The sequence below is a fragment of the Xenopus laevis genome, chromosome 5L (genome assembly GCF_017654675.1).
Source record: "Xenopus laevis strain J_2021 chromosome 5L, Xenopus_laevis_v10.1, whole genome shotgun sequence".
NCBI lineage: Eukaryota > Metazoa > Chordata > Amphibia > Anura > Pipidae > Xenopus > Xenopus laevis.
Window position 1 is genome coordinate 150,165,943 of NC_054379.1, and position 144,179 is coordinate 150,310,121.

At 40.3% G+C, this 144,179-nt stretch overlaps 2 protein-coding genes across 9 annotated transcripts; one reads left to right on the forward strand and one right to left on the reverse strand.

Annotated features, from left to right (window-relative positions):
• The first annotated feature begins 1,873 nt into the window (after positions 1-1,873).
• Positions 1,874-98,732, forward strand: lpin1.L (lipin 1 L homeolog). 6 transcript variants are annotated; one of them, XM_041563550.1, is made up of 21 exons: positions 1,874-2,154; positions 48,885-49,085; positions 50,035-50,130; positions 52,977-53,302; positions 54,795-54,902; positions 56,462-56,591; positions 57,586-57,895; positions 60,158-60,251; positions 61,223-61,413; positions 66,069-66,162; positions 73,133-73,202; positions 77,385-77,462; positions 77,642-77,734; positions 78,498-78,577; positions 82,213-82,354; positions 85,625-85,773; positions 87,515-87,601; positions 88,103-88,255; positions 90,695-90,809; positions 92,812-92,915; positions 94,181-98,732. In XM_041563550.1, the coding sequence occupies exons 1-21, from the start codon at positions 1,969-1,971 to the stop codon at positions 94,338-94,340; spliced, it is 2,967 nt and encodes a 988-aa protein (XP_041419484.1). In that variant the 5' UTR covers positions 1,874-1,968; the 3' UTR covers positions 94,341-98,732. The 6 variants fall into 6 exon arrangements, with proteins under 6 accessions (XP_041419484.1, XP_041419485.1, XP_041419486.1 ...); XM_041563552.1 differs by lacking the exon at positions 1,874-2,154 and adding an exon at positions 33,825-33,975; XM_041563555.1 differs by lacking the exon at positions 1,874-2,154 and adding an exon at positions 40,669-41,070.
• A 28,801-nt stretch (positions 98,733-127,533) lies between these two features.
• On the reverse strand, positions 127,534-131,660 carry LOC121393841. Of its 3 annotated transcripts, XM_041563557.1 has the most exons (3): positions 130,404-131,660; positions 128,019-128,057; positions 127,534-127,933 (listed from the first exon to the last, which is right to left on the reverse strand). In XM_041563557.1, the coding sequence occupies exons 1-2, from the start codon at positions 131,177-131,179 to the stop codon at positions 128,054-128,056; spliced, it is 780 nt and encodes a 259-aa protein (XP_041419491.1). In that variant the 5' UTR covers positions 131,180-131,660; the 3' UTR covers positions 127,534-127,933; positions 128,019-128,053. The 3 variants fall into 3 exon arrangements, 2 of the variants coding, with proteins under 2 accessions (XP_041419491.1, XP_041419490.1); XR_005961408.1 differs by lacking the exon at positions 130,404-131,660 and having other exon boundaries at positions 128,019-130,269; XM_041563556.1 differs by having other exon boundaries at positions 127,534-128,057.
• Between the last annotated feature and the right edge of the window lie 12,519 nt (positions 131,661-144,179).

Consider the following 144,179-nt stretch of genomic DNA (forward strand, 5'->3'; position numbering starts at 1 on the left):
TCTATCTAAAAAAGCTGCTTGCTCCGGTATATATTCCAAGCAACTTGCAGCTACTTGCAGGTTGCACCAGTGTGCCATTCGAGCCAGATAGCACCCCAACTTGCACCTAATTTGTCATCATCAAAATAGATGCTAAACTGAACTTAGAGGTATCCCACTACGATGATGGAATTCCAGGGGGAAACATTGCACTTTGTGCAAAAAAAACATGAACATTTTGAGTCCAATGCAGGTGCCTAGAGGTATTTACAATATACTATCAATCTCTGTGCAAGGAAGGGCTCATTTACAAAACCCCTTTCCATTACCCCTACTGATTATAAAAGGAGTATTTAACCTTTCAGTTAACGTTAATAAATTATAAAATGTCCTTTTCTTACCACCTTTTCAGCTGGTCTTCATTTTTTACTTTGTATATTTTGCATTATTTTGTATTTATTTAATTATTCATCTGCCTCTTTCCATACTGTATTTCACATGGGGGTCACTGGCCCCAGCAGCCGAAAATACAACTGCTCTGCGAGGATACTATTTTATTGTTAATGTTATTTTTTTATTACTTTCTTTCTATTCAGGCCCTCTCCTGTTCATCTTCCAGTCTCTCTCCTTGAAACCACTGCTGGTTACTAGGGTAAACTGTCTCCTAGCAACTAGATAGCTGCTGGAATTCCAAAGTGGAGACCTGCTGAAGAACAAACAAAATAATGAAAAATATATATATATATATATAAATAAATGAAGTCCAATTGGAAATTAGAATAGCCCTGTGTAAACCATAGTAAAAGTTCATTTAACGCTGAACTACCCTGAAAATGTTTCTTACTTTTACTTGATCTCTGATGCCATGATCATGGGTGGGATTTAAATAGTGGGCGGGAGAAGAACCCTGTCATGGCAGCCTGCTATTGCATTTATTTAAAACAAAACACAAAAAGGGAGGTTCGAGAATGCACAAATAGGATTTAAGAAACATCACAAAGAACCATAGTGGCAGGTTCCCCATTCTTGTGTTAAAGGGATACTGTCATGGGAAAAAATTTTTTTTCAGAATGAATCAGTTAATAGTGCTGCTCCAGCAGAATTTTGTGCTGAAATCCATTTCTCAAAAAAGCAAACAGATTTTTTTCTATTCAATTTTGAAATCTGACATGGGGCTAGACATATTGTCAATTTCCCAGCTGCCCCAAGTCATGTGACTTGTGCTCTGATAAACTTCAATCACTCTTTACTGCTGTACTGCAAGTTGGAGTGATATCACCCCCTCCCTTTTCCCCCAGCAGCCAAAAAAAAGAACAATGGGAAGGTAACCAGATAACAGCTCCCTAACACAAGATAACAGCTGCCTGGTAGATCTAAGAACAACACTCAATAGTAAAAACCCATGTCTCACTGAGACACATTCAGTTACATTTAGAAGGAAAAACAGCAGCCTGCCAGAAAGCATTTCTCTCCTAAAGTGCAGGCACAAGTCACATGACATGGGGCAGCTGGGAAATTGACAATATGTCTAGCACCATGTCAGATTTCAAAATTGAATATAAAAAATATGTTTGCTCTTTTGAGAAATGGATTTCAGTGCTGGAGTAGCATTATTAACTGATGCGTTTTGAAAAAAACATGTTTTCCGATGACAGGATCCCTTTAAGTTATTTAAACTGCCTCTTTGTCTGTGATGTTATAATTATGCTGTGGCCCCAGTAATTAATTTTCTTTGAGAAAACAAGGCCTGGAGGGGCCTGGACAGCGAGAATGAGTATATGAGAAGGATGGCAGTGAGCAGTGCATGGGGAGGCTGCTGGAATACTTGAGAAGTCACTTGTGAGGGAAGAGTTTACTTGTTTGTCTCATGTTTCCTCACCGGCTTCCATTCCAAGAACTTGTGCAGGTAAAATTAGCAAGCAAACATGATCAGCGTAAATAGGTTTTCCATGGATCTTCATTGTCCAAAATCGCTCTCTTCGGGGCAGAATGGCAGCTGACAGTGACTATCAAGAGGCTTGTAGGAATCTTTCAGCAATGGATGTAACTTCTAGTGCAGCAAATCTTTCCGGAAACTTTTTACAGGGACCGGGCCAGCTAGGAGAGGAGCCTTTGGAAGATCGCAGGCTGACAGTTGCAGGAATCTCCCTGGGTCTGGAATCCAATTGGTCGTGGGTAAATGCTTTTCATTTTTCTCTTAATCAACTCAAGTTATTGGCTTGTTAGCCTAGGAACCATTAATGAGATAAAGAATAATAATACGTATATGCATGTTTGTGTTTCCTACAGTTTTCCATTTTAACCAATCATTAATAAAGGTTTCTGCAAACCTGGGCTAAACCATAAACTTAATGTAACTGTCACCTGCACAGTGTTCCAAGCTGCCAGCAAGTGGCACTCACAGCTATACATCTCCTTACACTACAGTGTTATTCCTGACCTCGTTTCACATTATAGAATTCCCTATAAAATTAATCTAAAGTACTTGTTAATACCCCTCCTCCAGTCTGACACTGCTTTTTGCATAAAGAAAGTATATGATATTTATTTCCCATAAATTAAACCATAGTTCTAATGTTGTTTGTAAGTGTAATTGCTAACAGCAGTATCTCTGTGTTTATTTTCTATGCACTGCTGGTTCTGATTCCTGAAACAATGTAGCAGAAGCCAACTGTGAAGGAGGAGAACTGATTCTGATTCACTGCTTTAGTCGCCTGACGACTAATCGCCTCGTCTTTGCGGCGACCAATCTCCCCGAACGCCTTTCCTCTGTCTTTGTTTTCCCGAAGTTGCCTCACAAGGAAACTTCGGGCGACTTCAGAATACAAAGCGCCACGGGTGCTTTAGCGCAGGCGATTTTTCATTTTAGCCAGCGCAAGACAGAGGGAAGGCGTTCTGGGAGATTGGTCGCCGCAAAGACGAGGCGATTATTCGCCAGGAGACTAAATCTCCCGAATCGCCCAGTGTGCCCCTACCCTAAAGCAGTGAATCAGAATCAGTTCTCCTCTTTCACAGTTGGGGGAGAACTGATTCCCCGAATCAGTGTGCCGTCAGAACCAAAGAACATAATAAAGTTTATCATAGGGAGAGATTAATCTATTAGGTCAAATTTCCCTCTGGCAAACTGTGCAGAGCTCTTTCATACAGTAAATATACTCCATGGAGACAGAGAAATGCAGAGATAGGGAGATCAATTTCTTCTTCTTTACTACCTTGTTTAACATGACACACATCAAAACGCTGCATTATAAAATCCTCTTATATTTACAACATCATTTAAAACAGCAGCAAGCTCCGTCTTTTCTTCAAAGTGAATCTGCATTATAAAACATTGTTGTATGTTTGTTGTTGTTGCTTTCAGCATGCAGACACCCACCACTCATGCCCAGGCTTCTGCAAATCAGCCTTGCCTTACTGCACTTAAGATTCTGTATACACTATAATTTGCTAAGGATAAATACTGGACAGTACTTTATTCTGAGTGTTCAGAAATGCAGGTTCAGAATACAGATGAGAAGTGGAAATATTAAGACTTTGCAGGTTTGCAGTGTGCAACACACTTGTTTTTTTGACTGTATTTATTCAAAATGAATGATATTTATAAATACTTACATAATCCCTTCATGAAAATGTACACTAAGGGGCAGATTCACTAAGCTCGAGTGAAGGATTCGAATGAAAAATACTTCGAATTTCGAAGTATTTTTTTGGTACTTCGACCATCGAATTGGTTAAATTCGTTCGAATTCGAACGAAATCGAACGAATCGAACGAAAAATCGTTCGACTATTCGACCATTCGATAGTCGAAGTACTTCCCCTTTAAAAAAAACTTCGACCCCCTACTTCGGCAGGTAAAACCTACCGAAGTCAATGTTAGCCTATGGGGAAGGTCCCCATAGGCTTGCTAACCTTTTTTTGATCGAAGGATTTTCGTTCGATCGTTGGATTCAAATCCTTCGAATCGTTCGATTCGAAGGATTTAATCGTTCGATCGAACGAAAAATCCTTCGATCGTTCGATCGAAGGATCAGCGCTAAATCCTTCGACTTCGATATTCGAAGTCGAAGGATTTCAATTCGAGGGTCGAATTTCGAAGTATTTTTTACTTCGAAATTCGACCCTTAGTGAATCTGCCCCTTAGAGGGTTATCAGAATGCAAAAATCATGAAAAAGTCGTGATTTTTTTTTAATAAAATCTGACTTTTAAAAAAATCACTAATTTTTCAGAATTCATTAAATCCAGAGGATGGAAAAGTCAGAATCGGAAAATCCGGCATCTCAAACCTGTCGAGGTTGCATATAAGTCAAAGGGGAAAAGTCCCAATGATTTTTTGATGTGCGCTGGGTTTCGGGCAATACCCCTTTTCAGAGTTTTCAGGTGAAAAATCAGAAAAAATTGTGAAAATCTGATTAAAAATCCGAAAAAATCGTGAACATCGTTTTTTTTTCCCGTAAAGCGAATTTCCGGGAAAATGTAATAATAGTTAAGCGCAAAAAACAAGAGAGGATTTGATCGGAGTTTGCAGCAGAAAATATTGAGATAAATTTGGACTTTGATAAATAACCCCCTATATGTTATATGTATCGCATGTAGGCATTTTAAAGGAGAAGTAAAGATTAACTAAAGAAGTAGGTAGAAATTTTGTATATTATGTTTTGTGCTTCTGTACCAGCCCAAGGCAAACACAGCACTTTAGCAGTAAAGATCTGTGTCTCCAAAGATGCCCCAGTAGCTCCCCATCTTCTTTTCTGCTGATTCACTGCACATGCTCTGTGCTGCTGTCACTTACTGAGCTTAGGGACCCACTCACAATATACAGTACACATAGAATAGAAATGTCACAATATAAGGCTGATTAGTAATTAATATAGATAATTACTACATGGCAGCACAGAAACCAGTGCAATTAGCATCAGAATGTAATAATCAGCCTTGTAGCATAGGCTTATATTACCAGGGCCAGATTTACATAGCAGGCTCCCCTAGGCCCGCTGCTGTTCGTAGCTCCTGTCCCCTGCCTTTTATTAATTTTCATTGGGACGGGAGCAACGGGAATTGGCTGCGCATCCCCAGTGTTTCTGAACTAATGTTTGTGTGGTTGGGCAGCAAGCCACTCCCTAAAATCCTGCTGCCCTAGGCCTGGGCTTGTATATTTCAGTGCAACCTCATTTTCTGCTGGATAATTAGTGACGAGCCCTAAGCTTAGCTTCTCAACAGCTGCTCAGAGCCCACTGAGCATGTGAGTGTCAAAGACACTTTCCAAGATGGTGACCCCCTGTGACAAGTTTGAAGTCCTGGATCATTGCTGCTATTGGCAAGCTGAAACTTTAGGCTGGTGCAATAAGTGCAGTATAAAAAAAAATTGCATTTTTGACCATTTTAATGCCTTAGTTCCCTTTTAAGGGGGAAAACCAACACTCAGGCCCCAATTTGTGGCGAGGCCACATAGGCCAGGGCCTAGGGCGGCACATTTTTGGGGGCGGCATGCCGCCCAGCTGCTCTGTGGGGAGCCTGAGCTCCCCAGTGCTCCGGCGCTCGCACGCTGGCGCTTTTGCACCAGCGTGTGGTAGTGCGGGTGGGCGCTAGGACCGTGCAGAGCCTAGGGCCTAGGGGCACCCACCCAGTGAATCCGGCGCTGCCAACACTTTAGTAGTTTGTGCTTAACAGAACCCCTCTTTGCCCAGTATGATACTTATATAATGGGCTATTTACTTAGACCTGGGGAGGAAGTGCATTGGAGTACACAATACCATCTGCACCTTACTGAATGACGGAGTTACAGGTAGGGGTTGCCCTTCATGAATACAGCCCTGCCAAATCTAGGAAGCTCAGAGACTTCCAACAGTGGGCAAATTGCAAATCATCAATTCCACTAGTTTTTTACACATTGCACACTGCCTTCCTGGATAAATGACCCCCTATAACATTTTGGAAGGTGCATGCACCTCTTGATAATAAGGGAGTTAGATCTAAATTGAAGCTCAAGGTGAACCTTCAGTTTACCGCAACCTGCAAACCCGCACAACTGCCAACCCACATCTATACCTGCATCTGAAAGTCCTACCCACAAGCCGTACTTTTTTTGCAGGTAACCCACAAATGACCCGTAGGTACTCCACCCATTTTTAAGAGGCAGAATAAGAAGTAAATAAAAAACTATTAAAAATTAAGGGCCAATTAAAAAAGTTGCTAATCGACTAATAATATGCTAAAAGTCAACGTAAAGGTGAACAGCCCCCTAATATGTAACAAACATTAGGCAGAAAAACTAAAGAGCAACTTGTACACCAAAATTTTTCTAATCAAACTCAATATGCAGAGGGTGAAGCTAAGCTTTGGCAGAGTTTACAAATTGTATCAGTTGTAGCAGGGAGCTTCATACCACCAGTCTCTCCAGTACCAGCTGTCCATGTCAATGATCCCAGAGAACAGTGTGCTGCAGCCTGTTCCGTTCCATCTAACCACTTTGTATGAGCTTGTCCCCCATCACTGTACAAAGACTGCTAGAACTGGGGCCATACACAGATTGCTCTTTGTAACACCTCTCTGTCCAGAAACTGTCAGTGCCCAACTGGGCCTCCTATACCTCCAGCAGTCAAAGGATCCGTTCCTTTTATAGTTACACCCCCTGATTACTGACCATCACCCGATCTTAAAACTATTTTCTAATCTTCAACACATCTCAATGGCAACACTCATGAGTCATGAACCTCTGGAAACTTTTTGGGTTCAAAACCCACACGCACATTTGTGGTTTTGATATTTGTTCACAAGCTGGTAGCTCATTATATAGACAGAGATTAATGATTGTTTTGGCAATCGTTTCTATAGTGTATCCATAACAAAAAATCAGCCTTGACACAAAATTGTATCTTAACTGCTGGACACGCTTGGTTCTGCCACCCACTATTTGCCTCCCCTCACGTTGGGAGCCTCTACTTTACCAACTCAAGTAAGAGATGTGAAGAGGCACAGATCAGGGGAGATCTAAAACAATTACATTAATACTCCTTTGAGCTAAAAGAACCCTAATACATATTATACTTTGAATACTTTATTACTTTGTACCAAATAAGGGCTGTGATTGGTGATTTGGTAGCCCCTATGTGGATTGTCAGTCTACATTGAGACTCTGTTTGGCAGTGCACCTGGTTTTTATACAACCAAAACTTGCCTCCAAGCCTGAAATTCAATAATAAGTTCCTGCTTTGAGGCCACTGGGAGCAACATCCAAGGGGTTGGAGAGCAACATGTTGCTCACGAGCTACTGGTTGGGGATCACTGTTTTAGATCATTTCTCAAACATGATGACTGAATGAAGACGATCAGTGCCAGGGGCTACATTACAATGAGCTTTGGTGATGTGTGGCAAGAAGCAATGCGATAAACATTGATGGTGGAAACTTTATGTTACACTTGCTTATTTTAATCTTGACCCTGACATATGCAAAGGGGAAAAAAATGTATGGTCAAGATTAAATTAAGTCCCCAGCAAGAGGCTGAAACTAGGAACTACTATTTTTTGCAATTAATATTTCGCCTAAATATCCGGAAGGGGTTTTTTACAGTGAGAGCGGTGAAGATGTGGAATTGTCTCCCTGAATCAGTGGTACAGGCTGATACATTAGATAGCTTTAAGAAGGGGTTGGATGGTGTTTAGCAAGTGAAGGAATACAGGTTTATGGAAGATAACTCATAGTACAAGTTGATCCAGGGACTAGTCCGAATTTTTTCCCCCTCTGAGGCAAATTGGAGAGGCTTCAAATTGTTTTGTTTTTTTGCCTTCTCTGGATCAACTGGCAGTTAGGCAGGTTAAAAAAAGTTAAAAGGTTGAACCTGATGGACGTGTGTCTTTTTTCAACCTTACTTACTATGTACTATGTATGTACTATGCACTATTTACTAGAAGGACACCTCAAAGTTTGTGCATTAAGGCCCCACCTAAATCTAATCAGGTTATGTGTGCCTTGATTTCAGTGGTTGGTGATGGCTGTAGCTCAGTAATATCTGGGGGGCTGCAGGTTGCACGTACACTGTAAATATAACACAATATCATATGTCTTTTGTACTTTTATCTATAATCTTCTCACGGAGGTGTTGGGAACCAAGAGCTATTGCCCTACAACCAGCCATGCTGGTGATTAACATATTTGGGTTGATGTCGCTAGATCTCAGAACCTCTAGAACTGTGTGCAGTCACTGAGCCAAAATCTCCTCAACTGTAAGCATATGGTATCAATTTACTTGCCACAGGTTGGTCTATTGAATGAACTAGCTATTTTCATGCTTTTCATTTCAGTCGATAACTCCATTTGAAAGCTGTCCATGTATATTATTTTTTTTCAACCCATGATTTCGTTCACCTTTATCATTATTGGCACGTATTGCTTCTGACACACAAGTCCAAGAATAAATGATTTGATATGAGAGTGTGGAATATCCTAATAAAGCCTTCCACCTGCTCCCATTAGATAAACAGTCTTTATGCTTGTGATCCATCCAGTCATATTTTGGTCAGAGATCCAACATTAGGTGTATTTATAGAACCGACGCCAATGACTTTTACAGCGTGTGCCCGTGGATGGGTCATGATGCTGAGCCTGACGTATCTGAGATCTGCATTCGAGAAGCTTTGATGGACTGAATCACAACTTCTTTTATAGGAATTACACAATATTACACATTGTTTTCAGGCTAAAGTACATATTGGTACAGTATGAAATATTAACCGGCAGCCAATGGATATATTCTTACTGGAGGTGACGCTCAATAGCTGGAGGGCAAGAGATGGATTCTTTGTGAAATAAAAGAAGAAATAATAGAATGTTATAGGGAAGTTATGGTGGTACTCCAATCATTGTTGAGTTACAAGTCCTAGTATCCCACTGCCAGCAGAAGAGCAAAATGGGTTTTATTACTGGTATAGGGAGATTTCTATGAGATGGATTCTAGAATATGCAAATTCTACTTGTTTTGTCTGTAACACAAGTCAGAACTTGTGGCACTGTCTGTCGAAAAGAGATGAGGTGACAAGTGGTATAGTTTGCAATAACTTCTGGGTGGATCTTTGGTTACTCTCCATGTCAGAGGTCATTTTACATTTTGATGAGATCCCTTCTGTGTCTGGTGAAGTTATTTTAAGGTATCTTAAAGAACACAACGTTATGGCATTACAAGTCGTAATCAGCATTCACTTACAAAGATTACAATTAAGTGTGAATAGACCCTTTTAGGTCCTCTTAGATTTTGCCAAGGCTTTTCATACTGTCTCTGATAAACTTTAGCTTTCTTAAGTACAGGTCTGTTGGTCTCGGTGGTGCTAATTCTACATGGAAGAGAACTGGCTGAAGGATCACATACAGAGGTTATATAGGTATAGGATCCGTTATCCAGAAACCCATTATCCAGAAAGCTCTGAATTGCAGAAAGGCCATCTCCCACAGACTCCATTTTATACAAATGATCCAAATTTTTAAAAAGTATTTCTTTTTTATCTGTATTAATAAAACAGTAGCTTGTACTTGATCCAAACTAAGATATAATTAATCCTTATTGGAAGCCTATTGGGTTTATTTAATGTTTACATGATTTTCTAGTAGACTTAGGACATGAAGAGCAAAATTATGGAAAGAACAATTATCCGGAAAACCCCATGTCCCGAGCATTCTGTATAATAGGTCCCATGCCTGTACTATATTTTCTAATTGAACTGGTGGCATGTAAGGGGTCCTCTGTAATATTATGAGTTTATTGAAGACTTGGAGGAGGAAAGTGCATCATGAATGTCCTCTACAGAGGGCTTTAGTGGCCTTGTTAGTTAGTGTTTGTGTATCTACCTATGGTGGCGGCATTTTATGACTTGACTAAGTCTCATGCACCAACAACATAGTTGCATTGCAAGGATATAGTTACCTCTCCTTGCACTTTAATGTCTTTCCTGATAATTGTTTTTGTACACCATGTGCTAGTTCTGTAGATTTTCTCTCTTTTACTTACACCCTCCTATAGTTAAGACCTCTCTTGGGTGAATTCTGATAATGGATGTGCCCATTGGTTTACTGGAATACATTGTAAACCCACCTACCCTACTATGTACATCTTGTTTCATATCAATAACAGTTCTGGTATCAGAGAGAATGTGCTTGGTTACAAATATATCAAGGGTTGGCTATGGTATTAATTGATTATCAGAGAGCTGGCTGAATAGTGACAATATCAAGATCAATAAAAACACTGGTAATGGTTAAAGTGCCCATTACGTTTGCACTGTCATCATCATCTTAAATTTTTTTGACTTGGGCTGCAATCAAATAAGGTAATTTTCTGCCTAAGAGGACAATGGCATGAAACATAGTGTAGCTGATGCTATTCCATCATGATTGGACAGAGGATGGTGTGACGTATACTTTGACAGCCAATAGGGTTTCCTAAGTTGGAGAGAGAAGAATCTTTAACTCAGCAGGTAAAAATAGCTCTAAGAATACATAAAGTTATGGTGATACCTGTCATAAGTGTGGAACCCCCCAGGGCCAACATTTTACATATAATCTGGGCCTGCCCAGTAATAGCTGCCTTCTGGTCTCAAGTAATGGCCTTCTTAGAAACTAGCTTAGATTTCCCACTACTTTCCTCCACAGCTTCTATAGGGAGTAGTAGATCACTGCCCATGCAAGGTTGAGGTTTCGTGCTTTAATTTTTTATGCCAAAAAAGTTTATTTAAAAAAAAAATGTAAAACTTAGCAAGTCATCCAATATATGACCATTAAATGCAGTCTTTGGATTGGCTCCTGGTTAGCCCTGGTGCAAACATTTTATTAAATCATCCTATCATACTCCAGCTCAACAGGGAGTACGAATAATAAATAGGAAACTAGGGAAAAAAAGTTTGTACCACTTACCCACTGCTGATGCAACCACATATTGTGTTGAATAAAAGCCACTTTCTAAAGAAAACTGTAGCGACTCCGTTGGGTGATTCAGCCAGCGCTGAACTGAGGTATACAGAGAGTATTGCAAGTTCCGGCTTGGAGTTGCTGGACTATCGCGGGAGTTGCGGCCGACACGCTACACAGCAAGAAGGGTGAGCTCCGCTCATTTTCACTACCCTCAATACTGTGGGAAACTAGGGAAAAAAACTGTAGTCCTGAATTTGCCAAGTGCCCTGGTCACTATATTAAAAAAAACCACATTCTTTAAAGGACAAGGAACGTCTAATAATAAATTCATCTTCTTTGAGATGCATACACCCTGTCTTGTCATCCTTTGTTTAAAAGAGAAGGAAAGTCAGGGCTGGTGCTCCTATCAGCAGAAAACTGCACCGGCCAGAGTTATTCCAGCAAGCACCACGGAGTGATCCTCTTCCGGCTTCTTCTTTCTTCTCGCGGCTGCGCATGCTCACAACAGTGAAAAGCCGAACTTTAACTAAAAAGCCAACTATTTCATTCTACTGCACATGCTTCTGCTCCAGGAAATTTGAAGAAAGAAGAAGCAAGAAGAGGATCGCTCCGTGGTGCTCGCTGGAATAACCCCAGGCCAGTGCAGTTTTCTGCTGATAGGAGCACCAGCCAGGGGTTTCAGGTAAGTCAATACAATCACTTTGGGGTGCCTAACATTTGGCACCCCGCAGTGCAAGACGACTTTTTCTCTCTTTCAAAGATTGCTCTGTCTTAAGCCATTTGTCAGATCTGCAGTATTGTTGAAGAAAAAACCTCAGAGATCTAGAAAAGGAAGTCCTATCGTGCAACAGTCCTACACTAAGATAAAGGCACTTGCTCAAACATGAAGTAAGGCATTAAGTAAGGCTTGTGAGTTCATTTTTACATCTGAAGAAGAGATAATGTTAGCTTCTATAGAGCAGTACAGGAGAATAAGAAAAATACTTTCCTTGTCCTTTAAAGGGGTGGTTCACCTTCAGGTTAACTTTTAGTATGTTATAGAATGGCCAATTCTGAGCAACTTTTCAATTGGTCTTCATTTTTTCTTTTTTTTTTTTTTTTATAGGTTTCTAATTTTTGCCTTTTTTTCTTACTCTTTCCAGCTTTCAAACTGTGGTCACTGAACCCACCTAAAAACAAATGCTATGTAAGGCTACAAATGTATTGTTATTGCTACTTTTCATCACTTATCATCTTTTCTATTTGGACCTTGCCCTATTCATATTCCAGTCTTTTATTCAAATAAGTGCATGGTCGCTAGGGTCATTTGAAATTGCAAACTGGAGAGCTGTTGACTAAAAAGCTAAATAACAATAAATAACAAAAACACAAATAATAAAAAATAAAAACCAATTGCAAACTGTCTCCGATATCAGTTTCTACATCATACCAAAATTTGATTTAAAGGTGAACAACCCCTATAAACAGAACAGAACTGACTTTTACCAGTGTCGATTGTATTTTACCAGTTCGTTTCTTTGTTCTGTGAGGGGCAGCAGATTTTGGAAGTGCTATTTTTGCCAGTGTATATCAATCTTAGGTGAATCAGATTTTTTCTTGCTGCTGGACAGCTTGTCCCTGGATCCAATGCCCCGTGCAAAAGCAACACTCTTCTCCCACGTCCATCTGTTTCAAACACGGGGGTAGATTGTTGCATTCGATTAATATTGATTCTTGAGTCTGATGTTTATGAATGGAAGAATAGAAAATCGTCCCTTAATTAAAGTCTGTGGGCAGTGTCTGGGCAGTGAGACATGGAAACAGCGTGCGTCCTAAACTAGTCACATTTTCTGTTGCCAGGGACAAGCTGACAAAAATCAATGTGACTAAGCCAGCGAGAGTTCAGCATTACTGGTATTATGGTCTAAAAATAATAGGAGTCCTTAACAACTAGTATGCATCCATAGTCAAGCACAACCGAGGAACCCTATAACCCATGCAGCTAAGGATTGCAAGATAGAGAAAATCAGGCTGAATAGGCCATTCATAAAGCTTTAGTAACCCCTTTAGTTCAGTGCTTTGCATCACTAGTAGGTGAGGAAGAAGGAAAGGAATTTATGAGACAGTAAAGCTCCCCATAGACGCGACGATTCTTTTTGCCGAACGACCGATTTTAGGGAAGCCCGACCAATTATCGTGTGGTTAGTGGTATTCGAACGATCGTACATCTTACGATTTTTCGGCCGACATCTGTCGGGAAATTGATCGGCCAGGTCAAAAAATCTTTGTCGGTCCCAGTGCAATCTCTCTATGTTTGCAGGGCCAAGCAGGCAGCTCCCCTTTGTTTTCCTGGTAAATTGGTCTTTTTAGTTGATGGTAAATTCGTACGATCGTATGATCGTTCTGAGAAGATCGTGGTCTCACGATCAGGATCTGATCTTTTAAAAATCTCAACATCTATGGCCAGCTTAACACACCTATAAAAAAAACGACAACCAAGATAAAACAGAAATAATTATACAAAGTGTGTTAACCGCTGTTCTCACTTATTAGTCCTATTAATAAAAAAAGAAAAAAAAGTTGAGTTGAGATTTCACAAGTAACTGCCTATATGATCTACCAACAATGTTAATCCTACTACCTCTTGGTGGTAGTTCACCTTTAAGATAACTTTTAGCAGGCTATCGAATTGCTAATTCTATGTAACTTTTCAATTGGTCTTCATTTTTCCTTTTTATTTTTTTAAATAGTTTTTGAATTATTCACCTTCTGCTTCTAACTCTTTCCAGCTTTCAAATGGGGATCACTGACCCCATCTAAAAAACAAATACTCTGTAAGGCTACACATTTATTGTTATTGCTAGTTTTTATTACTCATCTTTTTATTCAGGTCCTCTCCTGTTCATGTTCCAGTCTCTTATTCAAATCAGTGTATGGTTGCTAGGGTAATTTGGACTCAAGCAACCAGATTGCTGAAATTGCAAACTGGTGAATAAAAAGCTAGATTTTCTACAGCTTTTTGAACACTTGTTTTACAGGAAAGCCAATGCAATAGTAGGGTCCCCTGGCATTACCTGTTAAGGAAGGTATACTACTCATCTACAAAGCAGAATGTGGAGGAAATTTTAAGGCAAACTTTAAAATGCAATTTATAAAATGTCAAGTGCTGCAATATCAAATGCATTTTATAGCATAAATACAAACACTGCAAACATAAATGCCCTGTTCTAATATTACAGTAATAAAAGCGTATACAAATATTTCCCCTTTATTTGCCTCACCTCTATAATTAGTTCTGATGATAAAACCCACTGCTGTTAGGACTAATAAGTCTTCTTAAATTATTTGCATAATTCCTTTGCATTCAGATTAGATGTGATCAAAAAATACTAAAATATTATTGCCTGAACTGCCGTTCTATTTTGAAGCAAGACTGACCTCATGTGGTCATATATATATATATATATCTATATAGATATATATCTATATAGAAATATATACAGTATATATATATATATATATATAGACCAATTTTTGTACAAAAAACGCACTACCAGGTCTTTTCAAGGTGCAAAAAAGAAAAAATATTTATTTTCGACGTTTCGGCTTCTGTACTGAAGCCTTTATCAAGAGGTGACACCTCTTGATAAAGGCTTCAGTACAGAAGCCGAAACGTCGAAAATAAATATTTTTTCTTTTTTGCACCTTGAAAAGACCTGGTAGTGCGTTTTTTGTACAAAAATTGGTCTACATAATCTTTGAAGACTGCACCCAGGCGGTTGCCACCACTTGGATGAGTGCTCCAGTTTTGTATATATATATATATATATATATATATATATATATATATATATATAAAGAGCAAAAAAAGCCAGCACAGCTCGTTTAAAAAGTCTTGTTGCCTGGGTGCTAACAGCAAAATAGTAATGTATATCTGGAAACAGGCGAGCACACACAGGTCTTAATTGAAAAACAAAAGGTGTTTATTAAACAAAAAACTGACGTTTCGGCTAGCACTCTAGCCTTTCTCAAAGTACATGAGAAAGGCTAGAGTGCTAGCCGAAACGTCAGTTTTTTGTTTAATAAACACCTTTTGTTTTTCAATTAAGACCTGTGTGTGCTCGCCTGTTTCCAGATATATATATATATATATATATATATAACAGTAGTAAAGGTGATACCCGCACTCCGTCACAATATTCAGTTTTCCGGGTGCTTGGAGACACTGTGACACTACAATAAATTATTGTGTTTTTTGAAAACGGAGTGGTGCTGGTCCTCTTCATAATTTTATATATATATATATATATATATATATATATATATATATATATATATATATATATATATATATATATATATATATATATATATATATATATATAAAGGCACACTCACAGGTCTTACAAAATTGAAAAAATATTTAATGTGGGCACAAACTAAATAGTTTGTGCCCACATTAAAACATTTTTCAATTTTGTAAGACCTGTGAGTGCGTCTTTTTTGAGGACTACATTAATAACAGGCACTTATTTGACAATTTTTTTCGTGAGGTCCTCTGCACTCAACCCATAGGACATTGAAACATTTTGTGCATTTTGAATGTCCTCAATATACTGAGTTGAGTGCAGAGGACCTGCTGTTGCACTCAATATACTGAGTTGAGTGCAGAGGACCTGCTGTTGCTGTTGCACTTTTTTTACAAAAAAAGTAAACAACCTTTATTTAGAGTTGGAACATTGATCTGAATAAAGGTTTTTTTTTTTTTAACTTTTTTTGTAAAGTCCCTTAAGTGCAACAGCCTCTTTTTGCAACTTATGCATATGCCTTCTATTTGCACCAGGGTGGTGTCCCCTCTGAGGTGTGTGCAGCAGCTCCACAGCTTTTATACAGTATATTTAAACAGGTATGACCTCCATTATCTGCAAACTCATTATCCAGAAAGCTCCAAATTACAGAAAGGCCGTCTACCATAGACTCCAAATAAATAAATAATCCAAGTTTTTGAAAACAATTTCCTTTTCCTCTGTAATAAAAACAATTTCATTTTCCTCTGTAATATTAAATGAGTACCTTGTACTTGATCCCAACTAAAATAAGATCCATTATCTGGAAAACCCAAGGTCCCGAGCATTCTGGATAACAGGTCCCATAACTGTTTATGGACTTCCCATTGGCCAGACATTGTATTTGAGCTAAATGTCTTTTAAAGGAAAGCATTTAGAAAGTGTATGTCTATGAGATATGGCTCACATTTAAATGTTCCTCTTTAAGCCTAAGTACATGCAGTCACATTGAAAGATTGTCTTTTTTGGGAGAGAAGCTGCCACTGATTCTGTAATGTCCTTTCTCAATGATGAAGTCCTTAAACCCCAGCACGTCTGTAGAACACAATGTTCCTTGCACCAAGAACATTCTGACTTTTACTGGATATGGATATGTAACAAGTGAACAGAATACAAAGCAGTAGAAACTTTAGTCGGCCCGTGGAATACGAGTATAAGCCTTTGTGACCCATGGGAGATATTGTATATCAGGCGTCCAGTTAAAGAAAGAAGAAACTCATACATCACAGCTTCTTTTATAATTAAAAGTCATATTATATATAATATTTATCATATGTATGCTACTGGACTGGTACATACATACTACAGTGCATTATCATTTAGATCTGTTAATCAGCCAATAGCACGCTGCTGCCAATGTTTTCTACAAGTTGGATGATTATTTGCTTTTCTTGCATTGATGAACCTGTACCCAGAAATGTAAAATCAGCGGGGATGGCATTCTCTAACTTGAGCTTGCTTTATGTAAATTTTACAATCTGCAACACATAAAGGGTTAAAATATGTTTATTTTTTCTACAAAAAAAATCCTTTTAAAGCCCTTACAACTGCCTTTATATACTGTATGTCCCATCGATTTCTGCATTTCTTATTTATAATTCCATCAGCTGGGACCCTATTCCACTAGTTCTAACTATTACTTCTATACCTCTCTTGTTTACTGTAGCTTTAAGAGAACCTCTAAGAGAATGTAATTGCTCTGAATTACTTAGGTTTCAGCCTCCCACCGTGCTGCCAGCATCTCGAGCCCTGGCAGTGAACCAGGCCCTAGGTATCATATGCCTAACATTCTGTGTGGACCGTGGAGTAAGGTTTTATATTTCCGCAACTATGTACTGAGCTATTCCGCTCACCCAGCGAGGAGGTAAAGTGACTCCACTTGTGCTGTAACAGAGATCAGAGTTACAGGACATTTTTGAGCATCATGTGGGTTCCATTGGCATGTTGAACCTGTTCCCACGTTTCCTATTATCGGTGGCTTGTCTGTACATGAGGTGCAATGAGATCTTTTTCTTTAGAAACACAGAGCTTGATTGGTCATTTATATCAACCCGGGGTCAGTGTTTGTAATACTGTTTTAGTTCAAGCCACCCTTAGAGGTCCAACTGGGTCCAACCTTGACTCATAGCAAGGTTACAGTTATCAGAACATATTGGTAGACCAGTCATCCATCCATAGGGTGAAGACAATCTAGTAAAGCAGCTACATTTTCACCTCAAATCTTCCTATAATTGACCTTCAATCTGGGCTTTCAGGTAAATCTTGAACAGCTAGTAGGCTTAGTTAACTTTCATTCTGGCCCCCCCTACCACTGATTAGAGCCCTCACCTTACAGTTTGTTAGAGACCAATCTTACAGTTTGCAAACCACTGACTTAGGACAGTCTATTATGGTGCCCCCTTCATGGTTCCCCCTTCATGGTGCCAGTGTATTGGCCTATGATCCCAATCCATATCTCATATATATACATAAAATAAACAGAAGTGATTGACAACCCTGCCCCAAAACACTAAGTATTAAGTTATAATAGTTTGAAGTAAATTGTAGTTAATTAATTGAAGAGTAAGGACAAGCTCTTCCCCTCCAAAAACTCTGCCTATTTGGCCTTTCCACAAATCCAGGCCTGGAAAACTTGCAGAGTTAGATAACGGCTAGTTAAAGAGCAGCTGAATTATCACAAGTATCTTTTTTCTGTTTCGTAACATATTCTGTAACTAAATAAACCCAAATCATGCTATAATGATATATATATAATATATAGTGTAACTGAGTAGGCCATTATTGTGCCAGCATGTTTCAGTCATGAGTAAAAACCTTGCTTCAGACGGCACTTTACCTGGGGCAGCAAATAGCCTCCTCTGTATCTTTTTATTATTGGGAATGTAAACACATAAGGGGTAAGTGTAGAAGTTAGTATAGAAGGGGGTGGCATCTGCAGTACTAGCTCAGGTGGTGGCGGCAGAACCAGGCTCGGCTTTGTTATTTTGTACTGTGCGTGTCCATTGGGGGAGATCTGGTATAGTTCTTTGATTCTTGTCAAGAATACATCAGTATAAACATATCTATTCTACTTGGTGAGATGGTAGCCTACCAATCTCTCCCTCTCCTTCCCCATCCCCTTGACTTCCTGGTCTTTTCCCACTGGCTTCCTCGAACTAACAACTGCAGGCAACACCATTTGGACACCCTACAAAGACCATTAGGCAAATATATAAAACTTGTGTCCCACCAATCAAATGCTCCTGGCATCATTCACTATATATATGAACAAGAATTTAGCTATTCTTCCATCACTACATATTTTCCCTTAAAGGAAAACTAAACTTAAAATCACTGGGGGGTTGGTATTCCAAAATGTTTGGCATCCATCTATGATTAAAATTGCTTGCTTACTGTGGGTCAGAACTCCTGCTCGCTCAAAAACCAACTCAGGGTATTGCTGCAGAAGTTCAATGTTGCCATTTTCTTCTGCTGCTTCTGCTCTTTGTTCTGACCAGGGCAGGCGCATGCTAGGTAAACTGAAATCTGGCTATTTTGCTCTACTGTGCAGGTACATGCACCTGGAGAATAGAAAACAGAAGAGGAAGATTATGGAGGATCAGATTCTAAAGAAGTACCCTAGGCAGGTGCAATTTTCAGTTAACAGGAGCCCTGGCCCAGGGTATAAGATAAACAATTATAATCACTGGTGGTGCCTAACATTTAGCACCCCCAATGAATTTAAGTTTAATTCTCCTTTAACTATCCATGAGGAAATCCCCTGTTATATAAGAGTTAATGCTGAATATCCTCATCTTTGGCCATGACAGCCAAGGTTTACATGGCCTAGTTGTTGGATTCAGGAGAAGTTTCTTTACACATATATATATATATATATATATATATATATATATATATATATATATATGAAATACACAGGTGTAATATCCAGTGTTGGACTGGCCCAGCGGGACACCGGGAAAATACCTGGTGGGCCCCGACCCTAGTGGGCCAGACCCCCTCTCCCAAACAGTTTTTCCAAAAAAAAAATTTTTTTTGCACATGCACGCCTAGTGATCTTTGCGCATTGCGCCGATGTACCCACCTGGGCAAGTATGCCGAGCGGCGCTTCGCCTCAAAGTAGGTAGCGGCGAGCCAGAGGGGGGCCCTGGACAGCAGTCCCGGTGGGCCCGGGCCCCCCAGTCCGACCCTGGTAATATCTGAGAAACATATCCTAATATTTGTCACTCTCTGGGGGGTTGTGGGAGCACTGAAAAGGCTAAAGCTGCCCATAGATGCAAAGATCCGATCGTTTTAATCCTTTTTTTTTTTTTTAAAGGGCATTGGTTTGGGCAATCACTTTCTCTTAAAAGCCGCAAGTTTGGGACCCCATGGCCCGTATAGGGTTAACAGGGTCTTGACGGGGCCTAGGAGTGCAACTGTCCCGCCCCCTTTTTTCTATACAGGGCTCCATTTGGTTGGCATGACCCGGCAAGTGATCAGGGCAGGAGCAGCGGTAATACTCACCATTTAGCGCCGGGACGTGGAGGAAGCAGGACGCAGCATCCCTCCCTCCCTCCCTGTTAAATGGTGGATTTAGTCGCAGTTGCGGAGGGTACCTTTGCAAGGACCCCCCAGGGGAAGTTAAAAGGGGGTATTCATAGTGAGTGGAAGCAGCCTGGTAGGCCTGTGTACTCATGGTAAGGTAGGCAGCCCGGTTTAGGGCTTGGGAGAAATGGAACAGGAACCTATCTTGGCAGTTGGGGTACAGCCACCCCACCCCCATTACCCTCTCCCTTGGATGGGGGAATAATATGATAAAGGTTAAAGTTTTGTTATACAAACGGTTGTTAAAAGGTTAAAATGTTATACATGTTAATTATTCTTATTACTGTGTTAAAATAAACAACTGCGGCCATCTCTTTCCAAAACAGTGGTGTGTATGTATTATTTGGGGTAGGAGGTATGTGGTGGGGCAGAAGGGAGAGGTGCAGAATCAACGCTGCACCCGTCAAGGGGCGGGGGAAGAGCTAGCCCTCAGACTGAAACCAAGGTTCAGGATACATTTACTTCAATGAATGCTACTATGCAGAGAGGCACAAGATGCTTTATACTATGACCAGAGGTAAACAAGTTAGGGACCACTGTGTGGGGTTTACCATTACGTGGTATAGTGGCTTATCAACTTTATGATCATAACTTTGTAACTAAAAACCCCTGTCTTTGTGAACACATGCACTTGCAGATATACTGAATTACTTAGACAGGGGCCCAGGGAATGTGCACTGATTAATTTGGCCAAGTCAGTAGCACTTCCATTATACTTTAATACATTTTTACTTTGCCTTAGGAGTGCTCCCACAACCCCCCTTTTGTACTCTCTGTCCCTTGCCATGTCCAACTAACACCCAAAACTATTCCCTGTCCTACCATCTTACCTTTCAACTCCTCTCAGTTAAATTCCTCCCTGAAAAGCCATCTCCCCAAACAACATCTCAACAATTGAAAAATTGCATGAGGGTTATAATAAATTGTCTTGTGCACCCATGCCCACAAATACCACACCCATTTAACATGGTTTTTACATGGTTGGAAAGGCAACATCACGGTAAAAGGTAGCATTTATGGCAAACTGTGGCCCCACCATTTCACAATATTTTGTGGCCCAAGCATTTCATAACAGACTCAGTATGTACAGTCTGACCCAGAGCATTTCATGACACCACATCCAGACTGAGATTTGTCGTTACATTTTCATACTGAGGTGGCAGAGACAATAAGAACCAGCCTGGCACTGGAACCAGTTTGGACAGGTACATATATTACAGCTTTGGGAAACATAACGTAATCACATAGCAATGCAGTTCTAGGGATTGCTTTTCTGAGAGTATTCCCTATGATAAGTGCTGTATTTACACTCCCGTGCCTGGAACAGATTTGCCCCCTGCAGGAAAGATCTCAAATGTTTTTGTGACCTAAAAGGCAAATATGTGCCTTGTGACGAAAATATGGTTTAAATCCTCTATATTCTTTTATCTCTGAATTTAATGCTCAGGCAGCTTTATTTATGTGCAATAATATAAAGCTAAACAGCTTTATTATTCTTATGAGAAAATGTGAAATCCCATTCACTCAATAAAATGAATCAGGGCCCTCTAGTGGCCAAACTCTGTTTGTAGGACGTACTCCTATTTCTTTACAAAGCAGCAACATAGGAACAAAACATTTTAACAGGCAAATGTATATAAAATATTATTACATTGGTTTACTACTACAGGTATAGGATCCCATATCTGGAAACCTGTTATCCAGAAAGCTCTGAATTATGGAAAGGTCATATCCCATATACTCCATTCTAAGAAGATAATTTTAATTTGTTTTACTGATTTCCTTTTTCTCTGTAATAATAAAACATTACCTTGTACTTGATCCAGATTTAGCTGTATAATTCCATATTGGCAGCAGCACAATCCTATTGGGTTTATTTATCGTTTTAATGATTTTTAGCAGGTCTATTTATTAAACCATGAAAAGTTCAGGTTGAGTTTTTAAAGGGGAAAACTCATATTTTTAGAGGGAAAAAAATAACTCGAATTTTAGAGATTTTTTTTCATTTAGATTTATTACACCCCAAAGCTGCTAAAAATCAGAATCTCAAACCTGTTGAGATCATGTAGAAGTCAATGACAGATGTCCCTGAAGATGTTTCTCAACATATTGATCCGTGCTGGTAATCTGATAAATTCCAGTTGACACCGTGACAATTCTATAAAGTAGAATTTTCGGGACATCAATTTGAAAAAGTCGTATGATTCGAACTAACGACTTAATTTTGTCGCAACATTTTTATCGCTTTTTTATCACTTTTTCAAGAAGAATTATTGATGAATTAAATCCGTGTATGGGAGTTAGGTCGACTTTGTTTTAATAAAAAAATCTAAACTCGAGTTTTAGTAAAAAAAACCCTATATGTATTGATATCCAAATTATGGATACATTCCTTGTCTGAAAACCCCAGGTTCTAAGCATTCTGGATAATAGATCCTATACCTGTACTACATATTCTGTATTGCTGCCCAATGCAAGCAAATCTTGCATTGCTGAACTTGCGTTGCTCCATACTGAGTCTAGGCCAGATATTCCACCATAAGAGTGAGGGCCAATGATGTAACTAGATATTTTTCAGCCAGAAGGCTGTGCCACTGAAGTCAAAATATCATATAAGAGGAAGATGAAATATATACCAATCCTGCTTCAGATTCTTAAACCAGGGCACAAAAATAATCCATGTAAATACAAAATCCCCAAAGCTTCCTTGAAATCTCCTCATTCTTAATTTTCTTCTTAGTGGATTTAAATGCCATGATACTAAACCTCTGTAAAAAAAAAAAAAAAAAAAAAAAAAGTTATATGTGAATCTCTTCAATCAAAATGTCTGGTCTTCTGCACTAAATAAAAAGTAAATAGGTATTGTTTGCCTTCTTACAAGAACTTAGAGATAAGCATTGGAAATCAGTTGGTCTCCTATTATTACATGAGACTGTAGGGTAATGGTGCATATAAAAGCTCACATGACAGCCTTCTACTATGACCGGTTGTTTATGAAATGTCCCCTGTAAGGAACAAGAGATGCCTCAGCTAAGCCTGCAATAGGGACTTTCCAGTAAATATTTGGTACAGGCTACTCGTCACTATTATTATGGGGACATTCTCACCGTCTTCCAAAGTTCAAAGGGTGTCAGTTGTGATCATGTAATTGTTGTTCTTGATGTAAAGATGTAATGTACAGGTATGGGATCTGTTATATGCAATCCCTTTATCCAGAAAGCTCCGAATTATGGAAAGGCCTTCTCCCAGACTCCATTTTATCCAAATAATCCAAATATTTTTTAAATCAATTCCTTTTTCTCTGTAATAATAAAATAGTAATTTGCGCATCATCCAAACTAAGATATAACTAATGAATTAAAATAGGTCTGTTAATGAAAGGTGAAAGATTATTACTAATAGCAGTCTTTGCAGATAAAATAAGACCAATTGAAATTAAATATACATTTCTAAGACACAGTGGGTCACTGAGAAAAAATACTAAGGGGCAAATTTACTAAGCGCCGAGAATTTGCCAGCGACCGCTTTGCAGACAGCGGAACACTTCGGCAGGCAAAAATTCGCTCTGACAGTGCTAATTCACTAACAAATGAAGTTGCGTCCAGGGCGCCGAACGCTGGCAAAGTTGTGCTAGCGTTAACTTGGCAAGCAGAGCGAAGTTGCGCTAGCTTTGGCTAATTTCTGTATGGCATGAAGATAAAGTTGAATGAATGTATATGTTGCTGCAAATACATTACAATACACAAGCCCAGGGAACCTTATTAAAATAAAATAAAGTTGTTATATTGCCCTACACATGAGCCCAGTGTATAGTCTATGTGCCATATGTTAGGAAATGTAGGGGGGAAGCTGGTTACCCCAAAAAAATTTTACTCTCTTTTGCAGCCTATCACCCTGAAAAAAGGAAAAGATGCCAAAGTTTTTTGGGACTTTTTTTTCAACTAAATTTTGAGGAACTCCTATCTACTCTATTGCACTTCGCCTGGTCTGAGGTGGCGAAGGCAAGTCTGGAGCAAGAGGTAACGTTCAGTAAAATTCGCATCTTACTGAATTTGCACAGTTACGTTCCTTCGCTTGTCGATCGAGTGCGAATGAGCACCAGCGTCAGTCTCCTTCGCTAGCGAAGTTAAGCCTGTGGCCATTGGTAAATCGGCGAAGTACTGAAACGACGTCACTTTGGCGAATTTTCACCAGCGTTAGTCACTTCACCCTTTAGTAAATTAAGTATACTAAGGCTTCCTCCCAGAGGCAAAAATAATACGATTCAATAGAATCTAAAATCAGTTTACACCCACGAGTGAGTGTAATGGCAGTGCACTCTTGAATTGAGGTTATCAGTAAATCATATCCTTTTATTCAACAGTAATAACAAGTAGTGGCGGGCCAGCCTACTCAATTAAAACATTTACATTAATTATAAAAATATATAACTAAGATAAGCAAAACCAGCTTATTGGGTGTATTTAATGGTTACATTATTTTTTATAGTAGACTTAAGGTATGAAGATCCAAATTACAGAAAGATCCCTTATCTGGAAAACCACAGGTCCTGAGCATTCTGAATAACAGGTCCTATACCTGTATACTACACTACACAATCTCTGGATTCCCTTATAAATAGGAGGAAACACTATGGAGCTATAGTAAATGGTACATGTTGTGTGCAAACTGTGTGTTCTGTGGGTGTGTGTGTGTGTGTGTGTGTGGTTACACTCTTTTCTTTACCAAATGTCTAAATAATGTTGTGTCACAATACACCAGAGCTCAGTTACTTTCTATATAATTCTGCAGTGAGTTTGTATGTGATCCCTTATGCAGAAACCCATCACCCAGAATGCTTCAAATGATCTCCCACAGAGTCGATTTTTAGGAAATAATTATCATTCTAAAATGTGATAATAAAACGGTACCCTGTATGGTAGGTATGATGTTAACTTAGCTGCATGTTGGAAGCAAAACAATCCTATTGGGTTAATTTAATGTTTCCATGATTTTTAGCAGAATTTAGTATATAAGGTGGCCCTGGCCATCAATGGCTTTTTATAACTTGTGTGGGGGGGGGGAGTTTACCGTTTTTAGCACTGATGTCTGTGTGGTCTTTAAACTGTGGTGTGGGGCTAGGACTTGGGGGCCCAGAAAATGTTGTTGTACGGGGCCCCGTGATTTCAAATTGAAGCCCTGTCTGGCACTTTATTATTTGTTTTACCAACTTATCTCCTGATCTGATCCATTATTTGGCTCATTTGACTCCATGTACCTGTACATGAGTGCATCCATACTGTCATACTGTAGCTAACATATGTATTATCTAAAGGAACATATGTATTATCCATACTGCTTCTATCATGCACATCCAACCCATATGCCTTCTACAGCAGATCAATGTGCCCCACAAAAGCTCATGGTTAGGTAAGAACAATAACAAATGGCATGTGCTCTAAATATGGGACACGGATGCAGAAGCAAAAAAATATATATTTAAATTCAATACTGTTGGTACTGCAAGAAAAGAGTTAGATAAACTTCTCTGTTCCATTTAGTCAAGACTGTGGGGCTAATTTACTAGCACGGGTGATAAACTTTTCCATTACATTTACTAAAGCAACCAGTCAGGGCCCCATAGCAAATTATTTTTCAGGCCCCCAAAATGTTTAGTGACTTGTTTTACCAATATTTATTGAAACTGTATATGAATTAGGGTCTCATGGGGCCTGTATACTTCTGGGGCCCCCTGCAGCCGCAGGGTCTGCTTCCTTTATTGTTACGTCCATGCTCACTGGATTTTATAAAGGCACCCCCAGTTACTGCTCCAGATTCCCCTAAGGGGGCCAGAAAGACAGAATTAAAGGGGTTGTTCACCTTTGAAACACTTTTTTCAGTTCAGTTGTTTTCAGATACAGGTAGTTCACCAGAAATAAAGACTTTTTTCAATTACTTTCCATTATTTATTTTTTCTGGTATTTGACTCTGGCGCAGACTCTAAACTGTTTAAATTTTGCAACATTAAGTCGATACATTTCTCAGCAGCATCTCTGGAGTATTAGCAACTATTGTATCAATTCTAACAGCTGCCTGTAATGAAACCCAGAGATTCTGCTCAGCCGGGACAAAGATAAGAAATGTATCAACTAAATGTTTCAATTTCGAACAGTTTACAGGGTCGGCGACCCCCCCTCCCAGAGCTGCTGTAGAAGTGGAAAAATAACTCTTTACACTTCAATATTAGAAAAACGGTGACACATAGTCATTGAAAAAAGTCGTAATTTCTGGTGATCTACCAGAAAACAACTACTTGTTTGTAGGTGAACAACCCCTTTAAAGTCAGTGTACACCCAAAAACAAATTTTTGCGTAATGAAACAAAATGTAATCCTAAGAAACTTTTTGATATACATTAACATTTTTCAAAACAGCATCTGCTCCAGAAAACAAAGGGTTAATTGAAAGAGCCCCAGTGCTGATGCCAAACCTATAGATGAGCCAGCCATGAACACTAGGGACTGGCATTCTGCATACAATGAGCCAAGCTGAAATAAGTTTTCTTTCTTACATTTGTAAGGAAATCCCAGTTATTTGCTGGCAGAAGGCAGAATTCCCACAGCTGCTGCAGTGCTTGGTACAAGTCATTTGTTACATGGGGCCAGGGGTCATCCAATCACGGGAGGGTTAGATTCGTGCATTGGAGAGGAAGGCTTTTGATTGGACAGTGAGGACCAACTCCTCTTTTCAAGAACAATATCCTAAGGACAAACAGAGGGTTTTCTAGGAAACTCTCTGTTGTTTTTGTTACTAAAGTGTATTTTTGTACAGTTTTGTGCAGGGCTTGCACAGAATTGATGACATACTCAGAATTGTAAATGATAAAGCATAAATGGTGTCACTATACAAAGTACAATACTATCTGTAAAAAGTGAAGTGTACATTTTGTATAGTAGATATACTATGTAGTTTAGTTTATGAGAATAGCCAGCAACATGGCTCTTGCAAGTGCATATACTGGCATGGATATTTACCTTGACTTCATTGTTCCTTGCTTACACCAAACTACCAACTGGGGGGGGGGATTGAGGCAGAAACTTGCAGACTACCCTTTCACATGGTCTGGGCAGCAAGTCAGAAACTGGCAGTTTGCACAAGGCAATTGGGTTTGCACTGCCAGGGGCCCCACAATTATGTAACGCCAGTCCTGGCAGCAGAACACAGATGGTCTAATTAATTACCCATTTTAATTAATCGGCCTCTGGAGAAAATTGAACCTCCCAAACATAGATCATGAGAGCCAGTTCAATGTGCATTGTTGTCCCCCTTTTTCGTTCCAAAGCACTATTCGCTGCTAATAATGGGCAGGTTTAGTCCTGTAGCCAACTGTGATGACTTTGCTGTTTTAAGTGCAAGCCTTTCACTGCACAGACTCTTCTGGAACATAGCTGCAAGAGAGCAAAAACCTACCTTTCTGCATCTGTTTCCATTGAAAAATATGTGATGTTGTAATGAGATAAATCAAAATATGTTTAGTTATGGAACCTTTTCTGTTAAATAAAATGGGATTTAGAGTTTTGCCATTATCTTATATAAAGACACAGAACTGTATTTTATAATAAAAGAATGTTTAATGTTTTACATACAGGCTTGCAACTTCCTAGCTGTTTTCCGGACCTTGTACTAGATTTTTAATCCAGGATAAAATGCAAATCGCTGAAATGTACTGGTTATATGAGCTCTAGTACTTGCTCTTGGTCATTGGTAATTGACCCCTAATACAGATATGGGACCTGTTATCCAGGATGCTCAGGTCCTGGGATAATGTATTTTTCATTACTTGGATCTTTATACCTTAAGGGAAGAGACACATGCTCAGATTCGGGGAGATTAGTCGCCCGGTGACAAATCTCTTCTTCGGGCGACTAATCTCCCTGAACTGCCTCCCCTGCCTTCCTGCCAGCTAGAATGTAAATCACCGGCGTGATGGCACTTCGGGCGACTTCAGAAAATGAAGAGCTCTGAGTGCCATCCTGCTGGCGATTTACATTATAGCTGTCGGGAAGGCAGGGGAGGCAGTTTGGGGAGATTAGTCACTCCAATGAAGAGGAGATTTGTCTCCGGGTGACTAATCTCCCCGAATCTGAGCTTGTGCTTCTGCAATAAGTCTACTAGAAAATCGTGTAAACATTAAATAAACCCAACAGGCTGGTATTATCTATTAGTTTGTATCAAGAACAAGGTACTGTTTTATTGTTGTTTGGCTAAAATGGAGTCTATGGGAGACGGCCTTTCAGTAATTTGGATCTTTCTGGACAACAGGTTTCTGGATAATGGATGCCATACCTGTGTCAGGGATATCAAAGCAGTGTTGGACCCCTGACCCATTTTCAGGTGAAAATGGGCTATAATTGTCCGGAAATTTGGGTCATTTTGATGTGTTTGTTGTTACTGCAGCAGGTGCAACTTCCCATGTGGAGTTTTGCGGAAAAAATGCTTTTGTGGTCCAAAAAAAACTGCACTATGCACGTTCTACTGCCTTGGTATATTACAATTAGGGGCCGATTCACAAAGGGTCGAATATCGAGAGTTAATTAACCCTCGATATTCGACTGGGAATTAAAATCCTTCGACTTCGCATATCAAAGTCGAAGGATTTTAGCGCAAATAGTGTGATCGAACGATCAAAGGATTATTCCTTTGATCGAACGATAAAATCCTTCGTTTCGAAGGGTTTTAATCCAACGATCGAAAGAATATCCTTAGATCAAAAAAACGTAGGAAAGCCTATGGGGACCTTCCCCGTAGGCTAACATTGAGTTCGGTAGCTTTTAGATGGCGAACTAGGGGGTCGAAGTTTTTTCTTAAAGAGACAGTACTTCGACTATTGAATGGTCGAATAGTCGAACGATTTTTTGTTTGAATAGTTCGATTTGAAGTCGTAGTCGTAGTAGCCCATTCGATGGTCGAAGTAGCCCAAAAAACACTTCGAAATTCGAAGTTTTTTTACTTCGAATCCTTCACTCGAAGTTAGTGAATCGGCCCCTTATTGTGTAGTTTGGAGTCTTGGCTTTAGGGTAAATATTGTAACATTATTCCTTGTGGTATGTGCAGCTAGAATCAGCAGTGCAGAAAATGGCAAAAACCCAGAGAGAAACTACTTTCAATAGAAAATAAATGTACAAATTCAGGTTTATATACAGTATATGTGTGGGGGGGGGGGGGAAGGGGTGGTGTGACACTGTGAATTAAGTATTTGAAAAATCAATTCCTTTATGTTCAGTGCTTACCTACAGCTATTAAAAAAAATCCAGCAAAACTATACTTTTTTGAACAAATGCTATTTTCCTTGCCATATTTGTATTCCACAACACCACAGTGTTTGATACAGGAGAGGAACATTATTTTTGTTTACTGAAGAGCTGATGATAAATGCAGAAAGCTGTAAACATGTTCCTGCAATAATTGGGATGTCAGTGGTTTAGACCTTGTTTTCTTGGTTAATTAACGTCAAAAGCCCTAATGACGTGACTGGCAGCTTTCCAAGATTAATATGTGAGTTTAAAGTCACCACTGACAGCATCAGAGGGTGTTGCCTGTTGAAAAGTTACACAACCCAGAGGTACACTACCTTTTTAATCGGACATTATTCTCATCCATTATTCTGATCAGTTATGGCTTTAGAAAATAATATGATGTGTCTTATTAAGTATTGTAGACCATTTGAAAAAACGAAAAAGAGCAGGTATGTACATTCATCCAGCAGATCAATATTGCATGCATGCAAACAATGAAGAATATATTCTGGCACACACTTCAGCAATTGTGCTAAAACGTAGGTGATTTATTGAGATCTCCACACAAGGTTACGGAGGTACAACCTCCTCTCTAAAGTGAAAGAGCACTTGAGAAAGGAGGTTGTACCTCCAAAAGCAAAAGGAGAGCACTTGAGAAAGGAGGTTGTACCTCCGAAACATTGTGTGGAGATCTCAATAAATCACTTAATTTTTAGCACCATTGCTGAAGTGTGTGCCATCTGATCCTTCATTGTTTGCATGGAATATTGAAACCAAAGCAGCAAGGTTTCCAGATAGAGCACCACGATACATAATTTGTATGTCTTTTGAACTATTGTATGTTTGACACTGTATACAGCACCAATATATTCTACAGTCCTTACAAAGAAATATTCTAATCAGTTCAATCAGTTTCATGTTGCCGAAACATGACTGAATGAGACACATGACTTGGCAGTTAATTAGTGGCTAAACTTTGTTTTGGAGGGACAGAGGCAATAGAAAAGGTGGAGGCGTATGTCTGTTTGTTAGGCAGGATTTAAAAGCTGATATAAAGGAGTAGGTGATATTAGAAAATAAAGGGGCAGAAGCCTTATTGGTAGAACTCTTCACTGATTGTAAAATGTCCAGCAAATTAATTGTAGGAGTATGTTATAGACCCCCTAATGTAAATGAAGAGGAGGAGGCTAAATGTGGCCATACAATCTGATTACAATGAAGGAAATGTCTGCGAGGAGGTTCTCGATCGCCAAAAAAAAAATCAATCCTGCCTGATCGATATCTGGCCATTTTTTTGCATGAGATCAGGGCAACCAGTCTGAATGCCCCCTATACAGGCAGATAAACTGCAGAATCTAAAGTGCCGATATAAGCAGGTTTTATCTGCCCATGTATGGCCACCCTAAGCTCCTGATACAAATAGAAAAGGCTAATATTATTAGGGAAAAGTATTAATAATGTAGGATTTTAATTGCCCAGGTATTGACTGGAGGAACATTACTGCGAGGGCTGTTAATGGGAGCAAGTTTATAAACTTGTTGCATGACAATTTTATGGTACAAGTTGTTGAGAAAGTTATTGAACCTCTGGGCAATAGTGACCATTATGTGATCTCATTTAATGTCTGGTGCAAAAAAAACAAATATACACTGGGGCAACAAGAACCCTGACTTTCAGAAAAGCTAATTTTAGCGCCTTAAGAGCTGCCCTTCAGAGCATAGATTGGGGCATTATGTTTTCAGCTAAAAACACAGAACAGACATGGTTGTCATTTTAAATAATTGTTACTGTTCTCAATTTATTCCCTTAAAAAGTAAATGTAGATGCACTAAGAAACAACCTATGTGACTTAACATAGAAGTATTCTCTGTAATAATAAAACAGTGTCACGGTCGGCTCCCAACACCAGAACAAATGCCAGGCACCCTGGTCTCGGCTCGTGCTTCACATGTAGTGTGACCGCCTTTGGCCTCGGGAGGAGCCCTCGGCTACTTGGATGCCACCAGGACTTAAACGAGAGGTGCAAGGCTAGAGGTTCTGGGTAGGCAGAGGGGCACGACTGTTAGCTAGAGTCTTTAGGCCGAAGGTCGTGGTACAAGGCGTAACACAGAATCGTAGTCAGATCAGGCTGGGTCGAGGCAGGCAGAGAATAAACGTAGTCAGGCAGGCAAGGGTCAAAACCAGGTAGTCAATCAGAGGGATGAGGCAGAAGAGGTAGTCGATATTCAGGCAAGGGTCAGGATACAAGAATTCAGAATAGACAAATAGCCAGGCAGGAGTCAAAACAGGATACAGATCAGAATCAGGAACAGATAGCTCAAAGCTTAACACCACCAGGACACGGGCAAGGTCTAGGAGCCCAAATGAGCCTTTTATAGTGGTTTGAATTTCGCGCCATTGCGCGCTTGCGTCATTACGCCAGCGCGTCCGCGTCTATATTAGAAACGAGACGCAGGCGCACGCGCCCTAGGAAGCAAGCATGGCCTGGCGGCCGTCCCCGCCGCACCACTGGATCACCAGGGCAAGTAGTTTTTATTAAAAACAGTACCTTGTACCTGATCCAAACCACAATATAATTAATCCTTATTCTAAACAAAACCAGCCTATTGGGTTTATTTAATGTTTACATGAAGAGCCAAATTACAGAAAGATCTTTTATCAGGAAAACCACTGATCCCGAGCATTCTGGAGAACAGGTCCAATACCTGTACTAATTTTTAGATGCACAAGAAATGTCTTTGTGTAAGAGTCCATAGCTTACTTAAGGTGGCCATACACGGATAGATCCGCTCGTTTGGCGATGTCGCCAAACGAGCGGATCTCCCTCCGATATGCCCACCTTGAGGTGGGCAATATCGGGCTGATCCGATCGTGGGCCCTAGGGCCCAACGATCGGATCCTAGCGTTCGCCAAATGGGCGGTCGGATCGCGGGACCGCATCAACGAACAGATGCGGCCGCGATCCGACGGGATTTTTAACCCCATCCGATCGAGATCTGGCCGACTTTCGGCCAGATCTCGATCGGGGAAGCCCGTCGGGGGCCCCCATACACGGGCCAATAAGCTGCCGACTTGGTCTGTCGGCAGCTTTTATCGGCCCGTGTATGGCCACCTTAAGACTGTACACTGCAGGGACATAGTAATATAGTAAGTTAATAAATTCACTGCAGTTCACCGAACTGCATCTTCGGTGCTAGAAGATCTTCACAGATAACTACATGCCCTCAGAACTACACTAAACAGAACGTTAAATGTGCTAAAAATAGAAGCAATTTAACATGGCAAACACGTATTCACCATTTAATTCACTACTCCCTTTTATTTGTATTGCAATATTAAATTACATAAACTTTTCTGACTGGGTAAGGGCAGGGTAAGGGTTGGGCAGGTGGCAGGAAACAGAAACTCCTGTACTATTTCATTTTCGTAATTATAGCATTAAATGCTGTGTTGATTGGCAAAACCAGCTTAACATGAAGTGATTTATGATTCTCCCAGTGACAGTGTGTCACTGGGTCATGTTAATTACCAACAACTGCAAAAGCTAATTAGTAGTTTTCTTTTCTTTGATTCTTCTGCATTATCTAAGACACATTCACTAATCATTGTTTACGGTGGGACTGTGTCTACTGTTATTTCTTTGTGATGGAATAACCATAATGTACTCAAGGAAAACTGTCAGTCAAAGAAAAGATGTGGCCTGTGTGCAGTACATGACTATACAGGATAAAGTCAGCTGGACAACCCTGTTGGTAGATTTGCATTACAGTTTATTTCATCAAAATACTGCAGCTGTGTCACATGATAAAATAAGTAGCTTCCCATGTCATGTTATGTATTGTAAATGTCATGTATTTTATTATGATATATAAAATCTATATATTTGAATATGATACCTTTAGGTAGGAAGTGACTTTAAGCTCCAGAATTGAGGACTCACTCTTTGTGATGCCGAATATGAAACGCCCCATTGTCATAGAGAATTAGATCACATTAATCTTTTTGTCCAAAATGTATTACAGCTAACTGTCTTTTGAAATAACTGGCTCTGACAGGAGCTGCATATAGAGAGACATATTGCTGATTAATTCAGAAATGGTACAGAATTAGTAATTAATTATATTTCTAAAGTTTATTATTTCCATGAGATGAAGTATGTCTTATATTTACATTTTACTCCTTTAATATTTTCTATTTCAGGGTGAAATTTACACTATGAAAGTGATAATGGAGAGCCTAAAGAGCATGGTGACCCAATTTTGTTAAGAATCAGCTCTGAGAACTAATGCCCTGTCTGCATGGAGGGGTTAGGAAACAAAATGATTATTTAATAGAAAAAATTGTCCTCATTGCTCGTTTTTTTCAAGATCCCTCTTTGTTATTCCCATGACGATTCTGTAGGCAGTTAATGTTATTCTAAATAGTTGACATTTTTATTTGGCTTGCCTGCTAGTGTTATATCAGGGTCACAAGAGGTTTCTGGGGCTTGTAGTTCTATATAGGGTAGTGGGCTATGGGTTGAACTACCCTAGTCCTGAACAGTCAAATGCCCTCTCATTTATTTAGCCATGGCTGCAATTGAACTGCTTTCATTAACCAAGAATAAAGGCCCAGTGAAAAAGTTTAGTGTGCAGCATCATTAACAAGCACCACACATAACTGGAAAGTACCACTCTTCTACATGACAATGAACCCCCTGTGTGTGTAAATATGCTGGCAGCTTGACCATAGCAGACTCCCAGTTTCTGCATACAGGTCCTGCAGCCATGGGATGAACAGGGGAATGTTCCAGTGAGCCAAAAAGGGGAACCTTGTCTGGGCAAGGAAGGCTGGCAACATGGGCAGAGTGAAGCAAATTCTACACTCGAAGTACAACATCTTTGTGCCCGACTCACAGGTTAAGAAGACAACGGTTTGTAGCTTGTTTCTATTGCACACTTCTATTTGGCTGTTTACAGTGTACAATTTGCCCATCTTGAAGGGCAGAGGTGTACCCTGGAATATATTAATAATCCTTCTGGCTTTGCTCTGGTCAACAAGTCAGAATCTTGTGACTAACCTGTTTACTGCCAGGATTGGTTGTTTATCATTATAGTTGTTATCCAATTCAATCTGATTTGTTTTCATTCATAGTGGTGCCTTTAAAGGGGTGTTGACCTTTACGTTAACCTTTAGTACGTCATAGAACGGCCAATTCTAAGAAACTTTTCAAATTATTACTTTTCCTAATTATTTTTCGGATTTTTGAATTATTTGCCTTCCAATGGGGGGTCACTGACACCATCTAAAAAAACGAATGTTCTGTAAGGCTGTTGAACAACCCTTTTAAACTATTGAGTAAAGGAATTTGTAATGAGATGTCAAATTGTTCTCACAGTACTAAAGGAATAGAAGTTTTCTGTTAGAGGCTCATGCCCCCCTTCTTCTTAGATTGCAAGCTGTATTGAGCAGACTCTCTATGTCAGTCAGCATGTGATCTGTATATTTGATGTATAAACCCTTCTATTATACACAGCTGTGAAATATGTTGGCACTTTATAAATATGTTTTTAGTAATACTTATAGTCAGCGCCAGGCCAACCCCGGCCAGGCGCCCAAGGCAGCCTGGCCGGTCGTAGAGGCCCACAGGTGCGCATGTGTGAAAACCTGTGCGCGTATGCGCACAAAAGTATGCAGCGGGGACCGGACTAAGGTGTAGGAGAAGCAGAGAAGGTGCGTGCCTGGTGCCCCCCAGCTTTGCGCCCTTGGCACGTGCCTCCCCCACCTACCCCTAATTCCTGCCCTTCTTATTGTTTTATCCGGAAGTCTATTATCTAGAAAACTCTGTATTAATTCATTTGTAATGGTTTCTATTTTCAATAATGACACAGTACACTGTACATGATTGTAACTAAACTATCTGTTGGCAAAACAATCCTATTGGACTTAATAATATATTTAAAGGTTTTTTGTTATACTTTATGTATGGGAATCCAAATTACAGAAAACCCCCTGATCTGGAAAACCCCTTTTCCCAAGTATTCTGGATAACAGATCTTATATCTGTACTAGACCATCTTACTGAACTTGATTAATTAGATTGACAAAGAGTAAATATAATTGGGAACTTCAACATCTATAGCTTTTCACCATCTTGGTTGACTGTTGTTGCTGTTACTGTGGGTTCATTCCCTTCTGCATATGGTACAGTGCCTTCTAAGACATTGGAGGCCCCAAATGAGGGTGCAGCCTTGGCTTCAGCAGCTAAAAAAAAGATTGCTCTGCGAGGCTACAGTTTTATTATTATTATTTCCTTTTATTACCCTCTCCTAATGTTATGAAAGTTTGCCATTCAAACAACTGTCTGGTAAATTGGAGCCTAGCAAAAAGATAATTGCTGAAATCCCAAACTGGAGATCTGCAGGACAAACAGCTAAAATACGAAAAAAAGCCTCACTATCACTCACCTTTACACCAAAGTTAATGTAAAGGTAAACTTGCCCTTTTATACATATATTCTATATAAAATGGCAGGCTTCAGTCCTATATATATATATATATATATATATATATATATATATATATATATATATATATATATATATATATATATATATATATATATATATATTATCCATCTGTATATAATTATGAGGCTGTCATGGTCATTATTGTGTGTTGTTTAAGGATTAAGAGATATATTTGCTCCCACCGCAACAACATTGAAAGCTTAAAGAGTAAATGAAGGTTCAGCACTGAGGTCACCTTCGGAAGAGATGCCTATATTTCTCTCCTCTTCCTCAGTGTAAATGCGCTCACTGGACCTGGGGCTTTTATCAGATCTCATGGCATTGTCAGTGCGTTTAAAGGTCTCTGTGTGGATGTTTCCTAAAGATAATGCTGATCTAATGAGAATGCAAGTTCATTGTCAAGTCTCCTGGTGTCTTACATTACTCCATGAAGTCTGAAGGACAAGTGACAAAATCTTTCTCAATTCTTAAATTGCATTTGGCAGCTGCCTGGCATTATGGGAAATACAGTATATGCACTGGGCCCCCTAATCTACCTAGGCCTCACTTACAGTAGCAGGATCTGCTTCTTCTAGCAATGCCCCTCTTTCCTTGAGTAGGTAAAGCAACATTCCCTCAGTGAACAATGGAGTGTTAAGCACTCTGTGTGCCTTGCTCATTGAGCTGCTCGGCAGCAGGGTGGCAGTAAATAAGCATGGAGAGCTGTGTTTTGGGAAGTAGGGGTCCGTATGGGTGACTTCCTGGGAACTTTTTTATTTATTAAGTAAAGAAACTTTCTAGGAAGGGGCCATATAAGACAGTGTGTACAGTGAGCAACATGGTGTCAGGAGCAGCAGCTGTAACTGGGGGATAGTGCATTAAGCAGGCCAAGATGGTATAGTAAGATAAGATGGAGTCAGGTAATAATAATCCAGGGAAGGAGTTGTGCACAGGGTTCATGGCCATGGTAAAAATGTGGCAGGGTATGGGCTACAGATGTGGCATATGTATAATAAAGTAACATTTTCCCTATTAACCCCTATTATAAAGTTAACACTGCATGTTATCGTTTTTGGCGGGAAACTGGGGAATACTGGATATCATGGCACTCAGTAGAGCCTTCTCATTGTTAGATGACTGTCATGTGGTAATCACGGCTAGTAGACAGGCTTGTTATGTGACTCTGAGCTCTGTCGCTTTCTAACTTCGCTACAGACTTATTGTGTCACTCAGTTTAGTGGGTGTGTCGCCTGAGACATAAACAAAGATGAGCATGGCAGCCACCCACTTCCCTCCAGTAATCCTATTATACAAGTCTGACAGAACAGGTAATCGGGACAACTGGTGTGACCTAGTATACACTCTTTGCTCTCATGTCAGCTCCTTATGGCCTTATGCAACAAGTCAGGTTACTTCCTGCCCCACAGACATAAACAAGGCCAACTGTACAAGAGGCAAAGGTCCCTAGTGAGCATATGCAGCCAGATAAACATCTCTAGGCTATCCCTAATATAAGCCATGGCAAGCTGCCAATTCATTTAAGAGAGGGCCAAGATGGCAGCCATTGATGGCCAATGTATGTGATCCAGAAAAGTACCAGACGAAACAGGTGTAAGAAAGACTAGTAAAAAGGCAAGTTACTATAATGTTACACAGTAAAAATGCACAGGGCTAATGTATCAACTTACTAGTAACCCATAGCAACCAGCAAAAGGGTTTGTTTTAAAACTCGAAGGAACAGCAACACAAAAAATGTATGCTTTTTTAAAGTCATGAAAATATCATGTAATATTGCCCTGCACTGGTAAAACTGATCTCCTTGCTTCAGAAACACTACTATAGTTTATATAAACAAGCTTCTGTGTAGGAATGGTGGAAATTGAAAAAATCTATATGGCACAGGTTAAATAGTGGATAACAGATAACACCATTATGTTTTACAGAGCTTATCTGCTATCTGCTGTGTAACCTGAGCCTTTTCTCCTTTGAATGGCTGCCCCCATTGCTACACAGCAGCTTATTTATATAAACAATAGTAGTGTTTTTGAAGTAAACACACCAGTTTTACTAGTGCAGGGCAACACTGCATTATATTTTTGATGTTACTGTTCCTTAAACTGAAAAAATGCATTGATGTAAGTTTACTCCGGGCGCTTCTCATTTACTATTTCTAGCTGTTTCTGAGATATTTGGATGTTTACCCGGGGCTAATACCAAGCTTTTAGCTCAACTGAAAATCAGCAATGTTAAATTTAAAGGGATCCTGTCATCAGAAAACATGTTTTTTTCAAAACGCATCAGTTAATAGTGCTACTCCAGCAGAATTCTGCACTGAAATCCATTTCTCAAAAGAGCAAACAGATTTTTTTATATTCAATTTTGAAATCTGACACGGGGCTAGACATTTTGTCAATTTCCCAGCTGCCCCTGGTCATGTGACTTGTGCCTGCACTTTAGGAGAGAAATGCTTTCTAGCAGGCTGCTGTTTTTACTTCTCAATGTAACTGAATGTGTCTCAGTGGGACATGGGTTTTTACTATTGAGTGTTGTTCTTAGATCTTCCAGGGAGCTGTTATATTGTGTTAGGGAGCTGTTATCTGGTTACCTTCCCATTGTTCTTTTGTTTGGCTGCTGGGGGGGGGAAAGGGAGGGAGTGATATCACTCCAACTTGCAGTACAGCAGTAAAGAGTGATTGAAGTTTATCAGAGCACAAGTCACATGACTTGGGGCAGCTGGGAAATTGACAATATGTCTAGCCCCATGTCAGATTTCAAAATTGAATATAAAAAAATCTCTTTGCTCTTTTGAGAAATGGATTTCAGCGCAAAATTCTGCTGGAGCAGCACTATTAACTGATTAATTTTGAAAAAAATGTTTTTCCCATGACAGTATCCCTTTAACTAAATTTAGAGAACGTGCAGGTACAGTTAGGGCTAAATTTTGCAATGTGCACATATTTTCGACGTATCACCAATGGGGACAAAAATGACTCCTTCGGCAACACTGGTGCCATTATATACTGTGACTCTTTGGCACATACATAGGCAACCTGTGCCACTCAAGCTGATTTTGAATCCCAATTTCCCAGCATCCTTTGTTACTATTAGGGGCAGATGCATCAAGGGTCGTATATCGAGGGTTAATTAACCCTCGATATTCGACTGGGGAATGAAAATTCTTCGACTTCGAATTTCGAAGTCGAAGGATTTTGCGCAAATACTTCGATCGAACGATCGAAGGAATAATCGTTCGATCGAACTATTAAATCCTTCTAATTGAATGATTCGAAGGATTTTAATCCAACGATCGAAGGATTATCCTTCGACCAAAAAAAGTTAGGCAAGCCTATGGGGACCTTCCCCATAGGCTAACATTGAGTTCGGTAGCTTTTAGGTGGCGAACTAGGGGGTCGAAGTTTTTTTCTTAAAGAGACAGTACTTCGACTATCGAATGGTCGAATAGTCGAACGATTTTTAGTTCGAATCATTCGATTTGAAGTTGAAGTCGAAGGTCGAAGTAGCCCATTCGATGGTCGAAGTAGCCACAAAAACACTTTGAAATTCAAAGTTTTTTTTCTTCTATTCCTTCACTCGAAGTTAATGAATGGGCCCCTTAGTGTCAGAATCTTAGATTCTGAGACCCCAGGTCTGTATAGGATACATGATATATATATATATATATATATGAACATTTATTTTATAAAGACAAAAAATAGAGAACTGCCATTAACGAAATTTAGTAGAACAAAATGTTAAGTAGATTAGAATATTGCTACATATCCCTGTAGAGTGAAATGTTCTACATTATTTCACCAGCACATAACCTTTCATCCAAACAGTATTTTCACTGTTCCTGTAGAACATACCCCCAGAATTTGGCCCCCATCCAGGTCTGGAATGAGAACCCCCGATCCTACCAGTATTGTGCGCTATTTCTGTAGAACATACCCCCATCCTACCATTATTGTGCACTATTCCTGTAGCAGATATACCCCCATCCTACCAGTATTCTGCACTATTCCTCTAGAATTTACCCCCCCCATCCTTCCAGTATTGTGCACTATTCCTGTAGAATTTACCCCCCATCCTACCAGTATTGTGCACTATTCCTGTAGAATTTACCCCCCCATCCTACCAGTATTGTGCAGTATTCCTGTAGAATTTACCCCCCCATCCTGCCAGTATTGTGCACTATTCCTGTAGAATTTACCCCCCATCCTACTAGTATCGTGCACTATTCCTGTAGAACATACCCCCCATCCTACCAGTATTGTGCACTATTCCTGTAGAACATACCCCCATCCTACCAGTATTGTGCACTATTCCTGTAGAACAAACCCCCCATCCTACCAGTATTGTGCACTATTCCTGTAGAATTTACCCCCCCATCCTACCAGTATTGTGCACTATTCCTGTAGAATTTACCCCCCCATCCTACCAGTATTGTGCACTATTCCTGTAGAATTTACCCCCATCCTACCAGTATCGTGCACTATTCCTGTAGAATTTACCCCCATCCTACCAGTATCGTGCACTATTCCTGTAGAATTTACCCCCGATCCAACCAGTATCGTGCACTATTCCTGTAGAATTTACCCCCGATCCAACCAGTATCGTGCACTATTCCTGTAGAATTTACCCCCCCATCCTACCAGTATTGTGCACTATTCCTGTAGAATTTACCCCCCCATCCTACCAGTATCGTGCACTATTCCTGTAGAACATACCCCCCATTCTACCAGTATTGTGCACTATTCCTGTAGAACATACCCCCCATCCTACCAGTATTGTGCACTATTCCTGTAGAACATACCCCCCATCCTACCAGTATTGTGCACTATTGCTGAAGAACATACTCCCAGCCCAATCCTACCAGTATTATGCACTATTTTTAGAGCACATACCAATAATCTTACCAGTATTGTGCAAATGTGCACTATTACTGTAGCACATTCCAATAATCTTACCTGTAAAACATACCCCCCATTGTTTTGTGAGCTTTTTTTATACCAGAAGCACACTCATTAATCACACCAGTCCCACCAGTCTAAACTAGCATTGGGCTGAGGAAATGCGGCATCCTGATTGGCTGGCCTGATCACCTCAGCCTCCTCCCTAAGACTAAATCACAAATAAGATCCAGCATGGCTGCAGGAGGGACAGGCGTATTCACTTCCTTACGCAAAAAAGGGCACTGCCGGGGGGAGGCGGTCAGTATGAGCGAGTAATAAGGCTGCATGATAGTGACCCACAGTCGGGGGCACAAGGACAGACGGAAGGCCCCGTGCCAGTAGCAACAGCAGCCGGATCAGAGGGGGATGTACATAGCGGGGCTGTGGGGAGCTGCTGATGTGTCCGCTGCTGCTCTATGTCACTGTGCGTGTCACTGCCCCCCCCACGCATCTCTACTCCAGCTGTCGCACGTATACTCTAGCGACTGTCGCACGTATACTCTAGCGATCTGCCGCTGCTCAGGGATCCCTACTGCGGGCTCTGCTCCCCACCGACACTGTGAGTAAGTAAGTGAGGGGTCGCTGGCTGTGCAGGGCCAGTACATGGGCATGAATGGGATTTAAAGACAGATATATTTGTTCCCTACCTGGGTCTGATCCAAGACAAATCCGTCTTCATTCCCTGGCCAATGTTAATATGCCTTTTTATGCAATATTAGTTAGTAGCCTTTAGCCTCTTTTAGGGCAATACACTAAGGGCCATACTAATATCCTTACAAATGTCAGCTGAGTGTATAAGATGCAGTGTATTTGTATTGATTTAGCAGAAAAATTTGTGTGTGTGTGTGTGTGCTCCCTAGCTGTTGTGGTGTTAGGGTATTCTGGGATTTGTAGTTCAATGACAAGGCCATTGTCTATAAATGTGGGACTATATCTATCTATCTATCTATCTATCTATCTATCTATCTATCTATCTATCTATCTTCATCATCTCTATCTATCATCTGTTTTTAGTTTTGAGGTGTTTGTGGTCCCTCTGCCGTTGCTGGAGGATGCTGGGAATTGTAGTGAAACAAAAGATAGGGCCATTGATCAGTAGCATAATACCTGTGGAATGGGCAGCTGAATGTATGTAGGTGCATCATATAGTCATGTGTAGGGTACAGGCATGTCAAATGTATGCTCTTGTTACTGCTGCTGAGCTATACAAGCTTTCAAGGGATGCTGGGAGTTGTAGTTCTGCAAATGACAGATGTTGGTTGGGTTTCTTAAAATAGGCATGGTGTTTTCATGTTTATGTATGTACTGCTTCTTTCATTCATGTTTCTGTATGGCAATAGGATCACTTTCTTGGTACAAACAATCCGCGAATAGAGTATGTTATTTAAATGCAGCCAGGGCAAACAGAACACAGTAGTAGTACACACAGGGCGGGGAGGCCGTCTAGCTGTTGAATTCCAAACTGTATGCAGGAATAGCCAGAGGATGTTGGGAGTTGTAGGCCCTTCAATATGGGATATGGGTGTTTTGCTATTTGTTTGTTTTCCATTTTTAAAATTGGGCATCAAAATATCCGGGTTCGGGTTGCAGCCTGCGGGTTGGGTCTGGGTCTTAGAAATTGGTTCCGCGCAGGACTCTAGTAGGCAGGTGGGTGGAAAAATAATGCTGAGACTTCAATGTAGGTAGGTATGTGGCTGGCCAGCCGGGCCCTATAGGTGGGTAGATGGTTGGGCAGTTCTAAGACAGTGCTACAGATAGGTAGTTGCTAGGCATTGCTAAGTCCGAACTGTAGGTAGCTAGCTGGCCATCCAACGGGCTTCCACGATCGATATCTGGCCTGAATGTCGGCCAGATCTCGATCGGGCAGGTTAAAAAAATCCTGTCTGATCGTGGCTGCATCTATGTGTGTATGCGGTCCTGCGATCCAACCGATCCTATCGGATCCATTATGATCTGATCGTTGGGCCCTAGGGCCCACGATCGGATCAGCCCGATATCACCCACTTCAATGTGGGCATTTCGGGGAGACATCGCCAAACGAGCGGATCTCGGCCGAGTAATGCTATGACTGAACTTTAGATTGGTGGGAAGGTAGGTTGCTGTGCAATGCCAAGTTTGCACTTTTGGTGGGTAGATAGTTGGCCAATGCTAACATTGCACTGTAGGGAGGTAGGTAGGTGGCTGGCTAATGCTAAATATGCTATGTGGGTAGGTAGGTGGCTGACCAGTGCTAAGGCTGCACTGTAGATTGGTGAGTAGGTACGGTAGGTATGCTTTTTAGGTGGGTAGGTTGCTTGGAAAGCAGCTCAAAGACTGTGATTGCAGTGGAACTGTTGCCCTTTAAATGGCTATGCTGGCAGTGAGAGGGAACAGGCAGCTCTGTTACTATTTCCTACAGACGAGGAGGAGGCGCTGAGAGCTTCTTCATTACGCTCAAGTGTTTTTTTTCAAAGGCAGGATACGTGCAGTGAGCGTGATTGCGCCTGATGCCTGAATGGGGAAGGTGAAGGACAGGAGAGGCGTTTGCCTTATTACACACAGGCAGGTGACTGTTCACTAGCAACAAAGGGGAACAGAGGTGAGAGGTGCACAATGTAAAAGCCTCTCAGGCAATACGAAAACTCCCGGCCTCCCTATCCATTTACTGCATCTGCAGCACCATTTCCCTAGGGAGACTCTGAATCTAGAGGTTATTCAAAATATTCAAAATAAACCCACAGTGCAGTGTGTGTGTGTATATATATATATATATATATATATATATATATATATATATATATATATATATATATATATATATATATATATATATATTTGTGCTTAAAGGGATTCTGTCATGATTTTTTTATTTATTTCTAAATTACACTGTTTACACTGCAATTAATTCACTCTGCAATATAAAATTCCTGAAATATTAGTGTGTAGGTGCCATCTCGGGTCATTTTGCCTGGTCATGTGATTTCATAAAGATCCAGCACTTTAGGATGGAACTGCTTTCTGGCAGGCTGTTTTTTCTCCTACTCAATGTAACTGAATGTGTCTCAGTGGGACCTGGATTTTACTATTGAGTGCTGTTATCTTGTGTTGGGGAGCTGCTATCTGGGTACTTTCACCATTGTTCTGTTGTTAGGCAGCTGGGGTGGGGTTGATATCACTCCAACTTGCAGTACAGAAGTAAAGAGTGACTCAAGTTTATCAGAGCACAAGTCGCATGACTGGGGGCAGCTGGAAAAATGACAATATGTCTAGCCCCATGTCAGATTTCAAAATTAAATATAAAAAAATCCGTTTGCTCTTTTGAGAAACGGATTTCAGTGCAGAATTCTGCTGGATCAGCACTATTAACTGATGCATTTTGAGAAAAACGTTTTTTCCACATGACGGTATCCCTTTAAGGGCCAAATTGTGTTGATTGGACAGATCTGCTCATGTAATCTCTATCTATAGGGTTGTGGGTTTATGCAACTGTGGATCGTCATGGGTGGAATAAGGTTTGTGTGACAGCAGTGTGCCCCCTTCCCATTCACTTGGGTCTGTCTTGGGTTATACATCTGTCAAGTGTTTTTATGTTTTATGACTATCCTCTGCCCTAAAAAGAATCTGGTGAGAAGATTACCCTGCTGCACAGATTTATCATGTAGACATATGATGCCAAACTCATAAACCTCGGTCACTGAGCTACATAGTATGGAGGGGGGGGGGTCATATACATTGAATAGATTATGATATAATATGTAATAACTGCAGCAGTCACCAGGGACTCCATCAGAAACCACCCCTTTAAGGATTGTGCAACATTTACAACTTTTCTATAAGATACAGTATATACAATTGTGCAGTTAAGGTACCAATTATCCTAAGTGATAGCCAGGGCCACTATCACGGGGGTACAGGGGGGACAGTTGTCCTGGGCCCGGTAGATTTCAAGTTTAAAGGGGGGCCTGGCTGTGCCGCACATCCTGGATTAGCTAGGCCCCCCTTAAAGGGGTGGTTCACCTTCAAGTTAACGTTTCATATATTATAGAATGGCCAATTCTAAGCAATTTTTAAATTGGTCTTTATTTTATATAGTTTTTTTTTTTTAATTATTTGCCTTCTTCTTCTGACTCTTTCCAGCTTTCAAATGGGGGTCACTGACCCCATCTAAAAACAAATGCTCTGTAAGGCTACACATTTATTGTTATTGCTCATTTGTATTACTCCTCTTTCTATTCAGGCCCTCTCCTTTTTCTATTCCAGTCTCCTATTCAAATCAATGCGTGGTTGCTAAGGTCTTTTTGATCCTAGCAACCAGATTGATGAAACTGCAAACTGGAGAGCTGCTGAATAAAATGTTATATAACTCAAAAACCACTAGTATTAAAAAATGAAAACTAATTGCAAATGATCTCAGAATATCACTCTGCATAATACTAAAAGTAAGTGAACAGACCCTTTAAATGTTGCTCTCCCCTCTTGTATGTCTGGAGGCAATATTACGATACACCATTAGCCAGAGCACCAGGAGCTGGATGTATTGCACTTTTGTTTTAGGTCTGCAAATTCCTTCTCCATTGCCAGAATAATCTCGGCTTCAGTAGCCTGGAACTCACCCAAGAGCAATAAATCAACGTAAGGAGCATTGAGACCCTTTACATGTGCAGTATGTTATGCTCATACCCAGCCATGGCACAAAGCACTGTGTGTCTTTCAGCCATTTAAACCTTTTAAATCAGTCACCTTTTTTTTCGGTTTCTGCTTTACATGCGAGCCTCAGGAACCGATCACTCCCAGCAGCTTAGAGGGCTGCAGAGAGTTGCTGTTTAGAAGAAACTTTTAGTAGAACACGAAACAGGACTGTTTGTGTGTGGCGTTATTCAGCTTAAGGGTGTGGTTCACATTTAAGTTAACTTTAGTATGTTATAGAATGGCCAGTTCTGATCAACTTTTCAATTGGTCTTCATTATTACATTTTTATAGCTTTTCAATTAATTGCCTTCTTCTGACTCTCTCCAGTTTTCAAATGGAGGTCACTGACCCCATTTAAACAATGGCTACAAATATATTGTTACTGCTACTTTTTATTCTGTAAGGCCTGAGTGATGGAAATGTCTCAGTAGGGGAGATGCTTGTTAAGCTATGGACCTTAAAGAGATTGCTGACCTTTAAATTAACTTTTACTATGAAGTAGAGTGATAGCCTTCCTTTTTTCTTCCATAGCGATAAGGTTGGCCTCATCCCTTTCCATGTAGATGCAGGGTAGAACTGGGAGTTCAGGGCCCACTAGGGCTGCCACCTCAGGGGCTCCTCAGGCAGCACCCAATGCTGCAACTCTCACACCCCCCTCTCCTTTAACGTCTGTCCTTAGGGGTTACAATCTGGGTACGGTGATGGGGGGCACGGTGAGCATACAGTGTCTTAGGTGGGGCGTGGGACTGGCTTGGTGGGGCTTATTGGGTTTTTTCCCTGGTGTCCTGCTGTCCCAGTCCAACCATGTGCATATTTTTTTACATTTTGTTTGGGCTAAGGGAATTTCAGGACTTTATTGTATCCAGTGGTTTAATAATAAAAAAAAAATAAAATAAAAAAATAAATAATATACACACACACACACACACACACACACACACACACACACACACACACACACACACACACACACACACACACACACACACACACACACACACACACACACGCCATGAATATCTTGTAAATTATATCCTTATAAACGGTGAGTTCTGATGTCATCAGTTATAAACTATGAGTTCTGATGTCATTTCAGTCACATGACTCACTGAGATTTGTGTATTATAATAAATAATGTACCCCCAGTTGCAAAATATGAGGATATTAGATCCTTATATTTTACAAGAGGGGATACTTTATTCACTATATATCATAAACCGTAAGGGATCCGAAGTCCTAGGTCTTGTGAAAAAAAAATTATGTTTATTCTCAACGTTTCGACATGAGCCGTCATCAGGAGGTGCTCACGTCTTAGAGCCGAAATTTTGAGAATAAACATCATTTTTTTTTCACAAGACCTAGGACTGCGGATCCCTTAATGTTTATGATATTACTAGATATTAAGCCCGTTAAAATAACGGGCGCTAGAACATATGTAGTCAAACATTCGCCAGAGACGGTCCGTGGGGCACATGCGCAGTAGCGCAATCCCACGGACACAGGGACTGGACGCAGAGACACTTCAACTTTATTATATAGGATGACTGATTGTTCCAGCACCTAGGCATTATTTTGTGTTCTGTGTGCACCGGCCCATTGAACTGTGTGTGTATATATATATATATATATATATATATATATATATATGAAATGGCTGGACCCAGAGGTTCTTGCGCATTCTGACACTTTTAAAATAATCAATAAGACTTGAAACGTGTTTATTTTTAGATGCTGCTCCTACAAACCTGCCACCTCTACTGGCTGAACAGAACCTTGGTGTCAGCCTTTTATATCTCCTCCTGGTCAATATTTAAAGTCTCTAGGGTGCTGCAGATCTTCTTGCAAGGTCCTTATCTCCCATAGGAAGGCAGTTCATTCAAGAAGGATTTCAATAATAAACTTTAAAGAGGTGTAATTTTAAAAACTGCCCAGGCTTCCTGAAACATAATCCCTCCCCCACTTGATCGTTAATGGGTAATAAAAAACAATAAAGGAATCTGGCTTCCACCGCAGGATGGCTATAGCCTTGGACTTGGCCATTCTTCACATTCACTGCTGTCCGATGTTACTTAGATCAGAGATCAACATCGGCGAGAGGTGTTACCTAATATATAACAGAAGTGCTTGTCCGTCTCCTGTCAATATCTCTGTACATTATGGCCATAGCTCTGTAGCTTCAAATAACAAAGTGTAATATAAGGTGTAGTACTAATTAATACTCTAGCTTGAAAGCAAGTGAAACGAGGGTAGTCCATCCGTGTGTTATGCTGAATCCCTCAACTGTAATTCTAGATGAGCATCAATAGAGAGCTGTAGCTATATACATGGTGGGTACAAGAATGAAACACTAGTTGGGCAATGTGCATAGAGGCACAGCATGCTGCCTTTGAGCCGATCTTGAACATGTTCATACTTAATTTTTAGTATGTTATAAAATGGCTAATTATAAGCAACTTTTCAACTGGCCTTCATTTTTTCTTTTTATAGTTTTTGAATTATTTGCTTTCTTCGTCTGACTCTTTCCAGCTTTCAAAAGGGGTCTCCCATCTAAAAAAACAAAATGCTCTGTAAGGCAACCCATTTATTGTTATTGCTACTTTTTATTACTATTAATCTTTCTATTCAGACCCTCTCCTATTCATATCCCAGTCTCTTATTCGAATCAATGCATGGTAGCTAGGGTAATTTGGAACCTAGCAACCAGATTGCTGAAACTGGAGAGCTGCTGAAGAAAAACCTAAATAACTCAAAAACCACAAATAAAAAATGAAAAAAACAAAGGAAAACCAATTGCAAATCATTATTAATTTGAAGAAAAAACTGGAATGGGAGAGGGCCTGAATAGAAATATGACTAATAAAAAGTAGCAATAACAATACATTTGTAACGTTACAGAGCATTTCAAAAACACTGGATAAAAAAATAACTTGCATGTTTTTGTACTATTACATTCCTCCTTTCCATGGAGGCAACCATTGAGCCTATGAGTAAAGCAGCCAATTGCAAGATTTGTATGACTATTGTCTCCCCAAATGACAAAGTTTAAGCTCCCCATCTCCTGGATAATATTTTATCGGTCGCTACTAAGGGGTCAGACCCTTTAAACCTGCCCTTGCCACTTATTTTTTTGTTTGTGACTTGCTGAATAGGGCTCTTTATAAACCCCCACCCTCACATGCTCTGAAGTCAAACCAAATAAACAAGTGCTCCAATTCATAGCCCTCGGTCAACAAGTGTCTGTCGCTGTACCATGTGGGTCTCACAGCTGAAGTACTGCATTATGCTTACGGCTGCTATATACAGCATGAAGCCACAGAGGTGAATGATGGGGACCCTGTTTCTTAAGATCTTGCTTTAACCTTTAATTATATAATGAAGGATGATGGGATATGTAGTCCAGCCTAATTTGAGGGGATGTCGGCAATGTAAAGAAGTATTATTATTATTATTATTATTAACATAGAACGCCAACATATTGCATAGCGCTGTAAAGTAAATGTGTTTATACAACTAAATCACATGAATTGCATACATAGAACAAATGGAGTTAAATACATCACTACCAATACTGGTAGAATAGGTGAGGAAGGCTCTGTGCAAAAGAGCTTACAATCTGAACGGAATAAGACACAAGGTGACGGAGGACATGATTACAGAGGGGCAACGTTTGCAAATGTGAAATCCCTGTGTATAATCCCTGCTTTATCTTTCAGGCGCAAACCATGAACTACGTGGGGCAGTTAGCCGGCCAAGTATTTGTCACTGTGAAAGAGCTGTACCGAGGACTCAACCCTGCCACTCTGTCTGGATGTATAGATGTGATTGTCATACGCCAACCCAATGGCAACCTGCAGTGTTCCCCCTTCCATGTACGCTTTGGGAAAATGGGTGTCCTGCGCTCTAGGGAGAAAGTGGTAAGAAATGGGATTACAGAGGGGTGCTTAGTATATAACACAGTGGCACTCACTTTCTATTAGCGGGAGCAAAAACAAATGCGCATGCTCCAAACCTCTGTACATAGTGATTGTGCCATGCACCAGTTGCAACTGTCAGTGTGACTTGGGTACAAGGTGCAGCTCAAAGCATTCAAGGTGTAGGCTGGATTTTAAAGGAGAAGGAAAGCTACCAAAGCAGTTTATTGTCAATAGATATGCCACAATAGTGTAAGTTATAACACTATATTTATTCTGAAGAATGCTTTACCATACCTGAGTAAACACCTTTAGAAGCTCTCTGTTTGCTTAGGATAGCAGCAGCTGCCATATTAGCTTGGTGTGACATCACTTCCTGCCCGAGTGTCTCCCTGCTCACTCATAGCTCTGGGCTCAGATTACAGCAGGGAGGGGAGGGAGGGGTGAAAGGGAGGGAGAGAGGAGCAAACTGAGCATGCTCAAGCCCTAGCCCTGGAGGTTTATGCTGAAAACAGGAAGTCTGATACAGAAGCCCATGAGTACACAATAGAAGGAAAGAAATGCAGTGTTTCTTTTGACAGAGGACTCACAGCAGCATTACTTTGAGGGTTTACTGGTGTATTTATATAAACCTTTCTGATAAAGCTTACTTAATTTTAGCCTTTCCTTTTCCTGTAAACATGCCACATGGTAAATACATCAATCCCTCTGCACATCGCACTTGGCATAAACAGTGCATCAGTATGGTGAATGAAAGTGTAGATACCCATAATGACTGGTGCTGAAGTTGAAAAATGGGTGCATATTTGCATCTGTATTGTAGCATAGCCTGTTTAGTGGAACTGGCTTTGGCAGGTGCTTTTTGGAGAAGACCATAGCAGACTGTGATAATTGTATTGACCCCAATATTGAAGCATTGTGTTCTTTTTTTTTTTAATTTTTTTTTTTGCAGGTGGATATTGAAATTAATGGGGAACCTGTGGATTTGCACATGAAACTGGGAGACAATGGGGAAGCGTTTTTTGTAACAGAACAAGAGGAAAATGAGGTAATCTTTATATAACTTTGGCAATAATAATTAGCAAGGCCCTTGGTTAATTTGCCTATTAAAGGGATACTGTCATGGGAAAATTTGTTTTTTTTCCCAAAATGTATCAGTGCTGCATCAGCAGAATTCTGCACTGAAATCCATTTCTCAAAAGAGCAAACAGATTTTTTTATATTCAATTTTAAAATCTGACATGGGGCTAGACATATTGTCAATTTCCCAGCTGCCCCAAGTCATGTGACTTGTGCTCTGATAAACTGCAATCACTCTTTACTGTAAACACTATGACGGTGAATTTATAGTTTACTGGGCACAGCCAACGACCTCCAAACATTTGAAACAAAACATTTGAAACAAGATTTTTGATGTACTGTTTTGAAGCCACAACTGCATGACAATAACTACTCGGTTCTGATCTATTTGTGTAGTGTCTGGCATTGCCCAGAGCGCGGTTGATGGCCAAGAAAGGATTAGAACAGAGATATTGCTTTTCTCAGCTGACAGATAATGTGTAGAGGACAAAGAGCAGGGCTGGTAGTAAAAGCCTGGGATGGTCTTGTGATGGAACTGTGTTCAGTGAATTTATCGCAGGGCACATTCACCAGCAGAGCCATTGGACAGCTGCCATTGGGCAGCATTTGTACACATCCCATTGCCTTACAATGTGCTTAATTGTCCATCACTTCTGTATTAGATGTATCTGTCCTTTTTTAGTCCACAACGTCTAGACCAGGAGTGGCTATACTTTACTAATGCGAGGTCTACTTTTAGTGATGTTGTCCCATTATGATTTCTATCCATAATATCACTGTTAGCATTCTGTTCCATGGAAAATGTTACTTAAATTCCTTACTAATGAGAATATTTCTATATTTAACAAACAACAATTTCTTATGTAACCTTTTCATAATAAATATCTGAATGAAAAGCATGAAATATGAGGGTTACATAGTTAAATTGGGTTGAAAAAAGACAAAGTCCATCAAGTTCAACCCCTCCAAATGAAAACCCAGCATCCATACACACACCCATCCCTACTTTTAATTAAATTCTATAATAATAAGGTATATACCCATACCTATACTAACTATAGAGTTTAGTATCACAATAGCCTTTGATATTATGTCTGTCCAAGAAATCATCCAAGCCATTCTTATAGTCATTAACTGAATCAGCATCACAACATCACCCGGCAGTGCATTCCACAACCTCACTGTCCTGACTGTGAAGAACCCCCTACGTTGCTTCAAATGAAAGTTCTTTTCTTCTAGTCTAAAGGGGTGGCCTCTGGTACGGTGATCCACTTTATGGGTTAAAAGGTCCCCTGCCATTTGTCTATAATGTCCTCTAATGTACTTGTAAAGTGTAATCATGTCCCCTCGCAAGCGCCTTTTTTCCAGAGAAAACAACCCCAACCTTGACAGTCTACCCTCATAATTTAAGTCTTCCGTCCCTCTAACCAATTTAGTTGCACTTAGTCTCTGCACTCTCTCCAGCTCATTTATATCCCTCTTAAGGACTGGAGTCCAAAACTGCACTGCATACTCCAGATGAGGCCTTATCAGGGACCTATAAAGAGGCATAATTATGTTTTCATCCCTTGAGTTAATGCCCTTTTTTATGCAAGACAGAACTTTATTTGCTTTAGTGGCCACAGAATGACACTGCCCAGAATTAGACAATGTGTTATCTACAAAGACCCCTAGATCCTTCTCATTTAAGGAAACTCCCAACACACTGCCATTTAGTGTATAACTTGCATTTATATTATTTTTGCCAAAGTGCATAACCTACTGATCACCAACTAAAGGTCTACTGGTAGATCCCATCAACCTTTTGGGCATGCCTGGTCTAGACTCTGCCACTATTTATTTACCTAGACTACTCGGCGTTATCATTATATAACAACCCAGTCTCACCCATGTGTAACATACCTGCAGTTAGGGCTATGTTCAATTGCAAAACTTGCTCATAAAAAATTGTCATTGCCTCCACAAAGAAGGTTATAAACAAAACTGTTCCCATTCAGCACTTTGTCATGTAGTCCTCTTGCAAGAATTCTTGCTATGCCTTAAAAGTGAGACCGACCTTGTAGTGTGAAACACTGTTATAGACTGTGATCTTCATGCAGGAAGACTGGATTAAATACCTTATTGAAGCCATGTAGAGGCAGTGCAATATAGTTCTTAGGTCATGGATGGCCAAAAGGTAGATTGTGATTTGCCAGTAGATCATCAACTGGTGACCAGAAGATCAAAGCAGCCAAGTATGGGCCACAAACACTTTACTTAGGTTATTGATTTGATAACTTTGCTAAAAGTGTACCCCACATCAGTTTGGGTTCCCTCGTTGCTCATCCCGACTCCTATCTGTTCCATTTGTCATTCTTTATCTTCAGGTAAACTCTCTCCCCACTCTCTTAGTTGGCTATGTTTGAACGTAGAGGCAGAGTTTGCTGATGAGTATTAGGGGCAGGTCCACTGGGAAGCACCAAGAGATGGCTCAGAAGGATATCTATAGTGACCTGAACATGGTTATGAAATCTAGAGGCAGGGAGGGAAAAGGTGCATAAATCATCAAGTGGACATAATCTCTCTCCCTACTAATTGCCCAATGAATTGAATCGTAGCATAAACGTAGAGAAAAGTTGAGGATGGGATGACCAATCTCAAGACAAAGCCTTGACCTAATCACCTTTTAATTGCTACCCCAATTTTAGATAACTTTATATCAATGTTGCCGGATCTACAGTCCTCCTGATGGATTCTCTGAGTAGTAGCTCAACATCTAGGGGACCAGAGAAGGTTGACAATTTCTTCCTTAACCAGTTTGCTTTTGTTTGCTAGGGGGACATCCCATCTCACCTGGCCACCTCACCCATCTTGCTCGAAGGAGCTGCACTGATGAAGTCTCAGCTGAGGAGGAACTCTATAGACTGGCAAAGGTCTATGGACTCTTCGGGCCCCTCTCAGCCCTCTAGCAATATGCACATGGCCGCTTCAGGAGCAGAGAACCCTTCCAACTTGTCAATGAAGAAGAGAAGGAAAAGGAGGAGAAAGTCAAAGGTGGATAATATGAAGAGAGAGGACAACTGTGATACCAGTGAAGATGAAGATATGTTTACCATAGACATGAGCTCTGATGAGGAATGTGAGCCGCTGGAAACCTCCAAGTGCGTATATAGATAAAATTCTTATGTACAACATTTTCAAATTAGTCGCAATCAGTGATCCTTTCCTGCTGAAACAGGAGTAAGCTGGAAACTTCTCTTGTATGATAGAGATTACAGTTGGCCAACGAAACATTCTGGGCATGGGGCCCTGCAAATAATGTGTTCCAGCTGTATGAACCCTTTTCAAAATTAAAGAAACTCCTTGTTATTGCCCGCCACGTTAGTGGCCCTCAAGCTGTTGACAAATACAGCCCATAGAATGGCAGCAACTGGAGGGTCAGGAATGGAGCATTTCTGTGCTAAAGCCTTTGTAGTATCGGCAGGATCTGCAGAACATTTTAAACCCTATTAGCCTGTCACTTGTTGCAACCATGTCATTTTACTCCATAAAGAAAACTTGCAGCCCACTCACGAATAAACCCAAGGCTGCTTTAGTTCAAGAGTACCTACAAATTGTGCTCATGTTGACCCATATATTCCCCTCCCTGAAATTCAATATATTACTTATCTGTCTGGTGAATCCGGTCATCTTCCTCTTCCTTTCTTTGTTCCTCTTTTCAGTTCAAAACGAACATCCCTATACAAAACTTGCATAGTATCAGAATGCCATCTAGTGGTGAGACCTGGTAGTGCAGGTAGTAAAGGAAAAGCAACAAATACTCAAGTAGTTTCAGCCGGCGCGCATAGGTTTTGTTAAACTATTTTCAATTTCTGGATTGTACAAAAAAAAAGGAAGATTAGGAATGTTAAAAGAAAAAAAGATTTATATATATCCAGTAAAATATGTTATTATGATTAACCTTCCACAAGTGTCTAGTATCAGAATGTATTTCTTTTATCTCAAAAATCCCTTTAACTAGCCTGAATGTCATGAGAGAGAGAGAGAGAGAGAGAGAGAGAGAGGAAAAACCCCCCAAAAAAACTATGAAGATTTTCATTCATCCAGGTCATGGTATATCTAGTATAGTATATTTGAGTCATAATTTCTGTATTTGATAGGGGGGCTAGACCTAACTATATAGGGCATGCTCTATCATCGCATTACTCTTTATTTAACAACCCCCCTGTTCTAAGGACAAGCTATGCCTCTGTTGTATATTAGATGCATTCTACATGGCTACCTGCCAATAGTGCAGTCTGCATTATTGCCTCTAAATGAATTACAGGTATGGGATTCGTTATCTGGAATTATGGGAAGGCCGTCTCCCATAGACTCCATTTTATCCAAATAATCCAAACTTTTAAAAACAATTTCCTTTTTCTCTGTAATAATTAAACAATACCTTGTACTTGATCAAACTAAGCTATAATTAATCGTTGGAAGAAAAACCGGCTGTAAGATTTACATAATTTTCTAGCAGTCTTTTAAGGTATGAAGATGCAAATTATGGATAAAAGGTCCCATACCTCTACTTACTAATCCAGCTAAATGTGTATTAAATATGTGTTCAGTAATGTGGGCAACCAGTGATAGACATTGTTGTGTTTATAGGTCCATGTCTCCAAGCAGCTACAGTGATATGAACCAAGCTCAGGGCAACCCATTTGGTAAAGCAGAAGCACATCCCCACTCGGATGGCGAGTGGTCACATTTGCAAAGGTAAGTGGCAAACATTGGCCCACAAGCACTGAGTTCGGTGTTTATGGAGCACAATGTAATTACTGTAGTTGGACTTAATCCAGTAGGAAACAGGCTAAACAGCGATTGTGCAATTTGCTGGCTGACGGCTTTTAGGGGAGAATGAGTTGAAATGAAGGGCTGCAGGCTACTTGTAGGGGAGTGACGCTACAATAGGCTCTGAGGTAGGGATGCACTGAATCCAGGATTCGGTTCGGGATTCGGCCAGTCTGAGGTCATAAAACATGCTGTACAGAGGAAAAATAGTCTGTAAAATAGCCATTGCTATTTATGGTCGCAAGTGCATTGAGCAAAATTGCCATTTTTTTTTTTTTTACCTACAATGCAGGATGTTTTTTCTTCAGGATTTTAGTGTCATTGCAATCCACAAGGGTAGATTTACCAAAAGCAATTGAGCTTGGAGTGTTAAAATGAACATGTGAATGGCACCTTCCATGGGGGGATATAAGCAGAGTATCAAGTAGTAGAACCCACATGGGCACACAGTAGAGAGGTGGGAGCAGAGGCAGCTTACTAAAATGCTGGGTGGGTCGACCCATATTGAAAAGAACACTTCTTTGACTCTACAGTCATTTGATAGAGGACTCTGGGACTGCAGTTTACTATAACTTTTATAAGGTGCAGATGCAAAGTCTCGGTGAGTAATTCAGTCCAGAATGAAGTTCAGCTGAGCCGTCGTCCTGGGTTCTCATCTGTTGCAGATTTGAGTTCAAGGGGATTTGGGATTTTCTGTGGGCATATAGTGCCATCCAGTGTTGGATATGTGAAGAGCAGCTGTACACTTCTGAGGCTAGAAATTGCATATCCTACGTTTTTGTGTAATGTGTGTCATCACCTTTCTGTATAAGGAAAATCAAATGAACTGTAACTCTGCCATTTGTCATTAGCCAGTGCCACCCTTGTTTTACCTTAGAATTGGCATGACACTGGAACAAAACACTTAAACCAATCTCAATTTGCTCCAGTTGTCTGACTAGAAAGATAAAACACCATTTCCTACTTCATTTTAATTGTGCATCATTCATTCCTATTGGGTCACTCAAAAATTTCAAAAGGCCAGATGCAAAGATCAAACTCAAGGTCCTCCAGCTATTGCTGCTCTTGTGCCCTATCATTCTCCCCTGCTGCAGACAATTGTGCCACCTCAAGAAGTTAAAACCTTGGTCTTTAGTCTTTATTATTCCCAGACCAGAGAGCAATATATTATTTCCCATGGGCAGGCATTCTCTGTCCGGTCATGTGTGAATGTCTCTACTTTTGTCACTAATTCTATTCATCCTTGTTCTGTACAAGTCTCCATATTCCTCTCTGTTTAATCTAGTCTCCAGGTTATATGTAAGGAGCTGTATCTGTGCCTTATTGGACAACAGAGAAACTAGGGAAGTGAGTGGTGGGAAAAGCAACTTCCCAATAAGCATCAGTTAATGTAATGGTTTCCCATTTATTCTGTCTGTCATTGTCTGTTCTCTGCAGGGCTGCTTCTGCATGGACTTGTGCTCATGATGTTTCTGTTTGCTCAGTCCTCCAGGTTCCCGGCCTGCAACCCCTAAAAGTGATTCTGAGTTGGTGAGCAAACCTCTGGCGAGAGGGTTATCCACTAGTGAGCTTCCAATGCACTGGGCATGGGGGGAGCTTCCGCAAGCAACAAAGGTAAGGGGACCATTGTGTTTAATGGACTAGGGGGCATGTTTACGAACATTGGAGATAAATATCTCCCAGGATGTTGCCCATGGCAACCAATCAGCAATTACATTCTAACAGTCACTTACAAGTTAAGCTGGCCATACACGGGACGATAAAAGCTGCCGACCGACCAAGTCGGCAGCTTATTGGCCCTTTTGTGGGGCCCTCCCGGGGTTCCCCAGTCGATATCTGGCCGGGCAGGGGTAAAAAGTCCAGTGATCCAACCACCCGTATGATCCGATCGTTGGGCCCTAGGGCCCATGATCGGACCAGCCCGATATCGCCCACCTTGAAGGTTGGCAAATCGGGGAGAGATCCGCTCGTTTGGCAAAAAAAAATCTGATTTGGTTGCTATGGGCAACATCTCCAATGTTCGTAAACATACCCCTAGTTATGGTTTTCTTTGGGCAATATGTCTCTTTATGTGGTTTTTCAATGTAAAGAAGTGGGTTACACTATAGCATGTGTCTCTCCATCTACTCACCAAAACTATACATTCTCCACATATTCAGTACCCAGGCCTCAGCCATTTAAACATCACCTCTGATATTACAGATATTCTATAGAGTGCCAAACATGGCTGTCGGATAAATCCTTCCATTCCCTGCACCAATAAGACTGGCAGGTCAGCCTTTAGAATCCATGCATTACGGGAATGTAATTCTGTCTATAGGAATGGCATTGATCAGTCATGTGAGAATTTCCCTTCTGTGATCATCAACTGGCAGAAATACTGCAGAGCTACAGATGGAGCACAGTTATCATTAAGACAAATGATGCTAACAGGCACTACTGTCTATAAAAACACGTATGCAAAGAATTTAACTATGTGGGGTTTATAACTGCCACACTCCTTTACATGAATCCACTATTACTGGTGCTCCAACCAAACCTGCCTCAGCTACATGTCTTCTTCTGTTCTGCTGAACGTTTCTGAAATCTGTTCTTCAATCTTTTCCAGTCGCCTCTGCACAAAACCAAGGAATCCAGCTCTGTGAGCATAAACATGACAGAAAGCACACATTTTAGGATCATCCCATGCGCCACGAACGTGGGGGCAGGTTCATCCCCTGAACTTAGAGAGAGCCAGACCATTTCTTTGGTTCTAGATGATGCCAGACATAATCATCCTCCGCCACTTATTAGTGAGCCTGATATTGAAACTCTAGGAGCTGCTGCACCTCCTCTTCCCTTTGAAGAAGAACCAAGTCCCAGATCCCCTGGTTTGATTCCAACAGCTGGCAAGACCGATTCTCCTTCTAAAAAAAAAGGCAAGTTAGTTGTGTGGCATGTCCAGCTCAGAGTATGTTAATAGGTTGCTTATATTGTGTAACTCGGGCAATGGGGTTCATTTACCAAGGGATAAAGTGCAAAGCCACATGTTTTTTTGCCCATATCATATCTTGCCTCCCTGGAGACAGTACTTTAGTATAGGCCAATGTGCTTTCTTACATATTAAGAGCTCCTGCTTCCCCACTCAGTCTCTGGACTGCCTGAAACAGATGAATGAGAATGGGGAGTTTTGGCCAGGATCCCTCAGCCTCCTCAAGTTGGCCTGGTTTGCTCCTAATTGTAGTCTATGTTTTATCTGCTCATACATAAATAAACCAATGGCATGATGTGAATTCTCCTTTGAGATAGGTATGGCTATTTTACGTTCATTCAGTATGTGATATGATTGAAGAACAATGTCCAACCATATTCAATTATCCTGTCCATACATGCCCTTTTTATATTTATAGGCAATAGGTATGCACCTAATTCACTTTTGGATCTGAGATTCTGTGCATTCCTAGTAGGTAAACATACAGTACTATCAGCACTTTTGGGACTGGAAGTTACTTTCTGAGCTCTTCGCTTTGTGCCAGATTAAAAGCTAGGGGATAACCAGGGGATGCTCCACACAGGCTGTGCTGCATACAGAGAGAGGTGCAACTCTGTGCTCTATTCTAGAAGTGCATGGATTTCAGTAGGACACTTTACACCTTTCTTTGTTTTCCATAAATTAACTGGTTACTCTTTAAAGGGATACTGTCATGGGACAGTTTTTTTTTTCTTCAAAACACGTCAGTTAATAGTTTGGCTCCAGCAGAATTCTGCACTGAAATCCATTTCTCAAAAGATCAGATTTTGTTATATTTAATTTTGAAATCTGACATGGGGCTAGACATATTGTCAGTTTTCCAGCTGCCCCCAGTCATGTGACTTGTGCTCTGATAAACTTCAGTCACTCTTTACTGCTGTTTACTCTTCCCCCCCCAGCAGCCTAACAAAAGAACAATGGGAAGGTAACGAGATAGCAGTTCCCTAACACAAGATCTAACACAAGATAACAGCTGCCTGGTAGATCTAAGAACAGCACTAAATTGTAAAATCCAGGTCCCACTGTGACACATTGTTACATTGAGTAGGAGAAACAACAGCCTGTCAGAAAGCGGTTCCATAGTGCAGCACTGGCTCTTTCTGAAAGCACATGACCAGGCAAAATGACCTGAGATGGCGCCTGCACACCAATATTACAACTAAAAAACAAATACACTTGTTGGTTCAGGAATGAAATTTTATATGGTAGAGTGAAGTATTTGCAGTGTAAACAGTGAAATTTAGAAATAAAAACTACACCATAAAAATCATGACAGAAAACCGTGGCAGCAATGGGAAACTTACACTGTAGGCCGGCAATGACTTGAGTATTTCCCATCAGCATTATTTGTGTTTACAACACTCTAAAATGTTGGCACACTTTATAAGCAGTAATAACTGTTTAGAATGTTCCAAATCCATCAATATATAATCTACTATAGATGCTCAAGTGTTTTATTAATTATTTGTGTTTCTTGCTAATGGGAGGACCATGCAGTTGCTTTTCAGCATCCTGCTGGGACTTCTAGTCCAGTTTGAGCCCAAGATTTTGCATCCCTATTGCCTCGCTAGTTTAGCTGCTGGCTCTTCTCTTTCCTCTTGTTTGCAAGTACAAATGAGACACAAACATGTTGTGCTGTGAGCGGAAATAACATGCTCTCAGGCCAGCGAACAGCATTGCCTTCCTTAATTAGTCCATAAAAGCCCCGAAGGCTGTAGAATAAGAATATTTAATCCATCTGCTCGGTTCAATTAAATCCGTACTAGGGCTCAGAACATTTCAGTGTTGTGAATTTACTACAAAGTGCACATCAATCTTGGAACATGGAAATGCATTTGATGATCCTAATGATAACAGAATAGAAAAATTAAAATGGGAGACTGTATTTTGCATGGCAATTATTTTTGTATCACAGAAAAAAAAAGAAATATTTATATAATCGGTATAAAACTTTTAGGCCCTTATATTTTACAGTATACGCAGTCAGTCCCTGCTCAACTCTAATCACCAAAGGTGTATTACTATAACCATATTATCCCGGGCCAATTAGTGGTTGGTGGAGAATACTGGAAGATTTCATTATTACTTGGAGCTCATCTGATTAGGTTAAATCTGGTGTAAGTGTTTGAATTCTCCATAAACTCACACATTTATGTTTCTTAAATTATAGATAAGAGGAGCCGACACCTTGGGGCTGATGGAGTTTATTTGGATGATATCACGTGCATGGATCCTGAGGTTGCAGCTTTGTATTTTCCAAAAAGGTACCAAAGTTTACTTCTAATATTTCTATGGGGGAGTCTGCCTTACTGGTTAAAGGATCCTGTAATGCAACTTAACGCCCCCATGCAATGACAGATATAAGCTCCCAACAGATCAAGTCTGGGGGCCCTCCAAAAGGCTTCCTCGATTAATATCTGGCCGAAAGTCGGCCAGATGTTGATCGGTTGGTGTTAAAATCCAGTCGGATCGAGGACCTCATAAGTTAGTTGATTCAGCCCTCGATTTGATCCGTATTCTTCTCATTGCGATCTGATTGTTGGCCCCTAGGGCCCTCGATCAGCCCGATATCGCCCACCTGAAGGTGGACATATTGTTAAGAGATCCGATCATTTGGTGAAATCTCCAAAAGAGCAAATTTCCCTATGTATGGCCATCTTAAGGCACCCTTTAAGCAACACATATAGACAATAACTTTCTGATCATGTTAGATAACACCAATCCAAATGTTCAAGGTATCACACAACTTTAGGGACCTTTATACATCTCCAACTTGGTGACATGCCTGGAAACGTCTGCAAATATAGATTCTGCACCAATTGTGTGTAGGGATTGTATCTGGCATAAAGGTAGAGGCTGTACCAACTTGAATATACAGTGCAGATATGAAACTTTATGGTCCCCAGCTTGGCACCTGCATTAGATGGTGCATTAGATGCACCATACAAAATTAATAGGCAAATCCATCACAGCAGATAACTCATATGAACCCAGTTGAGCAGAGTTGTGTATGTGTGTGGTACTAACACCTCATTTTTTTTGGAATAATTATTTTTAAAGGCAAACCATGAGCTGCCAATTTTTCTCTTTTTCAATTTATCTGTGTACAAATATTGGCTTTTTATAATTTCTAGCAGCTGGTCAACTCCAGATTGTGGGTTAGACCGAGTGCTGGCAATTTTTTTCTGTGAGCAGATCTAATGCCTGACTTCTCTTTAATGTTCTTTGTTTTCAGTGGAGATACATCAGCCCTAGGCAAGAGCTCAAATGAAAATGGGACCCGCTCTGCGAATCAGTCCCCACAGTCTGTTGGAAGCTCAGGGGTTGACAGCGGAGTAGAAAGCATCTCAGATGGCATAAGGGATCTGCCTTCCATTTCAATATCACTTTGTGGGGGCCTTACTGACAACAAAGAGATAACAAAAGGTAAGACCATAGCCAGCAAATATCCCAGGGTGCATTTCCTTATGTTTTATGGACTGGAAAGTTTCAGGGACTTCTGGTCCTGTAAAGTGACTTGCTCAGTCATATGTTGCTCAGATATCTATTGGGTCAATACAGGTAATAGCCATAACTTGTATTTTCCAGCAATCAGACACAAATCCACCACCTCACTGTGTAGCTTGTGAAAAAACAAGCATAACATTTTGTATTGGTTTGCAGGTGCATCTCATTTTGGGGAAAATTCTGCTTTGTGGGGAACTAAAGCATGGTAGATGGTGTATTTGTCTGTGCTTTTGTGTATGCAAGTGTACAAATCCACCCCCACAGCCAAGCTGGCTCAAACCCCACTTTGAGATGCAACATTTATGAGCCTAGAAGAGCCAAAAAGCATAGAATCTCACCTCAACGGGCCATCAAGCTGAGCCCTTTCAGCCATTGTTCTGGGCCCCCGAGGGAGGGGGGTTGAGAATCATTATTCTTTAAAGAGACAAAATTATATTCTCCCTATCTTGCATCGCTACTCCAATTAACAAAAGCTTTTAATAGTGTTTGCAGCAGCTGCCTGACCACTCATGTTGCCTCTTTTTGGCTGTATATACTAATTCATCTATTGGCTAGAGTTGTAGATACAAACACAAACATCCTAAGGCTAACTGCATATGGGTCATTACTACCCATCTGCCTTTAGTCTAAGAATGGGAATCAAGGGTTTTTTGTGCTGGAAATAGGTATAAAAATATTATCTCCTTCCAATTCTAATTGTCCATTTCTCTTTACTTCACACCACAGTCAGTTTGTGCTTTAGCTCAGTGCTGCCAGCCATACTGGGCTACAAGGACAAACAGAATCAATTTTCACCTGTTCTTTGTACATCCCAGTTCCTACTGTGAAAGACAAAGCATGTTGACCTGTGGCGTGAACGATGGCTTGATAGTCTCCTGAGACAACAAAAGTCACCCCATGTGAGCTGCACTGTACATACATTTTTAGAAATCTTATGTTCCCCCTCTTAGGGTAGCGGCAAAGCTCGGGATTCTGGACATTTTTCAATCTGACTTTTAAAAGCTCAAGGAGAGTACTTCAAATACCTATAATTGGTCCTTCTTGACTCTTAATGGCTCTTGAGGATGTACTTGTGCATCAGGCAATTCAGATACACTGACTGCCGCATATCTGAGCAGCAATTGCCTGACCTTCGAGTGACTTGAGGGGGGGGCACATGGGTCATAACTGTTGCTTTTGAATCTGAGCTGAATGCTAAGGATCAATTGCAAACTCACTGAACAGTTATGCCGCTTGTGACCCCCCTTATGATCACAGACTAACTCAGAGTTAGAGAGCTGCAAAGCAGGAAGTAGAGTTCTGGCTATTATGTTACGTATCCAGTCACTCCAGCCTTTATACATTACATTTGTGGCTAACTAATTATATTAGAAACATTTTTTATTTTGCACCGCCTATCTATTTACCCAGTTTTTATTTTTAAACTGAACTGTTCCTTTAAACATTGAAAAAAACAGCCCATCTGTGAGTGTATACTGCATCACAAATAGGCTATAACCTCAAATCTCACCCTAAATACCCTTTAGGCTTGGCGCCCCCATTGGGCAGTTCTACGGTTTGGGAACCTATGCTGGGACTAATATACATAACATAGCCCTGTACATGTAGGATTGCTAATAACAACATTTCACGGGAGATTTCTATTAAATATACCATATAGTGTGTGTGTGTTCAGCACAGCAGGATATGTGTTTGGTTTTGTGGTTTTGTTTATTATATGAATAGATCTATTTATGTAGAAGCTGTAGAAAACAAAGCAATTCACCTCTTTATGTTTTCATTAGACAAAAACAATAAGGGGGAAATAAAAATGAAGGTATGATGGCCCTTTATATTTACCATGTGTAGGAGAATATTTCTGTAGGTAATAAATAACTGTTATTGAATTGTTGAATTGTCTTCTTGCACGTAATTCGGACGCATAATATTGTCATGAGGATTATTAGACAACATTTGAGTAGAAGTAATTTATAATCTTAACCTGGAACCAACAAACAGCTGCATATTTTCCTGAACACCATCAAATGGCAGTAAATGGGGCATGACCCTGAGACAGTGCAGCTACCGAAGCTGATTTAAAGGCTCAGGACGCCCGGGTGCTTTTATGCAACGTTTTAAATGGTATTTATGTTGTTCTAAAAATGATGGATATTTGTTAAAGGGGTGATTCACCTTCAAGTTAACTTTAAGTTTGTTATAGAATAGCCAATTCTTAACAACTTTTCAATTGGTCTTCATTATTTCTTTTTTTTATAGTTTTTGAATTAATTGCCTTCTTCTTCTGACTCTCACCGACCCTATTTAAACAACAAATGTTCTGAAAGGCTACAAATATATTGTTACTGCTAATTTTTATTACTCCTCTTTCTATTCAGGCATCCCCTATTCATATTCCAGTCTATTATGCAAATCAATGCATCGTTGCTAGGATTATTTGGTTCCTATGAACCAGACTGCTGAAATTGCAAACTTGTGAGCTGCTGAATAAAAAGCTAAATAACTCAAAAGCTACAAATAAAAAAAAAATGAAAACCAATTGCAAATTGTCTCAGAATATCTTTCTCTACATCGTACTAAACATTAATTTAAAGGCAAACAACCCCTTTAAGGATATTACAGGAGACCTCTTTAGAGGATGACGCTTGCTACTAAAATTTTTAGCATTTTGACTTTTAATGGTGGAAGATTAAAGAAAGGTACAAACTAAAACAGAAGATACACATTTATAATTAGGGTCTTAGATACTCTTTTAAATAGACCGCTTATTATGAGGCTGTTGTATATGTTTATTATGGGGACCATTTATTAAAGGGATACTGTCATGGGAAAATTTTTTTTTTCAAAATGAATCAATTAATAGTGCTGCTCCAGCAGAATTCTGCACTGGAATCCATTTCTCAAAAGAGCAAACAGATTTTTTTATATTCAATTTTGAAATCTGACATGGGGCTAGACATATTGTCAATTTTCCAGCTGCTCCAAGTCATGTGACTTGTGCTCTAATAAACTTCAATCACTCTTTACTGCTGTACTGCAAGTTGGAGTGATATCACCCCCCTCCCTTTTCTCCCCCAGCAGCCAAACAAAAGAACAATGGGAAGGCAACCAGATAGCAGCTCCCTAACACAAGAAAACTGCTGCCTGGTAGATCTAAGAACAGCACTCAATAGTAAAAACCCATGTCTCACTGAGACACATTCAGTTACACTGAGAAGGAAAAACAACAGCCTGCCAGAAAGCATTTCTCTCCTAAAGTGCAGGCACAAGACACATGACCAGGGTCAGCTGGGAAATTGACAAAATGTCTAGCCCCATGTCAGATTTTAAAATTGAATATAAAAAAATCTGTTTGCTCTTTTGAGAAATGGATTTCAGTGCAGAATTCTGCTGGAGTAGCACTATTAACTGATGCGTTTTGAAAAAAACATGTTTTCCGATGACCGGATCCCTTAAAGGTTCGAGTTGTGTTTTCCATGAAAATTCAAGTGGAAAATCTATTTTTTTGAGATTTATTAAACCCCTACCCTGGAAATAGCTTGAATCCAAAAATACACCATTGAGTCAATGGCAGAGGCCTCTTGAACCATTTTAAGATGTTAATAGCCTTCATGATTAAGTTTCTTCGGAGGGTTTTGCCTGAAAACTCAAATAATTTGCGGAAAACTCGATTAATAAGAGAATTCAGGTTTCTGAACTCGAACTTGCAGAATCGAGTTTTTTCTTAAATAATCTACCATATTGCCTCCCTTTGATATGTTTATAGAACTTATATCTAACACGATCCATTTTGACCATTACGTTTCTTGCGTTTTATTGCTACTAGAATCTTTAGAATGTAATTTACCTACAACAGAGAAACTGTGGCCAGTTCATCCATCAGGAGCCAGTTAGTGTTGGAGGAAATTGAAGAAGACACATGCAGGGCAAATTTAAGAACTCCTTTACACATAGTGGCCAGGTTGAAATATATTAGCCAAATGGATTGGTGGATTAGTATTAAAGGGATTGTTCACCTTTGAATGAACTTGATTTATTTTTTTTATAGTTTTTTAATCATTTGCCTTTTTCTTCTGACTCTTTCCAGCTTTCAAACGGGGGTCACAGACCCCATCTAAACAACAAATTATCTGTAACTCTGCAAATGTATTGTTATTGCTACTTTTAATTACTCATCTTTCTATTCAGGCCTCTCCTATAATCCATAATCCAGTCTCTTGTTCAAAACAACGTATGTTTGTTAGAGTAATTTGGACCCTAGCAACCAGATTATGGAAATTGCAAACTGGAGAGCTGCTAAATAAAAAGCGAAATAACCACAAATAATAAAAAATGAAAACCAATTGCAAATTGTCTCAGATTACGACTCTCTACATCATTCTAAAAGTTAACTCAAAGGTGAACAACCCCTTTAACAATTGGCTATGTGATTATTAAACGTAATATTTTATGTCAGGATCTGTTCTCCAGAGTGAGACTCCCTCTGGTGCCGTCAAAAAATGCCAGAAACTGTTCTGTTGGAATCTTGGTCTTCAATCGCCTTGGCTGATGTTTGTAATTGTCTTCTTCTTTCCCAGAGCGGTTTATAGAGCAATCGGTGTCCTATCAGCAGTTTGTGGACAATCCCGGCCTCATTGACGACCCCAATCTCGTTGTGAAAATTGGAAACAAGTAGGTGTTCAAGTCTTTATAAATATTTCAGAGAGTGAATATTTTATTATATTCAGGAGGCTGACTAAGATGGGCTGGAGAGGAAATATATCTCAAGAAGAATCGTTAAGATGAATGAATATTGTATTAATATGTCTATACAAGTACAATGTGTGCCCAGTTCCTATAACGTTAGAAGCACACCTATTTTGCCACTACAGATATGAAAGCTGTTATCCAGAATATCCCGAAAACCTGGGTCTTCATACCTTAATGAACAAATTGTTTAACCAGTATCTACTGTATTTGAAAACGTTTTATATGAGCTTACCGCTGTAACGGTTGGGCCGGGGTGCACACGACCCAGACTTTCATCAAGGGGAGTCAAACACCAGAAGACTTCAAAGGAGGCTGGCACATGCCTGGACCCACAAAGTAGTAAAGCCGGAGTCCGTTTGTAAAAAAGTTAAAAAAGCCTACATTTTATTTTCCATAATTAAGAAAACAGGCCTGACGCGTTTCTTGTCTACCAGGGACACTTACTTGTGGCTCCGTCTACTCATCTCCCATTGGCGATTTCTCTTTTAAATACTGTGCATGTATTGTTTAATGTCTAGCCTATGAGAAAGTGTCCCTTGTAGACACAAAATGCGTCAGGCCTGTTTTCTTGATGGAAGAAAATAAAATGTAAGATTATTTTAACTTTTTAACAACCTGACTCCGGCTTTACTACTTCATGGGTCCAGGCTTGTGCCAGCCTCCTTTGAAGTTTTCTTCATATCCAAATCTACTAGAAAATCATGTAAACCTTAAATAAGCCCAATAGGCTGGTTTTGCTTCCAATAAGGATTAATTATATCTTAGTTAGGATCAAGTGCAAGGCACTGTTTTATTATTACAGAGAATTTTTTTTGCATTATTTGGATAAAATGGAGTCTATGGGAGGTGGCCTTTCTGTAATTTGGAGCTTTCTGGATAAGGGGTTTCCGGATAACGAATCAGATACCTGTATACCCATTTTTTTATTTTCCCTTTTTATTAGTCCAAAGCCCTCCTGCTTCATTACCTCTCTATGCCAATCTAACCCACGTTAGAGAACGTTGGTGCATTGGCAGGTGAGCTAACGAACCAACACATTGATTGTTCAGCCAGCGTAGTTGTACTGAATACAGACTTAAAGGGGTTGTTCGCTTTTAAATGAACTTTTTGTATGATATACAGTAGCGAGTGATATTCTGAGACCATTTACAGTTGGGTTTTAATTTTTTATTATTTGTGGTTTTTGAGTTATTTTTATTCAGCAGCTCTCTCGTTTTCAGTTCTAGCAATCTGGTTGCTAGGGCCCTAATTACCCTAGCAACCATGCACCGATTTAATTGAGACTGGACGACTGGAGAGGGCCTGAATTTAAAGATGAGTAATAAAAAGTAGCAATAACAATATATTTGCAGCCTTACAGGTCATTTGTTTTTTAGATGGGGTCAGTGACCCCCCCCCCATTTAAAAGCTGGAAAGAGTCAGAGGAAGAAGACAAATAATTCAAAAACTATAAAAAAATAAATAAATAACTGAGGCCAATAGGAAAGTTGCTTAGAATTAGCCATTTGATAACATTCTAAAAGGTGACTTAAAGGTGAACCACCCCTACACCATGACCTAACTAGGAAGTAGTACAACCTTGTGACTTGGTCTGACTTAATTGTAGGCTTGACAAACAAGGGAAAGTTGTTCTCACCACTATTTTTTTAAACCATTAGGCGGGGGTGCAATGAGGCTGTGACCACAAAATACATATAGTCAAATACAAGAGTCCTCTGCACTCAGCCCATTATCAATATATTTAAGACAGCGACATTTTGTGCATACTGCTACTAAAAATGCCTTACCCTTTAAACAACACAGGGATTGTTTGTCCATATATTGCAATATATTTAAGCTGGCCAACTACGTCACAGTCATCCCATATCTGGCCAGTCCTACGCTCAATTTTCATCTGATTCATTAGGAATTCTATTGCTTCATTATACATTTTACAAAGGGACTAAGTTTTACCTGCAACTTACTAGCGGCTTTCAAAGTAAAACTCCCAAACTTGGCTGCCCTTTTATTAGACACCGGTGGGATCACCTGACTATAGCTGGGAAGGGTGGGAGCTACAACATGGAGCTGGTCACTGCTCCTGTATAACTAAAACAAACAAGGGAAAGTTGTTAATTGTAGGCTTGGCCAAGACTGAAAGGGCAGGGACTATCAGAGAACATGTAGGTGGGCACTCTGAATTACTCAGAGTTTTACTCTGAATTACGGAAAGTCTCGCATAGACTCCAAATAATCCAAATTTTAAAAAATGATTTATTCTTCTCTGTAGTAATAAAACAGTACCTTGTTCTTGATCCTTATTGGAAGCAAAACCAGCCTATTGGGTTTATTTAAAGGGATACTGTCATGGGGAAAAAAAATATTTTACAAAATGAATCCGTTAATAGTGCTGCTCCAGCAGAATTTGGCACTGCAATCCATTTTTCAAAACATATTTTTTTATATTTAATTTTGAAATCTGACATGGGGCTAGACATATTGTCAATTTCCCAGCTGCCCCAAGTCATGTGACTTGTGCTCTGATAAACTTCAATCACTCTTTACTGCTGTGCTGCAAGTTGGAGTGATATCACCCCCTCCCTTTTTCCCCCAGCACCCAAACAGAACAATGGTAAGGTAACCAGATAACAGCTCCCTTAAGGTGGCCATACACGGGCCGCTAAAAGCTGCCGACAGACTGAGTCGGCAGCTTATTGGCCCGTGTATGGGGGACCCTGACGGGCTTCGCCGATCGAGATCTGGCCGAAAGTCGGCCAGATCTCGATCGGATGGGATTAAAATTCCCGTCGGATCGCGGCCGCATCTGTTCGTTGATGCGGTCCCGCGATCCGACCGCCCGTTTGCGAATGCTAGGATCCGATCGTTGGGCCCTTGGGCCCACGATCGGATCAGCCCGATATTGCCCACCTCAAGGTGGGCATATCGGAGGGAGATCCGCTCGTTTGGCGACATCGCCAAACGAGCGGATCTATCCATGTATGGCCACCTTAACACAAGATAACAGCTGCCTGGTAGATCTAAGAACAGCACTCAATAGTAAAAACCCATGTCCCACTGAGACACATTCAGTTACACTGAGAAAGAAAAACAGCAGCCTGCCAGAAAGCATTTCTCTCCTAAAGTGCAGGCACAAGTAACATGACGGGATGATCATTGATTTTTGTCTTGAATAGCCCTTCATGCCAGATTCGCATATTTCATTCATGGAACAAGTTTCCAATTAACGAAGCCTTGGTTTCTTTGATTCTGCATTTTGCTCTCTGCTCACATGGCTTGATTATAATTATTGATAGGCTGTAGTTTCCATAGCTACCTTGAACAAAACAGACCCACTACAATAGCCAAGCAACGGATAAAAAGGCAACATGGGTGCACAGATTGCCTCCAGGTTTATCCTTTGTCGTTTCACTTGTCCACAGCTATAAAGGGTGTTTTTATATTAAAACTGGGACAGTGCATGCTCTGTATCTAATTTACTGGGAAATCCTGAAAATTGTGCTGGAAGGGAAGGTTTACTTTTAGGTGAATTATTATTCCTCTACACGTATTGGGTTTTCCGAAACAAACCAGATTCGCTTTTTACAGCGCAAGTCGAGTATGATTAAGCTATTTAACTTCATACACACATCATGCTGTTTACAACACAAAGGCATAATAAATTTGGGAAAACATAAAGATTAGACACGGCTTATATTAATGTAATGAGTCCCTTGACCCATACAATAAAGTTTAGTAACTAGATCTACTGTATAAGCTAACAAAAGCAACACACAACTAAAACAAACCTAAACCTCGCACGGTGGAGTTATTATGGGATCTGTTATCCAGAAAGCTCCGAATTATGGGAAGGCATATAGACTCCATTGTAATTAGTTCAAATATTTAAAAATGATTTCCTTTTTCTCTGTAATAATAAAACCGTACCATGTACTTGATCCCAACTAAGATATAATTAATCCTTATTGGGGGCAGAATAATGTGGTTAAATCAATGTTTTATTGATTTCTTAGTAGACTTAAGCCCCCTCATCCGGGAAATCCCCAAATCCAGAGCATTCTGGATAACAAGTCCTATACCTGCAGTATTTTGGTGCAGCACTTATTTCCCTGCCATTACAAAGCTACCTGATCCCGGCAGGACTTGTGGGCTGACTGTTAATTAACCTTGCAAGGAGGATTATGCACGAGGAACCATAATATAAAGAAATGGTTTTTTCATGTCAGTTACTGGGTAAGGCCAAGTAATAAAGTCAGGAGATAATCATAATTTAAGGAATGGTTGTCATGTCAGAAAGTGAGTATGACTATGTAGTAGAAGACAAGAGGATCGGTTACAAGATAACTTCATTTAAGAAAAGGATTGTGTCATGTCAGAAAGCGAGTAAGACCAAGTAATAAAGGTCAGGATTAGCTGTAAAATATCTTAATGTAAGTTAAATATTGTGCCATGTCTGAAAGTGGGTATGAGGAAGTAATACATGACATTAGGATAGGCTGCAAGGCAATGATTTATATGTCGGAAAGGGAGTATGACCAAGTAATACATAACATTAGCATAGGCTGCAAGGCAAAGATTTCCATGTCAGAAAGGGAGTATGACCAAGTAATAAATGACATTAGGATAGGCTGCAAGGCAATGATTTCCATGTCAGAAAGGGAGTATGACCAAGTAATAAATGACATTAGCATAGGCTGCAAGGCAAAGATTTCCATGTCAGAAAGGGAGTATGACCAAGTAATAAATGACATTAGGATAGGCTGCAAGGCAATGATTTCCATGTCAGAAAGGGAGTATGACCAAGTAATAAATGACATTAGGATAGGCTGCAAGGCAATGATTTCCATGTCAGAAAGGGAGTATGACCAAGTAATAAATGACATTAGGATAGGCTGCAAGGCAATGATTTATATGTCAGAAAGTGAGTATGACCAAGTAATACATAACATTAGCATAGGCTGCAAGGCAATGATTTCCATGTCAGAAAGGGAGTATGACCAAGTAATAAATGACATTAGGATAGGCTGCAAGGCAATGATTTCCATGTCAGAAAGGGAGTATGACCAAGTAATAAATGACATTAGGATAGGCTGCAAGGCAATGATTTATATGTCAGAAAGTGAGTATGACCAAGTAATACATAACATTAGCATAGGCTGCAAGGCAAAGATTTCCATGTCAGAAAGGGAGTATGACCAAGTAATAAATGACATTAGGATAGGATGCAAGGCAATGATTTATATGTCAGAAAGGGAGTATGACCAAGTAATAAATGACATTAGGATAGGCTGCAAGGCAATGATTTCCATTTCAGAAAGGGAGTATGACCAAGTAATAAATGACATTAGAATAGGCTGCAAGGCAATGATTTATATGTCAGAAAGTGAGTATGAGCAAGTAATACATAACATTAGCATAGGCTGCAAGGCAAAGATTTCCATGTCAGAAAGGGAGTATGACCAAGTAATAAATGACATTAGGATAGGCTGCAAGGCAATGATTTATATGTCAGAAAGTGAGTATGACCAAGTAATACATAACATTAGCATAGGCTGCAAGGCAAAGATTTCCATGTCAGAAAGGGAGTATGACCAAGTAATAAATGACATTAGGATAGGCTGCAAGGCAATGATTTCCATGTCAGAAAGGGAGTATGACCAAGTAATAAATGACATTAGAATAGGCTGCAAGGCAATGATTTATATGTCAGAAAGTGAGTATGAGCAGGTAATAAATGGCACACGGATAGGCTGCAAGGCAAGGATTTCCATGTCAGAAAGGGAGTATGACCAAGTAATAAATGACATTAGGATAGGCTGCAAGGCAATGATTTATATGTCAGAAAGTGAGTATGACCAAGTAATACATAACATTAGCATAGGCTGCAAGGCAAAGATTTCCATGTCAGAAAGGGAGTATGACCAAGTAATAAATGACATTAGGATAGGATGCAAGGCAATGATTTCCATGTCAGAAAGGTAGTATGACCAAGTAATAAATGACATTAGGATAGGCTGCAAGGCAAAGATTTCCATGTCAGAAAGGGAGTATGACCAAGTAATAAATGACATTAGGATAGGCTGCAAGGCAATGATTTCCATTTCAGAAAGGGAGTATGACCAAGTAATAAATGACATTAGAATAGGCTGCAAGGCAATGATTTATATGTCAGAAAGTGAGTATGAGCAAGTAATACATAACATTAGCATAGGCTGCAAGGCAAAGATTTCCATGTCAGAAAGGGAGTATGACCAAGTAATAAATGACATTAGGATAGGCTGCAAGGCAATGATTTCCATGTCAGAAAGGGAGTATGACCAAGTAATAAATGACATTAGAATAGGCTGCAAGGCAATGATTTATATGTCAGAAAGTGAGTATGAGCAGGTAATAAATGGCACACGGATAGGCTGCAAGGCAAGGATTTCCATGTCAGAAAGGGAGTATGACCAAGTAATAAATGACATTAGGATAGGCTGCAAGGCAAGGGGGGATTGCTTAGGTTTGACTGTCTCTGGATGAGATGAATTGAATCCCTCGAGCATTGGATACACTAGCAGAGTAAAAAAACATGAGAAAGTGCGCACCAAGAAAAAAGGCTTCTTATTAAATGACCCCATTTCTATGATATATGAACCCCTCGTCAGTGGCTCTGCAGATCTCAGGGGACAGCGAGCACCAATACAACAATTTGCACGTGGAACAGAACATGTGAGAGTGTGTGGAATCTTGGTTGTTTCACTAAGGTTTGGTGACATGATTATGCCTCATTGTGCAGGGAGAGGCACTGCAATTACAGCTGCTGCTAGTATTTGTGTATATTTCACTAGTATTCACTTTTATTTTGGAACATAATGCCTGTCAGCAAGTAAATGTGTATTTGTTCTTTATTTAGGTACTACAACTGGCCGACAGCAGCCCCTCTCCTCCTGGCCATGCAGGCTTTCCAGAAGCCGCTGCCTAAGGTAGGCCGCAGTTCCATAGTAATTCTACCCGTTCTAGCACAACTGCCTGTTTGTGATAATGAAGTAATTACAACCCAGTCAGCCTGAAGCAGTCGTTGCTCCTCCGAGCATTTCTCCTAATTGCATCACAGTGTAGTGTTTATTTACTGCACCCTCCCAAGACATGGGGTTATATTTAACAAAGAGTGAAGTTAGAGATCACCACAGTCCTCTAGAGTAAAATTACGCCACTCTCCATTCATTTCTATGGGGCTTTGAAAGGTGTATTTATCAAAGGATGAACTTTCACCCATTGATAAATATTCCTTTTAAAAATCCCATAGAAATGAATGGAGAGTGGTGGAATTTCACTGTAGAGGACTGTGGTGATCTCTAATTTCACTATTTGACACATATACCCCATGGGCTTCAAGATGTTGCTTAATCTGCTTGCAGCTAAGTAATGGGTCTGTTGGATTTGACTTAAAAATTCTTCTGCCCTTGCTAGAAAATGGGGTGCCACCATTGTTCCTCAACAAGCTGGGAATCTGTGGTACCCCCAGTTTCAGTAACTTACATTTTGGCAAACTGAAACCATCACTTTCGGTTTTAAGCTGTCCTGTGGATAAAGATCTCATTAAAGGGTTGGTTCACCTTAAAGTTAACTTTTACTATTTTATAGAATGGCCAATTCTAAGCAACTTTTCAGTTGGTCTTCATTATTTATTTTTATAGTTTTTTTTTTTAAATGATATGCCTTTTTCTTCTGACTCTATCCATCTTTCATATGTGGGTCACTGACCCCTCCTTAAAGCAACAAAGATCTATAAGGCTACAAATTTATTGCTACTTACTCATCTTTCTATTCAGACCCTGTTCTATTCATATTCCAGTCTCTAATTCAGCTCAGCTCATGTGATATTTGAATTACAAATTTTTGCCAGGCTGAACTGAATCTGAATCCTTATTTGCATATGCAAATTAGCGGCAGGGAAATCGTGTGACTTTGTCAAAAAACAAGGAAGTAAAAATGTTTTCCCCTTCCCACCCCGAATTTGCATATGCAAATTTGGATTTGGTTCGGTATTCGGCCGAATCTTTCGCGAAAGATTTGGGGTTCGGCCGGAATTTCACTCTAGAGGACTGTGGCGATCTCTAACTTCGCTCTTTGATAAATATTCCCCATCAAGCTTGATAAAGGGCCATGTGAGGCCTGAAACGTCGCTGTAATGCCCCAGAAGTCTGCAATAAAGGCATTTTTATTCTAAGAAGACTAAGTGGTGCTGTTCCAATTTAATTCTAGTGGTTCAGGGATGTCCAATTTATGTTAGGACTGAACTACAACTCTCACAGCTTTCTTTATGGATGCAGGATTGCATCAAGGGAATATGGTAAGACAAGATGGTATAAAGGATAGGGCAGAAATTGTCATAGTGTGAGGCTAGGTAGGTTCTGGCTATAACAGCCTGATATCCAGCTTTCAGCTGTTGTTTGACTTCATCTCCCAGAATCCCCAACAACCAAAGATCTGCTCTCCAGACAAACTCTGTAATAGGTTGGCGTCTGATATGCGTTTTCTCCTGCTTACAGCAACATACTGGCGATTTAGCACTTTGGGCAAATGGCAGGAACAAAAGAATTTGTGCAATAAAGGAAAAGCATTTGCTGCCTATACCAGCTGAGTTGCCAGGAGCTACTCATTGTTCCTCTATGAACCTAACTGAGGACTCCCATTGTCAGACTCCTTTTCAATCGGGCTTGTTGGTCACGCAGCAGCTTTTTTCCATTGCAACATGTTTCGTTTATTTCCGAGAATAACAGCGCGTGAATCATGTAATTACCCCATTATTGCTCTGCCCTGCTCCGGGAGGTGGGATGGAAGTGAATTCAGCATGCAATTTCTTTTTTCTATAAGCACGTAGGGGGGGTGGTGTTTGCATGATTATTGAGGACATAGTTTCATCTCTAGATGTTATTTAATATATAGCTTAGTGCCGCAGGCAAAGGTAAGTGTGAGGGTGGGATTGGCATCCAGTTAAATAAGTGCAACCTCCCTCAAGTTTGTGAACCACTGATTCCATCTTGATGCTCTATGTCTGCTATCCAGGGACATTCTGCTCTGGGGTCACCTACCCAAAATCCACTTCCTACTTAATTTGCCTGCACTGAGAGGCAAGTCATGTGCCCAACCAAGCTGCATGTCATTGATTTAAGTGGCACTTGCAGTTGAACATACAGAGTTGCTCACTTGAACATCTTCAGACCAAAATCCCCTTGTTCAAGACAATGGCATGCAGCATGGGTGGTCATCATTGTTTATGGAGATTCCCATTCACCCAGTTCATGATATAAAGGTGAAAATTCGCATAGACAATGCTAATTCACTAAGTTGCGAAGTTTCGTAGCCGGTGCCGAACGCTGGCGAAGTTTCGCAAATGTTTCTATGGCAGGCATAACGAAGTTGCGCTAGCGTTAGATAATTTGAATGTGGTGGGAAGTTACATTTCAATGGACGGATATGCTGCAGCAAATACATTACAATACACAAGCCAAGGGAACCTTAATAAAATAAAATAGAGGTGTTATATTGCCCTACACATGAGCCCACATTATATTTTATGTGCCATATGTTAGGAAATGTAGGGGGGAAGGAGGGTACCCAAAAAAAGTTTTTCGCTCTTTTTCAGCACCAGGTGTAGGCACCAACTGTAATTCCTTAGCCTTTTAAAGAAATGTAGTAGCCAGAAATGTTGTACATTATGTTTTGGGCTTCTGAACCAGCCCAAGGCAACCACAGCCCTTTAGCAGTAAAGATCTGTGTCTCCAAAGATGCCCCAGTAGCTCCCCGTCTTCTTTTCTGCTGATTCACTGCACATGCTCTGCGCTGCTGTCACTTACTGAGCTTAGGGACCCACTCACAATATACAGTACACATAGAATAGAAATGTCACAGTATAAGTCTGATTAGTAATTTAATACAGATAATTACTACATGGCAGCACAGAAACCAGTACAATTAGCATCAGAATTTAATAATCAGCCCTGTAGCATCAGTTTATATTACAGACCAACCTCATTTTCTGCTTGATAATTAGTGACGACCCCTAAGCTTAGATTCTCAACAGCTGCTCAGAGCCCACTGAGCATGTGAGTGTCACAGACACTTTCCAAGATGGTGACCCCCTGTGACAAGTTTGAAGTCCTGGATCATTGCTGCTATTGACAAGCTGACACTTTAGGCTGGTGGAATAAGTTCAGTATATAAAATATCTTTTGTAGTCGCATTAAATTTTAAGGTTTAGTTCTCCTTTAACGTGCATGTGTTGTGGATGTTGAATTGACACCTCATCAGGAGTGTTCCCCATGGCAAGGAGCTCATCTTGCCTTATTGTAGAAACACCCTTTTTGTTACCACCCAATCTTCCTATGGATAAGAAGGTTTCCCTCATCTACACCAACACATCTAAAGAGCTCTAAAGGAAGAGCAGCCAATGTGTGGTTCCTTATCTTGGCAGCATAGAAGGTGCAGTTGAATAGCTATTCTCAAGTATAGCACAACAATAAGGGATTGGTTGTTGAAGAATGCTGGGAGATGTAGTGCAGCAACGGCTGAAAAGGATGGTGTGAAAAGGTTGCTGGGAGTTACAGTTCTAGCATATATGGAGGTAGATTTGTGCAGTTACCTTTAGTTCAGTTGTAGGTGGAGAGGCTGGAACTCTGGAAGCTGTAGCTGAGCAAAAGATGGACAGGGTATTGGCTGAATAAATCTGGCCATTCAAGCAGTCAATGACCCTATTACCAAAATATTGTTATTTCCAGTAGTAAAGGGACTGACAGTCTGTAGCTCTTCACAGGAGGTGCTGGGATAGGGTGGGACTGGCTTACAGAATACTAGAGGATCTCCCACTGCGCCACATCCAGCCCTTTTTTATTCCTGCCATAGGTCTATATGATTATATCTACAACTGCCTACATCTAATTGTTATTAGATAAGTCCCAATCTGACACTGTGCTGGGAATTGTAGTTTAGCAACTAAATTGCCTTGGCTGCAGGCTCTCTTGCATTCCGTTCCATACTCTATAGTGTGGGACTGCAGGATATATGTCTAGCCATTTCCATGTAACCTTGTCTGCGACCCAATGTACTAACACTCTTACATTTTCTCTCCTTTGTTCTCTCTCTCCCTCTACGAACGTCTCAAGTGTTCTTGCTTTGATTACTTGTGTGCAGTGGTAGATTCCATTAGATTTTGTTTTTCTGGTCTCTGTGGCCAACAGGCAGTATGTATGTTTCTCATTCTCGTGCTTGCTTGCCATTGTTCAGTTTACCTCTTCTTTTCCTTTCCGCCTGTTCATTTCGTTCTCGTTTTCCTTTTTTCATTTGACTATTTTTCGATTCATTTAGATCTTTATTTTTTTGCTTTTTTTTCGTTATTCTCGTCGCTGTCCCTCTGTCACAGGTAACCATCGATACTCTGATGAGAGACAAGATGCCGAAGAAAGGGGGACGGTGGTGGTTTTCCTGGAGGGGGAGAAACACAAATATAAAATCAGTAAGTTCAACCCCTCCCCCCCTATAACCTGACTATAAGGCAGACCCTTATACTGGTCCAGTGCAGTTAGAATAGTGTTAATAAACATCTGATTAGGCCAAAGTTTGCTTTTGTTGCCCCCAAAGTTTGATTGTTCACCTGCTGTAACTAAAGTTTGCTTTCTTACCAGTTTAGGGCAGAGACACACTGGCAGATTTGGGGAAGTCGCTTCACAAGGAAATTTCGGGCGACTTGGGAAAATGAAGCGATCCTAGTGCCTTCCTGCCGGCGATTTTCATTATAGCCAGCGGAAGGCAGTTTGGGGAGATTAGTCGCCCCGAAGAAGAGGAGATTTGATGTCGGGCGACTAATCTCCCCGAATGTGCCATTGTGTCTCTGCCCTTAGAACTGGGCTAGTTTAGGCCCAACCAGCTGCCATTTAGACCATCGGAACATCCATAGGGTTAATGTAGCCTGTAATCAGTAAGGTTCTGAGACATCAACTTGAGGTCCAACAGAGCATTGAGTTATCACAGAACAAGAACAGCCAGAAGTCAGTGAGAATGTTTTAAATAATTACCAATAAAAAGTCAACTGGTATCTGCTATAGAGCGAGCAAGCAAATGTGTAATGTCTCCACATAAAAGCATAATGTTATAAGAAGGGCCAAGCTTGCCCAGTTCTAGGAACTCATACCACCAGTCAGCATTTGCAGGGTTGCTGCAGTTTAAAACATCTTTATGATCATACTTTTTATCTGTGTAACATGAGTCTTCTTTACTAGGAAGCAAAGCCAGATCAAGGCTTGAATGGAAATGGACCCTACAGTGGTGGACAACCAGCTGGGACCAGCTTGGAACATAGGTAGGGGTGCAAATCAATTGTTTTGATATATAGATAGATGTAGTTATTATTCATCCAGGTGCCTGAGACTTCCTGGATGCCTTGTCTCTATTTATGAATTCTTCTTCCCTAACCAGTACACTATATGGTCAAAAGTATGTGGACACCTGCCTGTCCAACATGATAACGATAACGGACTGATCCTTAGGGCCCAACGATCACATCAAAATGGAGGCTATACTGGAGGTCGGACCGCGGGACTGAATCGACGAATAGATACGGCCGTGATCAGCTTCTGGCTGACTTTCGGCTAGATATCGATCGTGAACGCCCGTTAGATGGCCCCACATATGGGCCAATAAGCTACCGACTCGGTCTGTCCTCAGCTTTTATCGGCCTGTGTATGGGGGCCTTTAGTTGGGATCAAGTACAAGGTATTATTACAGAGAAAAAGGAAATCATTTTTTGAAATTTTGATTATTTGGATAAAATGGAGTCTATAAGAAACGACCTTTCCGTAATTCTGAGCTTTCTTATATAGTTAAGCTGTTGGAAATCATTTTCATTGAAATCATTGTCAGTATAATGCAGCCGTACTGAAGCCTGCTGTGTTGCTTTAAAGGAAAACTATACCCCCCAAACAATGTAGGTCTCTAATAAAAGATACTGAGTAAAACCCTGCTTCATGTAAATGAACCATTATCATAATAATATACTTTTCTAGTAGTATGTGCCATTGGGTAATTATAAATAGAAAATTGCCATTTTAAAAAATAAGGGCCGCCTCCTGAGATCGTACGATTCACTGTGCACACATACAAACCACATGTAAGGTCACATGAGCCAATTAACAGACAGAGTTCTGCCTTTTGCTTCAACACTTCTTCCTGTTACAGTTAGTGTTGTAGTATTTCTGGTCAGGTGATCTCTGAGGCAGCACAGATAGAGTCACGAAATGGTGGTTCAAGGCAAGAGATGTAAAAGGGCAATATTTATGTAAATATATATTCCAGTTTGGTAAGATTCTTTAATATATCATTCAATTTGATATAAACTATCTGTTGCTTAAGTATTCATTTTGGGGTTATAGTTTTCCTTTAAAACAAATTGTTCTATTTTGAAAGTTAAACTTGCCAGTCACCTGTATTTATAGAACCCACCGTGACCACATTTTCTCATTTACAGCAGTCAAGTAGACAAATAAATATTGAGGTCAATTAGGGAAAAACCCAACTTGTGTGAAATCTGCTTTTCCTTCCAAAGTTTCTACTCAGTGGTCACTTTCACGGGCAAGTTGCTCTGGATGGTTATGTACTAATTTAAGTACAAAGAGGCTCTTGTGTACTAATATGGCCACAACCCATGCGATTCTGTATTTAGTGCGTTTTCCCCACTTCCTTTATGGCAATGTGAAGGGCAAATTCCACAATAATAAAAGGGGTAAAATTCCAAATGTAAGGGGTAATTTACCATGTGGCATGGGCATGATGAAATGCAAATGCAAAACCAGGCTTAAAATATATGGCAAATTTACAGAAATATGAAACCACGCCAGGATCAGTTACATATTTAGTCAAATCGGGTTGAAAAAAGACAGTCCATCAAGTTCCACCCCTCCAAATGAAAACCCAGCATCCATACACACCCCTCCCTACTTTCACATAAGTTATATATACCCATATCTATACTAACTATAGAGCTTAGTATCACAATAGCCTTTGATATTATGTCTGTCCAAGAAATCATCCAAGCCATTCTTATAGTCATTAACTGAATCAGCCATCACAACATCACCCGGCAGTGCATTCCACAACCTCACTGTCCTGCCTGTGCTTCAAATGAAAGTTCTTTTCTTCTAGTCTAAAGGGGTGGCATGTGGTAGGTTGGGTAAAAAGGTCCCCTACTATTTGTCTATAATGTCCTCTAATGTACTTGTAAAGTGTAATCATGTCCCCTCGCAAGCGCCTTTTTTCCAGAGAAAACAATCCCAACCTTGACAGTCTCCCCTCAAAATTTAAGTCTTCGATCCCTCAGTGATCCCCAACCAGTAGCTCGTGAGCAACCTTTTGCTCTCCAACCCCTTGGATGTTGCTCCCAGTGGCCTCATAGTAGTTGATTATTTTTGAATTCCAGGCTTGGAGGCAAGTTTTGGTTGCATAAAAACCAGGTGTACTGCCGAACAGAGCCTCCAATGTAGGTTGACAATCCTCATCGAGGCTACCAAATGGCCAATCACAGCACTTATTTGGCAGCCCAAGAACATTTTTCATGCATGTGTTGCTCTCCAACTCCTTTTACTTCTGAATTTTGCTCACGGGTTCAAAAGGTTGGGGATCCCTGCATCTAACCAGTTTAGTTGCACTTAGTCTCTGCACTCTCTCTAGCTCATTTATATGAGGCCTCACCAGGGACCTATAAAGAGGCATAATTATGTTTTCATCCCTTGAGTTAATGCCCTTTTTTTATTCAAGACAGAACTTTATTTGCTTTAGTAGCCACAGAATGACACTGCCCACAATGTCAGTGCTTCTTGACTTCCAAGAATATCTAATAATCTTCACCAAATATCACAACGATTGTCCTTCAAACTGGATTTCTATGGCTTCCATGGAAAGAAAGGAATTGGTTGCCCTAACAGACCACCAGTTCCATGCACTAGCTCCACAGTTTGGGAAGCACTTGGGTCAGAGATAAAATAAACATTTATGGCGGATCAGTATACAAAAGTAAAATGTAAGAGTACCATCACAATGACTCTACTGTTGGGTCCCCCATTGACCTCTGTTATGACCTTTTGTCTACTGTTTAGATATGGATCAGGTGGATCAGTGGATATAGAATATACTTTTTACTGCCGAGCCTCGGCTATGTTTCATTACCATAATGACAGAGCAGGTCTTGTGGCTCTGCTGATCACAGTGGTGAAGAGCCAGGCCATTGGCCGCTTGTAATGATTTTACCTGCAATGCAGTGCTGCAGTACAGTCTGGGGAAAGCACATCTTTCAGCTACCTGTATAAGTTCCTTTATCAGCATAACAATATATTACGTGCTGTGTGCAATATATATATATATATATATATATATATATATATATATATATATATATATATATATATATATATATATATATATATATTATTTGCTGGATGATGTTGCTTCTCCTCGTCTTGCTTCATATAACTGGCATCACTGAGACAGTTACTGCAATTACCGTTTAGTTGAATTACAGTATTAAGACTGTCTGCATTTTAAATAGAAAGAACTGGGTGAATCTCCTGCAGTTCATTACCTGCTACAAGTCATGCGTAAAGATATTGATGTGCGTCCCGTTGCTTCCTAGCCTTTCCCTTCTTCGAGCGGCTTCTCAATAGTGGTCCCTGCTCCCTCTCATCTGTTATTTATAAAGCAGCGACACTGCTAAGTGTTTCCAGCCGGGTTGTATCAAATGGCTGTAAATAATAATAATCTCAATGGAGGGACCCCGGCATGAATTAAACATTAAGTCCAGACAGCTCATTGATAGCTTCTGGTGTCCTCCCGTGAGATGAGGCTTTCCAGATACAATCAATTGCAACCGAGTGATTCAGTGGAAATGTATTTTTAATGCATCTTGCGTCTTCCTGATGATCACGTGCTCTTCCACTGTTGTTTCAGAATCAAAGATGAATCATCGTCGAGCGATGAAGACCCTAGGGGTGCTAAGCAGAGCATCGGCTCCCTGCAGTCAAACCAGACTCCTATTTCATCGTGCGGCATCACGTATAAAAAGACATTGAGGCTGACCTCTGACCAGCTTGTGAGTTCTAATACATCATCTTGTGTTATGAATGGAAAGTTTCAAGCTCATTAAGGCCGTGGCTTTTATCCCTGTAGATTGTATTGGAGATGCCCTTGATTCCCCTCTCATCTCACTTATGTGCTGTTCAGCGGTTTCCTCTCCTGTTAGCCCCTACCTTAGCACTTGCCTTTAGCTGCATCATTTACATCTATGTCTATTTGTTATACTTACTGCATGGGGTTTTATAGGGTTACTTTGTGTGCACCATGTTTTTATACTGTGTGCCATGCCCTGTGCTAGACTCCCATAGAGGACAGGGCTTTCTGCTCCCGAATTGCATGCATTCATGAGGGATGCACTGGGGCTGTCTCTTGGGTTTCCCTGTGGATTCCCTAGCATTTGCACCTGGGATTTAATACATGTAACCCATGCTCCTTAAAGGGGTTGTTTACCTTAGAGATAACTTTTTCTTTTTTTCTGAGACAATTTGGAGTTGAGTTTAATTTTTTATTATTTGTGTTTTTTGAGTTATTTAGCTATTAATTCAGCAATCCAGTTGCTAGCAACCATGCATTGCTTTGAATAAAGACTGAAATACTGTATGCCTAGGAGAGGACATGAATAGAAACAGACTCAAGTGCTTTCCAAACTGTGGAGCTAGTGCATGGAACTGGAGGTCAGTTAGGGCAACTGATTCCTTTCTTTCCATGGAAGCCCTAGAAATCCAGTTTAGATGTGTGGTCAGCGACCCCCAGTTGAAAACTGGTTAGAAGAACAAGGCAAATAATGAAAAAATTGTAAACCATAAATGAAAACCAATTAAAAAGTTTCTTAGAATTGGCCATTCTATTAAAGGTGAATGCCCCTTTAAATCTCCTTAAATGTGAGCAGATTCCTGTTTTAACCTGTGATCCATTGGTATTCCATTCACCTTTCCTATCTCAGCATCTGGTATCTGCATTATAGGTTGAACCACAAACCCCTTCTGTCCTAGTGAATAGATCGGAGGTCTCCAAAGATTTTACCTGTGAGCAATATTCAGATGTAAGAAGAGTTAGGGAGTCACGGAAGCATGCACTATGTTTCTGGGTGGTGCAAGAAAAGTGCTGTGATTGGTAGCCCCTAAATACACTGGCAGCCTTCAGGAGACTCTGTTTGGCATTACATCTGGTTTTTATATAACCAAACTTGCCTCCAAGCCTGGAATTCAAAAATAAGCACCTGCTTTAAGGCCACTTGGAACAGCATCCAGGGGGACGGAGAGCAACATTTTCACTCATGAGTCACTGGTTGGGGAAAGCTGAAATGGATGTTTCCTAATGGGCTATACAAGGTCCAACCAACCAAAATGCCGCAGGCTCTGTGTGGTCCAAGGGATTTTTATGGCCCTAGACTGGTCCCGAGTTCCATAGACTCCTTTGTATGACATCATCCTTAATTAATATAATCCTTGAACATGTGGTTTGAGACATAATCCTCCCTTTACATGTAAAAAGTTGAATAGCACTGGGTTATACCATCTGCCCACCTGACTTGTGCCCTAGCACCTACCATTTCTGCGTGTTTTATGGATCCGTCCTACTTAAGCCCCCACTGCCTAGGCTTGTGCACTATTGCACTTGTGCACATCCACCACACTTTCAGGAAAGCCAGGGTGTTGATAATGAGGTAACCTTTAACTGTGAATAATGCTAATTATTTTGCAGTGTAATTATATGGGAAATGTATGTATCTAGGCACATCTATAGCGTCTCCATTCTCTGGTGGGTTAAGAATAATTTGTTCTGTTATTTGGTTTGACACAGCTCTATTTCTGTGGCCGTACATTAGCATTAAAGCAGTCTGCGGGTAAATAACCATTAGGCAAATATAATTCTATTTGAAATGCCATTAATATATGAATGTTATCTGAAGCCCTTTAATCCACGGAGAACACAAAGTTCTCGGCTATTTCATTCTGGTGCAGCACATACACGTTAACGGTGGGAGACAGTGATCTCAGCTTTAAGGGATTTTGAAATCGAAAATTTAATTGGTGTCATTTGAAATGGAGATTCAGAAGGGTAAAGCCATTAGACGTATCAATGTGCAGGAGGGATAGTAAATGAGTGCGTCTGGAAAAAGGAAGCTGCAGTCAGTAATGATTCCAAATCAAATGAAATACTGTGTGTCTCTAATACAGAAAGATTTAAGAGATTGACTGGGTAGAAAATCCACTAATAGGCTGCCATGTAAATAATCAGCCGACGAATAATAAGGAAAACATTGATTTTTGTGCAAAAAAACATAGTTTTAAAGAACAAGGAAAGTGCATATAAGTATTTTTAGTATTCTGCACATGCCACCTATACTTGAGAGTCGGCAAAGTATCCCTGGGATATCATTTAATAATGTGTCAGCACTGGGTACAAGGTTAGCAATTATTTTCACTGTAGAGTGTTGCACCCAAGAGCAACACTTTTGTGGTCCATTAAATAAGAGTGCAGGCTAAAAGATTCCCACATTGTGCAGTAATGAACGGTCAGTGAAGGTCTCTCCCTATTAGAAGAGTTAGGGAATGACTGCAGTTTTACAATTGAATGGTCAAAAGGGAAAACCAGTTCACCAATGGTTGACTTTTTAAACTGTCGGCTGATTGCTTGCATCGGGGCAGTTGGATCCTAAACACTGGGGGGGTTATTTATTAAGGTTTGAGTTGTGTTTTCCATGAAAATAAGAGTTTTCAAGGTTGTTTTTTTGATCAAAACTCAAATTTTCGGGTTAACAAAACCATTCGACCTTTGATAAATAACCCCATTATGCCAGTTTGGTCGTCCACACATGTGGCTGTAGCATACCAATATCCAACTCGCAGTTTAGTGTGCTGCTTCCATATACAAAAACAAATAGCTTACATTAATTATTCAGCGTGCCCTAACTTGAACATCAGATCAACTCCCAAACATTTAAAAAACATGTATTGCATGGCTCACAATTTTAGACTATAATGTTCATCTTGTTGTTGGCTCTTGTATTGCACAGCAGTAGAGGACTATATGAAATTGCTGCAATCCCCATCATCCCCCAACAGCACAGGCTGTTGTAAGACAGCAAGAGCCCAAGGGCTCCATATAACCAATACATTTTTTTAAAAAAAAAAGCCTGCAAGCATTTTGCCCAGTGATACTAGCAAAAATGTTAAATATCAACTTGTTCCCAGGAAAACATTATCTCGGGGCTTTATTTTTTTTTCTCTGTATCAGTTTATTTCATCCAGTACAGGCTGATGCAATTATCTTGTACTTGTAGAAAAGTCTCAAGCTGAAAAATGGTCCCAATGATGTTGTATTCAGCGTCACCACTCAATATCAAGGCACATGTCGATGTGAAGGTACCATTTACCTCTGGGACTGGGACGATAAAATCATCATTTCTGATATTGATGGAACCATCACACGGTGAGTTTGTTGCAGCCGGGAACCATAGCTCATTGCGTCTGACAGATGGCGAGTGTTCTGCTTTTGAACAAGATCCTTACCATCTCAATTTCCAGCTTGTTATCCTGTAAATCCTCTTAGATACTACTTTTGTACCATTATAGGTGTCATTCAGGAAAAACTGCTCATTTATTCTTTCAAACAGAAAAAAAAAAGTCCAATGAAGGATACCATTAAAATCTGCTGTTATGGTTTAAAATGGAAAAAAAATATTTAGTGGCTGTACTTGTAATTTAATAATTCATTAAAAGAGCCAGATACAAATAATTATGGACAGTGATGGGGTCTAGGATGAGTAATTATGAGAAAATTGCATCCCATGAAGCGGGACAATGCTTTGTTGCTGCAACAGAACTAGATCAACCAGCTCAAGTCAAGACAGTGAAGATCATTGAGCTTAGGGCCATGCATGACTCCTACAGGCACTTCTTATGGGTCATTTTTAGATGATCTGTGTATCATTCATTTATTTCTGCTGGTTTTATAGAAGCATTATGAGCTTCAATATTACCATTGACCCTCGAGTCCATGGTGGACTATAATAAATACACTTGGACTGTAGCCATGATCCAATATTAAAGTGTAACATTTGGACTACAAGCTTGGATTTCAATAAAACATTATTGGGGCAGTGATAACATGCTTAATCACACATTTCCACCTTTATAGTGTTACAGTAGGTCAGAGACGGGAGTAAAGAGAATAAGGGGATGTACTGGAAATAACATGGTAAATGGAGCAATGCCGCTCCAGAGGAAATGTTTCCAGCAGACAGGAGCTCTTGTTTGACCAATATGTCTCTTACAGTATCCCAGAGCCATTGTAGCCATTATCTCATTAATTAAATATAAAATGAAATTGGCTTATTCAATAAAATACACCTATTGGGTATCGGTTACAGTCAAATGCAAGAAATTAGCCCCAAAAGTAATACAGAATAATAATTCAATTCAAGTATGGTGCCTATGATCTAGCATGCTTGGGACCTGGGGTTTTTACATAATTTTCTAGTAGACTTAAGACTTAAGTTTACCTGTGTCTGTTCCTTCTCTTTTCCGAATTATAATATTAGTGCCCCTTCTCAACACGTGCACTCTTACATTTCCCTTGCATTCCCCTTGCATTCTTTCAAATTATGAATTACCTCCTTATTAAAGAAAGGTTGAGGGCAATAGAGTTTCAATATGGAAATACAGCCTATAGAATAGATTGTCAAAACAATTTGTTGTTGGCCTGAAGACCGTAAGGTAGCGGACAGCCATAGATAATGAGAGTAAACAACAATTTTTATTTGAAAGTTATTGCATTTCATATATGAGTGCTGTATGCAGTTCAGTCAACTGGCCGTGGCTCTGTCTATGGAAAAGATATGCCTCTCTGCACAACTTGTGAGACGGGGTACTACAATTCACTTATTTAAAGCATTTGATAATCCTAAACTCTAGTATGTCTTGAATTAATTAGTAGACCTCTCACCTTAATTAGCTGGAAGAGTTTGGCACTGCCATTAGAAGCACTACCTCTTTCCATTATTGATTTCATAGTGGTGGATAAATCTCCTGTCCTTCTACCTAGGACTCTCCAGGACCTGCTGACAATTACGTTTTGCTTTTGCTGTGCGCCTTACAAATATGTCAATAAATGCCCAACATAAACGGCAATTTGTGGCATATTGCTTAAAAATGTTAGCCTTGTCTTTCAGATCGGACACACTGGGTCATATTCTGCCAACACTGGGTAAAGACTGGACTCACCAAGGGATAGCAAAGCTGTATCACAAAGTGAGCCAGTGAGTATCTCCAAAGGTACTTTTAGCTGGATGATGGGGGTCGTGGTATAACTAGATGCTACTGGGACTTACGGCAAAATGTTTTAAGGATTTTGGGAAGATTATTTGTTTCTTAAAAATACAATGAAATTGGGCATAAGTTGCAACCTAGTGGGTCCTCTATGCTACTGGTCCTATCTGGTGATGGGTCTCCTGCCTCCATGAAAGGTGGAGTGATTCTGAAGATCTCTGTGGACCTCTCTGTGCCAAGCTTTTATTGTAGTTTTGTTAGATAGTGTCTTTATTCAGCATCTCTATTATCTAGAGAAACATGGGATAGCCATCTGTTGATGAATAACCTGTACAAGTCTATGTATTAGAATGAATCAGATGATGCTATAATACATCCTATAAATTAATCGGGCTGCATAAACCATGCAGTAGGTTTGCCTTCTTGGTTTGCCTTCCTACTTTCATTCTTATGAATAATTAAGTCTCATTTTGATTTCATTTGCATTTTAGGAACGGCTACAAGTTTCTCTACTGCTCAGCCCGGGCCATTGGAATGGCTGATATGACTAGAGGCTACCTTCACTGGGTAAATGAACGTGGGACAGTACTACCTCAGGGACCGGTCCTCTTAAGTCCTAGCAGTTTGTTCTCTGCCTTACACAGGTATAGTGTATATAACTATTTTATGTAATCTAAATCCGATGCAGTGTGCTTGCTGTTTCTATTATGCAGATAAGTTTTATATAATAATAATAATTCATAAATTATACACATAAGTACTTTTTCTGATGTCAGAAAATTATAAATATATAGTGAATAAAGTACCCCCTCTTGTAAAATCTAAGGATATTATAAGTTACAGAGGAGTTCCATCAGCCTGATGTTTTTATACAGGTCATGGAACTCCGAGGTGACTTGCAACAGGGGGTACTTTATTTATTATAATACACAAGTTTCAGTGAGTCATGTGACAGAAATGACATCACTAAGCTCTGATTATTACCGATGACATCACTAAGCACGGTTTATAAGGATATAATTTACAGGATATTCATGGCTCTTGTGTATTATTATATGTGTATAAATTTAACTAGTTATACACTCTCCCCCAAAATATTCAGTCCTGCGCTACATGTACCTAGGAAAGAGGTCCCTGCTTCGTAGACTGTTCAAATGGGTAATGGTGATAGATGAGACCAAGGTCTATGGCATCTTAGTGTTTGGGCCCAGTTCACTGTTTTGAGTCAGTTTTGTTGTTCCCTGTCCTGTTGTAACATGTGCCATACCTTGGTATAAGCACTTACTATACGGCCCATTAACCAGGGAACTAGACTGCCCAACGTCTCTACAAATTAAACGTAAATGACCCAAACAATGGCATACATGATAATCATAAGGAGTAACCACAGGCAATGTTCCCAGAAACCATGTATTTGGGTGGAAGGGTCTAAATTTTGTGTGTGTGTGTGTGCATACGTATGTGTGCGTATGAGTTTTGTGCTAGTGTTACAGCTTGTGCACATGAGCTCACGGCTTGGAGGGAACAATAATGATAAGGACAATAGACATCGGCTATAATACTACAGCTGTCGTATAGTTCTATTTTAATATCAGATATTATAGGATACAATTATTGCTGGAGTGGCAGATTCTATCCTTCCTTAGGATTCATTTATAGTTATTTTGCGAATACACAACAAGTAGCACTATATCACAATTCCACCCTATGCTTATAGCTGGCAGATTTACAGGTAAATGCAAGAATAAATCAAATGGCAGAATCGTTTCCTAATACGACGTGCGTGGAGCACACAGACAAAAGCTGTTCATCCTATTGGGGCCCGAGCTTCAAGCAGCTTTCAGTTCCTGGAGCGGCACTATCACAAAGGCATTTTTTTCCCGCTAGCAGCCCCGCCTGTAATAATATTTCCATTGTGCATGTGAATGGAGTATTCCTGCTAAGGCTTTCATGCTTCTTCCTCTGGGCCACAGTATAAATAATTCTGCAACTTTTCACACTTCCACAGCAAGCGCAATAATTGTTATGAAGTCATTACAAGCCAATAAAATGCTGCACTGCCAAATAAAGGGAATTCGGGGCCTCTGCGATAGAAATTTTTTGTGAGATTAATAAGATAACAATATTATTTCCCATAACCCATGGGTTTATGTTTCTGCCAATGTATGGCGTGACCACAGAAAGTTTGGTTTCATTTATTAAATTCCACCCCCATTCTGTTACCCATCATACTGAAGTTAAAGGGGTAGTTCACCTTGACTCTTACCCAATATGTAATATAAGGCACAACGTTTGCCCAGGAGCAGTAACCAATAGCAACCAGTAAGATGTTTGCTTTTAAAGGAGAAGGAAACCCTGTAGAAGAAAACCCCTTACCCTCCTCCCCCCAGGCTAACTTACCCCTTGTCGCAGATTCTTGCAGCGGACTTCATGGCATCCATCTTCCGGGTCTTCGGTACGCTGACTGGGAGATCTGCGATCTCTCTCAATTTCTGTGCATGCGCAGTTGTCGCAGACCGCCAAATGTGCATTCCCCGAAATACCGATCTCCCACGAGGACCCGAAAGATGGATGCCGTGAAGTCCGCTGCCGGAATCTGCGACAAGGGGTAAGTTAGCTTGGGGGGAGGAGGGTACGGGGTTTTCTTCTACAGGGTTTCCTTCTCCTTTAAAAGCAAACATCTTAGTATACAGAATGGGACAGTTAGCCTGGGGGGGGGAGGGGGGGTCTATGTGGGGTGGGGGTACAGGGTTTTTTCTACAGGGTTTCCTTCTTCTTTAAACTTGGAGACCACTATATGCTACCCGCTGATAGGTTACCGCACACAGGTAAAGTTAGTACCTGGCTCAGGGAAGAGTCAAATAGGCCCCCCACCAGTGATTTTTACTTTCCTTGTTTAATATTCCTTTGCTCAATACAAACTGGTGCTATATATAAGTAAATGCACTACCACTTCTAACAGATTTCTTTTGACCTAACAGCTATTGGCCAACTCATTTTATCAGATGATACAATAAATATTTTGCCTTGCAGTTCACCTCAGTGCAACAACTCAAAAGTTATCACTTTCTATTTCTAAACAGGGAAGTGATTGAAAAAAAGCCTGAAAAATTTAAGATTGAGTGTCTGACGGACATCAAAACTTTATTCCAGCCCAACGAAGAACCGTTTTATGCTGCTTTTGGAAACCGAGTCACAGTAAGTAACAAAGCGGCAACCCTCCCAAAAAGGTTATACCCAAAAGTTCACTGGAAACAAGCAATTGATAGAGTGGTACCTAAACAATAAATCAGGGGACCATCCCTATTAATGCAAAACAATGTCCACTGTTTGGACAGTTATTAAAAGATTCTGCTGAAATGATCATAAATAATGAACAACTGATATAAGCAGAGAAAGGAAAGTTCCCATAAAATAGATGTTTGGTTGTTTCATATTACATGGATGCAGCTTTTAAACAAGTTTCAATGAGTGATGTCATGCAGCTGACATCGCAAAGTGATATCAGAAAGTACTGTGTATAATTTACAGATTGTTCATGGTTCTTATGTATTCTAAATAAATAACAGAGCTTTGTTATCTCAGGGAGAGCACAGTGGGATTTATAGTAGGGATGCACTGAATCCGTGATTCGGCCAGGATTCTGCCTTTTTCAGCAGGATTCAGATTTGGCCGAACACTTCTGCCCCACCGAATCGAATCAGAATCTTAATTTGCATATGCAAATATGCAGAAATCGTGTGACTTTTGTCACAAAATGAGGAAGTAAAAAATGTTTTCCCCTTCCCACCCTTAATTTGCATATGCAAATTAGATTTGGTTCGGTGTTCGGCTAAATCTTTTGCGAAGGATTCGGGGGTTTGGCCAAAATATTGGATTCGGTGCTTCCCTAATTAATAGGGATGCACCAAATCAACTATTAGGGATTTGGCAGAATCACAGAATCCTTAGTGAAAAATTCGGCCGAATACCAAACCGAATCTGAATTTGCATATGCAAATTTGGAGCGGAAAAAGTAGAAAAACATTTTTTAACTTCCTTGTTTTGTGATGAAAAGTCCCTTCCTGCCCCTAATTTTCATATGTTTAATTAGGATTTGGAACGGCCAGGCACAAGGATCTGGCCGAGTCTGAATCCTACTGAAAAAGGCAGAACCCTGAACCAAATCCTGGATTTGGTGCCTCCCTACAGTGGACCGTAACAGATTGCAGTTTCACAAATTTCACAGTCAGCACCTCCAAATTGCTTTAATGCGATGCACGTCCAATGGTTTCCAACTTCAATCCGTTCAATCTGACCAAATATAGTAATTGACGGCACCAGTCAGCGATTTATCTTAAAATGCCTTTATTGGGACATACAGTAGGCTCTGACCCCAGACACCCGGCAACGTTTCAGACCACTCTCGGTCTTTTCTCAAGCATGCACCAGATCCACTATTAGGGCTTTGGCCGAATCACAGAATCCTTAGTGAAAAATTTGGCCGAATACCAAACCAAATCAGAATCCAAATTTGCATATGCAAATTAGGGGCGGGAAAGGAAAAGGTAGAAATCATTTTCTTTACTTCCTTGTTTTGTGATGAAAAGTCCCTTCCCACCACTAATTTACATATGTAAATTAGGATTTGGTTCAGCCAGGCACAAGGATTTGGCCGAATCTGAATCCTGCTGAAAAAGGCAGAATCCTGAACCGAATCCTGGATTTGGTGCCTCCCTACAGTGGACAGTAACAGATTGCAAATCAAATTTGCCAGCACTGTTTTGCCTCTGCTGCAGTACATTGGTGGTTTCCATTCTGTCCAAGCTTCTCATGGTGAGTGATGGAGGACTCCCGTAGATTAGTGACACATTTCTGTGCTCCCCAGACCTTGCCTGTTAGAGGATTATGGGGGTCGTAGTTCTTCAACTGAACAGTGAAGATAAAGTGCCCCATCTTTATCAAGTCTGTAAATTTATGAGAGCATCAAACTGAAATCAGATCACTTGGACATACTTGAAGTATATTTATAGTCTAATAACCGAGAATTTATACTTTACATATCCGCATCTTCCATTTTTTATTTTATCTGGTTACACAGAGAACTCGGCTTTATTGCTCCATCAATCTTTCCTGCACGATGTGAATTTGCGGCTCATGACATTATTACCCTGTTAAACTGTCCCTGCCTTAACAAATGCTCATTTTCTGATTCTCGCAGGACGTGTATTCATACAAAGAGGTCGGTGTTTCGCTAAACCGAATATTTACAGTCAATCCCAAAGGGGAGCTGATTCAGGAGCACGCGAAGACCAACATATCGTCGTAAGTGATGTTTTATTATGAGATTGATTGATAGCAAGATTGCCTTTTTGGAAACACAATAAATCGTTGACAGCCTTTTAGCCCCCCACTTGCCCTTAAATCATCATATTATTATAATCTGACCCATAAACGTGATATTTTGGGTAACAATCCTGCTACTTAGAAGCTTTGGTGTTATGGAAGGCACCTTCCAATTTAATCTCACCAGGATACGTAATTCATCTTTGGCAGTGAGAGTCATAAAATAACCAGATCGACCACAACATAAAAAACACCCTTGTCTTATTTGGTCAGAATTATAATTTATTTATCTAATTTATAAAACTGTTCATCATTCATATTGAGTACTTTTGTTGTATTGGAGGCAGATACAGAATACTCTTTTTTGGGTAGTTCACCCAGTTGCTATGATTCATTTAAAGCACAAATAATTCATTTTGGAGATGTAATTTAAAGGGGTGGTTCACCTCTAGAATTACTAATTTTAAGCAACTTTTCAAATGGTTTTCATTTTTCTTCGTTTTTTTTAAATATTTTCCTTCTTATGACTCTTTCTAGCTTTCAAATGGGGGTCACTGACCCCCATCTAAAAAACAAATGCTCAGTAAGACTAGAAATGTATTGCTATTACTACTTTTTATTACTCTGCTTTCTATTCAAGCCCTCGACTTCTCGTATTGCAGTCTCTTATTCAAATCAAGGCATGGTTTCTAGGGTAATTTGGACCCTAGCAACCAGATTGCTGGAGAGCTGCTGAATAACTTCAAATAATAAAAAATGAAAACCAGTTGCAAATGGTCTCAGAATATCACTCTCTACACCATAATTAAGTTGATTTAAATGTGAACAACCCCTTTAAAGAATGGAGAAAACCTGATTCATTTAGTGTGCCATTAAGTTAGGGATCCACGGTGATTCCCCATAATGAATTACCCAGCAAGCGCAATTGGTAAGCAGTATCCTGACTTTAATGTTCTGTAGGCATTCAGATCTGCATTTTCATGCTGCTGGAGCCCTGAAAATAGAGCAATTTTGTATAAAAAAAAATGCCCAATTTCCAACCCAATGACCATTACCAACCCAATTGGGTAATAGTTTAAATAGGACTCTATGGGAAAATGCCATTGTTCTATTTCGGAGCATTATAGATTCCAGAAGATCCCATATCTCTATTAGATGATATAATAAATTTTCATTGATAATGAACCAGACTGCTGTGCTATTTCTCCAGTTCTTGGCACTGAATATTTTGCACATTGTTCCAGGTATGTTAGACTCTGCGAGGTGGTGGATCACATATTCCCTTTGCTAAAAAGGAGCAACTCATGCGATTTTCCCTGCTCGGATACCTTCAGTCATTTCACGTTCTGGAGGGAGCCTTTACCTCCAGTTGAAAACCAAGACATTCACCCTCCAGCACCTTAAATATCCTGCAGCATTTCAGTGTAAGAAGACCCTCAACCTATATGTATGATGCTGCATTCTCCAACTTTTCCTGGACTTTCAATCAAATGGCGCCCTTCCAAGATACTTGAGTGACATGAAGATGGATGTGCTTTTTTTTTTTTTTCTTCAGATATTTTGCAAAGGATTTTAAAAGTACTGAGTATGGGATAGGAACCATACCCGTGAAATGGTTTAGTGTCTGAAGCTTATGATGTGAATTCTGGAGACTGCAACCCGACTGTAGTGTGCTCTTCTGTTAGAAGTTCAGTTCATTGGGGAAAAAGGTTTTTCCTCATTTAAAATGTATTCAGCATTGCAGGAAACCATAACCATGAAGGAATCAGGGCCGACATGAGTTGTGGCATGTCTGGAGGCAAAATAGACCTGACTCTAGAGCAGTGATACCCAACCAGTACCTGATGTTGCTCACCAACTCCTTGGATGGTGCTCCATGTGACCTCAAAGCAGATCTTATTTTTCAGTTCCTGGATTGGAGACAAGTTTTAGTTGCATAAAAACTAGGTTTATTACCATGCAGACTGTCCTGTAGGAAGTCAGTCCACATAGAGCTACCAAATTGTCAATCACAGCCTTTTTTTTTGGCACACCCCTTTTCATGCTTGTGTTGCTCCCCAACTCTTTATTTTTTAATGTGGCTCATGGGTTAAAAAAGGTTGGGCACCCCTTCTCTAGACTAACAAGGTACGTCTTATGGTCCTCCAGCTTTTGGTGGCTGCTGATAGTTCTGTCACCATCTTGTCCATTATTTAGGCTTCAGGGCAAATGCCCTATTTTCGCCCCTAAAACCAGCCTAATAAATTAGACATTAGCATTCTAGAAGGTGCAATGTTGATTCCAGATAAAAATAATTGAGATATAGAATTCTTGTTGCACTGAATTGGCCAAACCGATATATAATTGTACTGGATGGCCAGACATTGGCCGTAAGGAATGACTGGAACTCAGTAGATAAATATCTGCATTTTTGCTCCTGTGTGCCGAAGTACAAAAGTGTTTGATGAAGACATATATATCGGTTAATGAGTACTTTTTGCATGATTTTAGGCTTTAGCACCAAATGGTGCATTATTATTTACTCCAGCGAAATATATAGGCAGCAGTCTCTAGGCAACACACCAAAGACATGGCAGCTTTCCATTTCTAACTACATCTGGGCCTTTAAGCTTGCAGAAATGGTCTCGGTTACTTTGGTTTCATCACTGCGCTCCACAAACACAACCAAAAGAGGTTGGAATCAGTATGACAGGGAGACTAATACAGTATGTCCAAGTATTGGAACTTGACCTGCCTCATTCCAGGTGAAAAGAATGGGATCTCGAATGGACTATTTACTCTTTCTGTGAAAGAAAACGGATAGGACGCTTACATAGTAATGCTGGTTTCTCTTACTCCTATAGACAAATATTTTTTTATTAAGCAATAGTTTAAAGAATATGCATTGAGGTGCAAACAGCATTTGTGGTTTTTTTTTTCATTGTGTCTTTTCCTTGAATACACTGAGCTAATAACTGGGCTAATGTGAGGATTAGGATATTACTGTAAGAATTCTGTAAAATTCAGTTAAGTCAAATGGTGTTTATTGTGAACACTGTACAAAGTAACATACTGCAACGCAATGGTGCCCAGGTTGTGCCCATGGAGTCTACTGCAAAATCAGTTTGTACATTTAGAACAGTTACAAGAAATAGGTAGATACAGATGAATTATGTAGAAAATGCTTCACATCAGTGTCGGACTGGCCCACCGGTATACCAGGAAAACTCCCAGTGGGCCCTCTTGTTTCTAAACATTTGGCCTATTTCATGGTCATTACCTATTTCTTTTTGGGGGAAAATGCTTAATAATGGGAGAATATTGTTAGCATATATTAAAAACTAGGAGAATAAAGCGGTTGAGTGAGGAGAGGAGGAATGATAGTTTGGAACGGTCCATTGTCTTAGGTTTTCTAGTGGGCTTACAGTTTTAGGTTTTCTGGTGGGCCCAAGGTCTAAGGCTTTCTGGTGGGCCTCTGGCATCCCAGTCCCACACTGTTTACAATTTAGTATCATACTGCTCACTGATAGGATTTTAAATATGGGCGATATTTATATCTTATACTGTATTTAGGTCTGGTTCCAAGCTAGGCACCGGACCTAACAGTGCCCCCCAAAGTATGGAATGATGTCACATCACATGCATGTGACATCACTTCTGCAAAAATGTTACTTCCAGATTTCACTGCAACGGGCCCTGTACCCATTGCAACCCACCCTCCCCCAGCTATGCCACATTTCAGCAGAAAGTCTTCAGCGGTAGCTGGGGGTTTTTTTCTTTGAACTTTTTTCCAATTATTTAGTTTTGCCTTCCAAAATCTGCCAACCCAGACATGGGCCCTAGGCTGCCTATATGTAAATATGGCCCTGCTACTGCATGTACTGTTTGAACAATGTTGCAGCAGGTAACTACCCATACATTTATTTTAAATTCTGCACTTTTTTCAATTATTCGCATTAAACAAAACAAATATTAGCATAAAAAAACAGTCCCTAATTATACCTGTACCCCAATCAATGACTGTCCTGTTTCTGGAGAAGGAAAGGTAGAATCACTAGGGGTGTAAAGTTGTTAAGCACCCCAATGATTTAGGGGGCCTTCACCACCCCAGATTTTTTCCCCTCTGGTTCGGAATAAATATGTGAGCAGGAGGCAAGAAAAGTTTTCATGTGCATCTAAATGATGTTCTGCCTGTAGGTACTGCCTAGGTTCTCAGCTTCAGTAGATGAAGGGGTTCCTGAGACAATAGAATTAAATTGAGGAGCAGCACAGGCAACGTAACCTGGCCAGTGCATTTTCTAAACATGAGGAACATAAGGACAGCATAGGAAGTAAGTGTCTAGAGCAGTGATCCCCAACCAGTGGCAGCAACATGTTTCTCATCAATCCCTTGGATGTTTCTCCCAGTGGCCTCACAGCAGGTGATTGTTTTTGAATTCCAGGCTTGGAGGCAAGTTTTGATTGTATAAAAACCAGGTGTACTGCTAAACAGAGTCTCCCGTAGGCTGCCATTCCACATAGGGGCTACCAAATAGCCAATCAAATCTCTTATTTTGCACCCCAGGAACATTTTCAATGCATGTGTTGCTCCCCAAGTATTTTCACATTTGGGAAACCTGGCCTAGAGCCACCAGTTATTCTTCCTTTCCTTCTCCTGTAAAGGGATACTGTCATGGGAAAACATATTTTTTTCAAAACACATCAGTTAATAGTGCTGCTCCAGCAGAATTCTGCACAGAAATACGTTTGTCAAAAGAGCAAACAGATTTTTTTATATTTACTTTTGAAATCTGACATGGGGCTAGACATATTGTCAGTTTCCCAGCTGCCCCAGTCATGTGACTTGTGCTCTGATAAACTTCAGTAGCGTAATGAAAGTTTAACCATTATCATTTCAAAAGCAATATAGTGCTGGGGCATTAAACACCAGCTTCATTGATACCCTCTCTCCTATTGAAGGGGATCTATCGTTCTAGATCTCCTCTAAGAAACCCCTCATATTTTCTTTTAACCTTTATGCACTGAGCTTGCCAAGTGGTAGATCTCTAGAGCTTAGCCTGGGCACCAGAGTCACAAATGATTGTTCGGATGTATTTGGGGGGGGGGGTGAATGTGTGTCATAGGTACTAAATAAAATATATGCACATATATTTGATAATGGAAGCTAATACCAATGTGAATGTAGTAATTATAGCATTATTACAGATTATTATAAGAAGATTACAGTATTCAGTAGATGTATTTTATAGGTAGCCTATTAGAAAGCAACCTCAGCTGATCTCAAGTTATTCCTGTAGGCTTTGGGTGAAGGTAATGCATCTATAACCTAGCGGTGGGCTGATCCCACTGACAGATCGTATAGATTTAATATGTTCCATAACATATATGTTTCTTTTTTTTCTAAGCTTTCCATGCACTTAAATATTTTGCTTCTTGGAACAAACAATGCTCACCATATCCTCAGTTTAGGATTCGCTATACTTCATCTTGGTTGCCATCACTGTATTAAAATATCAGTATTTATGTCCTGTATCCAGTCTAGCACTTGAGAATAACAGTTGTTTGATGCATTGAGTAGTATCCATAATGGTGCAAAGCTGGATATACTACAGGTTATTGTATTAAGCACACACATAGCTGCAGCTATTTGCTCTGGTACAGATCCAACTTATTGGCACTTATCTCTGCTCACTGTTCCCTATGTGCACACGTGCCCCGTTCTTAATTGTGTGTGGATGACTGAAAGCAAGGAATTGTGGCGTGTCCGATATGTAAGACTAACGAGTTGCTCCAATAAAGAACAACGGGTTGCAAACATCCTTGCACTTTGTTTCTTCATTTCTGTGGTTGTGACTTCTAGGAAATTTTCAGACCAAATTGGGATAAACCAATTTGGACACCAGGCCAACTATAGGATCATAATGAGGGCCTACAGAGACCATATCAACACGCCAAAGTGGTTCTCACTTGAGGGGATTTTTAAACCTGCCTGATCAATATCTGTCTGATATTTGGCCTGATGTTGATTGGGCAGGACCTGTAAACCCCCCCCACACACAAGTTTAATCCGTGAACAGCCTCTTTGAAATCTTTAGATAACTGCCGCTCTGGTTGTTAAAAGGTTAACAGTAAGGCTGCAGCATTGCCTTAATCACTTAGAATTCCTTCATCTCCTCTAACCCCCACTCTGCCTGTACTGGCCATACCTTTTCTGGTACCTTGTACAGTGTACTTCTATTCTGATTGGTCAGATATAGACTGATTGGTCAGATACAGTATAGGATCAGCCAGTATATGGCTGCAGCAGCGCAACAAAATGGCATCCCCCACAAAAACAATTCAGAAAGGCCCAAAGCACAGTCACTCTTATAAACTTGGCTGTAGCAAGCAATGCCAGTCGGCAGCATCAAGGGCAAATAAGGTCTTGAGCTGTATTAAAAGGGGCATAGAGTCAAGGGAGGAGGGGGTCATTCTTCCACTGTATAGAGCACTTGTAAGGCCCCATCTAGAATATGCCGTACAGTTTTGGTCTCCATCAGTCAAACAGGACATTATTGTATTAGAGAGGGTACAGAGAAGGGCAACTAAGCTGGTAAAAGGTATTGAAAATCTTAGCTATGAGGAAAGACTGGCCAAATTGGGGATGTTCACGCTGGAGAAGAGGCGCTTAAGGGGTTATATGATAACTATCTATAAATATATAATGGGATCATATAATAATCTCTCTAATGATTTATTTACCAGTAGGTCTTTCCAGCTGACACGAGGTCACCCATTCCGATTAGAAGAAAAGAGATTCCACCTAAATATTGGGAAGGGGTTTGTTACAGTGAGAGCTGTGAAGATGTGGAATTCTCCCTGAATCAGTGGTACAGGCTGATGCATTAGATAGCTTTAAGAAGGGGCAGGGGAAAGAGTTTTTCTTAACTATAGAGGAAGTTTCATCTATAGTTACACCAGTGTATGAACGCCTGTATTCTGGACTTCATTAGAAACTAAACTAAATCAACTGATTCACCTAACATTTATCTTTTGGTACCACCATCTGCTCTTGCATTGGGGTGGTGTTTGCAGCAGAAAAAAAAAGTAAAAAAAGACCCCCAAAACTTTTTCCTACGTTGGTGATGCAATCGGTACAATATAAAGGATATTTTTTATAGAAATAACTGTTCACCTTTTACCTTGCTTCGAGGGTTAAATTTGAAGATTGTGCATTTCATTTAGCATTTAGAGGCAGTTTTAATGCAGGGGATGAATCATCCGTCTTTGGCAAGTGACATTATTCATATCATTCAGCTGATAAAGAGTCAACATGCAGACAGCGCCTCCGAGCAAATGTTTGCTACAAACAGACAAACTGTCACTTGCAGGTGCCATCAGTTTCCCTGCCAGGTTTGCACTGGGCCTCTCCTGCATATTTTGTCATAAATTTAAAAAAAAAAAAGGAACACTGTGTATTTCATGTTAAATCAACACAAAACTGCATAGCTTGGTGTCCGCAAGGCTTTATCCTACACTTAAACCAGAGAATTTATTTTTAAAAAATATTTTTCTGGAAAAAAAAAGGGAAATTTCAGATGACTTCACAGCCTATGTGGTCACTATTTGGTACATCTTCATTATGAGTCAGGGGCGCACAAACAACCGGAGATCCATTTGTGGTCAGAATATTGTGATTGAAAACTTCAGAGAATGCACTTTGGCTTCTACATGTCTGTGGTCTATAAGGCAGATGTTTGCTGCTGGTCTTTCTGCAGTTCTACAATCATTCAAGAGCCCTACGTGTACCAATAATTTCATACGCAATTCCTCTTCATTGCCTTCTGTTCTGATCCTTCACACTCGGAAGGTTTGGGACAATAGGATGGAGCCAATACCATGTGTAGCCCCCATCGGCTGGCTGATCAGGCAGAGATCGTTACCAGTTGGCTGTCTTATAGTGCTCAGAAGTTGTCAGGAGAAAAAGAGGCTCCTCTGATGTTCTTCTACTTAGGAAAGATTTGAGAAAGGTTTCTAATTTTTTTCCTACGCAGAAGAACATCAGAGCAGCCAATATTCCTCCTGACAACTTCCTTGACTACTTGGTGGTCAGACTGGTCAGAAAATGACCAGCAGGTGGTGCTGTTGTAACAAAGTTCATTCATATTAACAGTACATGTATCCCTTAATATCTTTGAATAATAATAATAATAATAAAAAAAAAATGAATGTACATTGCATAAGTGCTTAGAATAGAACTCGCGTCAATTTTACATTCACTTATCTCATCCTTTAAGGAATGGCCAATTCTAAGCAACTTTTCAATTGTTTTTTGGAACCGTTTTTGAATTATTTGCCTTCTTCCGCTGACACTTTCCAGCTTTCAAATGGGGGTCAATCGCCACGTCAATCAATGGGAGTCCTTTCCGGATTTAAAGGTGAACAACCCCTTTAGGTGTTAATAATGTTAAATTTTTTCTGTCCACTGTATATTGTCTGTAGGGTTTATTCCTGGCCTGAGTGTATGAATTTAAAATGTTCCCTTTTGAATTTGCCATCCAAAAATCAGTCTTTTTTTTTTTTTTTTTTATTCCCTTTTATCCCTTAAGCGTAAGTAGCTTTGCTCTTCCCCCGTCACTGAGCTGGAGTTGAAGAAACCAAGTCGCTCCATTATGTATGAATAAAAACAATATATTTTTCCATACGCAGGACACCGGCGGCCTCTCCGCCTCTCACTTTTTTTTTTTATTTTGTCCCTGACAAATTACTTAATATACTGACATGGAAATGGCCATAAATAATTTATGAGAAAAAATGATAGCCCCTTCCTGAAAATAGCCCGGTATAATTATTACAAAGCGGCGCTTTGTTTCCTACCGGATTGCAGAGTCATGGAAAACAGATCCATTCATTATTATACACAGACGCATATCCCCTGGCTTCAACTGTCACGGGCGCAAGTCATTTTAGGCTAATAAGCCGCAAAAGTTGTCATCGTTCAATACAATATTCTATCGTTTCGCAGAGCTCGGAAAAGCAGAGACGTGAGACTTCCAGCTCAGTGCCAGAAATCTATTTATTGATACAGGAAATCCATTTTTGCCTTGTGTCGCCTTTAATGAGTTTTACAAGCAAGTGGCCGCTTCCTGTGACTCACACTGTGTATTCCGAGCCGGAGATTGCGGTTTTAGGTTTCACACTGGAAAACCACCAATATGCCCACTCGATGTTGTCTCTGGGGTTATTCAGCCGGAGGGAAGCAAATATAATAATATCTGTGAGTTTGCATACTGTAAAAATAAACAGAATATTATTTCTTATTAGCTGAATGAAGTCGCTGAAAGGGTGAGTTACCAAGCAGGTCTCACTGCCGCCTGTGTGTGTGTGACAGTTTAATACAATTTTACACGTCTTGTATATTCAGGCATTTTTGAATAATGTGACATTAGGGGGCAGATTTATCAAGGGTCAAATTTCGAAGTGGAAAATACTTTGAAATTCGGCCATCGTATATAATCCTCCGACATTCGAAGTCAGAGGATTTTATTCATCGTATGATCGTACTTTCGAATCGTACGATTCGAACTGTTTTATCTTACGATTGTACGATTTTCCTTTGAATATAAAAAACATCGAAAATTGCTCTGGAAGATCCCCATAGGCTAACATAGCACTTCGGCAGGTTTAAGTTGGTGAAGTATTGAAGGCAAAAATTTTTTAAAGAGACAGTACTTGGATTATTGAATGGTCGAATATTCGAACGATTTTTACTTCGAGTCGAAGTAAATTCGAAGTTGTGGTATCCTATTCGATGGTCGAAGTATTCAAAAAAATTTACTTCGAATTTCGAATATTTTTACTTTGAAAATTCCCTCGAATTCACTTCGACCCTTGATAAATCTGCCCCTAGATGTACAAGAACACTGTGGGTGAGGATGAGAGGGAAATAGAATACAAATGGCGGAGGACACAAGGGGTTGTTAGAGTTGCCACCTGTCTGGTTCTGACCCGGACAGCCCGGTTTTTGTGGGCCTGAGGTTTTACAGGTAATGGATCTTTCCGTAATTTGGATCTTCATACCGTAAGTAATCATGTAACTATTAATTAAACCCAATAAGATTGTTTTGATTCCAATAAGGATTTATTATATCTTAGCTGGGATCAAGTACAAGCTACTGTTTTATTATTACAGAGAAAAGGGAAATCATTTCTAAACATATGTATTTTTGATTAAAATGACGTCTATGGGAGATGGCCTTTCTGTAATTTAGAGCTTTCTGGATAACAGATCCCATACCTGTACAAGGCTTCTAAAGAACACTCAGTGAATTGGGGGAACTGATGGGCGTCCATGCACTCGTCACAGTCTGAGATGAAACATATGGAGGCAAATAGCATTACTGCGCCAAGCAAAGCGAAGTTTCACTAGCGTCGGCTAATTAGCATACGGCGGGAAGTTAAAGTCGAATGGACGTATATGTTGCAGCAAATACATTACATTACACAAGCCCAGGGAAACTTAATAAAATAAAATAAAGTTGTTATATTGCCCTACACATGAGCCCAGTGTATCGTTTATGTGCCATATGTTAGGAAATGTAGGGGGGAAGCCGGTTACCCCAAAAAAAATGTATGCTCTTTTGCAGTCTATCACCCTGAAAAAAGGAAAAGACGCGAGCGTTCTTTGGGACTTCAACTATGTTCAACTATTTTTGGAGGAAGTCCTATCTACTCTATTGCACTTCGCCTGGTCGGAGGTGGTGAAGGCAAGTCTGGCGCAAGAGGTAACGTTCAGTAAAATCCACATGTTAGTGAATTTGGGTAGTTACGTCCATTCACCAGAGCGTTAGGGAGTGAAGTAGCGCGTGAAGAGTCTATCTCCTTCGCTATCGAAGTTATGCCAACGGCCGTTAGTAAATCGGTGAAGTTCTGAAATGACGTCACGCTGTCGAATTTTTGCCAGCGTTTGTCACTTCGCCCTTTAGTAAATTTGCCCCATGGAGAGAAGGCTAATCATCTCTAAATAAAATTATTTTACTTTCCAGTTATTGCAACAAAAAAAAAATCACTTCTATAATAAATTCAGAAGTGCACGGCCCATTTTGCAGAATTGGGTTAGAGCCGCCAGCATCACATATTCATTTATTTTCATGGCATTTATGGCTAAATAAGAGGATGCTGGTAAATTGCACCTGGAGCTAATTTGCACATCTCTGCTTAACAAACCCGCCAGCTTGTTTTTATTTTTGTACTGACTTTATTTTCTGTTCAATCCATACCCTTAGAAATTCATAGCATGGGGAATATACTTTCCTATCCATGCGACAATTTTGGAGAAATAATTCTTTCCTTCCAGTCTATAAAATGTTATGACCTGGTTTTTTTTTCTGGCTAAAGCAAGGGCTTTGCATTTTTATAGTGATTGCTGATTAACAGGGTGCAACATGGAGGTTAAATATACATGTTCAGCTGTGTTCCTTTATTTTCAAGCTCTAGTAAATAATAGAAACATATACAGGTAGGGGATCCGTTATCCAGAAACCTGTTGTCCAAAAAGCTCCAAATTATGGAAAGGCCGTCTCCCACATACTCTGTTTTATCCAAATAATAAGGATTTTTATTAAATGATTTCCTTTTTCTCTGTAATAATAAAACAGTAGCTTGTACTTGATCCCAACTAAGATATAATTAATCCTTGTTGGAAGCAAAACCAGCCTATTGGGTTTATATAATGTTTACATGATTTACTAGTAGAGCGTTTTTCATTGGATCGACACCAGGCGACAAAACGCACGCGACAAGTCGGATGGAGTGGCACGCGTGAAGATATAATTGGACTGAATGAAAAGTCGGAGGTAACAACTACATTAAATCCGATGCAACACGAATGTCGGATGTGGACGCAGAAAGCAGCGTCTTTATCCAACAGTCGGGCCGTGTAGTTGTTAACTGACTTTTCATTCAGTCCAATTATATCTTCACGCGTGCGACTCCATCCGACTTGTCGTGGGCGTTTTGGCAGAGTCGATCCGATGAAAAACGGTCATGGAGCTCTACACTTAAGGTATGAAAATCCAGGTTATGAAAATATCCATTATCAGGAAGACCTCAGGTCCTGAGCTTTCTGGATAACAGGTCCCACACCTGTATAGCTTAATTCACTGACGACTCCTGGACCTCTGTTACAGGTGTAGGGATGTGAAAATCTTAGACACCCTTACACTTTACAGACAGGCACATCCCTAGTTATATGGACACCTAAAAGGTCCTTATGGGGACCTTGCGCTTATGCAACCCCTGCAGTTCACACAGTGTACACCAGATGGTGCCAGCGTATAAAAGGTTTAGGAACCATGAGGTCTGGGTCCATTGCTTTAGCCAACCAAGCAGGCTGGAAGGGAATGGGTAGTCGACCCTAGGCGCCTTGGCCCTAGTAATTAGACAGCTATACTCAATTATAGATCACTCTAGGAGTGATAGAGAGGTTATTTAGTTGAGCAGCTCAAGGCTCCGCCGAGGAGATTAGAGGGATTAAGATCCCAGGGAATTACTGACCCGGAGTAAGGACCTAAGTGTTGAGATAGGGATGATAGAAATTCCCCTAGTCTGCCACTTGAAGATATCCTGAAAACTGGGCAATACCCATCACATGCTGCCAACTTACTCTCTGCTGTATATTCCCTAGCCTGTGGGGAATCAGCCTATACGTGCTGTGAGTATATGCTTCCTTTATGCTGCTGTGTATATTCTATGCTCCATTGTGGATCAATGTACTGAATGATCTATGTGCTATTGTTCAACAAATACAGTTCTATGTTCAACCGTTAAAGAACTACTGGCGCCCATCATTGTGCTATCGCACCCCATTACAGTTACACTACACCCTGCCTCCACACCATTGCGAGGGTTTACCCCTGAGAAAGAGAGCTCATCTGTGGTCTCAGCCCACAAAGGAAAGTAGCTAAAACTGCCCTCACGCAAAACAGTTTACTATAGCGCTACACAGGAATGCTGCAATTATACAATAAACAAAAATGAGAAGAGCAATACTGCATTGTTTTGTTTGGGTGCGTATAGTTCACCTTTAAAATATTGATAGAGACTACTTATAGTATTCAGTATAAAATCTAAAACATGTAACATAAAATATAGACAAATGTCAGCATTAGACCCAGACCCATAGGTCGTTTTCTAATCAGTCAAAATTTTATTTGATTGGTGTCGAGCAGTAGTGTATTCAGGTCCGATGCTGCCCTAGGCCCTGGACCTGGGAGTGCCCCAAGTGACATCAGCAGATGTGCAACACGCATGCATGTGACGTCACTTCCTCTATGTGACAATAGAGAGACCCCTACCTCTGCTGCTGGCAATAATAGGAAAGCATCTGGAAGCAGAGGAAGTGGTTTTAATTTTTTTATTTATATTTTTTTCCCAGAAAGTTTTTTTTTTTATTTTTACCATAAAGGCATCCAAAAAAGCCTCTGCCCTAGGCACAGACCCTCATGTCTATATAGTAAATATGCCCCTGCTGTCAAGCTGAAACTGAACATTGTGATATAACTGTAACTGAGCTCATTGGTGGTCTGCCTGCTGGTAACTCGTGTATGTATAAACGGGAAACATTGCTTTCCTAACCCCCAACGTTATATGCGCAGGCAGGTCAGCTGGTCTGATGTTTAGCTTCAATCTGAGCCTCCAGCCCAGAGCAGAAAGTCCCCTGATTAGAGACATGATGTAATAAGTGTATAACGGGAAACTCAAGAAGCACCGCTGGATGTCATCTACTCCACCTGTCATTATAGTGAGAGTCTTGAAAATAGCAATACAATCTGTATTTCCTAAGTGCACTCTAGAGCTAAAAATAGTCAGTACAGTCACAAAAAAACAAGGTTTCCATGTCAATATTGTTGGACAATTTGGTAATAAACGACTAGATTAGACTGGCCTAATGTTTCCTTCTGTGGGCCCAATATTACCCCATAATTGAATCAGGATCTGGTTTAGCTCATTCCAGCCTGGCATGTTGCAAAATCTGTACATGGGATGATTGTCAGCCTGTGGCTCGTTGACCTTTGCCTTTTGTGAAAGGAGTGTAAAATGGATTTAAAGGCACAAGGTCGGCATAGGGATTATTTTATTTAGACAAATATATATATATATATATATATATATATATATATATATATATATATATATATATATATATATATATATACACACATTAATTCAAGGAACCAGCACTCCCATGTAAAACTTCAAGTGTTTATTGTGTTGTACCAATGTCCAATGTTAGGACCTTTCTCAAGGAACAAGGACCGAAACGTTGGACATTGGTACAACACAATAAACACTTGAAGTTTTACATGGGAGTGCTGGTTCCTTGAATAAATGGTTATATACATTTTAACCATGCACCCCGGCTATATATGCTGAGAAAATGGTTGCCTTGGAGTGTGGATAATCACTGGATTGTGATATATATATATATATATATCCAAATAGCAAAGAAACCACACTCCAGGTCTTTTAAGGTGAAAAAATCAAATCATATTTATTTCGACGTTTCGTCTCCTAAATCAAGGCATCCTCAGCAAGTGATAACAACACAAACAACACACATATTTAAACCATAAGATGGCGCCAAAATCAATTTTGAACACATGGGCTCAGGGTTCTCTCTTCCTGGATCCCACCTTATGGGGAGGTGGGTACAGGCAGGACCGCCATCAGAAATCGCAAGGCCCCGTACGACAAAATTTCCTGGGCCCCCTGGGCTGCGCCTACCGCAAGCCCAACCTACAGGTCCGCCCTCCCCACCACACAGTAAAAGAACAACAAAAATATTGGTGGTCAGGGCCCCCCATAAAAAAACATTTGTGTCCAGGGCCCCCCATTAAAAAATATTGGTGGCTAGGACCCCACATGAGAAAAAAAAATTGATGGCCAAAATTGGTGGCCAGGGCCCCCCCCACATTACAAGAAAATTGGTGGCCGGTGCCCCTTAAACGTCTAGCAGCTCTCAGAAAGATGGGGGCCCGGCTAATCAAGTAAGTGTGGTGTGGCTGGGGCCCCCCTTACCCTCGGGGGCCCCCTACAACTGTCCCCCCTGTCCACCCCTGATGGCTGCCCTGGGTACAGGACTGGGTCTGAGCAGATGACAGGCCCTGGTTAGGGAAAGTTTATCTAGTGGTAGAAGTAGGGTTGCCACCTTTTTTTTTTTTTGCAACAGCGGCCAGGGGAGCGGGTGGTGACGTTGGAGGGTGGGCCAGTGATATTGAGGGTGGGCCAGTGTCAGGGGAGGGGCAGGTGACGTGGGAGACAGGACGGGTGATGTTAGGGGTGGGACTGATGCTGATCGCCATGTCATTCACTTCAATGTCCTAATTTGGAATTCCTGACACCCTTCCAAAAACTGGGCTGTTTGGGTGAAAACTGGACAGGTAGCAACCCTAGGCAGAAGTTTGAGTAGTAGTTGCTCTAAGAGCGAATGTTAGAGGCAGAGTATTAAGTGAGCAGCTTTCTGGCTCCAACAAGGAGAATAGTTGGGGATAGCACCTTTGCAGTGATCAAGCCGCCAGACAGGGACACAAGTGGGTGAATTCAGGAGCAGGGACAGTGCCAAGGAGAAAGATACCCCTGGGATCCCTAGTGCTGGGGAAAATTATAAAAAAAGACAGGCTGCACTATCCCCTAAGAGGGATCTGCTTGCAGAATGTGTGAAGGTTTCCAATGATTGCAGTGACTGTACTTAAAGATTTTATTGCCTGACTGAGACAGATCCACCGACACTGTTCAATAAATAAGTTATTGGTTTGAAGCAACCCACTGCTGTTACTTTCCACCTGGTTGATTCACAGTATTACCCGGACGGTGTTTAAAGGGGTCATTTCAAACTGCTGGGAGTTGCAAGGAGTTGCACACAGTCCTAAGGTATCCGGGATACACTGGCAGCAAATCATTCTAATGTCACACCACTAATGTCACACTTCTACAGGCCAACCACAGAGGTGCTACACTCCTTATCCGGAAAACCCTCTTCTAAAATATAAGGACATTATAAGGTACCAAGGAGTTTTCATGTTTTTATCCAGGTCATGGAACTCAGAGGTAACTTCTGAGTTACCCTCATGTTTTGCAACTGGGGGTACTTTATTTATTATAATACACAAGTTTCAGTGAGTCATGTGACAGAAATGACATCAGAGCTCACTGTTTATAACTAATGACATCAGAGCTCACCGTTTATAAGGATATAATTTACAAGATATTCATGGCTTTTGTGTATTATATATATATATACTGTAGGCCTAAACAAGCTTTATATATTCTGTAAGCATCAACAGCACTAAATAGTTATAGATAAACAAGTGCAACAACAACATTGACATTGCTTTAAAATAACACAATAACTCAGCACAAAGCACGGGCCCAGATAAAAGCCTCCTTTCCTCCGGAAGAATTTTCCGCTGTGTGCGCTTGTCCGTGCTCCAGTGAACACATCGCTAAAACTTCCTAAATAATTTGTGAGCACTAAGAGCAGGCAGCTTCTAATTGCCAAAATATCATCATCCCAACTGCAAGGAGAACATGTTCTGAGAGCTCCGAATGTGAGGAAGGATTGTTAATGTTTCATGCTGACACTGGGAACACAGAGCTCATAGGAGCCCGATCCATTGGACTGAGAAGTAAAGTGCAGGAGGGCTGCTCCGCACAAGCACGACGTGGATCATGGAACCAAAGAACAGACAGCTGTCCTATTGGGCTAAGTGCTTTTATTCTGAGTAGCAACATGGCCATTAATGTGGCTCAACATGATTCCAGTTCTGTTTTAATCCTGCTTTGTCAGCCTTGCACAGATCTTTCAGATATTTAACAGGTATTGGAATTCAGTTGTAAACATGACACAATGAACACATGCTTTATTAAGGACAGCTGAGCCAAAATCCCCCCATCTTTAGCCACTCTAAAGAAACTGGGCTGTATTTAAAGGGGAACTCCACACAAACATAACTTAAAGGAGAAGGAAAGGCTTTGTGCACTTGGGGGTGCAGACAGATCAGCAGGAGAGCAGGGGGCTAGGCTTTGGGAACTCTTCCAAACCATTACAATCATGAAAAGTCTGTATATTTTTTAATTGATGTATATTGCAAAGTTGCTTGAAATTATGTTTACTTTTCAAAAGGAGAAGGAAAGGCTTCGTACACTTGGGGGTACCAAATGTTAGGCGCCCCCAAGTGATTGTATTGACTTACCTGAAACCCTGGGCCGGTGCTCCAATGAGCAGAAAACTTCACCGGTTTGGGGTTGTACCAGTGAGCACCACTCTCTCCTCTTCCGGCATCTTCTTTCTTCAAATTTCCCTGGGCAGTTGAATGTAATAGCCAACTTTTTAGTTAAAGTTCAGCTTTTCGTTCTACTGCGCATGTGCAGCCGCGAGAAGAAAGAAGAAGCCAGAAGAGGATCTCTCCATGGTGCTCACGGGTATAACCCCAAACCGGTGCAGTTTTCTGCTCATTGGAGTACTGGCCCGGGGTTTTAGGTAAGCCAATACAATCACTTGGGGGTGCCTTACATTTGGCACCCCCAAATGTACTAAGCCTTTCCTTCTTCTTTAAGCTTTTTGAAAAGTAAACAACTTTGCATTATACATCAATTTAAAAATTTGCAGACTTTTCATGATTTTAATGGTTTGGAACAGTTCCCTAAACCTAGCCCCTTGCTCTCCTGCTGATCTGACTGACTACTTTGCTGAGCTGGCTGACTACTTTTACTTTGTATCAATAGCCTTTTGTCCATAGCCTGCATCCTCCAACCCCCACAATTCCCTGCACTGTTGATTTCAATAAGGAACAGAACATCACAGTGCAATGCATTGTGGGTTATGTAGTTCCTGCATGTAAGCTGTGGAGAAGTTGTTACAATCTGTATAGGTCAATAAAATTTCAGCACTCCGGTATTATCTGAAAAAAATGTGAAAAACTTTACTCAAAGAGCCTTTAGGCAATGTTTTGGGCTACTATGGCCCTTTATCAAACCTTTCTTGATAAAGGGCTATAGTATCCCAAAACGTTGCCTTAAGGCTCTTTGAGTAAAGTTTTTCAGGTTTATCAAATAATAGTGCTGCTGCTTTATTGAACTATACAATTTTGCCCTTGCAGAGGGTACATCTTGCACCTGGGGCTTCAAAGAGCCATTTTTCACTCTCGAAGCACATGAACTGAATTCCTTGTTACAATTTGTAGTCCGTCCTCCCCGGCAAGGAATTCAAATGATGCAGAAACTGTTAAACAGCTGGATGTCAGTATAGAAAATGACATTTATTCATACTAAGATGGGTATGTTAGGGTTTTCTTTGTTTTTAGTGTTTCTGTGTTATTTGGGCAGAAATATTTTAAATAAAAGAGCTGATGTGTAGCCATGGGGGCAGCCATTCAAAGCTGAGAACAACAGATAATGTCCATAGTATACAATGGGATTCTTCAGAACTTATCTGTTTTATACTGAGTATTCTGTGCTTGAATGGCTGCCCCCATGGCTACACAGCAGCTTGTTTATATAAACTATAATAATGTTTCTGAAGCAAACACACCAGTTTTACCTATGCAGAACAACACTACATTATATTATCATTCCTTTAAAACACTTTAATTTTTTGGTGTTACTGTTCCTTTAAATAACATGGAGATTTGCACTTTGCATACTGCACTTGGGTTCATAAATGCACATATTTCGAATCAGAAGTTGAAGCTACCATAGTAGGAATAATTAAATATCACTTAAACACTTGTTAGTGACCCATGAGCCAAATGATCTTAAATATAACAAAAAGCGTGTCTGGATCTGTCTGCATACTCTTGTTTTACTGAGCCATACATTCTATAAATGCCTAATGTTTTTTTAAAATCCACTGCCCCTTTAAATAAAGTTTGATAAAGAGCGACTTCAAATGTAATTACATCTGTTTGATTTAATTTGTCTATAGGATAAATAAATCTAATCATAAACCCCCGTCGGAGGAATGTGAGACTGTGTCTACCAATTTTCCTTCATATCGGGAACAGATGTTTAGTATTTAAGGCAGGAATGAGTCACGAGCATCAGAGCTTGCCAAAAAGAATTCATTTTGCATTCTTATCTTGTATTTTTATATTGTCAATTTACTCTGCGCTCGCCTTTGTACCTGTTATCTCATTTGCATCAAGACTTGTAGGTTTGGTCCCAGGTTACACATGCTCAGTCTTTGTTGTCTAATGATTAGATCTGTAATAATTGGCACCCTGATGTAAGATCCAGCAATGGAACTGATCAGGAAAGTTTAAATTTTCAGGCGATCGACCCGTCGGAGCCCATTGCCCCGCGTTGTAATCCGATCATTTGGCCCTAGGGCCGAACATTCGAAATGTAGCCCTGCGTTGGTGGGCATATCGGGGAAAGATCTGCTTATTTGGCGATGTCGCCAAATGAGCGGATCTTTTAGTATATGCTCATCTTAAGATAAAATATAAATGCCTTTCAGACTTTTTGGGTTCCAACTCCTTTTCCTTTGAGATTCAAGCAGTGTCGGACCCTGTTGTCAGTGGGCCTCTTGCTTTTAACCATTTGGCCTATTTCATGGCCATTCCCTATTTCTTTATGGGAACAAAAAGGCTTACTAATGGAATAATAGAATATAGTGTGTAGAAAAAAAGAGACTAAAAAAATAAAGAGGTTGAGTAAGGAGAGGAGATATAATCAGGGTCGGACTGGGCCGACCCTGGTGGGCCCCCGGGTCTAGTGGGCCCTGCCAGCCCAGATCCACAACCTGGATTTCTTCTGTCTCAGGACCCCACCTCCGAACCCTGAGGGCTACTGCCTCAGGGCCTCCCTTCTGACAACATCACCGTCGCTCGAGTGCGCAAGTGCGCATGCGCGTCAGCGCACATGAGCAAAATCGCACATAGTTTTTTGCTGCATCCAAACAGTGCGTGCGCTGACGCGCATGTGTAATTGCGCACACGGAGAGGAGGGTCCGTAGGGGGGGGGGGCCCAGAGACAAAAGCCCAGGTGGGCCCCCCAGTCTGACACTGGATATAATAGTTAGCCCAAGGTAGGCCTTCTGGTGGGTCACTGGCATCCCAGTCCGACACTGCATTGAACTTTGTTTAAATTTGAATTATTTGATCAAAACTAAGTCTATAGGAGACTGCCATCCCATAATTTGGAGCTTTCTGGATGACACGTTTCCAGATAACAGATCCTAATCCTGTACTTATTTCAAATAGTACAGGCATTTCCTTATTTAAAGGAGAAGGAAAGGTTAAAACTAAGTAAGCCTTATCAGAAAGGTCCACCTAAATACACCAGTAAACCCTCAAAGTAATGCTGCTCTGAGTCCCCTGTCAAAAGAAACACAGCATTTCTTTCCTTCTATTGTGTACTCATGGGCTTCTGTATCACAGTTCCAGACCTTCAGCTTTAACCTCCTTGCCCCGGACGTGGGCATGCTTAGTTTGCTCTTTATCCCCCCTCCCTTCTCTGCTGTAATCTGAGCTATAAGTGAGCAGGGAGAGACTCAGGTAGGAAGTGATGTCACACCAAGCTAATATGGCAGCTGCTATCCTAAATAAACAGAGAACTTCTTGAGCTTTTTACTCAGGTATGGTAAAGCATTCTACAGAATAAATATAGCAGTCTACTTTGCACTATTGCAGCTAATCTATTGGCAATAAAATGGGTCCGTAGCTTTCCTTCTCCTTTAAAGATATTGTTGCTTGTCCATATCTCGGAGCCTGCTCTATGATTACTACAAGTATTGCTGTTCCAGAGACTGATTAGAACTTTGGATTATAAAGCCCAACACTTGCAAACAAAACAAGTGACTACAGGGAATTGATCTCAGCACCAGACTTGCATCAAAGTAAAGATTTTAGTCCAGCACAACAGTAGTCTTTCAGCATATAAATCAGTTTGATTCATTATAGAGGAGCTTGCACACGTTATTGTCCTTCTGGCTGCGGTTCATGCTGTAGTTCTGCCACTACAGGGTATAGCTCATTTAGATATAGTAACTAAACAATATTAACCAACCTTAAAGGGGTAGTTCACCTTTAAGTTAACTTTTAGGGGCAAATTCACTAAGATGCGAAGTTGCGCCAGGCGCAACTTCGCCGCACTTCGCCAGGCGTAGTTTCGCCAGCGCTTCACAAATTCACTAAAATCCGAAGTTGCGCACAGGGGTAGCGTAAGGTTGCGGAGTTGCGCTAGCGTTGTTTCGCTATATAAAGCGAAGTTGCGCTAGCGAAGGCTAATTTGCATACGGCGTGAAATTCAAATTTCAATGGAGGAATACGTATCTGCACTACAAATGCCTAGAAAACCTTCAAATCTGCAAATAAAAATTTTATTTTGCCCTACACATGTGCCCACTGTCTAGGTAAGTTGCCATGAGTCAGGAAATGTAGGGGGAGGAAGGGGAGCCCCAAAAAAATTTAGATCTTTTTCAGCCTATCAGCCATCATGTAGAAAACACGCCAGCGTTTTTTGGGACTTAGAAAAAATTTTGACTTTTTTTTAAACAATCCCTATCTACTCTATTGCGCTTCGCCAGGTCTGAGGTGGCGAAGGAAGTCTAGCCTAAAAGGTAGCGTTCGCTACACTGCGCAAGTTAGTGAATTTGCGTAGTTTCGTCGCTAGCGAAGATTCGCCTGGCGTAAGGTTGCGAACTAACGCTAGCGTTCGGCGCTTCGCGTCTTAGTGAATTTGCCCCTTAGTGTCTTAGAGAATGACTCATTCTAAGCACCTTTTCAATTGGTCTTCATTTTTTCTTTTTTGTAGTTTTTGAATAGTTTGCCTTCTTCTACTGAATTTTTTCAGGTTTCAAATGGGGGTCGCTGACTCCCATCTAAAATGCAAATGCTCTGTATTGTTATTGCTACTTTTAATCAATCATATTTCTATTCAGGCCTCTCCTATTCATATTCCAGTCTCTTATTTAAATCAGTGCATGGTTGCTAGGGGAATTTGGACCAGAGGTAGAGAGATTGAGGCAGAGAGACAGTGGATGTTATTGGCAGATGGAGCTATACCAGTGATGGAGGGTTGCAGTTAAAATAATAATGGCTGGATGAGGAAAAATTATGGAGATAAAACCGCGGATATTCCCATCTAGGTGTCAATCTATGGGCATTTGTGCAGTGATAATGTATGTAACATAATATCAGCAAAAAAGAAATATTCATTTCAAAAACTCCTTAACAACCCGTTCATTTTCTGAAGCCAATGAGGTAATTGGTTTCAATGTAAACGATTGACAGAGTCACTGACTCATTCCCGCTTGGCTAGTGACTCACAGTGCTGCCATATGTCTCACACAGCTTGTTCCAAAGGGCGAAAAACATGTTATAACATTCCCTGACAGTAAGATGAGACTCTATGGATTTATATTCTGAAACACGCAGATATATATGTATATATATATATAACTTGTTCTTAAACTGTAGACTCCCCAGGAGCCTTTCTTTGACATCTCTCCTTGTTGAAGAAGGAGAACTGCTTGTTGTCTTGGCCACTCTTGACCAACTCTGCTTAGTATTCGTGCATCTATGGGCCCAAAATGATCCCCACACAATGCCCAAGAAATTGTACCAACACACTGCCCAATGAATCTTCCACTCAGTAGAGGCTCTATAGAAGGATCAATGGAATACATGTTTTTTTGTATGGGCAGGAAATTACTCACCAGAAGACCACCATAGAGTGGAGACTCTACAAAAAAACTTTGTATATAAAGAGTTATGAAAAGTGCAGACAGTCTTCTGTTAAGTAAATATCTACAACATGTCTTAAAAAATGGAGAACATGTTCATCAGGCTTTGATTTAGAATTTGGCAACTTTTCATCTGAGAGTCTGCTTAATTATGTTTTGATTTCCAGATGCCTGTACCTAATTTTAGCTGTATCGATCAATGTTTGACAAGGCTTAAAATTCTCCAAAGTAGAGAGAAGTTGGAGGATGGGGCTTTACGCCGAACTCCAGGTAAGGGAAATGTGATTTTGGACTTGGGAACGTCTAGAAGGGCCAAATCAGATGTATAGGGCAGGGGTACATTTTGCATCTAAGAAACTGTGTAATTATGTTTTGATTTATAGTTACTTGTATCTGATTTTAGTCTTATCAAACAACATGTGACAAAGATCGAAATGGTCCATTGTAGAAAGAAGTTGGGCTTGGATTTACTTGCACAAGACTTACAGTACCACTAACAGCCTTTAATAAGGGAAATGCATGAAAAAAATCTCATGGATTGCCGACATTTGGGTTGATTGGGACCCGTGAACTTTAAGCTGAAATAATGCATTTGGCTCAGCACAGTGCACAATGAGAAATATTACACCATTAACACTTGCTCCATCTTTATCATTCCATGATATCAAGGTTTTAGCCTCAGAACCGCAAACCCTAATGTAACTAATCATGGAGCCATCATTTTTCATATGTCACTTGTGATTCCTTAATTTATCTGGAGGTTTTAATTATTAGATCAGTGCAATTCTGACATTCGTATGTGTGACCAAAACACTCATAACACTCGGAGCAATTGGAATGCATGAGAATAGGTCCAAGTGGCATCACTTATACTGGATACATGCACCAATGTCTCCTAACATTCCCTCAATATCTGACCGATCCTAATGATAAGAGGTGTCACAGCCAGTTTCTAATTTAACATACCAGTTACTTGGATGATTAGACTAGGGATGCACCGAATCCAGGATTCGATTCAGGATTCGACCAGGATTCTGCATTTTTCAGCAGGTTTTGGATTCAGCCGGATCTTTCTGCCCGGCCGGACCGAATCAGCAGCAAAGGAAATCGCGTGACTTTTTGTAAAAAAATAAAGAAGTGAAAAATGTTTTCTCCTTCTCACCGATTTGGATTCGGTATTCGGCCGAATCTTTCGCAAAGGATTCGGGAGTTCGGCCGAATCCAAAATAGTGTATTTGTTGCATCCCAAGATTAGACCACAGTTTAACAACCAGAAAGAAAAACTGGACTAAGGCATGACCCTGCAAAAATTCTGCCACATTCACCATCTAATTGCCCCAAGGTCCCCAAGGTTAGTACATTTTTGAGAGCTGTATGTGAGGCAGTCTGTACTCAAATTATCTAATTATCCTGCTCATTAGGTTATTGGGTTATGGGGGCTTCAGCAGTTGTAGGTAGGAATTGGGGACATTTGAAGGTAAAGTAGAGCTCAATGACAACAGCAGGATGATTACAATTACCGTAGTGCAAAATGGTGAATTTTATATAATTTTACTCCCCTTCATGTTCCGAAGGTAGTTTTGGAGAAAATTTTGGTTGTTATAATTCAGCCAAAGGGCCATTGGTTGGTCAGTCCTACTTTACACAAGGTCCCATAAAGTTTATTTGACTCCAGGCCCCACAACAACTAGTGTAGGTCACAATTTTAGCAATGAGCATGAAGTAAGTATTGGAAGAGCTGGAGGAGGAAACATGAATAACTAGTAACTAGTAAAAATCGAAAGAAGAATAAAAATGACACGTGTAACCCATGCCCATGCAAACTGCTCTTGTATTACTCCAAAACCCCAAATATTCTGATCAACTGGTAGTCCTTATTAAATCAATTTAGCTTTCAAATGTTATTTTAAGGTGTTAATCCCTGGTGAAGGAGATGAAAGCATAAAATTTGGTCTGGGAAAGAGATCTCTCTGTGGGTACTTGTTTACCGTGTAATAGATTCCAGGTTTGAAGCTGCCTTGAAAAATGAAAATCATAACACAGTGAATGCAACAATGTAATATTTAATGACATGTTTGGAAATGTCAGATTCCGAGATGCTGAAATGAACTTGGCCAAGTCCTTTTGTAACTCTCGAGTATAGAAAATAAATGGAAACATACTCCCTGACCTAAATACAAATATGTTGGGGGTGGGGGCCTTGTTCTGTTCATCACCCACCTACTCTTTGCCCTTTGTTCTGCTGTTGCCACTTTAATTGTAGCCCCTTGTATAATAAACGAACCATATAATTTGTAAAGTGCTGTGTTAACAGCACCAGGGTTAAAGGGCAACTATAGTCTAAAATAGAATAAGGCTGGAAATGCTGTATTTTGTATACTAAACATAAACATGAACTTACTGCACCACAAGCCTATTCAAACAAAATGATTTAGGCTTTCAAAGTTGGCCACAGGGGGTCACTATTATGTAACTTTGTTAAACATCTTTGCAAGACCAAGACTGTGCACATGCTCAGTGTCTGCTGCTTAGGGATCGTCATAAATTATCAAAACAGCACAAGTCAAATAATATCTGCCAGAAGCCAATACAACAAGACTGATTAATAATCAGAATATACAGACTGCACTGGCTCCTGTGTTGTCATGTAATCTAATGTGGATTTTATAGTTTTTGTATTGTTTAATACAAACTTTCTCCAACTCTGCAGAACCAGTGGATGCAGCAAAATAATCCTCCCAGTTTATCTGTTTAAATCTGGCTCCATGATCTTTGTCCCTGCAGCTGGAGTTGGAAACAGTAAAGGGGATGTAAAGCCGAAAATAAAATCCAATACGAATCTCTACACAGTCGCCGACTGCTCTACAGAGAAACAAAGAAAGCTGCTTGAGTTCTGCATGGCTGGGAATTAAGGCGGGGGCTCCCCCTGCTGTTCAAAAGTATGATTGTTTCCCTGCAGAGCAGTTAGGGACCATCTGACAATTCCTATCCACAGCAGTAAATGAAGGGGGAATTTCATTGCATGCACCCAGGTTTCTTATAAAAACAGTACACATGTTTTAATAAAAGTATATTAGAGATAGGTTTCTTTTTCATTAAAGAAAGTAAAAATGGGATTTAATTTTTTTGCCTTTACATGTCCTTTAATTTTGGACACCTGCGGCATTTAAGAAACATGTACGGTAAGATCATTTGCACCCTGCACTTGGTAAATGAGCCCTTATATCTATTTTTACTACTGTGGTTAAAGGGGTTGTACACCTTTGAGTTAATTTTTAGCATGAGATAGAGATTGATATTCTGAGACAAATTGCAATTGGTTTTTATTTTTTATTACTTTACTTTATTACTCTCCAGTTTGCAAGTTCAGCCATCTGGTTGCCATGATCTAAATGACCCTAGCAACCATGTGCTGATGTGAATAAGATACTGGAATATGAATAGGAGGGGGCCTGGATAGAAAGGTGAGTAATAAAAAGTAGCAATTACAGAGAATTTGTTTTTTAGGTGGGGTCAGTTAGGTTAGCCCATGTGAAAGATGCAAAGAGTCAGAAGAAAAAGGCAAGTCATTAAAAAACTATAACATATCAACAATGACGACCAATTGAAAAGTTGCTTAGAATTGGCCAATCTATTACATTCTAAAAGTTAATTTAAAAGTGAACCACACCTTTGAGATTATGCCTTTCTTAATCTGCCATATGCCATTTGCTAAAGCCTCTATAGAATGCAGCAGTTGCATTTATTTGTTTCTTTGTGTCGTGCAAAAGCGATCCCGGACCCTCGGCCGCCTGAGGCACATTTCCTCCACGATGTCAGCGGAGAGGTCTAGGGGGTCCAGGATGAAATTTGGCTCTTAAAGGGGTGGTTCACCTTTAAATTAACTTTTAGAACGTTATAGAATGGCTAATTCTAAGCAATTTTGCAATTGGCCTGTAAAGCTACATATTGATTGTTATTGCTACTTTCTGTTATTCATCTTTCTATCCAGGTCTCTCCTAGTCATATTCCAGTCTCTTATTCAAATCAATGCATGGTTGCTAGGGTAATTTGGCCCCTAGTTTCCAGATTGCTGAAATTGCAAAAGAGCTATTGAATGAAAAGCTAAATAACTCAAAAACCAAAAAATGATAAAAAAAGGAAAACCAGTTGCAAATTGTCTCAGAATATCACTCTCTACATCATACTGACAGTTAATTTAAAGGTGAACACCCTCATTTTCTGCCCCATGTAACATGTGGGGAACTGGCACCTGTGGGGAGTTTCTCAAATCTCCTCATTGGCGCAGCCCCTAATCCCAGTACAAGGGTACGGCCAGAAACATAATTGAGACAACACAAGTGCCTAAATTCTTCCCAGAATTGAAGTTACCCCTAATTGCTTCTCTAATTCTCTACATATTCAACAAATCAAACTTTTTCTTTTAGGGTAAGTCCACACTGGGCATTTTGGGGAGATTTGGTCGCCTGGCGACTAATTGCCTTGTCTTTGCGGCAACCAATCTCCCCAAACGCCTTCCCTGACTCTGCGCCGGCTTAAAATGAAAAAACGCCGGCACTAATCACATTGCTGTTCCCTCACGAGGAAACTTCGGGCGACTTCGGAAAACGAATTGCCGCGTGTGATAAGCGCCGGCGTTTTTCCATTTTAGGGTAAGTCCACACTGGGCGTTTTGGGGAGATTTGGTCACCTGTCGACTAATCGCCTCGTCTTTGTGGTGACCAATCTCCCCCAATGCCTTCCCTCACTCTGCGCTGGCTGAAATAAAAAAACGCCTGCGCTAATCACACGCGCCAATTCCTTTTCCGAAGTCGTCCAAAGTTTCCTCGTGAGGCAACTGATAGCAATCCTGCAGTTATTAGCTGCTCTGGAGACAAAGAAGCCTCTCATGAGGGTCTTGCTGTACCTGGAAACCCGATGTAAATAAAAGCCACCTGCATGCTCAGAAAATGATGCAAATGTGAAGTCATTGTCCAAAAGGAGCAGAGACCAGACAGTAAAGCAACAGATGCAGAATATGAGACCCTCCACTGCCCCAGACACTCACATCAACACTTAGTAAACACAACACATGGACATAACTTTCCTGAAATATCAGTTCATGTACTCTAGCATTTACTATTATTTTTTATTACAACAGGTATGGAACCTGTTATCCATAATGCTCGGGACCTGGGCTTTCCGGATAATGGATCTTTCCATAATTTGGATCTTCATACCTTATGTCTACTAGAAAATCATGTAAATATTAAATAAACCCAATAGGCTGGTTTTGCTTCCAATAAGGATTAATTATATCTCAGTTGGGATCAAGTACAACGTACTGATTTATTCTTACAGAGAAAAAGGAAATCATTTAAAAAATTTTTTGGATTATTGCATTATAATATGGGAGATGGCCTTTCCATAATTCAGAGCTTTCTGGATAAGGGGTTTCCGGATAATGGAGCCCATTCCTGTACTAATTATACAATATCCAGTAACAGTTCAAAACGTTTGCCTTTTTATTATGTGTTTCTAAAGAAAAAAAGAAAAGCATGCATCGGTCCAGTCATATCTACATAGCAACTGTATGTACAGGTACGAGACCTGTTATTCAGAATGGTCGGTGTTTAAGGGGTCTTTCCATAATTTGGATCTTTATATCTTAAGGGCAGAGACACACATTCAGATTCGGGGAGGTTAGTCGCCCAGCAACAAATCTCCTCTTCTTTGGGTTGACTAATCTCCCCAAACTGCCTCCCGCCGGCTAGAATGTAAATCGATGGCGGAATGGCAATCGGTGCGCTTTGTTTTCCGGAAGTCGCCCGCAGTTGCTTCACAAGGAAACTTTGGGTGACTTCGGAAAAAGAAGTGCTTCAAGTGCCATCCTGCCGGATATTTTGATTCTAACCGGTAGGAGGCAGTTCGGGGAGATTAGTCGCCCCGAAGAAGAGCCAATTTATAGCCGGGTAACTAAATCTTCCCGAATCTGAGCGTGAGTTTCTGCCCTAAGTCTACTAAAAAATTCATGATTGTTTTACCTCCAATAAGGATTAATTATATCTTAATTTGGATCAAGTACAAGCTACTGTTTTATTATTATAGAGAAAAAGGAAATCCATTTTAAAAATGTGAATTAATTGTTTAAAATGGAGTCCAAGGGAGATGGCCTTCCCGTAATTCTGAGCTAACGGGTTTCTGGATAACTGATCCCATACCTGTAATGCACATGATTGTTCCGGAAGTTCCCCTAGTGGCACCAGGAAAGTTATGTTCAGGGAATACTGTATATAGTAGGTCAGCTATATCTGACAGCAACCGATTTAACTCTGTTGCTGCTAAGTGATGACGGTTATCCCCTTTTCTCTGCTCTTTGCAGGCTTGTTGGCACTTACAGGGTTACAGAAGGTTGTAAATCCAAAAGTTGTGAATGATAAATGTAAATGTGATACTCAGCCACTTTCTATACTATTTTCATTTTCTATCAGCATAAAGTCATTTTACATACCTCCCAACTGTCCCGCTTTTAGAGGGACAGTCCCTCTTTTGACAGCTTAGCCCGCAGTCCCTCATTTGTACTGGAAAGTCCCGTTTTTCTCTGCTCTGAACAGCAAGAAAAAGAAACAAAGTTTCTAAATTAATTTGCATTTGTCAGAGAGCCCAGAACAGCCACAGCAGAAGATAAGATACTTTTGTAACAATTCCGAGATAAGGAAATAAGTAACAATATAAGATAACAGGTTCCTTGGGAAATGATAGACTCACAGCTTAAAAGGCCAGTAACCTCAATTTTTTTTATTGAGAAATTCGTTAGTGTAGAACGGAAAAAAAACACAAAGACATATTAAACTTTTAAATCGCTAAGTCTTTATTAAGAAATAACTAATCGAAACTCTACTTGCGCTGCCCTTCAGAAAAGGCGACACGGCGACAATCCATGATGCAGCGCTTGATTTCTCCTCCCTGGCTATCTCCTATAAGGAAGGCAGGGAGGAGAAATCAAGCGCCGCACAATGGATCACCAGATCGCATTTTCTAAAGGGGAGTACAAGCAGAGTTTCGGTAAGTTATTTCTTAATAAATAGCGATTTAAAAGTTCAATATGTCTTTGTGGTTTTTTCTTTCGTTCTACACTAACGAATTTTTTAATAAAAAAAACTTGATGTTACTGTTCCTTTAATGGGCAATTCACCTTCATTAGAAAAACTGTAATAACGGGGAAAAAAACACACACAAATATGTTCAAACCTTCATAACCTGCCAAATTTTGTAAAATGAACATGGTAATTAGGGGGCGTGGCCACCAAAATGGGCGTGGTCAAAAAAAAGCATTTTTTGTCCCTCTCTTTATTTTCAAAATGTTGGGAGGTGTGGTCATTACAAACTTTCAATGGTGTTGAATCTTGTAAATGTATGTTCTTTTAAAATACAGGTAAAGGATCTATTTTCCGAAGTGCTCAGGACCTGGGGTTTTCCAGACAAAGGATCTTTCTGTAATTTGGATTCCCATACTTTAAGTCTGCTACAGATCATTTAAACACTAAATAAAACCCAATAGGATTGTTTTGTCCCCAATAAGGATTCATGCAGCTTAGTAACCATCTAGCACAAGGTCATGTTTTATTATTACAGAGAAGAAGGAAATCACTAAAAATAAGAATTATTTGCTTCAAATTGACTCTATGGGAGATGGCCTTCCGGTAACTTAGAGCTTTCTGGATAATGGATCCCATACCTTTCTCTCCCTTTCTATTCTCTGCACTGTTGGTTCTGACTACTGCAAGCAGTGGAATCACAGAACTTTGACGGAAACCTGCTAGACATTATGGGAAGTCTTGGCTAGAGTAGAGCTGACTTTTGCAACATGATGTTGACAGACACAGCCCAGTGATTTATGAAAGCGCCCACATGTTTTAAACATGCAGAGAAAAATAAAGCCAGGTGCTCCATTGAGCATTTATTTTTAATGAAACACATTAAATCAAATGGAGACATTGATGCGGCGAAATATATTTCACACACGCTCGGCACATAAACCCGTGCTTTCGTGGAGCAGGTCTACAAGAATAGATGATAGTCTGCCTGTTTCCATTAGAAGGTGCATTTCTCTGTTACGCCCAGTCGGCCAGACACAATCTATTACATAATATATCCTTGATATCCAGCAGATGGCGCCATTCCATCGAGGAGCCTCCAGACAAAGTGCTGCTTGTTCCAGGCCACTGGCAGAATGTTACACAAAACACTTTGGGCCTGTCAGCACATTCCTGGAAGGTCACAGCGAGTGATGAATGCTCCTGTGTAGGAGCTGATATATATATATATGATTTTTTTTCATGGATTGCATCACTTTGGCAGCCTGCTGTTGGCTTCAATCATTTGACTCCTGTGGTTACAGCCCTTCCCCAATTGTTGTGCTCCTACTTCCTCTCCAGTCCCTTTGTGGCCAAGGCAGGATATCTATGACTGGCCTGGAGACGCTGGAAGGCTTCCAAACTACTTTCCATGCTGAAACTGCACACGTTCCACTGAAATATCCTGTGGTTTTTGGTTACATTTCATTCAGGAAACACACAGAGCGTATTCATGGCCACGTGATGATCAGGGAGGGGGAACCCACTGCTCATATTTACCATTCCCAACCTTGTCTCTCCGGCTTTCTATGCTTTTTAATATTTTTTTAAAAAAAAAAGAAATTAACCTATCAGTTAAACGAGAAGGCAGAAACAATATTTGGATTAATAATAATAATAACTGGTTTTGCTTGTGTTGCTGAAATGCTCACAGGCAATAGGTTTGTTGTTTTTTTTCCTTTTCTTATTGCACAAAGAAAAGGTTCTGAAGATCCCTAGGGATCTCCTAGGAAAGTGGTTTCACTGGCAACTGAGATGCTGGTCCCTTCTGGGATTCTCAAGGATCCTTTGTTATTTAGGCCAGAGATATAGCAGAACAAGAGAATGTTTAGGCAGTGCCACGATGAAATATCCTCAATCTATAAGGAAAGTCTAGAGATCCCAGGCCAGTGGTTCTACAGCTGTTCAAACTACAGTCCCCAACAGCTTTAAGGTGGTGAGAAATACTGGGAGTTGTAGTCTGGGTTATAAACGGATTATGAATAAAGGTTCCTGAAACTGATCTGATTGTCCAGCCTTTCTGTTGTTCCATCTTCCACCCAACGTACACATACCAAAACGTGTATGAAGTTGTAGAGGCCCCAAAGGGTTTATTCATAATGAAGAACTGCTTCTATCACTTTCAGTGCCACCACCAGGAATCAAAGGGCTCCATACTTCTAGCAGGGCCTCAATTAACCCATTGAACCAGTGGTGGAAGGACCTGCCAATGGGAAAATGGGGCCACAATGGAAAAGAAATGACCCTGCAGACATATGCTTATTCCCTTATCTACCCCAGTCATGCCCGTGGCATTATACTAAAACCTCACCCACAGTCTAACCAAACCCAACCTGCTCTCCCCCTACCCCCTTTACAACCTACAAACCTCACTTCTCCAATAGGTCAAGGGACCTTCTGACCAATTCCTGTCCATCATTTCTATAATGGGAGGAAGCACATGGCTCTTTCTCTCTTTCTAGATTCCATCATAGCAAGAGGCTAAGCATCATTACAGGAGTAAAAGGGGTGGTTCACCTTTAAGTTAACTTTTAGTTACTGTTAGATACTGAATGGCTAATTCTAAGCAACTTTTTAATTGGTCTTCCTTTTTTTTTTTTTTAATTTTTATAGTGTTGGAAGTATTTACCTTCTTCTTCTGACTCTTTCCAGCTTTCAAATCTAAAAAAACAAATGCTCTGTAAGGCTACAAATTTATTGTTATTGCTACTTTTTATTACTCATCTTTCTATTTAGGCCTCTCCTATTCATATTCCAGTCTCTTATTCATATCAATACATGGTTGTTAGGGTAATTTGGCTGCTGAATAAAAAGCTAAATAACTCGAAAAACTTCAAATAATAAAAAATGAAAACCAATTGCAGTTTGTTTGTGAATATCACTCTCGACATTACACTAAAAGCTAATCTAAAGGTGAACGAACCCTTTAAAGGCTGAATGTAATTAGGATGGTGAAGAAGGAATTGTTCTGGAGTATGGGCATCTGGAGATACTGGATAGCCCTGTCTATTTATTGCATCATTGTACATGGCAATTGTATATACAGCAATAATGTAGGCTTAACAGAAGCACCAACTCTTTTCCCATAGAAATAAATTGTGCACCATGGGCTTTGTATGTGCTAGATGCATCAATAAAATCTGCAGCATCTGTAGGTACTCTTCTAAATAGCTCTTTATCTCTGCTTGAACTTTCATTTATGGTTTTATATGTCTTGTGCTTGCTCATTTCTTTCTCACCACTAGGGGTATCCTTCCAGTGCTGTAACTGGATGTTACTGGGCCCAACAGCAAATTAATTTATATCCCCCAACATATCCAGAGTTTATCCTGTTTTACCAATGTATGTTGAAATTGCTCATTAGCTAAGGACTCATGTGGCTCCCTATTCCTTCTGGGGCCCCCTGCAGCCACAGGGTCTGTTTCCTCTGTAGTTACGCTCCTCTCTCCTTCTCTTTATTGTTATATAAAGCCTTACAATTTCAACCCCTCCAAACATAGATAGGCAGGGAAATGAGAATGACATTTGACTATTCTAATTTGCATCAGCTTTTTTAGTGTCATAAAACTGTTTTCTATTAACAGACCATTATAGCAGAGCCATTTGGCACATACACATATAATTATACATTTCTACATATAATTATCAACTGACATTTATCAAATGGCAAAGCCAGCACAAGACAATGATTTATGCTCCTACTGCCCAGAATTTATTGTGCATGTGAATCTTAAAGGGGTTGCAAACTGGAAAATAAGATTTGCCCTAACATAATCCTAAGCAACCTCCAGTATACCTTAACTGCACGTTAATGGCATTGGTAAATGCAATTGCTATTGAAAGCAGTATCTGTCTGTCTCTTTCTATCCTCTGCACTGCTGATCCTGACTGTACCAGAAGCCTGCAAATATACAAGACTTTATGGGATCTGGAATCTTGGATCTGGAGGAGAGCTGACTTCTGCAAGATTGTTTCAAGAGTCCGAACCAGCAATGCAGAACAAGACAGCCTATATCACAAAGCTGCTTAAAGTTTTTGGGTTTAAATCCAATTTAAGTTCTCAACACAACCATTTTATTAAATTGGTGATTTCATGCAATGATGTCTATGGATGCCATGGGCAGATTGATGGTGCATGCACCCCCAGGAGGTGGAATTCACTTCTTGAAATAATCAGCCTTTCCTGGGGATAGAATACAGGGTGACTGCACCGTAGCCTCACTTGTTGTGTGTGCTGCAATGGACAATCCCCAAATTCAGTATTAGTCTAGGGCAGGGCTGTCCAACTGGCGGCCTGCGACCCCCCCTTATGTGGCCCCCCACATTAAAGTCTGCCTGCTGTGTCTGTAAATATGTAAAATTTAAAAGGTATCACTACAGAGATTAACTGGCCCCTGCATTGTCTAAACCTCAAATTCAGACTAATCCCCTGTATTGTTCACACCTGTGATCCCCCTGTATTGTTCACACTTGTGACACCTCTATTGTTCACACCCCTAAACCCCTGTATTGTTCACACCTGAGACCCAGACTGAAACTGCCCACATTGTTCTCCTGTTCACACTTTATTCAAAATGCTAATGGGGCACCAGCACTGTGTCACTGTATGTCGTACATATTAGACTGGTCCTGATTCCTGTCTCCTGCTCTGTTCTGTCTTCCATATGCTCCCTGTGTGTGTCATACTTTGGTATTTGTTTTGGGGGTTCGATAGCATTTTAAAATTATTGTTAGTGGCCCCTAAGGTGTTTACTAAGAAAAGGCACACTGGCACACAAGCTGTGAATGCAGGTGAACACCTTGCAAAGATTTATTACCGGAAGTGCAACGTTTCGGGGCAAGCCCCTTTGTCAAGCATACAGGATCTGTGTAAGGTGGTACATTTATAGGTGATTCAATCAGTTAATTGACAGGTGCAATCAATTAGTGAAATTAAACAATTGTTTAAACAGCAATTAGCTAATAGCATTTAGTTACTGTGATGCAAATACAATGAAAAAGCATATAAAAAAAGTCTTATAGTTCTCTGAAACGAATAATGAAAAAGAAAAAAATGAAAAAGAAATTAACCCAAGGCTTTGGTTCATTTCCCGTATAATAAAAGTTCAAAGTCCAGTGGGAAACCTTATAAGCCCAATTTTCTAATGTAGCAAGAAAATATTTCAACAGTGTTGCAGTACCTAAAAAACAAACATGGACATAAAAATGGTTACAAAATGTAACTATAAATTCTTACCCTGTCTGAAGGAAAAAATAGAAGAATACCTGTCCCTGCATCAGGAAATTTGCACATAGTTTTCTTATCTGGAAAAATTAAACAAAGAGAGTTAGAACACCCAGAAAAAGATAAATTCATAAATAGCAAGCCATACTGAACTCTTCATTAAGCCCTTTTGGATATTTAGTTTGGAGTAACCAGATCCAATAGCATTCTCTCTGTAATAAAATTCTCTTTTTATCCTGTCCTTGTTGTATTCTTATTTTCTCTAAAACCTGCCAACGGAGTTGTGCTACTCTGTGGCAGTTTGTGAAAAAATGTTTGGCAAGCCATGTTTCTTTCTTATATTTACTTGAAGCTGTTAGCTCGACATTTTCACTTTTTTGGGGTTGATAATTGCGGATAGTCGATTTATGTTCATTTAGCCTTGTTTTTATGGGTCTCGAAGTCTGCCCTATATAGGCTAGGCCGCATGGACATTTAATGCAGTAAATCACGTCTGAACTATCGCATGTGAAAAATCCATTGATTTCATGTTTCGTACCCTGCTGCGGGTGTGTAACTGTGTTGCCAGGGATTATTCCGTTACAGTGTCCGCAATTCCTGCAGGGAAAAGTGCCTTTATTGTGCGTTAAATCACCCATCTGTAGCTTACGTTTCTGAGGTTTAATTAGTTGTCCAATATTCTTACCCCTTCTGTAAGAAAAAAGAGGGGGAGCCTGGAACATATGCCCAAATTTTGCATCCATTTTTAGTATATCCCAATGTTTTAAGATAGTATTACGAATGGCCTTAGAATTTTTATCATAAGAACTAACAAAAGGGATTCGTGATGTTGTGGATGTAGATGGAAGCTTTTTTTTGGTTAGTAGTTTATCCCTAGGGATTCTACGTACCTCCTCATATTTTTCTTGTAGGCTTTCTATATTGTGTCCTTTTTCTTTAAATTTTTTAATCATTTTAGTTGCCTCAGCTTCGTATAGGTCATCCGTAGATGCAATGCGTCTTGCTCGTAAAAATTGGCTTTTTGGGAGACCTTTTACTAAGCCAGGTGGATGAAAACTATCACTAGGTAATAGATTATTTCTGTCCGTGAGCTTAGTGAACACGCTTGTAACAAATGCTGCACCTGTAGATTGAATATTCACATCCAAAAAGTGTATGTCTTTGGGGCTAAATTCTAGGGTGAATTTAATCGAAGCATGTACTTCATTGAGATATCTGAGAAAATTCTCCAAGGTTTCACGGCTGCCTGACCAAAGAAAAAAAGTGTCGTCCATGTAGCGCATATAATCATGGATGTACTGTGTGTACTCATTATTGCAAAATATAAAACTTTTTTCAAAATAATCCATGAAGATGTTGGCATAGGCAGGTGCCATGTTCGCACCCATGGCGCAGCCTTGCAATTGTAAGTAAAAATCCTGGTTAAATTGGAAGTAATTTTTTCTCAGTACAATATCCAACAAATCACAGATGAAATTTATTTTATAGCTGGGTAATTTCCCCTGGGACAGGTATGAACGAATGCATTCTATTCCTTCATCATGGGGTATAGACGTAAAAAGGTCTTTTACGTCTAAAGAACAGAAAAAGAAATCACTCGATGGAAATGCTACCTTCTCTAGCCTAGTCAAAAAATCGGTGGTGTCGATTAAGCATGTGGTTAAAGTGGGAAGAATTTCCTGCAAAAACATATCGATGTAAATGGCCAGGGGTTGCCATATAGAGTTCACGTTGGAAACGATAGGCCTGTAAGGAGGGTTTGTTTGGCTTTTATGGATCTTAGGCAGGAAATACACATATGGAATGTTAGGATGTGCATTAAATAGTAAGCGATATATATCTTCAGTAATTAAACCTTCCAAAACCGCCGAATTTAGAAAAACATTCAACTCGTTTTTAAACTTCAAAGTAGGATCGCCTCCTAACATTTTATACAGCATATTATTATTCAAATGGCTTTCTGCTTGCTTATTGTAGTCAGCGGTATTAAGCATTACAATGCCCCCACCTTTGTCGGCTTTTGTTATAATTACATCCGAATTAGCCTTTAATGATTTCAAAGCCAATCTTTCATTTGCAGAGATATTACATCTTTCTTTTTTATTTTGTTTCTGTAAGATTCTATTAACATCCAACGTCACCACTGTTTCAAATGCCTCAATTGCATGGAAATTGCCCGGGGGCACAAAATTACTTTTTGAGCCCAATTTATTTTTTAATGCAGCCACAGTTTTATCGTTGGGTGTAATAGAAGGCCTATCGCAAAAATATGCCTTCAATTTAAGTGATCTTACAAACTTAAACAGATCCACGAGTGTAGGGAATGAGGGGGCCGTGAAAGATGGCACAAAGTTCAGTCCTTTACTAAGTGCTGAAAGTTCAAACTTGCTGGGACTGTATTGAAAGAGGTTGAAGATAGTATTTACCTGCGGTTCGTTTTCTTCCGCGTGGTTTGTTGGGACGCTGTCTCGTGCCTTTCTTCCCCTCCTGGTTTTGCGTTTTGTGTGCGCCGACCTCCTCCTAAAAAAGAGACCGCAGAGTGCTGTGATCCAGCTGGCGATGACTGTGACAGTTCCAGCGATTGTTCGGATGCTCTGTCTGTTGAGATCGCAGATGAGGTGCGGTATCTTCGCGTAGTGCGCCTGTAATCTTTCCAGGAATAGACCTCCCCCTTGCTGTAATCGATGGTGTCTCTTCTGAATTTGCGAAGCTTTACCTCCAGGATGTCGCGCTGTAACCGCTCCATCTTTACTTCCAACTCTCTCAGCATCATGGCATTGGATTCTGCGCTGTTGCGATATTCTTCCTCCATGGTATGTAGTTGCTGCTTTAACTCTTTCGTTCCTGTCTGCAACTGTTGTATGGTAAGGGTTATCAGGTCCAAACTGCAGCGATTCAGTATTCCTTGCCACTTCTGCAGAAACTCCTGGTTGTCCTTGAAAAGTGCAGGTTGTAGCATGACCCGCAGTCCTCGTGGGATCCGTTGAGCTTTGGCATATTCGGCAAGGGAGGACATATGCAATGCCCATGATATTTCCCTGCGTTTAAGGTTTTCCAATTTACGGAGAACTTCTGTCCCACTTAATGTAGTAGATGTAGGCAGGCTCTGTGTAGCGTTGAGGATTTTCTTTCTCTCAGCCTCAGAGAAGCAAAAAGTGTCAGCCCGACGATCCGTAGTTGCGGCAATGTCCGCAAATGACATAGCGGTATAGTAGCAGGGTGCTGAGAGCTTGTAGCCGAACAATCAGTACAAAGTAGTAGTAGCTCACGCACACCTGTTCTGTGTAGATAATTCCAATTTCCTTGGTGCACAGTGATAGAGGTAACCGGCAACCTCAAATCTGATACTAAGAAAAGGCACACTGGCACACAAGCTGTGAATGCAGGTGAACACCTTGCAAAGATTTATTACCGGAAGTGCAACGTTTCGGGGCAAGCCCCTTTGTCAAGCATACAGGATCTGTGTAAGGTGGTACATTTATAGGTGATTCAATCAGTTAATTGACAGGTGCAATCAATTAGTGAAATTAAACAATTGTTTAAACAGCAATTAGCTAATAGCATTTAGTTACTGTGATGCAAATACAATGAAAAAGCATATAAAAAAAGTCTTATAGTTCTCTGAAACGAATAATGAAAAAGAAAAAAATGAAAAAGAAATTAACCCAAGGCTTTGGTTCATTTCCCGTATAATAAAAGGTGTTTAATCATATGCTGGGGTACTGTATTATACACAGGGGAGGAGGAGGCATATGGATGTATGGTTATGTCTTAATATGACTTAACTTTTTTCACATATGAGTGACATCCTTGCCAGGACAGACACAAGATAGTTTGACACCCTAGGCAAGAGCTTCAATCAGTGCCCCCTGTCCTGCATTACCATTTCCCTCCTTATCATGATGGTTTTTAAATAAAGAGAGCAAGAAAATGTACAACACTTTTTCATTTATATTACTGCCCCCTGTACCTGTACCAGTAAGCTCAGCAGCCATTCATCATACAGCCCTCCAGCAGCCATCATATTACCCCCCAATCTTTACCTGTGTCAGCAGCAGCCAAAAATAAATCTGATCACATCATATTGCCCCCAAGTATTTATGTACCTGTGCCAGCGCCCAGCAGCAACAGCAAATATATGGGCCCCAAATCTGTACCTGGCTGTACCAGCAGGAAGCTTCACACTTTACAGTAATAGAAAGAAAGTCTTCAGTTCAGTGCAACTGTGCAAGTCTGAGAGCAGCGAGAGTCACACCAAGCAGCCCCCCAGCTCTCTGCCTCTCTCTGTCACCCAACACATCAGTGACGTCATTGACGCGTGTACGCACATCGCGCTGCACCGCACAGAAGGAGCGATTACCTGCTGGCAAGAAGGGGAAGGAGATGGATTCCATCCGACTGAGTGACCATGATTACTGAAACAAATGATTAAATAAACGCTTGAAAAAAGTGCACCCCTCAATGATGGCGTCCTAGACAGCCGCCTACTCTGCCTACACCTAGTTCCAGCCCTGATCCCTGCAGTGAGCACCAACCATTTGTTTTTTTGGTGTGTTATTAATGTGGACATGGTCTTGCGGTAACATGGGTGTGGTTTAAAGTGGGTGTGGTCTAAAAACAGGGAGTGGCTAACACTGGCTTCCGTTATCGGCCCTCCACCATGTAGATTGGAAAAAATCCGGCCCTCAGTACCATAGAAGTTGGACAGCACTGGTCTGGGGTATTTTTTCTGCATCTGGTAGAGGTGAAGAGAGGACAGCAAAGTATGGGACTGAGTTAATTAGACCTAATTACAACATGAACCAAAAGTGCCTGTGTTTTGTGCAAGAGCCGATGTTCTGTTTTAGCAGCTCTAGTCTCTGAAGTAAGACAACTGGTCTGCAAGTATTATTTCTATCCTTCCTGAGTACATTATACCTTGAGCACCTAGACTGGCGCTATCCACAGTTGTCCGAGCTTGTACCATGCTGAAATGCTTTATATTTTTAAGAATCCATTATAGTGACTAGGGAAGGATGGGCTGGGGAGACATTCTTACTAATTACCTGTAAAATCACTTGAAAATGCATCTATAGAAGGAACTGTCCCCAGAGAACCCACAGAAGAGTCTTTCATGTTACCCACCATAGTAACAGACCATGAACCCAGTGAGCTCTTTGCTATTCACTGATCCCTAAATATGCCAGGGAAAAAACATGTTTTTATTTTCTATCCTGATAAAATAAGCTTTCTTTCTTTCTTTCTTTTTTTCTTCCTTCCTTCCTTCCTTCCTTCCTTCCTTCCTTCCTTCCTTCCTTCCTTCCTTCCTTTCTTTCTTTCTTTCTTTCTTTCTTTCTTTCTTTCTTTCTTTCTTTCTTTCTTTCTTTCTTTCTTTCTTTCTTTCTTTCTTTCTTTCTTTCTTCCTTTCTTTCCTTACTGCTACTTCACAGCCCACACAGGAAGAAGAACATGGCCTCTTGGGCTACAAACAAATAAAATAATTTTGACACACACACAGGACATTTTTTGAGGTTTGTGTTCCTAAAGCACTCTCTTTGTCTCAAATCTCTCCATTTATTTATTCTACTGGGCACCATTAAGCTAATATAATGTGAAAGAGGCCTAACTTGGGGTGCATTCTTATGTTATGTTCATGTTGATCTACAAAACAACAAAAATTATTTTGAAAAAGTGCAAAACAATTACTTTAATTACTTACTTTATAGATCTAGCCAAAAGTTTCTGAGAATCAAACTGCAAAGGTTTCCAACCTGAATGTGTTCAGGTTGAAAAATCTAAATACTCCCTAGAACTTCTTATAATGAAACCTTGTGTGTTGTCCATCTAATTCCAATGCCACATCACCCATCATCTTGCAACTATTTTTCTAAGTTCCCCTTTCCCACTGTTCATTGAATTGCAGTCCCTTTAGCTTCTATTCCCTTATTGTATTTGATGCCTCTATTTAGTCAATTTCCTTTCTTTCACATCCATCAATTATTTAATGCTTTCCTTCTGTTGTACTGCTATCATTTGCCCTGACCTCAGCTTTCCCCATTCAGCTTATAAAAGCCATAGCTCCTTTTATCTGACCCTTTTATTCTCTCTGTCCTCTTCATTTTGTCATTCACGGTACAGTAGGTCTTGCTGCCCTGTCACTTCAATGACTTTGCTACCTTGCAGCTTGATCACACATAGGAATTTATTGTTTGATTCAAAAACTCAGAAAACCCACAAATATTTGGTTAAGATCAGGGGGTTATTTTATTTATGTGAATAGGCTTGTTTTACCTACAGCAATTTTTCTAAAAATGACTGAAAAATAACAAAGATTGTTAAATAAAATGTATTATAATTTAGCATGACGGCCAGTAATATATTTACTGACATATCTGGTACAACTTGACAGATAAAATAATCGTACATATTATTTATGACACATTACAGTTTATTTTGAAGAACTGAGCCATTGAGCATTGAATTAATTGATGAAAGGAGCATGCTGTGTCTTCAAAGCCTTTTACTAGATTTTCATATGGTGTTTCCAACTGTCATAATAGCCGTGCAGTACTTGGACTTAAATAAAGCTGCTCTGTTTGTCTGGATGAACGTTTGTGAATTTAATATTCCAGTCAAAGCTCCTGTGCTCATGAAATCTGGCAATTTAGGAACCAGAAAACAGACTAAAGCCACGATTAAAAAAATGGAAATGCATTTGTAGATATCATCAAGAGTATAAAGGCAAAATACTATGAAACTTATTAACTGTGAATACATAGAATAGTTTTTGGGTTGATAGTACACTGCATCATAGCTTTACAAACAATTAGCAGTTCACAATAGGGATAGCTCCATCTCTCTCCTCCTAACTTCATTATTATTATGAGAGGGAATTTTACAGCAAGCAAGACTAATCTTGGGACAAAATTACTAGTCTGTGAGTAGGCACTGCCAATACTAACTGGTAAAAAAGCACGTTGTGGAGACAAAACATTAAAGGGAATCTGTCATGATTTTATGGTGTTGTTTTTACTTTTAAATTACACTGTTTACACTGCACATAATTCACTCTACCATGTAAAATTTAATTCCTGAACCAGTTGTTATATTGGTGTGTAGGTGCATCTCAGGTCATTTTGCTTGGTCATGTTGGCAGGCTGTTGTTTCTCCTACTCAATGTAACTGAATATGTCAAAGTGGGACCTGGATTTTACTATTGAGTGCTGTTCTTAGATCTACCAGGCAGCTGTAATCTTGTGTTAGAGAGCTGCTATCTGGTTACCTTACCATTGTTCTGTTGTTAGAATCGAACTTGCAGTACAGCAGTAAAGAATGATTGAAGTTTATCAGAGCACAAGTTACATGCCTGGGAGCAGCTGGGAAACTGACAATATGTCTAGCCCCATGTCAGATTTCAAAATTAGATATAAAAAAATATGTTTGCTCTTTTGAGAATGGATTTCAGTGCAGAATTCGGCTGGAGCAGCATTATTAACTGACACATTTTGAAAAAAACATTTTTTCCCATGACAGAATCACTTTGAGGAATGTGATGTTAGCATAGACATCACCATTGAGAAAGGACACAGAGTCAGTAGAAACGAGCTCCATAGAACCTAATGCAGAAGAATGTGTCCTACAGGGATCAATACTCCTACCTGTAATAACTTAACCCGGTAGGGGTGGTGGAGTTCAGCGGGGACGCCCGCCGCACTCCAAGCAGGGACGCCCGCAGGGATCTTCTGCACCGCTTCCGTCCGTGTCTTAAAGGCACAGGCGCGCTGAAGTGTGACGTCAGCTCGCAATGGCGCGAGTTTTTAATGTATTTAAAGGGACAGTTTGTAATTGTATATTGCCCGTGATAGGACTAGTTTTCCTGGTGCCTTTTGAGCCTTGTGCATCTGATTCCTGTTTGTTATTGATCTCCTGTTGTGACCCTGCCTGTTTTTGACCATCCTGATATCTGTACGCCGACCCAGCCTGTATTTTGACTACTCCTTCTGCCTGATCCTATTCTGATTGATTATCCGGTTTGACCCCTTGCCTGCCTGACGATCCTAGTTTTCTGCCTGCCTCGACCCAGCCCGCCTGACTACGATTCTGCCTTATCCTGTTGTACCGCGACCTTCGGCCTAACTGACTTTTAACTGTCGTGCCACTTTGCTTGCCAGAACTCCTCGCTTTGCTCCTCTTGAAAAGTCCAGGTGGCATTTGAGTATGCTGAGGGCTCCTCTCGAAACCAAAGGCGGTCGGTCACACTACTGGTGAAGCCGAGCCGAGACCAGGGAGCTTGGCATTAGTTCTGGTTTAGGGTGCGGACCGTGACACTACCCCTATTCTGGTTCCCTCTCAACTCTCATGCTGACTGTTCCCGGCTGCGTGTGCCTATGCGTGTGTATGTGATCACGAGCGCCTATCCGTGTGTATGCGTGCACGAGCGATTCATCGCTTGAGGGGTGGAGCGACTGGCCAGTTTGCCTAGGGCACCTGGCCGGCCTGGCCCGTCACTGTAAATACTAGCACACTGGATTTAGCCAATAGCTCTTTAGACTATTAATTACCATTGAGGATACACAGTAGTAATGGGTGAATTTATTTGGCAGGCATGGATTTGCGGCCAATTTCCAGATTTCAGCGACAACGAATGTTTTTGCAAAACTACCGTGAAAATTCGCTAATTTCTCTGCGAATTGAAACGGGACGGATTCGAACATCACTAATACACAGTACAGTCCCTTAGAGAAAAGACTTTACATGTACAAAATAGAAATACATTACATGGTTGACATTAAGAGTTTTGTGTTACTGACCCTTTACACCCGATACTCTGAGTGTCACATCTTTGGCAAAATACAGATGTGAATAAAGGGATGGGCAATGGTGGGAAGATTAAGAATTCCAGACAGGAAATTCACGCTGAACATTTCTGAAGCCTTCACATTGTCTTGCTGTTTTCTGCCTTTATAATAGGATGTTTATTTAATGATATAGATCAGGGAATGACTGGAGGCTGTCAGATCATCCTCACTCCTCCGACAGCTGCTCATAGAGATTTTGTACCAGCTGCTGATGGCTTGTGAGATGGTTTCTAATTTTTTTCCTAACCTAACATCAGAGCAGCCTCTTTCTTTCTCCTGACTACTTCCTTGACTACTTGGTGGTCAGACTGGTCGGAAAATGACCTCTTTGTGACTATGAACATGTCTTAGGAAGGGAACTAAGGCAGAGACACAGGTGGAGATTCGGGGACATTAGTCGCCCATCGACAAATCGCCTATTCTTCAGGCGACTAATCTCCCCGCAATGCCTTCCCGTCGGCTAGAATCTAAATCTCCAGCAGGATGGCACTTGGAGAGCTTTGTTTTCCGAAGTCGCCCAAAGTTTCCTTATGGGGCAACTTCGGGCGACTTTGGAAAACAAAGTGCTACGCCATCCCACAGGCGATTTAGATTCTAGCCAGCAGGAAGGAAGTTTGTGGAGAAGAGCCGATTTGTTGCCGGGCGACTGATTGTGGAAGCCCTTTTTACTATTAGTGGGCTTAATGCTAGATTCTAAATTGCATGCAAGCTTGTGCCCACCAAAATGTTATTCAAAAAATGCTAATACCCAAGTCCAAGCAGAGGCACAAGTGGGTCATATACATTGGCCAGGCAATACATTCAGGGTTCCCTTTTTGTTCTGTGCTGGGTGCACTTATTTCCCAACAAAACACCCGTAATGATGTGAGTGTAGCTTTTCCACTACTTAGGAACAGGCATCATTTTTGCAGTTGAGGTGTTTGCAGTTACACTGGAACTGTGGATACACAACAGGGCAAATTGTGGCAATTGTTTTTGGAATTAGTGGTTTGCCCCATTAATAAATGAGGCCCTGCACATTCAACAGAGCTGGAGTTGGCTGTGCCATACAAATTCATTAGAAAGTACAGGTATGGAATCCGTCATCCGAAACCCGTTATCCAGAAAGCTCCGAATTATAGAAAGGTCTTCTCCCATGGACTCAATTTTTAAAAGTAATTTCCCTTTTCTCTGTAATAATAAAACAGTAGCGTGTACTTGATCCCAACTAAGATATAATTAATCCTTATTGGAAGCAAAACCAGCCAGTTGAGTTTATTTAATGTTTACATGATTTTCTAGTCAACTTAAGGTGTGAAGAGCCAGAAATATCCATTATCTGGAAAAACCCCAGATCCTGAGCATTCTGGATAACAGGTCCCATACCTGTATTACATAAGATCAATTATGTCTTAAAGGAAATCTATACCCCCAAAATCAATACTTAAGCAACAGATAGTTTATATCAAATTGAATGACATATTAAAGAATCTTACCAAACTGGAATATATATTTACATAAATACTGCCCTTTTACATCTCTTGCCTTGAACCACCATTTCGTGACTCTATCTGTGCTGCCTCAGAGATCACCTGACCAGAAATACTACAACACTAACTGTAACAGGAAGAAGTGAGGAAGCAAAAGGCAGAACTCTGTCTGTTAATTGGCTCATGTGACCTTACATGTGGTTTGTATGTGTGCACAGTGAATCTTACGATCTCAGGGGTCGGCCCTTATTTTTTAAAATGGCAATTTTCTATTTATGATTACCCAATGGCACATACTACTAAAAAAGTATATTATTATGATAATGGTTCATTTACATGAAGCAGGGTTTTATTCAGTATCTTTTATTAGAGACCTACATTGTTTGGGGGGTATAGTTTTCCTTTAAATATGTTTTCGGAGCAATGTTGTGACATACGTATATAAGGGACCAATGAAGCTCATTAGATCCAAATATATGTCTTCCACCATGTTTGCACTGGATACCCCCCATGCATCAGTCTGAAAGAGTATATGATTGTTAATATGAGATATGAGCTGTTCCTATCTATGTTTTTGAGAAGTAATGTACAGCAGAAGAAAATTGCCAACAGTATGAGTTAGCGCCACAGGAATGTTTGTGCCACAATGTAGATGTAAGATATGATTAAATCTAATTACAGCCAAATGCTATGAAATGCCATTGTTTCTTCAGTATGATATTAGCACAGTCTTAGAATATCCTGAGGAAACATGAGGTTTTGGCTCTGCTCTGCGCTTCCTACAGGCGTTCTCTAACCCTGCCATTTCCAATGTCCAATGGTATTTTTAGAAAATAAACACACACATCAAACAATATTTGATTGACCTTTCCTGCCAAATATGTTGTGCGTTAAGCAAAAACACATGACATGTATCCTGTTTACTTCTTTGGGCCTACAGTTATAACATAAGCACAGGCAACATCGAGCCATGGCCTTGTGTAAAATTAATAAACACACGCGTCATATTCATCAAAGGTTTTTATCCTGTTTAACTTCAATCACAAATATTTTCCCCACAGGTCACATTTATTTCACAAACAGGAAAAGGTGAATACCTTTGTGTATGTCGTAATTTTAGACAAATACTCACACATTATTTTCATAATTTCCAATTTCAATATTGGTGTCTTCAACAAACATTTTTTTTTGGCTGGTTTGAGATGAGCAAAACCAATAGAAGTAGTGATGGGTGAATTCATTCTCCATACACGAATTTGCCGTGAATTTCTGCATTTTGCCGCAAGCGGAACTGCGGCAATTCAATGTAGAAAAATCCGTAGTAAAAGAAGACAATAAATAATCTCTAATCTCTCCCAGCAACGCATTTATAGAAATGTAACAATTTAAAGAAATTTGCTGTGCTGCAACAGGGAACCAAACAAACAAAAATTCTTTCAAAAATGTGGAGAAAAAAAATTGAACAAATAAATCCATTTGCAGAGTGCTGTTTTTAAAAAAAAATCATCAAAACTGTGAATTCAGTTCACTTTAGATTCTGGGAACCTGTAGGATTCTCAGATATATATTTGCTAAACAAACCCCTATGTTTTGTGAATTTGAAAACCTCTTGAATTCATCTGTGATTGTTGTGCATGTACGGGAATACTTTTACAAAACAAAAAACAAACAAAAAATGGTAACACGGTAAGGCTGCTTCAGATGCATCACTGCTGAATTGTATGGTTAAATAATGAGCAGGGCTACAGGGCCAAATTTGGTCCATTTTGGTGGTGTGATTTAAATTTGTTGTAGATGATTTGGGTATCAGGAATGAGGACCAGTTAGTGATAGCCCAGCTCCTGTTATAGTATATTCCAGGGGTGTAAGGCAGACATGGCTAGTGAGTAAGAGCAGTTCTGTGCAGCACTACGGAATGGAAGTGGGTTTAGTAATCCCCAGTGGGTTTAGTATTCATTTGCCCATCACTAGTGGTGCATTGTTGAATTTATTGTTACAACTGTAAGGGGCACATTTACCTAGGGTCAAATATCGAGAGTTAAATAACCCTTGATATTCGACCGTTGAAGTAAAATCCTTCCACTTCGAATATCGAAGTCGAAGGTTTTACCGCTATTACTACGATCAAACGATTTGAAGGATTTTAATCCATCGATCGAAGGATATTCCTTCGATCAGAAAATTGTTAGGAAGCCTATGGGGACCTTCCCCATAGGCTAACATTGGCCTCGGTAGGTTTTAGGTGGCGAACTAGGGGGTCGAAGAATTTTTTAAAGAGACAGTACTTCGACTATCGAATAGTCTAATAGTCGATTTTAGCGATGGCTTCGCTCAAAGCGCAACTCTTCGCAAGGCATAAATTCAACAGTACAACGAAATTCACAAAAATCCGAAGTTGCGTCCAGCTGGCGAAGTTGCGCTAGCGTTACTGCGCCAAGCGAACCAAAGTTGCGCTAGCATTGCCTCATTTGCATATGGCAGGAAGTAAAAGTTGAATGGACGTATATGTTTCAGCAACTACATTACACTACACAAGAAAATAAAGTTGTTATTTAGCCCTACACATGAGCCATATGTGCCATACAGTATGTTAGGAAATGTAGGGGGGAACCCGGTTACCCCAAATAAAATTTAGGCTCTTTTGCAGCCTATTACCCTGAAAAAAGGAAAAGACACTAGCATTTTTTGGGACGCCGGCGACCATTAGTAAATCAGCAATGTAATGAAATGAAGTCAAGCTGACAAATTTTCGCCATCGCCAGTCACTGCGCACTTTAGTAAATTTGCCCCTTTGAGTTTACTAAACATCAGGTTTCTGGTTAAGAACCCTGGCACTCCTCATTTTTGCTGTCAAATCATCTAAGGGAATGGTTTGACTGCATCACCGTTCCCCCAGACACATCTTGCGGGGGCTCATCTGAGAGATAGAGAGGTTCACAAATGTAATGATGTTCTTCATGAGAACAGCCAAATATGGGCAAATTCAGTTAAGAAAGGGTTGTAAAAATAATTTTAAAAAAATTACTAAAATAATAAAACTCCAATTTTGTTAAAGTTGATGGAATCTTCACATAACACTAAATAAACCTGTTTATAATTTGCTTCACTTTTTTAAGTTTCCCATGAATTATCTGACTTTTATCTGCCTCCCACTTATGGTAAGAAGAGCAAATCCCAAGTTACCTTCACACCCACCATATATAGTATAAAGAATAAAGATGTGTTTTTCAACTTTTTCTCAGATACAAGTTTTTCTCTCATCTTGTTCTCTTATATTATGTCACTTCTATCTGCTTCCCACTGATAGAAAACACAAGAACCAAATTAAAATCAAATCCCTAGCTACATTCACACCCTACACTCAACATGTTATTTTTTGTTTCTACCAGCTGTCTGTTTATTTGTTGGTCTGTATATCTTGGTGTGCTCTCATACAGATCCCATAGTAATCTTATACTGACACAGTGTCATGTGACATGATCTTTAAAGTTATGTCTTCTTGAAGCAAGAGAAGCATGGTGTCTGTGTGCAGTTTCTCCCCTGTCAGGTTATGGGCCTAGGAGAGAGGGATGAAACTGATGGAGCAGGCTAATATTTGATGGAGATGAAAAGAACTACGAACTATTAGAGACAATTGGGGTTACGTAATAAAAGGCACTAAATTTGCCCAGAAGCAGTAACCCATAGCAACCAATCAGCATGTAGCATTTACTAGTCACCTGTTTAAATGCAGGCATTGTATTGGTTGTCATGGGTTACTGCTCCTGGGCAAACTTAGTACCTTAGGGAGCGTGACTGTGGGATAGCAGGTATAGTAGGGAGTGATGGTGCCTATAGTAACAGTGGATAATAGTCTCTGGGAAGGGACTGTGACTGTGGGATAGCAGGTGTAGTAGGGAGAGATGGTGCCTATAGTAACAGTGGGATAATAGTCTCTGGGAAGGGAGTGTGACTGTGGAATAGCAGGTATAGTAGGGAGAGATGGTGTCTATAGTAACAGTGGGATAATAGTCTCTGGGAAGGGAGTGTGACTGTGGGATAGCAGGTATAGTAGGGAGAGATGGTGCCTATAGTAACAGTGGGATAATAGTCTCTGGGAAGGGAGTGTGACTGTGGGATAGCAGGTATAGTAGGGAGAGATGGTGCCTATAGTAACAGTGGGATAGTAGTCTCTGGGAAGGGAGTGTTCCAGAAGAGCCTATTTTCTGCTTATGTTGTGTCCATGCTTTCTGCTTTTCAAGGGCACAGCCACACGGTAGAGGTTTATTGCTTCACCCTATCACCTTGGATGCTCAAATACATGCTCTCTGTCAGCTTTAGGAGTCCGATCTCGATGATTAATAACAAATGAGACCCATTGTCTCTAAAAAAAGAACCCATGCTCTCCTTTTGTTTCCCCAAAGCAGGTGATGAATTTAATCTTTCTTTTCTTGTCTATGTGGCTGATGCTTCCGAAAGAGCCATCCATCATTCTACATAGAGATCCTTCTCATCCGTGCCACTTCCCAGCGACTCACAGAAACAAAAAGATTAAGGAGTGTTTGGAATCCAGATTTCAGAAAAACACAGCAATAAAAAGTTGAGCTGAGGGAGGGTATTAAGATATTATTAATTGGTGTTGGACAGGGACTTTATGGTTTCCAGGGTTCATCATCTCCCAGACTCCCTTCAATGTTGTGAGATTTTGGAGATGCAGTCCAATGCCCAAGTGAGGACAAAGTGCAGAAGTCAACCTAGTTCAGAAGGCACAGCCCAAGAAAACCAAGATTTCTAAACCTGTATGACAAGCTCTTCCGAGGGCCCCATATAGGTCATTATTTATTGGGCCTTTGGGAGTTGTGTACATGAAATGCCATGACTCATTTAGAAGCTTGATCAGGATCTGCCTGGGGCCAAAACTCCTTGACCTGGTTCTGATAAAAGCTACTAATGATATGAGCCATTAAACCTCATCCATGTTGACGCTCTACAGGTAACCCATTATCCAAAAAGCCCGTCTCCCATAGAATCCATTGTAATCAAATAATCCAAATGTTTGGAAAAGGACTTCCTTTTAATAAAACAGTAGCTTGTACTTGATCCCAACTAAGATATAATTAATCCTTATTGGAGGCAAAACCAGCCTATTGGGTTTATTTAATGTTTACATGATTTTCTAGTAGACTTGAGGTATGAAGATCCTAATTACTGAAACATCCATTATCCGGAAAACCCCAGGTCTTGAGCATTCTATATAACAGGTCCGATACCTGCACTAATAACTAATAATGTGTTTGTTGTATGAAAGCTTTTATGTGTATATGGAAAGTATCTGAAATGCTTTGGAACACACAGGCGCCAGGTATATCAGTTCCTGTGCTACAATGTTCTTGTTTCAAAAGGGAACATTTTAGCATTCTACATATGGGCAAATGTTTCTAGGCCACATGCACCTGATGAATCTTAAAGAAACCATCCAACATGAACCCACAGAGGACACAGACGTGGATGAGGACAGAAGTAAGAAAGAGGAGACTTATGCTGAGTTAATTCAATTTTTGGATGATAAAAGTCTGTCTCTGATTATGAGAGAAGCAACTGATGATGGAAGGAAAGCACTTCAAATCCTAAGTAACCACTATGCTGGCAAAGGTAAGCCATGAATAATAAGCTTATACACAGAGTCAACATCTCTTCAGAAAGCTGCAAACGAAAGTGTCACAGACTATATAATATGTTCAGAAACAGCCATTTTAGCTCTCAGGAATGATGTTTAGACACTGAGCAATGGACTGTTGATTGCAATGATTCTTAAGGTCGTACCTGAATCATTTAAACCCTTTGCTATCCATATCATAGTTGGTGATGGAAAAGTGAAATTTGCTGAGTTTAAAATGCGTTTAAAAAGCTTTGAGCA

Bases quoted from the DNA above. Each gene is read 5' to 3' on its own strand.
- lpin1.L (XM_041563550.1), top strand. From the start codon at position 1,969: ATGGCAGCTGACAGTGACTATCAAGAGGCTTGTAGGAATCTTTCAGCA. The intron at 56,592-57,585 runs GTAAGGGGACCA...AATCTTTTCCAG, and splicing joins AGCTTCCGCAAGCAACAAAG to TCGCCTCTGCACAAAACCAA. The intron at 88,256-90,694 runs GTATAGTGTATA...ATTTCTAAACAG, and splicing joins TTGTTCTCTGCCTTACACAG to GGAAGTGATTGAAAAAAAGC.
- LOC121393841 (XM_041563557.1), bottom strand. From the start codon at position 131,179: ATGTCATTTGCGGACATTGCCGCAACTACGGATCGTCGGGCTGACACT.